Below are 104,117 nucleotides of genomic sequence, written 5' to 3'. Positions count from 1 at the left end.
CGGTAGCAGCAAATCAGTGCTTTAAAAAAAAAAAAAACAAAAGTAGATCATATCCCAGGCGCCCGGGGCCGTGGTCCTTTCTCCCGACGAGGGATTCAGTGAGTCCCGGCGAGCGGCTGGTGGCGAATCTCAGCCCCGGTGCTGCATCACTCTCCTCCTTCCTTGTCTTCCTCACTCTCTCGTTCCCATTAAGTAACAATCAAGACTGGTTTGGGAAAAAAAATCAAAAGAAAAGAAAATCTACGACCAGAATGACTCTCTTCTTCACCGTTTTCTCCATCACCTCCTCCTCTTCTTCTCCTCCTCTTCCTCCTCCGGGATGTGTTGCAAAGAGAGTTACGGGTTTGGATACTGCACTTGGGGAAGGGGAAAGTCATCAGACACCGCAGGACGGCCCGACCTGCAAAACAGCAAAGGGGTCGTTAGCCTGTGGCCTGGGGGATGGAGGGAAGGAAGGATGGAGAGAGGGACAGAGGGAAGGACCCAAATCCCAGTTTGAAACACACACACAGACGGTCCCGGGCGCAGAGACCCCCGCACACACTTGAGGACACTTTTGGAGAAAACATGGCACCTGTGATGATTTAGGTGAGCCGAGCCCCACCGCAAGGTCCCCTGGGGCATTGCAGGGGGGTGCAGCAGGGCCAGGCCCCCCTGTCCCCTCCTTACCTTTCCACAGGGCCAGGGTCAGTAGGGGTCAGTAGGGTCTGTTGGCATCTTTCGGCCGCTTTAGCTGGACTTTTAGCCTCTTCATGCCAATCTGGAAGCCGTTCATGGCCTGAATGGCTGCCTGAGCGCTCGTTGGATTGTCAAAACTGACGAAACCTGGGGGCGAGGGATGAGGTGACAGAGGAGTTTGTCACCGTAAACATCACAGGTTGCTGCTTTACTTCAACCAAAGCGTGGAAATCCTGCAGGATGCTCCTGTGGGCACCCTCAGGTGGAGCCCCAGGTTGGGGGGCTCGGAGAGCAGGATGGTGGGGTGATGGCACAGCCCTGGATTGCAGGGCACTGTGTGATGGGCAGATGGCATCTTTGGGGACACCAAGGTCTGCAGGTCTGTGGGGACACTGGGATAAGAGGGTCCACAGGGACACTAGAATCGTCTCTGGGAACACTAAGGTGATGGGATTTGTGGGGACACCAAGGTCTGCAGGTCTGCGGACATACCAGGATGACAGGGTCTGTGGGGCCACCAAGGTGACAGGGACACTGTGGTGACAGGTCTGCAGGCCAGAGCATGCTGGTGGCAGCGGTAGCACTCAGCTACATGAGCAGAGCAGATGTGACAGTGGCAAGCAGTGACCAGCCCTCCCTGGCAGGCACACAGGCAGGTGCACTGGGCTGAGGACATAGGCAGGCAGCGTAAGAAGGGACAGCAGCAGGGTATGCCCTTCTGTCCTGGCACAGTGCGGGACAAAAAACTGCCCTTTGGTCCTGGGATGGACAGCCACCATGCAGCTTCAGTCACCCATCAGTGCTGCCTGAGCTGGACTCCTGACCTGGGATGTCGGGGAGAGCTGGACCCCTGAGCTGGGGACATCAGGGAAAGCCGGAACCCTGAGCTGGGGACACTGGGGAGAGCCAGACCCCTACCCCTGAGCTGGGGACCAGGGAGAGCCAAACCCCTGAGATGGGACATCAGGGAGAGCTGGACCCCTGAGCTGGGACATCAGGGAGAGCCGCACACCGGGACTTACCAAAGCATTTACTCTGGTTGGTGGCACGGTCGACAAAGACTTTAGCAGAGATGACATTGCCGAAAGGCAAGAACATCTGCGTGAGCTCCGCGTCCCCGAACTCCTGGGGCAGGTGATAAATAAACAGGTTACAGCCTTCGGGACCTGGGTGACACACAAAGGACAGCTGCACGTCAGCCGCGAGGAAGGGGTCACCCCAGGGGGGAGCAAGCAGCCGCCAGCCCCACGGCGGGGTGCCGCCCACAACCCCTCACCTTCTCGCTGCTGCTGCGGGATGATGGGTGCTTGCTGGGGAAAGGCTTGGCTGATGGGTGCGTAGGCGGTAGGATACGCTGCTGGAGGAGAGAAACGTGGAGCTGAGACCCCGGCACCCACCCCACTCCCTCCACAGCCCTGGGAAGGGCTGGGGACAGGGATGTTCCCCACTGCCACCCTCAATGGAGGCGCCTCTCCTGCCCTGGGGCTGCTGGCTCTGCCCTTCCCACCCCTGCCAGCATGGCCCCGGTCTCCTAGCACGCCCGGGATGCAGGAATGGCTCTCCCAGGAGGGATGCTGGTGGCAGCAGTAATAGGCTCAAGGTTGAGGAAAGACAGCGCTTTTGGTTGAAAAAAACCCAACAATTGGGGGTCCAAAACTTGATTTTCTGTTGAAAATCTGAAAATTGCTGTTAGTGCTCCTAATTAAATGACTGCTGGGCTCGATGTACTTCTACAGGATGCTTTGACTCCCTTCTCTCTGCGTCCCATCTCCCTGGCCATTGGATTTGGTCACATGATGAACATCCAAGGATTTCTGGTGTCTTGGTGCCTCCACAGCCGTCTCTACCAGTGGGCTGGCATGTTGGCAGGATGCAGCATGGAGCAGGCTCTCCATCACTGCCCAAACCTCACCCCCTCTCCTGGGTACCGCCGCCAGCTCTCCCCCATGAAGTTCTCTCAGCCCAGTGGGCATTAAAACTCACTTTCCTCCATCCAAAATTTGCACGGGGGGCCGTGCTGGGAGTGCATCCATGTTGCTGGGGACGAGGGGACGGCGCTCTGCATCTGTGTCACCCCCATCGCTGCCCCGGAGCTCCTGCCAGGGTAGGGCACCCCATGCTCACCACATTAATCCATGCCCAAGCACGCTGCCCCAGTCCTGTGGTTCAACCCCAAGGTGACGTTCACCCCCCAAAAATAAGGGTGAGGAGCAAAGAGGGGAGAGAGGGAAGAAGTGTAAAGCAAAGTTTGAGACCTGCATAGTGCTGCATGCCTGCGTAGGCTTGCTGGAGGGGATCTGCCACCGTGGGGCTTTGAGCTGGGAAGAGAAAAGAGGGAGAAAGAAGAGAGAATAAGCAAGAGAAACCTGGGGATGAGCAGCTCCCACAGGAGAGGGCTCTTGCCCGAGCACCGCTGCAGAGGAGCAGAGCTGCTCCCTGCCATTTCGTAGGAGCAGAGAGCATCACCCCGCTCACAAAGGTGGCAATGCCACAGGAGGAGGGATTTCAGTGGGGATCGGTGCACGGCTGGTTTATCCGGCATCTTCCAGGGGTGGGGAGCACCCCGGGAGCCTGCCGCATGAGCTGAGCACGCATACTCAGCCCCGGGAGAACATGGCAGAGCCCCCCTGGCAGGCTGCAAGGACCTACCTGGGTAGGGGTGGATGCCGTTGGTGTAGATGGTCTCTGAGGCAGGCTGCCCGTTGGTCTGCGGCGGCAGTGGGCTGAAGCCGTTCACCCCAATCGGCGCCGCAATGCTGGGCACGGGCGCTGTGCTGATGCCAGGGGGGGTGCTCGTACCTGCGGGAGGGAGGTATCAGCACTGGCAGCCCCCCTGAGAATGTCAAGCTGGATGGAGGGCAAATGGAGGAGGGTCGTACCTGAAGAAGGGGTGAGGGGGGCAGCCACCAGCCCGCTGACATTGAAGGCAGCCATTTGCTGCATCTGGGCAGCGGCAATGGCGGCCATGGGGTTCAGGCAGGTCCCTTGCGCAGCCGCCATCAGGGCTGCTTGCTGCTGCATGATCTTAAGGAAAGAAAGTGGGGGGGGAAAGGGGAAAGCAAGCAAGAGGCAGAGAGAAGGGGGGAACAGGGGACGATAAATTAGCATCCCCCCTTTGCACCCGCGCACAGGGGCTCAGAGGGATAAATGCCACCCGCTGCCAGACCTGGGGACAGGAGGAGGTCTAGGTGATACATATGGGACCACTGTGCCCTACAGCCATGCCACCCTCATCCGTGGAGGTGAAGCCCTCTGTTGTGCCCCTAAATGGGGATACACCCACCCTGGGCATCCACACCCACTGGCACTGGTACAATCCCACAGAGGCTTTCACAGGCAAAACCAGGCCCCGCCCCAACCTCAGGGGTCCCCAAAACCCCCCAGGTCCCAGCTGACAGCAGCTCCTACCGCTTGCGTATAGGCCCCATAGGCACCAAACTGAATGGTCATAGGGTTGAAGATGCCCAGCTGCCCCGCCATCTGATGCATCCGCCGCAGGGTTCTCTCCTTATCCGTGTCTGCAAACTTCACTACCAGGCTGGACGAGGCACCCTGAGACAGGGGAAAGATGGGGCTGATGGCAGGACCCTAGCAATGCCCCTGAAATGTCTCCCTGCTCCAGGGAGGGGCCTGCTAGCTTGCAGCGGCTGCAGCATCCTCAGCCCTGGGGATGCTGCCCAGCTTGGCAGCAGCAAACAACGATCGATGCGAAGTTTAATTATAGCTGGCTTTTCTCCCCGGCGGTGGCTCCCTGACCTCTGCTTCCTTTTTCCCCCTCCTTGTTCACAATTTTGAACTTTGGCGTTAATTAAACAGCCCTTTTCTCCAGAGCAGAGGGAATTAGCCTCATGCACCCACACCCCGGGGCTCAGTGCTCAGGCAGGGATGAACCTCAGGGTGATCCGGCCAACAGACTGCCTGTCCATGGGATTTTGATCCAATTAGATAGAGGATCAAATTAGCCAGTGATTGGATTACGCAGGCAGCATGGGGCTGAACAGGGCAGGGTAAGAGCCTGGCACTTACCGGCATGGTTTGGCTGCCATGCAGGCTGTTGATGGCTGCCTGCGCCTCTGCGTGGCTGCCGTATTTCACAAAGGCACAACCTAAGGGCAGAGAGGGGACAAGGGAGAGGTCAGATTCGGCCACTGCGGGAGCCAGTGCTGCCTAGCCGGTAGCTGCCACCCTCTGTGGGTCCCGGCAGCCTGCAGGGTGCTCACCCGGCTCCCCAAAGCCCACCTTTGCTGGTTCCATCGGGCCCTCGGAGGATGGTGCACTCCTCGATCTGGCCGAAGGGTTCGAAGAGGCGCCGGACATCGTCCTCACTCTGCTGCTTCCCCAGCATGCCCACAAAGAGCTTCCTGTCTTCTAAAAACAAAACCAAGACTATCAGAGAGCAGGATGCCACTCACCATCCCATCCCCTCATCCCTGGTTTGCAAACAGTGTCTGGAGGGGAAAGAGCGGGTGATGTTGGAGCTTGGGGAGGCAGCAATGCTGAACCAGCAGCAGACACAGGGTTTGTCACCTCCACCCTACAAAATGCTTGGGTTGGGAAAACCTCCCCTGCAAGGAAATCACCTAGGGATGAAGCTGGGAAGAGCCAGCTCCCACTTCAGAGACCGGAGGTGGGGCTTTTCCAGGGAGAGCGGAGCTGGCTCCCCCGGCACCAATGCAGGATGCAGCTGGGAAACAAAGAGAGCCCGCAAAGCAGTGGCGATTGCCTTCATACAATTGACTCGCAGAATAACTCGCAGCCTCTGGCCATGCCCATGGGACATAAATAACCCAAACACGACAGAAGGGAGAGTAAATAATGAGAATTTCATGATTATTACCAGCATCTGTCTTGCGCAGTCGCATGCTCCCGCTGCGTGCTAATGGCATTTGACAAAGAAAATAAGGTGCCCTGTCAAGAGTGTTGTCAGGGAAATAAATAAATAATGGCAGGAGACGATTAATGCTCTGTCCATTAAGGTACCAGGAAAAATAGTTAAGGCAATAGGGCTCATGTGTTGTCTAGTTAAACATAAACCATCTCCTGGCCAAGGTGGCCGGGGGAGCGGGCTTGGCGGCTGAGCATCGCATCCTGGGCAAGGGGGCTGGAGCTGGATGCCTAAGCTCGCCCATTGATTTTTAATCCTTCACCTATTACGCTCGGTAAGTGGGTAATTTATTTGCCAGGTCCCTCCGGGACGTGCTGGGACCAGCTTGCAGCATATTTAATAACGTGTTTTGAATAGGGGATATCTACTCTGGCCATCCTGCCAAGGGCAGGCAGCCCCACGCAAGCATCCCGCGTGTCCAAGCATGCCTACACACCCAGAGCTTGCTCGTGGCACTGGGAACAGCAGGGAGTTTTGATCCGATTCCTGCGATTTTGCCCAAATTATTGACTCAGACTGGAAATGCCGTGGTCCCACGAGCCAGAAACCCTCACAGAGAATTTGGAGGGGAGCAGCGATTTCTGTTTGAGAGGGGCTCGGGCCATATGTGGCCGACTCCTGCACCCTGACTCTGCCAGGGTCCCCGCAGGCAGCTCTGGGCAGGTAATTATGTTGTTTGATAGACGAAGGGGCTGCTGGGGAGCAGCTGGCTGATGCTCTGCACAGTATGATGTCAGGATGTTCATGGTATGACATCAGGATGTTCATGGCATGACATCAGGACGTTCCCACAGCCGGCTGGGCAGGGAGAGCTGAGATCACGTTTGCTCTGCGCTTGGGTCTGGATGCCACCAGCAAAGACAGCTCCTTTCGTGGTTTCTCTGCAAACCTCTGCACGGCAGCCCCCGCGATGCCGCTGTGTCCCCCATCACTCCCCCCCAGGTGGCCCTGCGCACCCCTGCCCACGCAGGGCAGCCGGGGAAGGGGGGACCTACCTCCTCGGCCCTCGCTGTCAGCTGGCTTCACCTGGATGGGGCGGTTCATCTGCAACACACAAGCGGGAGCAGGCAGTCAGTGGCCATGCCGTGCCCCCCCCGAACCCTTTCTGTGGGGAATAGCAGGATTGGGCCCCAGCCTGGCGCAGTGGGCTGGGGCGGGACCTACAAGAACAGAGCTGGGGTTTGTGGCCACGCCAAACCGGGGGCGGAGGGCAATGCTATGGCCCCAGTGACGGGTACCCGGTGCCGCAGGCACCCGCCGGGCCGCCGGTGCCAGCCTTGGCCACCTGCCTGCTTTCCTCGACTGCAAAGGACTGCAGAGGCGGCAGCAGTGCCCGGCTGGCCCTGGCCCCTCCGGCAGCACGGCCACCACTCTCCTTTTCCTGATTCTCACCCAAATTTGGCCTCCTCCCATGCGTCGCCACCGTGTGTACCCACAAGCGTGACACACGTGCGGCAGGACACGCTGTGCCAGCACACACGTCCCTGGCCTGCTGCCCCACAGAGCCATTTCTCCTCCTCTCTCCCCCTCCTTTTTCCCCTCTTTTAGCCGAAAAATGCTACAATTACAGCTGTTTCCATGGCAACAAGCATGCTTCCCCCGCGATGCTGCGGAGCCTGAGCCATGTGCTCGATGGGGTCGTCACGGCAACGGCAGGATGTCACGCATGACGGGGCGGATGTGCACGCACACATACACGGCTTGAGCATGCACAGGGACAGCTGCACACATGCATGCTGCTCTCGCACCTACGCGTGTGTGTACCCTCACCCCGGGGTTCCCCTCGTGCACCCCTGGAGCAGGTCCCCAAATTTAGGGGCTTGGTGGGGGCAGCACCAGCCCGCCCCACCACCAGGGTGAGGAAGAGGATGGTTAAGGAAGAAGAGGAGGGAGGTTTCCACAGCAACCGCCTTGTCTCCAGGGAAACGCAGGGAGAAATGTCACTGTAGAGCTGGGAATGCTCCAAGGAGAGGACTGGGTCCCCAGGAGCCATGGGGTGGCACCAAGGGACACAGGGCCACCCAGCTGCCCTCTCATCACCCATCATGTCACCAGTCCCCCAAACATCTACCTGCACGGGGGCAGGATCCAGCTCACCTCAAACCCCAGAGGCTGTGACAGCATGGAGACCTGTGGGACCAACATCCCCCTTGTCCGCCATATCCCTGCCATGTCCAGGAGGAGGGAAACCCATTTTTGGGGGGGCTGTCCCCCCTCCACTGACCCACCAGTCCCATTTACCAGCGTGATGGCCTTTGATGGAATAAATTTCCCATGCCCACTGCTGTATGCTTAATGTAATAAACCCAGTGAGTATGATTTAGAATAACATTTACGGAGCCGCAGAGTGTCATTTTGATGTGTCTCCTGTCTCCGCTCGCCGGTTATTAAACTGTATTGATTCTCCGGGAGCGGCTGATGTTTATAAATGTCAGGCCTCGGGGACCGGCTAACCTACCCCAGGGCTGCCACACCGTGCCAGGGAAAAACTGCCCCAGTCTGTAGACACCCCTGAAAGGGGGTTTTGGCACCCCTGGCATTGCCCCATGCCCAACCCGGGGTGCTCGGTGCCCCTCTGTAGCAGCTCCTGTGGCACAGGTGGATGGCATGGGCACTCAGACCTCCCTCTGTGCCTGGTTGTCCAGTGCCCACCTGTCCGTCTGTCTCCACAGCAGCTCTGCACCGTGGCCCTGTACCCACACAGTCACTCAGCCACCCACTGCTGCCCAACAGCCCTCCATCCATCCCCCGACACCCAAACAACCACCCAGCCATCTCCCGCTCCTCCCGACACCCATCTGTCCATCCCCCAACACCCATCCATCCATTCACCCATCCCTGACACCCACACAATCATCCATCCACCCACCTCCCCACAAGATTCACCCACCAATTCACCCCCAACACCCATCCTCATAACACTGATCTATCCCCATAGCACCCATTGATATCCGCAACACCCATCCATCCCCATAATACCCGTCCACCCCCCCCAACACCCATCCATCCCCACAGCACCCTTACACTGGCCCATCCATCCCCCACCTCCCTACCACCCACCTTTCCACCCCCATAGCACCCACACATCCACCCACTCATCCATCCCCCAGCTCCCACCCATCTCCCACCCATCCTCACACACCCCAAGGACATGCTGATGCACCCAGGGTCACAGGAGATCCTGTCTGGGGTGTCCCAGCACCCACCAGTCCCATCACCCATGGGTGCCCCACAGAGTCCCAGTTACAGCACCCCATGGCCAAACCACTGGGGTGCTACAGCCCAAGGGGGTCATTACCAGTTGCTAAACCACAGCCTGACCCCTTGGGCACTGTCCTCCACCCAAATTCGGAGTCCCCCAACAGCCTGGACACCAGGGAGAGGCAGCCCACAGTGAATCCTTGCAGCAGGACCTGTCCCATGGGACAGGGTCACCTCTGGCCCTCGGTCCTTCCTTGGTGTCACCCTCCTCCTCTTGCCCAACAGCCGGAAGATCTGGCAGGCCACCATGCATCCGAATGAGCCGACACAGAGGCGCGGGGTGATGCTGGAGCAGCGGGCACCCACGGGAACCTGGTGCCCGCATCACCCTGGGGGTCCCCAGGCATCCAACACCCAGTGCAGGGAGACAGGCGCTCGGGTACAGGCAGCCACCCATCATGGGAACACCCTGCCAGAGCCCTGGGGGTGAACTCACAGTGAGGGGATACAGCCGGCCTGGGGACAGTCACACCACCATACAGGCGCAAGACCATCCCAGCACACCCCCACGCACAACCACGCATCCCCTACAGCCGCACTCTCGCTCCCGCACACCCCTGTGCACAACCACAGACCCACACACAGCATCCTCTGTGCACACCCACCCGCAGCTGTATGCTTGCCTTAGCACCCCCCCTGCACAACTGTACACCTACGCAGCCACACACTTGCACCCACACAGCCCCATGCACAACCATACATCTGGCCTAGCATGACTGCACACCCACATGCAACTGCACACCCACCCCAGCCCCAGTCCCGTGTACACCTGCACACAACACCCCTACACCTTGAGCACAGCGTCCTCATGAGCACCCACTCACCCACAGCCGCACACCCACACAATACCCACAACACCTTCACCGCAGCTGTGGGCCCCACACAACCACAGGCACACACCCCAGGGTGCACAGCTGGCATCACCAGCAGGAACACAACACCCCTTGCCTCAGTTTCCCCACTGCGGCAGCGGGACCCACAGCAGGATCCCCAGCAGCCCTCTGTGAATACAAGGGCATCCAGTGCTGGACACCACCCCTGGAGGACCACGGCACCCACCACCATCCATGCACCCCTGAGCCCTGTGCACACCCGGCCAGCTCCCCCACCAGGCACCCACAATGTGGGAGCCCATGCAACACCCGTACGCACACACGCATTCTCTGCTCCCTGCTCACACCCAGTGCGCGCACGCACACACGTGCACACACCCCACCACTGCCACCCCCCAGGCCCACGTACACCCACACCCCACCACCACGCGCACAACCGCTGGGTGCAAAGACACCCCTAGCACCTTACTAGCCGCTTATACACGCGCACACACAGAGCCACTGACACACTTGCACACCCACCATCCCTGGGCGCAACCCACTCCCCACCAACACCCACTTGCACACACCCCAGGGGCAAAACCGTACCGCCGCCAATGCATACACACCCCTGCACCATCTGTGGGTGCAACACGCCCCCAAGCACGTCCCCTTGCACACCTGCAACCACACACACAGAGCACCAACACACACACACAAACCCAGGGTGGAAAAACACACCCTCCAGCCAACACACAAACACACAAACCCATCCCTGGGTGCAGATACACTGCCCTCACCAGCACACCCCATCCCTGCCTGCAAATACACCCTGCTCGCCAACAGCCCCCCGCCCCCAACACACACCATTCCTGGGTGCAGATACACCCTCCTCATCAACACCCCCCTGCCAACACCCTCCCCATCCCTGGATGCAGATATACACTCCTCATCAACACCCACACTCACACATCCCATCCGTGGGTGCAGATGCACCCTCCCCACCGACACAGACATTCACACACGCCATCCCTGGGTGCAGATACACCCGTCTCACCAACCCAGGCACGCACACACCCCATCTCCGCGTGCAAATACACCCTCCTCACCAACATCCCCCTGCCAACACCCCATCCCCATCCCCGGGAGCAGATACACCCCCCTCACCATCACACCCCCCCATCCCTGCGTGCAAATATTCCCCCCGGGTGCAGACAGCCCTCCCCCCGGGTGCAAGCACCCCCCACGCAGAAGCACCCCCGCCGCGTGGGTGCGGATGCCCCAGCGCACGCAGAGGCTCCCGGGCCGGGCCGGGCCGGGCCGGGCCGAGCCGGCGGCAGACAAAGGCGGGGCCCTACCTCGATGCAGAGGATCTTGGACCCGGCGGGCACCCACAGCACGGGCGGCCGCGGCCCGGGCGCCGGCACCTGCGGCAGCTGCATGGCCCGGCCCGGCCCGGCCCGGCTCGGCGCGGCGCGGCTCGGCTCGGGCCGGCCCGACCCGGCTCCACCCGAGGCGGCTCGGCTCGGTCCGGCCCGATTCGATTCGGCTCGGCTCGGCTCGGCTCGCGCAGCGGCGCGCGGGAGGCGGGGCGGGGGGAGGGGCGGCCGCAGCCCCGCCGAGCCGGGCCGGGCCGGGCCGGGCCGAGCCGAGGGGAGGGGAGGGGCCGCGGTGGGGCCGCGCCCCCGCGCCGCGCCGGGGGCGGAGCCTGGCCGGGGTGGAGGGACCCGGGGGCGCGGAGCGCGGGGGTGCGGGCACAGGCGCGGGGGGTGCGCACGGCTACAGGGGCTGTGCACGAGCGCGGAGGGGCGTGCACAGCTACCGGGGTGCCTGCACAAGCACGCACGGGTGTGCACAGGCACACGCGAGCGTGCACAAGCAGAGAGGGGTGTGCGCAGCTGTAGGAGGATGTGCACAAGCGCAGACGGGTGTCCACAGGTACACATGGGTGTGAGTGTGAGCACACAGGGGTGTGCACAGCTACAGGGGGCGTGCACAGGCACACAGGGGTGTAAGCGCAAGCACAGAGGGGTGTGCACAAGGAGGTGCAAGCACAAGCACAGAGGGGTGTGCACAGGGGCAGAGGGGTGAGCACATAGAGGTGTGAGCACAAGCAGGGGGGTGCGCACACACAGACGCCTGCCCAGATGTGGCTGTGCGCCCTGGCAGATGCACACCCACGCACCGCTGCGTGCACACACAAACAGAGGGGTGCGCACAGACATATGCCCGTGCAGGGGCGCGTGCCCGTACGCCCGTGTGTGAGCGTGTGCTCACACGTGCGCACCCATGCTTGCCCCATGCTGGGGCGTGGGGTGAGAGGTGAGCAGCTACAGCAGCCGTACACCTCACACATGCTCGTGTGTGTGATGGGAAGGGGACACAGGCAAGCCCGTGCCTTGCAGGCAGGACCTGACCCCACACCTCCTTGAGGCTGCTGAAGTGGGCTGTTAACTCTTAAACCTACTGATGCACAGCACCACCAGCGAGAGCGCAGTTCAGGAAGTCACGTCCCCGCAAACCTCGTCCCCCTCCATCAGCTCTGTGCACCTGAGGCGGGGATTGATATTCACAGGCCCCAGCGCTTTCCCCAGCCAACCAGCGGCCCTATTGATTTTTATTTAGGCGAATAATTAAATATTTATTTTCACTTTGTTAAGCTCAGGAGGTCGGAGCCCACAGAAAGCACAACAGCACGCAGGCGGCAGGAAAATCAATGCCTTGGTTTGTGGCCGCTGGAGCAGCTCCTGCACCCGCGCCCCAGGTAGGTGTCACTGTTACCCCCCATCAGCTCATCCCGACCCCCTGGTGTCACTTACCCCTGGCAGCGTCTTTTGCTCGTGCAGGGCGCTCTGCGCCTTCAGTGCCGAGTCACGGGCGCAGTAGGTGAGGAAGGCACAGCCTGCAGAGATGGGGAGATGGGGTCAGTGTCTGGCCTGGCACCGCTGCAAAGCCCCAGGCTCGCGGACAGCCAGCAGTGTGGCTAATACGGTTCTGGGGCGTCTCAGCACCCTGGTACCCTGGCACTCAGCACTCTGGCACCCCAGCACCCTGGTATCCTGTAATCCAGCACCACAGCACCCTGGCACCCTGACATCCAGCACCCTGGCACCCAGCACCCTGGCATCCTGGCACCCAGCACCCCAGCACCCTGGCACTCTGATGTATAGCACCCAGCATCCTGGCACCCTGGCACCCAGGTGGGCACTGCCACCAGCAGGGCCAGAGCTCAGCCCCGAAACAGGGTGGGATGCATCTTGATACAAAAGAGATGGAGCAGTGGGATGAAGGAAGGAGCAAGGCAAGAGCAGGCAGCGAGTCTGGCAGCACACGGGCAGCTGTGCTCTGGCCCCAGGCTCTGGGGAAAGCCACAGCCAAAGCCCTGTGGAAAGCAGATCTCCAGGCATCGAGGCCACGCATCCCGGCTTGCCGCCACTGTTCTCCCAGCCCCGAGCATCCTCCTTGGTATGACTCGCATGGCAAAGGCACTCCAGCTCCTCCGACATCTCGGCGCTTCGGGAATCGGGAATATGCCTGGGGTAAGGTTTTCCCACGCTGACTCACGCTGACGAGCTGCTCGCTTGCCTGGAGCTGGGGGCGACAAGCGAGCCCCAGGGAGAAGGTCTGGTCCTCTCCCCTCCATCTCTCCCGTTCCCGCAGGAGCATCCCAGGTCCCCGTGCTGCCGCCACACTGCTCCCTCCCCGAGGGCTCCCCCCCGATTTGCTGAGGTCACATCCAAAAGTGTCTGAAAGTGATATTAAAACAGCAGCAAAACAGTTTCCCTTCAACAAAGTAAATATTTAATGAATAAAATTGACATTGATGCATTTTTAATATTGGCACAATTAAATCCGCCAGCTGATTAAGTATTAATAACTCTTAATAAGTACAATCAGCGTGCCTGGGAGGAGAGGGAGTGAGGGAGTGGGGCAGGGGGACTCCGAGGGATGGGGTCCCTCGCCCGCCTTGTTGGTGACAAGATGTTGGGGACATCTGCCCTTGTGGGGAGCAAGGAGAGATCCCCCCCAGTTAAATACCAGCCCCACTGCAGGTGGAAAGGGGAGGTCAGCGCAGCGGCTTGCACCAGTCCCGGTGCCATTTCCGGTGTTTACCATCGGTAATCAAGTTGTTTCCTCCTCTCTGCTCTTTTTTCCCCCTTTTTGTTTTCCCTGCAGGTGAACATGTGGATGGTGCCTGGGCATTCAGGAGAAGTTCAGAGGGCTGGAGTGGGAGCGATCCCACTCCAGAGACTCGCTAGGAGGAAGGATGCCGTTCAAATTAGAGGAGCATCCACAATTAAATCACGCGTCTGGGCCGCAGAGGTTGAAGCCCGCGCTGGAGGAAGCACCGAGGGGCCTGGCAAGGTGCGAATCCCATTGTTTGGGGCATGCAAGCAGCTTCAGAGGTGCCTTGAGACATTTTGAAGGCTGTGGTGCTGAGAATGAAGGAGTCCAGACGGCTGCCCCACGGCTGAAGGGCACTGATGTGGTGGTATCCGCAAGCGCCAAGTTTCGGCTTCCCAGAAGGTCCCAGTGAAGCGGGCACTGCCTGTGGCACAGGGGCTTAGCTGCAGCGTGTGGAGGAGCACAAGATCCTGTCTGGGTGATACCTGGGGTACCCTGACCTTGTTCCGGCACCACGGACCCCCAGCTCACGGGTGGGGGGTTCTGTAAAGACTTTAGCGATGCACGTGTGAGCCTCTCGGTGCACTGCTGCTCAGGGTGCCGGGTGCTCTGCAGCCCGTGTCGGGATGCCGGCCAGGCTGGCAGCGACCCCAGTCCTGCTGGGTCACAGAGGCCTGGGGCATGGTGCAGGCAGAAGGCTGGGCAGATGGGTGCCCCCCTCTGTGGTGGGTGCCTGTATCCCAGGTGGGTGCCTCCATCCCAGGGGTGCTCCAACTCCAGAGGTGCCCAAACCTCATGTGGGTGCCCCGATGCCAGACAGGTGCCCCCAATCCAGGAGAGTGCCCTATACACCATCGGGGTGCTCCCAGCCCTGGGGTGCTCTGACCCCAGGGGTGCTCCAACTCCAGAGGTGCCCAAACCTCACGTGGGTGCCCTGATGCCAGACAGGTGCCCCCAATCCAGGAGGGTGCCCTAAACACCATTGGGGTGCTCCCAGCCCTGGGGTGCTCTGACCCCAGGGGTGCCCCTGAGCCAGACGGCAGCTACCCTAACCCCAGGTGGGTGCCCCCACCTCAGGCACGTGTCCCCAGCCAAGGGGTGTGCCCACCTTAGGTGCCTCTGCCTCAGGGGTACCCCAAACTTAGTGGAGCCGCATACCAGGATACCCCATACCAGGGTGTCCCCACCTCAGGGGTGCCCCATATTGGAGTGACCAACCATACCAGGGTGACCCATACCAGCATGCCTCCACCTCAGGGGTACCTTCACATCCCTGGGGTGCCCCATACTGGGGGCAGGTGACACATACTGGGTGGGGTACCTCCACCTCATGGGTGCCCCTACCTCAGGGGTGCACCATACTGGGGTATCTCCACCTCAGGGGTACCCCACACCAGGGTGGCCCACCTCAGGTGTACCTCCACCTCAGGGTGCTCCACCTCAAGCGCGTCCCCAACTCACGGGTACTCCACCTCAGGGGTATCTCAACTCAGGGGTGCTCCATACTCGGGTGCCTCACCTCAGAGCTGCCACACCTCAGGGTGTCCCACCACAGGGGCACCTCACCTCAGGGGTGCCCCATACTTGGCTACCTCACCTCAGGGTGTCCCGCCACAGGGGCACCTCACCTCAGGGGTGCCCCATACTTGGCTACCTCACCTCAGGGTGTCCCACCTCAGGGGTACCCCTACCTCAGGGTGTCCCACCTCAGGGGTACCCCCACCTCGGGGCATGCCACCTCAGGATGCCCTGCCTGGTCGCACCCCGCCGGCGGGCGCAGAGCCCCCCCGTACCTTTGTGCATGCCGGTGAAGCGATCCTTGAGGACGGTGAGCTCGTAGATGCGGCCGAACTCCTCGAAGAGCGGCTTGAGGTCGCTCTCCTCCAGGTTACGCGGGATCTGCCCCACGAAGAGCTTGATGGCGTCGTGATCCTTCATGGCGATGGCGCCGGGCGGGCGGCTCAGCCCGTTCACCCGGCCGCTGTTCGCGGTGCTGAACGCCGCCCCCGCCTCCGCCGCCGCCGCCGCCACGCCGCTGCCCGCCGCGGCCATGGCCCGCTCCGCCGCCGCCGCCGCCGCTGCGGGAGGCGCCCGCCGCCCCGCCCCGCCCCGCCCCGCCCCGCTCGGCGCCGCTCGGCACCGCTCGGCTCGGCCCGGGCCTCTCTGCTCACAACACCCCCCCCTCCCCACCCGCGCGCGCGGCCGCCAGCGGGCTGGTGACGTCAGCCTGCTGGCCCCGGCGAGACGCAAGGTATTAGCATAATGAGGGAGCGGCGGCCAATCAGGAGCGGCGGCTGGCAGCGGCGCGGGGTACCCCGGCTCCGCCCACTACTGCCCCCTGCCGGGCTGACCCCGGACCCCTTCATCCCCATCCCCCTCCAGCCTCCACGCCCCCCGTCACTCCTCGTCACCCCCCCGTCATCCCCATCACCCCGAGGCAGGGCTGGCCAAGGGGCTGAGCAGCCGCCTGCCTGCACCCCTGCGGCCCTCAGTAGGTTCCAGAGTTAACAGCCGGCTCTTCCCCACCGGCCACCACCTCAGAACGGGATTTAAGTACACAGGAAAGGCTCAAAAGGGACAATTCTGGCACTTTGTTGCATTTTTCACCTCGACGGACCCCTTGCCGCCCCAGTTGCCCCCTCGGGGCTGTCCCGGATGGGGGGGGGGGGAAGCACCTCCCTCCTGCACCCCCCACCCCCCCAAACCATCTGTAATTAGACCAAATGGCTTTAATACCTGGCACGGTTGTTAGTTAATTACTCCCAGAGCAGTAGCTGGGCTGGGTGTGCCCGGCTTCACTGGTGCACTGCCATGCGTGTGCAGGTGTGTGCAAGCATGTGTGAGATGGGTGTGTGTGTGCAAGAGCGCGTGAGCTTGTGCACATATGTTGCAAGAGTGTGCATTCATGTGCCTGCATGTGTGCAAGCTTGTGCAAGTCTATGCAGGCATGTGCATGTGTTTGGGCAAGTGTGTGCAAGCGTGCACACGTGCATCCATGTTCAACTGCGTGCAAGCATGTATGTGCAAGTGTGTGTGTGTGCATTTGTGTGCAAGCACATGCATGTGCGTGCTGCAAGTGTGTGCGTATAGTTGCAAGTGCGCACACGTGTAGAAGTACATGCAAGCGTGTGTGCAAGCACATGCAGGTGCATGCCTGTGTTGCAAGCCTGCACAATGGCATACAAGCACATGTGTGCATGCATGAATTTGCACATGTGTGCAAGTGTGTGCATGTGCGCAAGCATGTGCGTGGTGCACGTGTTTGCAAGCACCCATATGCATGTGTGTGCAAGCACGTGCATGAGTACATGTGTTTGCAAGCGCCCATGTGCATGCATGTGCATGCATGTGCATGGGTGCCTGTGTTTGCAAGTGCCCATATACATGTGTGTGCAAGCATGTGCACAGGCACATGTGTTTGCAAGCGCCTATATGCATGCAAGCATGTGCACACACCTGCAACTATGTGCATGTGAGCACGTGCAAACATATGCAAGTGTGTTCCAATAAAACCCAATGGATGGGGACAGTGCTCATGGTGGGCACCCCTGGGTGGGTTTCAGAGGCACGGAGCATAATCCTGCTGAAATCCGGGGGCTTGGCGGCTGTTCTTCACCGCCGCCTGTGTTTATTTTTAAACCCGTTGGTCCCGAGTGATTCACACGCTGCCTGTTCTCCTCTGCTCCCCGGCAAGTTTTACGCGACCAAAATAGATGTTCTGGAAGGAACGGGCCGCACGGCAAGGCCGCGGCAGGGGAAAGCGGGGTGCTCCCTCCCTGCCGACAGGGATCTCGGCCTCTGCAGGGGTGAAACACATTGCCAAGCCACCCCAAGATGGCATTTTTGGGGAGATGCTGGTGCAGACTCCCCCGGGAAGCAGGACCATGGGGTGATATTTAACCTGGATCACGAATACCAGGCTTTAGTGGAAGGTGCTGGGCTGGGGGTTCCCCCTGTGCCAGCCCCACTGGCACTGGAGCATCCCAGGCCCTGCAGGCTCACACACCCAGCCATGGGTGAAACGGAGTCCACCAAGTCAGGGGGACAGGCAGGGTAAGGGCAGGGAGCTGGGATGTGATGGTGAAGAGGCCCTCAGCAGGCACAGAGCAGTGCCCAGGGAGCAAAGCAGCCTCTCCAGGGCCCCAGTCCCACCAGCAGTGGGTATCCCTGCAGTTACAAAAGCACCTAGCAAAGGCACCAATTTGCACTGTGTTGGGAGGAAGAAAAAAAAAAAAAGATAAAAACCACCTTTTGAAAATAAGAGGCGATAATAACCCCCTTCCTCTGTGCCTGCCATCCCCTCGGAGCCCAAAGCGCTGCATCCGATTAGCAAGCTATGGTATCTCAGCTGTCCTTCCCCTAGCATGGCTGCAGGAAGAGCCAGGCAGAAATGGCCACGCAGAGATGGAGCAGACATCCAGGTCTAAAGCACTGGAGGCCACCAACCTGGACCAGAAGGTAAAGCTTCTGCTCCACAAATACCTGAGGCATTTGTGCTGTAGAGCGATGCTTCCCAAAGCCAACCCCAAAAGATATCATGGGGACACTGGCTGGCAGCAGCAAGGACTCAGGTCAGAGCACAAGGAGATGTTCTCACAGGGACAAGAAGCTTCTGATCAGCGTTCGCTCATGCCAGGTCTGGTAGTGAGGAAGGAGCACTAATTACACCAGCCTTTCGGAGCTCTTTCGGACTGGACAGCACATCAAATCCCAGCAAAAGGAAGCAGCTATTATTATTTAGGTCTTTTGGGTTACTCAATTTAAGAGAAATAAACATGCTGGGACTGACAGGCGGACACATCAGCAATCCTGGCTCCTTCTGCTCAGCCTTAAACACAAGGCCAGGACAGTATTTACAACCAAAACAACAGAGAAAAGGGGCACAAGTTTCCCATGAAGACGGAGGAAGCAGAGGTGCACCTTCCCCCAGGAAACAGGGCACAGGAAGGCAGCCCTTCCCCTCCCACTCTAAGTAGGGGGGAAAAATACCCCTCTTTACCCAAATCTGGCTAAATTTCCCTGCTCCTGGGTGGTTTCGCTTCACAATCTTACCCCCCCTTAAGTTGTATCAGTTCAGAGGAACAGTGTTTGGGTATCCCTTCGCAGGAAGGTAAAAATGCAAGAGTTAACAATTTCTGAATATTTTTAATTCAAAGTTAATTCAATATTTTTAAATTAAAGTTCAATAGTAAAAGGTTTCCAGCCATAACAGCAGATCTCACTCATTTAAGACTAAGACACATGTACAACAGCCCCATCAGCCAGGATTTCTCCCTGAGAGATTCCCTGCTTCGAGCTGAAGATGGTTTCCAGCATGGCAAACCCAACCATCAACGACCAACACTTCGACTGTCCCACTTCTACAGGACAGCAGCACCATCAGTCTCTTCTCCAAGGAAAATACTATCCAAACCAAACCTCTTGGATGCAGACCTGGAGCTGACCTCCCCACCCCAAAGACAACAGAGCAGGAGGAGGACGGATCAGTTGGCCAAATCCTGAGCAGAGGTGACAGCTGACTGAAGAGCTGAGCAGTGACTCCATAACATCCACACACTGCTCAGCTCAGTGGGTTTGAGGTCTCCTTGGAGAGACTTCAGGGTGTCATCTTCTCAGGAGGAGCCAGAAGAGGTGGCAGCAGACAGGGTTTGGGGCAGCAGACATGATGGCTTGCAGGCAAGCCTCCTGCCACGACATAGGCAGAGAGAGAAGAGACAGAGGCAAGGACAGGAACACCACGTTGACCCCTGGTGCGTGGAAGGCCACAGAAGCAAAACCAAGGTAACATCCTGGCGCAAGTAGTGCCTTGCCCAGGTGTGGCTGGTGGGAAGTCAAGGCAAAAGAACTGGGGGAGCCCACACCTTCTCACCACCCAAGAACCCTGCAGGGATGGAGTCTGATAGCAGCAGAGACTAAACATAGTTTATCCAGCTGAGCAGGCACCCAGCAAGCTCCGGAGCCACTGGGATGAGGCATAGCCAGATGCTCCTCCATTAGCATCTCTGGAGCAAGCCCTACCCATTCAGCTGCTAACAAAAAGCCTTGCACAGTCTCCCAAGCCCCAGCTGAGCACAAAAAGGCACCTTTTTCCTCTTTAGGGTCATTTATTTATAGATTTAAAGAAACAAAAATAGAAAAAGAGGTGAAGAGTGCTCACTAAGGAAAAAAAGTTCATTGCAACAAAGCAAGAGCAGACAGAAGCTGGGGGTGCGAAGGGGTCCCTCTGCCAAGCCAGCAGCTTTTGAGAGAGGGATCATTCCTCCTGTGTGCACAGTGACCAAGGTCACTGGGGCTTCTCCTTTCAAAACCCGCCAAATTCATTTTCACAGTATCCTACGTAGAGAGGCTGCGCCTGGACACCACGCCTGGAAAGAGAGCAGAGAGATGTCATCACGCAGAGCACACAGGCAGAGCGCACGGTCAGGTTTCAGTGGTTAGAGGAGCGCAAGTTGGCCATTGGTGCCCTGTTTCAGGTGTGACAAGGAGGGAGCGTTTTTCATCCCATGCTTACAGACTCAGTTTTTTGCTCACGTGTGGGAGCACGGGGTAAGGGCAGGTTTCCTGGGGAAGATGGTGCTGCAGGAGGGGTGGCAATAGCTGATGGGTCCCCCTTCCTCAGCACGAAGCCCTCTCCTGGACAGAGCCACCAGCCCATGCCAGCAGCAGGGGCTCTCTTCCAGCACTGCACAAAGCAAGCTCTGCCCACGCACAGGCAGGAGAAAGGCTCAGAACGTTCCGTAAGAACAAGGGTCATTTTGCACCAGGGAAAGCCCACTTCACGTTGCTGCCCTTTCCAGGATTGAACCCCAGAGAGGGTGGCATTTGCGCCGTCCCCACAAGCTGGCATCCAGCTGCAAGGAGAAATGGTTACCCAAGAAGCTTGCAGCGGAAGTCGGCCAGCCGCACGTAGGCATCTTGCAGGTCCCTGACGGTTGCGTTACTCCACAGTCTCTCGGCTACGGCCCCAGCTCTTGGCCTTGGAGGAACAAGGGACAGAGGCAGTCAGCTCAGGGGGGAGTCTGAAAGCTTCTTACACAAACACTGAGCTCCCGAACACTTTCCCAACCAAGATCCTTCAGCACACAAAGGCTTCTATATATCAAAAGATCCACTCCTAGACACGTGCAGATCAGGATGTACCAGGGTGACAGGACAGACACCAGCATTAAGTATGTACTGCTTGCAGCACCAGGTTGTACAGGAACACATTATAGTCTTACAAACCCTCATTTATGCCTCAGTGAAGCTGTTACTAGCACAGAGGCACTGTCAGGGAATGGGGACAAGCTCCATGCACAGACCAAACCCGCACAGTTTGGCACACGTTGCTCAGTGGCAAAGGAAATGAGCCTGAGCCCTGCCCCATGCAACTTGAGCTAACCTCCCCATGGCTTCTCTTACCAGAGCCTAGGGGCCAGGTTAGTGACGTCCACATATTCCCCCCACATGCACGCCTCTCCGCCGATCACCCGATCCTTCTGCTCAGGGCTGCCTGCCAGAGGACACAGCATTCAGGTGATGGGGTGTTCCAAGATAACGGGGTGACTTACCGCCCTGCCCACAGAGGCACCTGTAACAGCAGTGAGTGGCTCAGCTACAGAGGCAATAACTTGCCCTTCTGGAAGCCCCCGCTTCAAACCCCAGGCTCAGGGAGAACAGAGTTATTTTCTGTCAGCATCAAGGGAACGGGACATAGCACAGGAAGCAAGGACACAGTCATTCAAGCACCTTCACACCAGCAGCAAGAACAAATTAGCAAGAGACCCAGCCCTGGTGCTACCTCTGAGTGACAAGTCAGCTGTTGTATGGGAAGGGGACACACCTTCAAACTTCAAGGGCTCCACCTGGTAGGCCGCCATCCAGTCCTGCCCATAGGAGATGCGGCTGAGGTACCACGGGGCAGAGAGCAGAGCCCGGTAGCCAGCCCTGGTGACGTTTGCTGTCTCCTCCATGTACGGCATGGGGTTCTCCTTCCACACATGGATGATGGTGTCTGGCTTCAGCTGAAGAACACAGGTGAACCCTACGCATGGGATGACCACAGCAACAAGAGCACCACCTCCCCTTGCAAACAGAGTGCCCTGACCCATCCACAGCTTTGAATACCCCCAAAGGGAAACAGAAGCAGACATTGGCTTGACTTCTGAGCCACTTCCCATCTGGTTTGCAGAAGCAACAGAGGGAGGGATAAGTCTATTTGCAGAGTGTCTTAGGCAGGGTTAAAACCTGCCTCTTGCAGGTCTATATACAAGAACCTGGAGGAAAGAGCCCATTGACAGCAGTGGGAGAAAGCCACCAAGAGGGCAGCTCACTGGCAGCACCATCTCAAGATCAACCCCCATCCTGTAACAGAGTAACCCCCGCCAGTCCCAGCACAGCACCCCCAGAGCACACCAGTGTGTCTGGCTGGGTTGCTGGCACTTCACCCCAGCACAGGCAACTGCATTAGAGAAAGGAGGCAGCTCTCACCTTCACTCCGTTGTCAAACACCTCCTGCCACACAATATAACCTTTGCCAAGGGAAGAGGTGATGTCCAGAAGCCTGGAATGGAAAGAGTACTGAATTTTGGGTCATCCCAACTATGTGCCCCTCTCTTTGCTGGTTGCATACAGCCAAAGCAGCAGCACTGGTATTCCCCAACACCCACAGTGGGACGTAAAGGTACTTCTGAAGGAGAACAGAGAAAACATGGCCCCTGATGGGGCTTCTTTCTCCTTAGCCCAAGGCTTTTTTGTGGTCAATCTCCCAATAAAACACAGCTAGGCTACTCTGTTTGGGGTCAGGAAGACATGCTTGAATGGGCATGTTCCTGAAAAGGAGATCTGGTGTCCCCAAGACAGAAGACGACAGTTGTGCTGGTCACATACAGGCAGCTGCAAGCCCAGGATGCAGCTGTCCTTACCTCTGGATGTAGAATGACTCTAATTTTTTGTAATCTTCACCAAAGCCCATCTCCTTCATGAAGGCACGAATTTTTGGATTGGATTTCCTGTGTACCAAAGAGAATAAAAGCACTGCAACCCAAGCTCTGGAGTAAGGCCAAGACACAGCCAAGTCCTTCCCACATCAGTCCAAGGCTAGCCCAGGCATTCTAAGAGCTGTGGCTGGGCCAGCACCAGTGGCTTCCCACAACCAGCATCACCCTAAGCACAGAAACCCCAGGCACCAGCACACAGAGCCTGGGGTAGCAGGACATCAAAGATCTGCAGATGATCATGTCCCAGCAATGGGCTGGGACTCCAGTCCCAGATTATTTCTCCCCAGTTCCCATCCAGACTGATCTCAGACTCACCAGCATGTGAAGTCCACCTCATCACCACCGAGGTGAAGAAAGAAGTCTGGGAACACAGCGCTGACCTCTTGAAACAAACTGGTCACAAACTGGTACGTGCTGTTAAGGATGGGGTTGATGGGCCCATAGGTCCCAGAAGGATCCTTGCCCAAATAGCAGGGAGTCAGGAGGCCCGGAGCACCTGGGTCGTAACAAACACAGGACAGTGAGGAAGGAGCTAAGTGTGGCTGTATCACCCTGTATAACCCCCCAGACCCTCCTCAGCACAGCCCAGAGCTTGCCAAGGGATAGAAGACCCGAGCATGGCACACAAGGCATAAGCACAGCAGCAGAAAAATTATCTCAGGCTCAGGAAGCCTGACCTGATGGGAAGGGATCTGCATTCTGCACTCATCTTGTTCTCCCCCCACACACATGAACTGCTGCCCCAAGCACACACTCCCAGGTGACAGCAGCAGGGCTCCAGCCTTTTAGGCTGGACACCCCTCCCCCCTGCCCTGCAACAGCTACTCCGAGGACAGCACACAGACACATCAAATCCTTGCAGGATGCTATAGTTTCTACCCTTCCCAGGTTTCCCCTTGGTATCTCTCATTGTAGGCCCCACTGCTTTTTTTCAGGAGATTCCTATGGGAAACTACACACAGAGCTGCTGGGAAAAGATAATGCCAGTGCAGTTCCCAGTGCTCTCTCCCGGCTCTACACACCTGCTGCAGACAGGGAAGCAGCCACAGTTTTGGCTGCGACCACATGCACAGGTTATATTCCAGTGCAGGACATGGCTTTTGGAGGCAGGGGAGGGAGAGAGCAAGACAAGGCAATGTCTTCCTGGAGCTTCTCACACTTCCAGACATGGGAGAGGAGGCACTTCCAGTCCTTGGAGCAGGGAGCAGCGTGTCAGGACAGGGGCACAGCTGAGCAGAGTGAGGAAGCTTGGTCAGCTGCACCCCCAGTTAAACCCAAGATCCTTGCAATTCCCATGATTCTGGTTTTGGCAGAGCAGATGTTCCCAAAAAATCACCCAGCTTGGACCCAAGAAGAGATGGAAATGTATTCCCTTTGGATTTTGTTCTCGAAGTTGGACCATTGGGTCCTACTTCCCCCAGGCAATGGTGTGCTCCTCCTCAAAGCCAGCCAGTGGGACATGGATGCCTGCATCTGGCTTTTGGGATCTAGGTTGCAGATCCCTTTCCTCTTCCTCCCCCCTGGTACAATTACAACTCTCCTTAGAGCAGCAGCAGGCAGGGTCTACTCCTCACCTGGACCCCAGGAAAGGGTGTGCCCAGGAGTGTCAAACTCTGCGATGACTCTGATGCCACGCAGCCGGGCGTACTCGATCACTGTCTGCACATCACTGGCTGTGTACACATGGGTCATGGCATTGAAGGCTCCCTGGGGGAACACAGGAAACCTCAGCCCTTTCTCAGGTGCCAAGGGAGGGATCTGCTCGCCCTGGGCTGGGTGCTACATGGTGATCGGGGTGGGTTACCTGCTTGCTAAGTTCTGGGAAGGTCAAGCTCTCATAGGGGAAAGACGGGTCGTCCACAATGTGCCAGTGAAACACATTGAACTTGTTGTAAGCCATGACGTCCTGGGAAGGAACAGGAACAAAGATGAACACGCCCTGTCCCTTCTGAAAGGTCACCCAGCTTGCCACAGAAAGGGAACAAGGCCCCTGTGCTGCAAAAGGACAAGGCAGAGTCCCTAAATGCTCCCCAGGATCCAAGAGGGATTTGGACACATCTCTTCAAACACATCAGCACCACAAAGAGCTACACAGAGGGCCAGTAGTACTTCTGCTCACAATAAAATCCCTGTTCTCCCTATAACTGAGCCAATGGTGGAGACCTAGAAGTTCAATTCTGCTTGGGATGAACACAGAACCACCACCCACCTTTGTCTAATGTGGCTGGGAAGAAGTCAGCGTTTTCCCTTGCCTCAGAAACAACACAGCCTCGGAAAGTAATCTGGATTGCAGGAATCCAAGATACCTCAAGGTTTTCTTCCTTATCCTATTTACAAAGGGAGCCGAGAAATCACCCAAATGAGGCAGCTGTGAGTTACAGCACAAGCAAACACAGCCATGGGCACTGGGAAAGACCTACAGCACAGAAGCATTTTTCCATGATGCATATCTGTATATTAAGATTGAGGTCGCGCTGCCATCCCACCCCAGCCTGCTCCTTCATCTAGGGACAAGCAAGCTGGTTTTGTTCAAAAAGCCTAGCTTTCCTCGATGAGATCTAGATGCAGTGGCCTACACATTAGACAGCTCCTAAGATCTTTGGAAAGGAGCAACACAAAAAAGCCAAAAAGCCCTCCAGGCCACTCAAGGAGCCCTCAGCTGTCACAGAGGAAGGGACAGACAACTAAACCACCTCATCTCCCAGCAAAGGCACCCCACCAGAGTTTCCAGGATGGCTCTCAGAGGCAGGTAGTGACGAGAGGTGTCCATCAACAGTCCCCGGTGAGGGAAGCGGGGAAAGTCCACAATTTCTGTCTTGTTGATGTAGTACTGCAAGCAGAGAACATGAGAAAGAAGTGAGCAGGACTCTGGGCAACACAGCCATTAGCAGGAGACAATCAGGGTCTCCTTTGTCCCCAGGGCTGGTAGGATGAGGAGGGGTACCCTCACTGCCCACAGTGCAAGCTGCCAGAAAGAGCTGCAGTGCTTTACCCACTCAGAAGGCAGGGATGTGGCTGGATTCATGAATCCCTACTTGGCCCTGGGAGAGGCTGTGCTGCACTGCTGGTACCCCTCTCATCCCGAGCATCCTGGCAATCCTCAGCCTGTCCCCATGGAGGAAGGAGCATTATGGAGAGCTGACTGCCCCCAGAAGATGAGGCCAGGACTCACCGTGCCGTTCTCGTCCCTCCCAACAAGCTGGCTGAACGTTTCCAGGCCTGCAGGAAAACCACACACAGTCACTCTCTCAGCACAGGTTCCCCCAAAGGAACAGAGCTAAATTAGCAAATAAGTCTATGGAAAGAGAGAGGCACAGAGAGACATCCCCATAGGCCTGGGGCAGGGACAGTGGGAATGCCTGACAGAAAGTACACCTCACCTCTGAGAGCTCCCCAGACAGCATCCGCAGACAGCAGCAAGAAGCCTTCTGAGATGGACAGCTTATCTGAAACACAGCATCAGAGGCACCGGTGCTGGCATTAGGTCCCACACTCCATCACATGCTGCTACAGGCCACAACAGCCTCAGCTATGGGGCTGCAGCAGCACCAGGCAGAGGTCCTGATACAGGACTGCACCCTGGAATCCCAGAGAACCAACTTCTGGGTTTGTTTTTTTTGTTTTAAACCTCTCCCATTGCTTTATCAGCATCCTCAGGTAAGTTGCTCCCTCCCTGTCCCTGTTTCTCAATAATACAGTGAGGATGCTGCCTCCCTAAAATTTGGGGTAAGTGCTGCACAGTGCTATTTCCAACTGACAGGCACAGAAACAGCCACACTCCCACTCTGGTCACTCCCAGCCGCTCCCAACCCTGATACGCACAGCTTTCCTTGGAGTCCAGGCTGGGAAACCCATCACAGCCTGGCGTGGCAACAAAGACGAGGAGCTGAGTGCAGGGCGTCCCCCAGGGTTGCTTGCTCTCTGCAAAGGACACAGACCATAGACATCAACCCCATCCTGGCTCTCCTCCCTGCTTCCAGCCCACCACTGCCACCCCCCCATCCCAGCTTGTGATGGAGGCACAGGAGTACGTAGACTTTTAACACATGTGGCAGAAATGGGCACCCCCTCATCACACCAGAGCAGGCACAGAGATGTTCAGCAGGGGCTTCTTTCAACACAGGCAACCAGGAGCACATAAGCCGATCCCAACCTTCAGCTCGGAGAAGGTCTGCTGGTGAGGAAGCCCCCAGGGAAGGCTTCACAGTGGAAGCTTAAAGCTTGGCTTTGAGTAAGACTGGCCATAAGCCGGGCACCAAGCAGACTTCAGAGAGACCATGGTACCGCCAGCATTTGGGTGAAATGCAGACAGCCCGTGCTCTGAAGCTCACAGGAGCTAGAACCCCCAAATGTCTCCATGAAGGAATGGTGAAACCTCCATGGAGAGAACGGAAACAGCTCGAAGATAGTCCTCAGTTTTGAGCTTTCCTCTCAGTTACAGACAAGCCGGTAGCCAAGGCAACCTTGCAGATGCGTGAGCTGGCACGCCAGCACCGCAAGCCCTGCTTGCTCTGCTTGGCAAGACAGCAGGTCTCCAGGGACAGCCACTCTCAAGATGGGGGACACAGGAAATACTCGTTCTGTTGAGAAGCCTCAACAGAATTGGACCCACCACTACGCACCATGTTTAAACCTGCCCAGCGAGACATCGCCAAACCCAAACATGGCCTCCTTGGCCAAGGAACAGGCAGGCACCACCGCTATTACACCTACAAGGCAATGCAGATGGGTGCAGCAGGGATCAGTGACCCATCAACCACAAAGGCTGAAGTTCATGGTTCAGAAGGACACTGTGAAGGCGCAAGTTGAGTTAATTACGGTCACAGACTAGAAGACAAGGACGCTAACACAATGATTGCAGCAGGATGGCAGTAATAAGACATCACGCATGGGAGGTCCTGGTTTGAGCATGGACCATGCAGGGTCCTGGCTCGCTCTCAGACTCATTTTGGAGCTGCCCAGCTTAATGCCAAGAAAGAAGGGAAGAACAGCAAGGGAAATCACAATTAGAGGTAAGGAAAAGAATAAATATTCTTCACCTTGAGGGTGGTCAAACACTGCAGCAAGGGCTCAGTTCTCCATGCAGGAATACCACAATTTTAGCTGGACACAGAAGCTTGACCCAACTCCAAAGCTGTCTCCAACTCCAGGCTTAGCTCTGTTCTGAGCCAGGGCTTGACCAAAGACCCCCATATGTCCCTCCTAACTTAAATTGGTCTCCACTTTCATGCTTGAAGTCCAGCACAAATGCAGAGTTTGGACATAATCTTGCTTGCTTGTTAAATTGACATAGCAGCTTTCTGAAATAGACAGAAAATGGTTTCTGTCTTATTTTCTCTATTAATAGAAACTATTTTCTTCCATACAGGGTTTCCATTTCCTGTTATTACTAACCACCCATGTGGAAAAAAACAAAGGAAGGCAAAAAGTGAAAAAGCCCTAAAATTAAGCATGTAGCTTGAGTGTCATAAAGCAGTGCGTTTGGAAAGCGATGAGCACACCCACAGAGCTCGATCTTGTGAACAAGAAGTTGCTCCAAGTGATTTGACCATCACATTTCCCCTCTGAGAGGAACAGGAAAATGTGAATAATTATATCAGCTGTTTAAGTTTAGTTCCTAGCAGCAAAAAAGAAACAGCATCAGTCTTCTCAGCTCCCAAATCAAAATTTATTTCTATTGCTACTTACAAGAGTTGAAGAAATAAAGCCACACAGTTTTTCTCAGTGTTTCAAAGTCGCCTTTTTCAAAGCTCAATGTGCTCAAGACAAAACAGAGTGGCTTCCAACGCCGCTACCCTTCTCCACTTTGATCAGCAGCAACAGAGTTCATGCTGACATTTAAAACACTCGAAAGCAGAGTTACTAGCTCTTTTTGATGAATGAAGCATTTCACATTTCCCAGATATAGTGCTTCAGGCTGCTGCAGACCCACACAAACACCGAACATCCGTGTGTGCCGGCTGCCCAGCCTGTGTTTGCCTCTGTGAACGCAGCCAGGGAATTTCATGCATTTCACCCCAGATGTACAATGTGTGCTATCATGAAGAAATCCGGGTGCAAGAAACTGGACCTATCCCAAATCAAGCCCAGGCTCTCAAAGCTTTTGCCTTTCCTCATCTTACCCTACAATTTCAGGGTGAATCCAAGAGCTACTACCTCTCTTTGCCAGAAAAGCCACGCTGCCTTGGGATGCTTAGCAGCTCACCTTAAGAAAAAAGGGCAGAAAGAGCCTCATGGCATGAATATGTACTTGCTAGAAACACACAAGTAAGCAGCAACAGTCTCTCCTCAAGGTAAAGCTTCACAATGGACACCAAGAGCTGCTACAAACAGGAAGAGCCAAGACTTGCGAAAAGCACTGAAGCTGGAGCAATTGCAATACCCGCAGCAGCTCTCCCTGCAGTCGCAAGAAAAGGAAGCAAAACAAAGTGCTGAGGAGCCAAAACATGACCTGGAGGAGATAGAAAAATGAGATAGAAAGAGCAAACTCTTGACAGCAAGAGCCTAACTCTTTGAAAGAAATGCAAGACAACTAGTGCTCACTGTGCCAAACAGGATTAGATTTTATTTTAAAATGTACGTGCCGCAGGCATCGCCCTCCACATATGAATGCAACACTGCCCTTTGCTACAAAACTCAAGCCACTGCGCCACCAGACCACAGCCACCATCTCCCCTCACCACCAGTCCCTGCTGAACTGAGGAAATAAGGGGGTTAAAAAGCAGATCGCCGCAAAAAACCCGTGGTTCGACCCCCCAAATAAACAAGGGTTTGGTTCCGTGGGTTTTATAAGAACACAGCCACACGCAGAAGGGGTCAACAGCCCTTCCAGCGGCCCCTAGTCCCCGCGTGTGGAGGCCGCAGAGCCCCCCGCCCCGCCGGCAGCCCCCGCCCCGCCTCACCGGTCGGGCGGGCGGCGGCGAAGAGCAGCGCCCAGTACCGCTGGAAGGCCGCCTCCAGCACGGCGCAGCCCGGCCCCACGGCGGAGCCGGCAGCGTAGGCGAAGCCGAAGCGGCGGGGAGACAGCAGACAACGGCCACCGCCCGGCGGGGAGCGCTCGGCCTGGGGCTGCGGCCATACGGCAGCCACCGGCTCCAGCAGCGGCAGCAGCAGCAGCAGCGCCAACCCCGCCGCCATGTCGCGCCCCGCAGCCTGAGGGAGGGAGAGGGCGGCACCGCCCGCCGCAGGAGGGACGCCCGCGAAATGGCAGCTCGGCCCCGCGGGGCCGGGCCGGACTGGGCCAGCTCAGACCCGGACTACCGGAGCCGCCTCCCCCGGCGCTGCTCGCCGCCGTCAGGCCACAAACGCCGTCTCAGCCCGCTCAGGCGGCAGGGGCGCTTCCCCCCCCCCCCCAAGCAAGCGCCTCTACTTTTAAATAAATCCACAAAACCCTTAAGGAAGGTCATTTCTGCCCCAGCCCTCAAAATTTAGAGCCCCTCTGCCATGCTCCCTGCCCCCAGAGGATGCCCTTGGGGAGTCTCGGTAGCCTGATTTGGGTGTTGAGATGATTAATGATTTAAAACACATTATTTCACCTGCACCACTTCCCAGCTGTGTGAACATGCACATACATTGGATCCACCGTGGGTTTTGGCAGCTTTTGTTGGTACCATGCATTTTTATGAATAATGCTGGATGTAAATCAGCCCCTGCACAGGTTTCCAGGGATATTATATAGGTGGCAGGTGAAATACCAGTTGCATTGTTAAAAAAAAAAAAAAAAAAAAGGCTTTATCCTGTGGTGGAGCCTCAAGCTGAAATGTTGCAGAGATGCTCTCCGCACAGGGTGTGGCTTTTGCAAGGAAAAACTCAACCTCAAATGAACTCTTTATTTTGCCTTCTCCCTCCCAGCTCTGCATTCCTCAGCAATCCCCGAGTCAAATAAGGACCCTTAATCCCAGGTCTTACCCATCTAATTGCCAGCCCAAGTCCATCAGCTCCTACACAGGAACCAACTGCATCAAATTATTAAAAAAATTTTGTCCCAGCCCTCCCAAGCAAGCACTGAAGCCACCAGAAGACTCCAGGCTATCAGGAGGGCTGGGAGACAAGCCACAGGCATGGGGGGCAAGCAGGAAATTAAATGCCATGGGAGAAAGCACAAGAGAGCAAGCTCCATCACACTCGCTCAAGATGAAAAAACACTTTGTGTGAGCAGGACACAACCATGGAAAGGTCTGGTGGGAAATTTAAGGGATTGCCCCTCAGGTAAGCAGAACAGGGAAAGCCAGGGGCAACAGGAAAAAAGCGTTTTGTAGAAAAACCCTCAAGCAACTTGCTGTCAAAGGCTACAAAAGCACCAGCACAAAGCTGGGGACTGGTGGTGAAAGGAGAAGAGTTGGGAGGACATGTGGGAGATTCAATGGAGCTGGGAAGGTTTCAGAGGGATGGAAAAAGGTGCTCACCACAGGTAAGGGTGCCTTTGAGGTACCAGTGAATGTTTTGAGGGTGTCATGGAGGTGGAGAATTCATGGGGATGCTGGGCAGCAGGAGAGATCACAGTTAGGCTTGGGTCTAAATGGGATTGTGGGAATTTCATGAGATTAGTGAAAATGGATAGGGGATCTCAGGTGGGGGAAGGCAGGGAGGGGGCTAAGGATCACAAAGATGGTAGAGCTGAGCTCCATCAGGAATAGGGGCAGAGAGCCAGCTAGCATTGCCATGAGCTTAACACCTACACAGTACTGCATCCTTCTTCCACAACCCTGTAGAGCAGCAAAGGCCACATATCCACCTAAGGGAAGATGTGCCAGGACAGGCACAACACGGGCCAGGCAACAACCTTACCAGCTGGGTGCAGCCCCACAGCCAGAATATGGTGGTGGCAGTAGTGGGTGCCAACAAGATCAACAGTCCAGGTGCCACAAGGCAAAAGCAAGGTACCAAGTTCAGTCCAAGATCAATCTGGGAGAGCCTAGAAGCAGTTACACCTACAGGAAAGTTCAGGAGAACAAACTGGTTCCCCAGACCTCAGCTTAAATGGACCTTCTGGAGCAATGGGTCATGGGTAGAGGTCCCAGGTGAGGCTGATTGGGGCAATTAAAGCCTGCTGGTGTGCTCAAGCTCCTGATAATCCTCACCTGTCTGTTGTTTTACCTATGACAGGTGGCAAGACCCTAGTTCAGCACAATGGTACATGCCAGGCTGCTTCTTAATGATTCTCCCAACTCCAGTGGCATTGCTCCAGGATGTTGGCCCTTCTTGGTCTCCATCTGTATCACATGGCAAGAAGGGACATGGAAGAGAATGCCTATATTCCAAACTGTGTCGGACCTCTGGGAAAATGGCCTTTGTCATTCCTTGTGTTCAAATTTTCCTCTGCTTGTCTCAAGGCTGCTGCTGGTCTACAGGCAGCCTCTGTGGTCTTGAGTGGGGTTTGTTGCCTTTCCCTGTGCAAACCTCCAAAGCGCCAGCTGTTGCCACTGCTTCTCTGACAACATTGATTGAGTCCAGTATCCCTGGACTCTTCCTCAGGTAGATTCACTGTATTAAAATTGCAAGGGAAAGAAAAAGAAAAAAAACCAAGGGTGTTTGTTGCTGTGTTGCATCAGACAATGTCAGCAGCATCAGCAGGGCTGTGCTTCCCAGTGTGTGAGACTGAAATGCAAAAGTGCCCTGGCCTGAAGCGAATCCTTATTTCAGTCCGAGGAGGATGACATGTTCACCACACTTACGTAAAGTGTTGTGATCATAGCTTTCAGTCAAAATATTCAAGACTTTTAATGGATGCTGTTATTGCTGCTATTTTAAGGGACCTGATGTCTCTGGGAGATGACTCAGAGAAGTTAATCTGTAGCTGGCCAGCATTAATCTAGACTAAGTCTGGTTCAGGAATGTATCTTTACATAAGAAAACTGCTTAAGCATGTTCTTTAACTTTGGAGCTTGGCTGAAAGAAACTGGTTTACACGCTGCCCTGCATCAGGCATGGAGCCATAGCCAAAAGTTGCTGATGCTCTTCAGTAGCTCTTCAATAGACCAGCTCAGAGTCTCGGAGCGTATCTCCAGGGTGATATATCCACATGGGAAGGCTGGCCTCTTTGAGGCTAGTTCAGCAAGGAACAAGCAGGGAGTAAATGGGAGAGACGCAAGGTTCAGAGCTTACTTGTCTTCCCCACTGCACCTCTGCTCACCCTAACCCAGATCACCAGCTGCACAGCAGGGTTGTACCAGCTCAGAGACACTTTAATGTCAGTGCACAGGGTTAAGCTGGGCCCTGAAAATATCACACTGGCCCAGCTGGGTGATGCCCATTGCAGAAGTACCTGCAAACCCCTCTTGTCATCTCTTTGACTGCAAGATCTGGAAGCCAAGATGCTGGGGGACTCTGCAGAAAAACTGTGCTGCACCAGGGCTCTTCTGGATTACCTGCTTACTACCAATAATGAATTTGGTAGAAATCCAAATTCATTATTCTGACATAAATTGTTATAAAATCAGGCTGGTGCCACACTTGGGTCTTTCTGGTTTGTTTGCCTTCAGGGCATGAGGATGGCCTTTGGGCTGTCAGTGCAGTTCCTTTTTCCACAGCATTTTTTTAAGGTATAAACTAATTTATTATGCTGCCTAATTCCCTGTAACATTGGCTGTATCGGCATTTAAACAGGAGGGCGTTCTGCATACAGATTCCTCTGCTTGTGAGAAGTATACGAGCGGGTGAAAGGGGAACGGAGGAAGCCATTCATAGAAACCTTCACAGAGCACTCCCATGAGCTTCCTCTTTGTTTTGGTCCTTGAGACAAACTCTGTCTAAGCACACTTGCTCCTGAATGAAGCCAGCTCCCAGGTCAAGGGATCTGCTGGTATTGTGGCTGGAAGAGGGCTTTGGAAAACACAGTTCATCTTCTGGAAATGCCTGCAACTGCCTGTAGACCTCTGACTTGAATTTTGCCATCTCAGGAGCTTTCTGGGCAAACTTACTCTCTTCATGTGCTTGTTTACCTCCCCTTTCATCCTTGGTAAAATAATTATGGTGTTTGGATTGCAACTGCGAGGGTTCAAGCCATGCAGTTGTTGAAGTGACCTTACTTGTGGGTGGTGGTCCGGGGGCAGTAAGGGTTGGCATGTGCTGGGTCTTTGCAGATGTGGACCCTCCTGTTGCATATCTTCATGTTTTGGGGAGGACATTGTTCAGCATGGTGTCACACAGGTGTTGGTAGGGAGCAAGCCATCTGCACATGTTGGTGCTGATATATCTGCTGTTCCAGCTCGTGGCTGCTCTGTGCAGAGCATGTGTTCCACTGGAGGTGGGATGACAAGGACACATTTCCTCCTTCGGGGTGACATCGCTCTTCTCAGAGTAACTCCCCTGAAGTTTGCTGTGGACATGGGGGCACCAAGCAGCAGAGGCAGGCCATCAGCCTCACTGTGCTGTGACCTGAGCTCGGGCTTTGCTTTCTACCAAAACCAAACTGAGTGTCATAGGAGAATGGGTGAGACTCCCAGCCTCTTCCCCCTCTGCCAGAGATACCTGTACCCGAGGGGGTGACAGGGGGGAAGCAGTGTCCCTCTGAGCCCCAACGCTGCAGACTGTGAGCTGGAGAGGCAGAGGTACCAGCACCAACTTCATTGAGCAGAGGAGTGCTTGTATTTAGAGACCCAGCAAAAGCCAGGAGAGACTAGTGGTGGAGCTTTAGCATGTGCACAAAGAAGATCCTAAATAAGAGGTGACCCTAAATCCACATCCAGGGTATTTTCACCAGCCAGATCCTCCACTGACAGCTCAGATCATGGGCAACATCCATGCTTTTGGGGGCTGAAGCGGGCTGGTGTAGAGCATGCTGCTTTCAGAGCCACAAACATATATCCTGGCACTTTTCAAAGCACAGGATGACTCATTCTCATATCTCTACATTTCCACCTTGACCACCACATGTCATGCTAGATGCTGCTGCTGAACAGTTTAGCAGATGCATGCAGTAAATTAATTTCTCAGCACAGGTGGAGTTGAGCAGAAGGGACCTCTTCAGATGGGAGAGCACATCTAAGGGGTGTGAGGCCTGGGAGATTCAGAGCAAGCAGGCAGGAGCAGGTCTCAGTGAGGAGGAACATTTCAACAATTATGAACTTAAAAGCAGAGTTTAAGGCAAAAAGCTTAAGGTGAGATGTGTTAATCAGTCTGAAGGATTTGGATTCCTGACTCAAGCTCAGCCTGGTGGTATTTGCACTATTGGTATTATTTGCAAAGCCTTTTTTCCTCTGGATTATCTCCAACTCACACAGCTTTGGGGTGGCTGAACAAATGGCGGTGATCTGTGGGGTATCTCAGCCTACCGTCATGGTCAAGGTTGTTAATGGGTGTGCAGGCAGCCAAAATCAAACCTGAGGCATCAAGAAATCTCCTGGGTTTCCTTTCTCCCAGTGCAGGAGCTCTATGTGCCTCAGGTGATGGAGGAAAAGGGCTTTTTCCAGAGATCCCGCATGGCTCAAGGAGCAGTGGAGCAGGAGGGAGGCCAGGTGAGATATGAGGCTCACCCTGAATCTGCTGGTGAACCTCCCAGGGCGGCAGCCCAGGGTGGTTGCGTTGTGGGGCACCAGCACTTTTCGCAGCATTTTGGTATAGCAAAGTGGGGCTTGTCACAGGGAGATGCTGCAAGTTATTGTGGAGGCTGAGTATTTGTGGCTGCTGTCCCTGGCTGCTCTCAATCATGGCTGTGGGGCTGAGCTGGAATCAGAGTCCATGGATGCACAGTGACAAACTCCTCCTGCACAGAGGCCCCTCTCCTGTAAATCCCGTAGGCAGGTACTTAACTTCATGGAGCAAGGTGATTGCAATCCAGTATTTTATTCTTGTCAGCTTCAGCGTTAACAGTTACTAGAATCACTTGGGTAATTAAGCTTTTGCAAGAATAAAATGAAAAAGCACCAGGTGCCAATGGAGATCTAAATAATTTTTCAGAGTGGGTAGGAGAGCAGTTCTCAGCTTTCCTTGATAGCTGGAGTCCTAAAATTTCCAGAGGCAGCACAGATCCCCTCAGGATGAGCTGAAGGCAGCAGCCCTGCTTTTCTCAGGTATCTTTTGCCAACCATCTACAAGGAACCGATGCATACCCAGGGCTCCACACATGATGGTTGGGTTGGAAACTTTGTAATAAAAGGAAGACCTTTTGCAAAAAATATGGCTAAAATTTCATACCAAAGGGTATTTTTGAGAAGTATTAGTGTTTGAACTGAGGAGTAACTGGCAGCTAAGTGCTGATCCCTGTCTTGCCGCGGGAAAAGATAAAGCTGAGACCATAGGAGAACAGCATTCCCATGGCTGCAGGATAACACAGGGAAGATCCCATCACTGTTCATATATGTTTATTACTGGGATTATACGAGAAAGGGAAATAGTCGGGTGCCCAAGGAAGTTTAAAGGTGTTTCTAAATGGCTGTGCTCTGTGCTGCTGAGGGATGGCTTTTCCCCTTGGGTTTTGAAGGGCTGTGCGAGGCGATGCCTTTAGCTCGGTGTCTGTTAGCTCATTTCGCAGGGCTTTGCGCCGAGGCTCCAGGCTCGGGAGCTCTGCAGCCTCGGCAGGGGCCAGGAGAGGGCAGCGGGGAGGCGCTGGGATGCCCGCGGCGGGGATGCCGGGGACCACCCGGGGGTGGCTGGTTCCTGCCTGTGCCCCGGCACCGCCACAGCCATCCCGGGGCCGGCGGCGTGCTCCCGGGCAGCCGGAGGGGAAAAACAGGTTACCAAACACACTGGTAGCCCCGTCCCAGAGAGGGAAGTCACCTCCAGCGAAAGGTTGGACCCGGTTTTGCGTCCAAGCGCAGGCTCTGGGAAGCTGCAAAGCTCCGATAAAGCAAAACCCTGCAGCCCGGTCAATGCGTGTCTTGGCTCCTTGGGGTCCGGTGGGCAGATCTGCTGCCCCATGCCTGCTCACATGTTGGCGAGGAGCTGGACATGTCACCAGCTGGGCAGGACAGTGCTAGCACAGAGCCCCAGGGGATGACACACAGTCCCCCTCAGGGACAAAGTGTAGGGTGAGGACCTGGGGTGACTAGCTGAGCCCCCAAGGCTTGACATGGGAGATGGGACCAGCCTGGCAAACAAACATCCAACTGGTAAGTCCGGAGCTGAACAAAGACGGGGCTATTTATATTTATGTAGGGCAAGATGATTAATGCCCAGGTCTTTGCCATTCCAAATAAGTAGGGTAATTAGGGACCTGGCTTTATTTACTAGGTAGCTTGGTGTGAGGCAACATGTGTGCCTGGCCCACATGCCCCTGCGCCACTCCAGACCTGGGCAGAGCAGAGCTCAGGGACTGCGGGCTGTCCCCAAGCTGCATGATGGGGATGGCTTTGCGTGACAACTGTTTGGGGAGGACAGCGGGCAGCTGCAACTGTAGTGAGCTTGCTGGAAGCGGCTGCAATTCTATGAAACATCCAGAGCTGATTTTCAGAGATGCTTGTGTATCTGAAGATGCAGACTGGTATCCAGTGAGGTTTCTAGAGACATCTACCTAGGACATTGGACACTTAATCTGCTTGGATCCCCAAGGGCACCTGCCTGAATCACCCTGAGCTTAAACCCCTGTCACTGCGGCCATCATTACACTTTCTGTGCTCCAGCAGAAAATAAACACCCTTTTGGAGGCAGCTTCTAATTTTCTGCCTGTTTCACAAGGTATTTGTATTGAAACAGGAGCAGGAAGCAGGATGCTGCTGCACCGGGTGCTGCCTGAATACCAAGTGCCGTGGTGACTCCTACCCCAGAGAGCTGATGAAACTCGTCACACCTATGCCACATACCGCCAGGCTGAGTCTTGCCTGCCCTCCGGGCACAGGGGCATCTTCATCTGGGTGGAGCGGGTGAATAATATCACCACATCAGAACTTCACCTGGAGAAGAAACGATTCCCTGGGGGGTGAGGAAGTGGAGGATTAGCGCCGGTGGAGAAGGTGGCCCTGGAGTCCTCCTGTGGCTGTGTCAGCTTCTCGCATCCGCAGCGAATAGCAACAGAGGGTTTGGTATCAGCTGGCTCTCCTCTGGGCAGGCTGCAGCCTTGTTTCCAAGCCAACCAGAGTCCCCTGTGCTCCCCAAATGGCTGCAAACAATAAGCCTGGCTCACCTCCCCTGTACCACACACAGCTGATGCTGGGAAGCAGAGCTGCCCTGCCCATGCCACTGCGATGGCAGGGAAAGCTGAGGTGAAGGGTGCTCAACCCCTGCAGCACCCTGACATCCGCCCTGCTCTTCACAGGTGGCTCAGTGTCCAAGCGAGAGGCCCTGGCAGTGATGAGGCCACCCGGGAATGGCACTGGCCGCGCATCCCTGACTTGTCCAGAGTGCTCACTGATGGCAGGCTCGGCCCCAGCTGTGTGCAGGAAGGAAAAAGGACTGTCCCTGGTCTGGCGATGAAGCCACTCCTGCGATTTCTTCCCCCTGCAAAATGCCAAATTAACAGAGAAGAAAGGGAATCAAGCCCGGCACCACTGTGAAAAACTGGGTATTACTATCTCCACTGACCAGAAGGCAAAGCTGGAGTACGGAGATGGCACCTGGCATAGCCAGAGTCCCCTCCAGGGATGGTGGGCACGTGTTTATCCCATGGTTTTACACGAACTTCTGCCTGGAGAGTCTCAGTGCAATTTTATTCTGATTTTGAGGCAGAATAACCTATTTCCCCTCACATTTCCCTCACAATTCACTCCCCGCAGGCGCTGCACCACTCTTTACATAACGGAGGTGCTGAGGGCCTTCCTGCCCCGGTTGGCTGCGAGGACACCTCAGCAGGGCCCCACGCCCCCACCTCCACCACACGTCCCCGCCACCCCGCGGCGCCCAGACCCGGGTCGGTAGCGGGGGAAGACAGTAAACCTCCCCTGGGTCCACCCGCCGCACTCAGCATGGCGGCGCGCCACACTCAAGATGGCGCCGGCGGCCGGCGGGGAGACGGGGGGGTGTGAGTAGGGGGGTGTGGTGCGCACTCAAGATGGCTCCCGGCGCGGCGAAGGGGAGATGGCGGGCGCCGCGCAGGCGCGGCGTTGCGCGTCACGCGCCGCGGCGTGACGTGCCGTGCGTGCGCGGCGCGCGGTGACGGAGCGGGTCGGCCGCGTCCCTTTGTTGGCGGCGGCGGCGGCGGAGGCTGAGGCGCGGCGGGGCCGGGGCCGGGGCCAGCGCCAGCGGTGGGGGGTGGCGGCGGGCGCCAGCCAGGCCGGCGGGGTGGGGGGGGCCGCGGGAGCCGCCGCCGCCGTTTCTTCACCGCCTCGCCATGGACTCGGACGAGGGTTACAACTACGAGTTCGACGAGGACGAGGAGTGTAGCGAGGACAGTGGCGCGGAGGAGGACGAAGAGGACGAGGAGGAGGACGAGCCCGACGATAACCTGGACCTGGGCGAGGTGGAGCTGGTGGAGCCCGGGCTGCGCGTCGGCGGAGAGCGCGACGGGCTGTTGGGCGGTGAAACGGGAGGGCTGGGCCCTGGCGGTGGTGGTGGTGGAGGCGGCCTGGGCGGCGGGCCGGGCCCCGGCGGCGGCGGCGGCCCCGAGCAGGAGGAGGATTATCGCTACGAGGTGCTGACGGCAGAGCAGATCCTGCAGCACATGGTGGAGTGCATCCGCGAGGTCAACGAGGTCATCCAGGTGCGACCCCCGGGGAGGGGAGCGGGTCCGGGAGCGGGGGGAGGCGGGACGGCCCGTGCCGCCAACGGGCCTCGCCTGAGGGGTGCCGGGCCTGGCCCTCCCGCGGCCCAGATCCCCACACACACACACTCCGAGGGGAGTCCCTCGCCCCTGCCGGGGGGACTCCTCGGTACCCCCTTCCCCTGGGGAGGCCTCTCCGGGCAGGCCAGGAGCTCGCTTCCTGCCGTGGAAGCGTCGGGAACGAGGCCCCTGGCTTTAAAAGGGCTCATCTTTGTATGGTTTCCAGCCGGTGGGCTGTAATCCGTATTTTGCCTTTCTTCCCCTCCGTCTTCACCCTGGCTGGGAGCTTTTAGCCCCTACAGTTCCACAGTTGCTTCGGTAACCTGGTGGGTCGATGGCAAGCTCTGGAATTTGAGGAGAGGCAGCCAGGCACCGCTCTGGTTTTGTTGCCTTCCCCCCCGCCATACAAACGCAGTCTTACTCATGGGGTTGAACCTTGTGTTTATTTCCAGTATAGGCTAGGAGGGATATGAGCAGTCGCTGCAGAACAATAACTTTTTTTATCTCCAGTTTTTAAGCACACTGCTTTAAAATTGAAATTGAGTTCAAAATAACATTTACTGTCTTGAGATGAAAGTATCGAAGTCTTATCTGTTGGCTGTTGAGCTTTTGGAAAAAAAATCGAACCACTGAAGCTATCTGGCATCCCTTTCTAAATGTTTATGGCAAGGTTTTGCTCTAGCTTACAATAAATTTTCTGATGCCGTTCACTTTTTCTGCAGGTGACCAGAGTGCCTGCGTTTTCTTTTGTTTCCGTTTACTCAATATTATTCAGAATTATAGTGAGTAAATAGAAAATGCTTTTCCTTTTCCAGTGTGCAAACAGGAATAGTGTGAGAAGGAGGAATCCGTGGATATTAAACGTTGAAGGACACAGTGCCCAGAAAGCAGTTGTTTTGCTAGTTATATGTACTTCCAGTGTGGGTAAATCCCTTTAAATAAGAGATGCTTCAGTGAATGCTTTTGCCCAACTATTCTGTGTTCTACAGCGGCTGTAATAGCAGTTTTAAAATGTTGCTTTATGTGCTATAATTCCACTGTAGTTTATATGGAACTTGACGCAAACAATTGTTCAAGTATTTGCATACTAAATTAGTAAGTAAATGGCATTTTTTAAGTCAAAGTTTATAACTTAATAGTAATACTGTACATGTAAAGCTGAATAAAGGAGTCTGTCTAGATTACCCTGCAGTTAAAGATCTCATGGTTAAGTATGGATATTTCTTTACTACCAGTTATTGATTATAATATAGGGAGGGAAACAAATGGCAAGTAGACGTGCAAACAATTGGTAACTTAATATTTTTGCTCTCTGAAATAGCTATTAAAATGGTGAGTCTGTATTTAATGACTAAGACTGTGAAAATCATGGCCCATGATTGTATTGAACAGGTTCTACCATTTGTCCTATCTTTGCATAAGCAAAGTGGTGGAAAAGTTCCTGCCAGTGAGGAGTAGTTGAGTATTCCTGCTTGTGCATTTTCCAGACCTGGCCAATATGGTGAATTCACCTATGTTCTTAATGAACTGATTTCTTAGACAAGGTCCTGGTTTCTGGTCTGTGGGTTTTTTTCCCCCTCTTATGTAAGCTGTAGGAGCGTGACCTCAGAGTTGCAGAACTAGTGGAGAGAAGTCAGTATAGGTAAAGAGACCCTTCACCCGCTCATGTACCTGGCGTGGCAGTGGGAGGCCTGACCCTGTGATGGACTTGGCTGCATTGGGCTCTGCAGAAGCCTTGCAAACCACCTACACGGAACCACTGTGGCTGCTGCTTATGCTTTAGTTATTTGTGTTAGGTTGGCAGTAGTTATTCCTGGTTTTAACAGAGCAGAGTGCAGAAAGCCAGTTTGTTTAGAATGTCCTGGGTAAACTTAGGATCTAAAATCAGCTTGAGCCCTGGAATGTATCAGAAGAGGGTAGAAAAACATTCAGTTGCTCTGAATTGCTTTTAAATGCAGGCTTACTGCTATTAGATTTCTAGTCTGTTCAGAGGTAAGTGAACCGAATTCAGTTGATGCTTTAGTATTTGCTCATCCTCATCCCTGTTGCTGGTGGTGAAATCTTCCAGGGCTCTGTTCTGTTTATTTCCTTGCTTTTGGCACTCAACCAGGATTGCTGCTGCTTTTCTGGTTCAGTAAATCTTTTCTGGAGTCACATTGGCTCAGGATCCTGCTGCGGATTCTTGGTTGCAGTGCTGTGATTCACTTGTTTCAATAGAGTACTGGATGGTTTTGGTCTCTGTGTCTACGTTAGGTTCTTGGTATCAAACGATGATGGTTGCGGTTATGTTTTTTAGTGCTTGGGAACTTACTTGTTCAAGCAAGGATGTAATGCAGAGGTACCCCATGCCTGAAAACTTCAGCTGTAGGTCTTGTGCCCTCTAACCAGTGAAGGTACTTATTTCTTCTAATCGGGAGTAAGTTTTAAGTAAGATTTTGTTTTTGAGTTGATCAACTCTGCAGCTGCACTGAAAGGAAGAGGTATCAATGAGCCATGAAGTATCTGCAGGGGGGTATCTGAGCCATGGCAGGTATAACTGTCTGTATGAAATGGCCTTTGTCCATATTAAAACACTGCATTTGAACAGTTTATTAGCTGATAGTACCAATAGTTGAAGGGACTGAATTAAATTCATTCTCCCATCCATTAGTCATTTCCAAATACAAGCTCTATAAGAAAAACATGAACTTCTCAGAACAGGGATTTGATCTGATGGGGACTTTGCAGAACTAGTAGTTAACTTGTGGTAAACTTGCTGGTTACAAAGCCTGTAATTCGCACTATAGCATGTGGGCTCTTGAAGGTAGCTGCTTGACGCTGAGCTATTACCTTTTTTATCACTTGGCCTTCTAAGACCACTGAACTTTCAGTGAACTAGGGAAGTCTCAGAATGACTCAAATATTCAGGATATTTTGCATTTGCTCTTTCTTGTCTGAGCATAAGTGGGATTTCAAGTGTTTAATGATGATTTTTACACAGTGTTTGGCATTTATGCTTATAATCTGATTTGAGTCCATGTGTTGCACAACAAGATTTCCCTTCCCCTCTGAATGCAAAAATAGGGGTATGAATAAGTCCCTTAACCTGGTGCAGTTGATTGGCTGAGACTTCTAAACCCTACCTCAGATCAGAGTATCACTTCCATTATATCGCTATGATTACGCCGAGTAAAGAGTCATTTGATGTGTTATTTTGAATTTTAGTTGTCAAAGCGAACAGGTAGATTTCTGGTGGTTTTCCAACCACTGGTGGAGTAACTTACTGAACAACTGTAAAAACCTAGACCTAAGGGGTGGTGTTGAACAAAAGGCTCTCTCCTCTCAGAGGCATTTTGCCACATTTAAACATCTTCCCCATATTCTTCCTCTGTAAACTTTTGTCCAAATAATTTTCTGCCATCGTTAACATCTTTTTTTATATTGGATTGCTATTTTCATCTTTGCTCTAGATTTTCTGAAAATAAACACGAAAAATGTTTAGAATAGCATGTTTATTTCTACTCTGAATAGAGCACATGATGATCTGTGTCTCTGTCATCTTGGTTGGCCCAGTGTTCCCCTTGCCTTGTTGCAAGCTTGTGTGATTTCAGTATTTGAGTTGGGTTTGTTTCCCCTTTTTGGTCACCAATTCTGGAGCATTCCAATGACATCATTATGATGTCATGGACCATATTAATTCTTTCTGGACTTTGTAATGGCAAGGTGTTGAAAATAATGGGATAAAGCTCTGAGGTGGCTGATGTTTAAAACAGAGCACAGAAAAAGGAGTTGAGCCTCTTTTTTTCCCCCGACCCTGCAGCAGGGAGCAGGATCCTGGATGCAGCCAGGTGTTTTGCTGGACCCGCCATGTGGTTGTGAGCATGTTGAGCTTCAAACCTGGACTTTCTCTGGAAGGAGATGGCATCACTGAATCCAACAAAAGTTAGTCTAGCTCAAAAATACCTTTTTTCTTTACTGTAGCCTTTAAAATAAGGTTCTTCAGAGCAGAACAGGTCATCTGTAACATCAGAGCATTTGTACCGAGTATTGGTTTTTCATTTAGATGACAAAGCTGGATGATTTCTTTGCAAGTAAGGTCAGGTCCTTACTGGGTAAAAGCTTTGCTGTTAAAATAAGCTAAAACCCCAGGCCGCTCCTAAATTACAATGCCGTATTTGTTAAATTTGATGAGGAGTGGCTTTTTTGAGAGGCTGGCAGAGTTGAGGCGGTGCAGATAACCCCCAGAATGCTCCAGCTCTGTGGTTAAATAGAGCTCTGTTACAGCAAGTGGGAACCCATTGTCACTTGGCAAAAGGGGTCTTATTAAACAGCGGCTTTACTTGCTTGGACAAAATGTACTGACTTCCAGTTGTAATTTAGGAAATTTCCCTGATGCTGGTGTAATTCAGTGCTATGGGCAGTACGTTCCAAATATCTTGTCCAAAATAGAAATGACTTGCCAGTGAGCAGCAGGAATTGCTGCTGTTGTACAGGGTTGTGCTTAAAACTGTATTTAATGTTAGAGATGACATCTTGAAAACTTGGAGTACTTCAAGTTGCTTGACAAGCGTTAGGTAGGAGTCTGTGGGCAGAAGCACTTCAGGCTGATGCTTCTTGCATTTGGGTCCTGCATGAGGTGAATTTGCAAGCCTATAACTTCTATTATTGTGTAGTTAGTTATTTGATAATAAAATTCTTGTCGGGGCCCTAAATGTTATGATGCTGGAAGGAAATGCTTTGTTAAATTCTATATTTCTGTCATGTGGTGTTTATAAGGTGTTTCATTATAGTAGGAATGCATTTAATATTTCCAAGGAACAGAGTAAACTTCATTGTGACAAAGCATTCCTGAAGTCTGGTGTAAGTGATCACTGCAAAGCTTTTGGAAATGACATGGTATCTCTTCCCTGGCTGCCCAGACATGTAATTCTGAATATAATGAATTTTTTTTTTTTAGAATTATTTTAAATTTGAGCGTCACCAGGTAGAAAAGTCTTGTTTCATCTGTTAAATCTCCAGAGTAATTTAAACTTTGCACTTAAATGACCCATTTGCTTAGTGCTTTAGATTTCCATTTCTGTTAGGCCAAATGTAAATCTTGTGGCTGGCCACAAGTAAAAAAAATTGCTGGTTTCTTTTGTCTCAATACAATTTTGCGAAAATCACAACAAGGTAGCCTTCTCTCAGGGGCCTTGTGGATGCAGATGGGGACTGACATGTATTTGGGATGTTTTCAAAGTGAAACTGAACATACTCTGTTTTTTTAGCTACTCTTAAACATTTGTTTCTAAAAGCAAGAAATTAATTGTGAATACAGTTATTGCTATTTCCTGTGGGTTTAATTTTGGTGAGCAGGACCATGCTTGCCATGCAAAGTAGAAGTGTTATTTCTGCTATAAATTGGAAACTGGTGTGCCATGGAGAAGTCATAATTGAGACAGCAGTGTTCATGGTCCTTGACGTGAAACAATAGCTATTTCTGGATGTTAGAAGCATAATTAAAAATGAAACTATGGCTTATGCTTTTATACTTATCCCAAGCTCTGACTCCTTAGTTTTAGCCTTGCATGAGTTAAAGTTCGTAATAGGAAATAAAAAACAAATCTCTGATGCTCTTTGTGTTCCTGTGGTATGATATAAAAGTATAGGGCAGTCCTGTCTCTATTCAGAAATACTTCACGCTTCTTGCTTAGTGCTATTTGGCAAACAATGTTAAATTTAGGAGCATGGTACACAGAATTTCAGTTTGACACTGTCTGCTTCTTGCAATTAAAACTGGGACCTTGAAGACTTCAACATTTGTTCAAAGTGATGCCGAGAACTCCTAAATTAAAATTTGCTCCCTGTGCAGCACCTCCCCAAGTGTTGTTGCCACCTGTTGAATTGTTTCAATTTTTTTTATTTTGAAAATAATTTCTCTTCCCCTTTACTCCATGAGTGAGAGAAAGTAAACAAGCATGTGGTTCTAGTGTTTGGTGTCAGATGTAATAGAGCAGTTTAAGGAAGTGATTGTTGATCTCCAAGCTGTGCTCATGTTACAATAGCGAGTCAAGGTTTTCATACAGAAATAATTTCTAGGAGCCTTTTCTTTCTGGAGAATGTAGCTGCTCGTTCCTCCGCTTGGGAAAGACAATTTTGAACGTTTGAGAACAGGGAAAATAATCCAGAATTTGTCATGAGAGCTGTGACTTGCAATGGGAAGTAACTGTGAAGGCTGAAAGTCCTCTCCATGTAGTTCAGTCCATAACTTACCTGTTCAGGCTCATGCTTCCAGTCCTCTGTACTTCTATTACTTTTGGAGTTAGAGCAATCTAAAAATACTGCACATGATGTTTTCTCTTGTTTATGGCTGGCTATGCTGTATTATTGGCAGCCATAAAGAATGTTTGGAGGCTTTTGCGTGTATGTAAGCGTGTAATGCTGCTGAATTTCATAAAGTCATTCAGTAGCTTCTGCATTTGCAAGAAAATTGCAGCCTCGTTCATTGTAAAACACATGCAGAGGGTTTGTAGCTACTCAGCAATGCCAAATGGTGCATTTGAGTGCAGCCCAGAATACAGATGCCTGCCTGTTTGAGAGAGGACTGCTGAGCTTGTGTAGGATATCAGGTGCAGGAGGTTCCAGCGTGATGAGGAAGTGACCAACCCTGCATGAGCTGGAGGAAAAAGTTATCTTCTAATTTGATAATGGAAATTCTGCTAATATTTAAACATCTTCACCATCCCAGGTGTTTGATGTTGGGAATGCTGAAAACCTTGAGTTTGTGTGGCCTGTATTTGCTTCCTTAGCTTGCTTTTAGCTTTTGATCTTGAGCTGTGATGGAAATACTGTTTAAATGAATCACTTTGAAAACTGCTATTTGAGGCTTCCTCAGTAGCTGAGTTTCACATATAACTTAGTTTGGTAGTGTTTGTACTTCACAAGTTGGTGCCTCTTTAGAATTTGAAATGTCTATAACTACAGACACTCTTTCAAAAGAGGTCCCTTGTTTACATGGCATAGTAATGCTGAGTAATTATTTTTGGTATTCAGACTAGTTCGCTGTGGTGAGTGTTTGAACCACTGTATGTACATAACACTCAAGTACAACCATCTGCATCAAGTCTTTTGTCTGTTTTTACAGACTGAGAACTTTTGCCAAAGGAATTTATCAGGAATAATATCAGATTCAAAGTCTTACGTAGATACTTTCAGCGGTATCTAAATCACTTGGAACAAGGAAGAAGCTAATAAGCCATTTAATACTTTTCAAAATACTTTGCTTCCCATTGTAGCTTAGCTGCCTGCTTCTCGACATGTTGGCTTGCCTTGTGCAAGTGTCTTGGCAATCATGGTGCCTTTTGGCAGTACCAATGGTCTTGCCAGCTGTTTTGGGCAGCATTTGGGAGCTGATGGGAGAGCTGGTGGGCGTTAACCACTGTCCAGTAAGGAAAAAAAAAAACACCACCTGAAAGAATTGGCTTAGGAGGGACATGTGTATCCCTTTGGTGTACTCACTGTGGACAAGTGTGGAGCCCAGATGGCTTGTGTCAAGCGCTACTTCTCCATGACTGTGTTATGGCGGATGCCTCTCCGTGTTGTCAGACTCTGGCATGTCTGTGACAGCAAAAGGTTGTAGTCCTCTGGATATATTGGGGAGAGGAACCAAATACTGCTGATGGGGACAGGGTAACAACTGAGAGCCGTGTGAGCAGGTGGTTCTTGGCCATAATTAGGACTAACTGGGTGGTAGCCTATGTATCTACCTTCAACCCTTTTTAAAGCATTCTTGGTTTTGTATCTTCCTCAGTTAAAACTTTTACATCCCAGAGCACCAGTGGCACCTCTCATTTCCAGGGATGAGCAGTACAAGGATCCTGTCTTGGCCATCTCCTTCAAAAATAGGTCTTCTGGGAAAGTACTTGTGGCTGAAATGTAAAGGTGTGAAAGAGAAAAGTCTTACGACTTACTCAATTCTCTGCCTGACTTCCTGGCCTGAGGCACCCTCCATGTTCTGGGACAGCATGAACATGCCTTTTCATGTGTGGAGGGTGCATGTTAGTTCACAAAAGATCAAACTTTGATTGTTTTGTGATTTGAGGAATTTGGGAGCTGGAGGGGGATAATCCTCAATGTTGGAAATTAAAAGCCTGGGTATTTGCTTATTGTCTTTACAACCCTTTAGAAAAATTGTCTGTGCTTGATGGAGTAATGTTTTGTGTGTTATTTCACCAGATGAGGGATGTAGACTCTAAAGTCTTTTCCAGCGGATAAGTGGGATAGAGTAGGAGTTCCTGCTCAGAGGGATTCTGCATGTGCACAGTTAAAGTACTCTTGAAGTGGAGAATGCACACTAAAAACATAGAACCAGAAGAATCTGTATAATCGCACCTGAAAATAGTCAACTGGTAAAATAACTGACTTCTTTAAATATTAGTTCAAAGAATTTTTTTTTTAAAACTTAATGTCTGCCTGTTCCTATTAAGGAGAAAGCATGAGAAGACTTTCTTCCAAGATAAACAAATGAAAATTTTAGGTGGTACTGAAGGCTTTTGCTTCCTACCTGGTATTAGTAAGCTAGGTCAACCTCCGAAGGAGTGTGGCGAGTAAGCCATGTCAGCGTACTACCCTGGCATGGTGCATTTGACCTGTTTGCTCCAGCAAAACTTTTTCAGAGCCACAGAGGAAGTAGCTGGTATTGAACAAGTCCATTATATAAAAATCATGGCAGTACATACTTGATTTTACCATTCCTGTGCTGCTTTGTGTGTGTGGAAACTAGTGAAATAGTTACTGTGTAGTGAAGTACTTCACTCTGGCTAACTTCCTTTTAGGGTTTTTCTTTGGTTTTCTGAGCTAAGGCAGTACGGGCTGTTCTTGGTAGGCCTCCATTGCTGCATTGCAAATAATGAATGGGATCAGTGAACTTTCTGATTAAATGTGCCTCTTCTTCCCTGCTTTTATCAGTCAGTCAACTGTTTGACCCTGCGAGCAGTTGCTTTGCTCCATTTGCCAGAAGCGATGGTAGGTGAATTGCTCAACTCTGCACTGTCAGCAAAAGAAATGCTTATGTATCTATCTACACGTAAGACAGTGTTTTTGTGGCCTGTTTTGGGTGCATGTATAATTATAGGTGTGTATTTAACTTTTGAAAAAGCTTTGGATAGTTTTTCAAAACTTTGATCCCCTCTGCAGCTGATAACTTTGGATTGCATGTGTTCTTGTGTAACAAAATACAAATGCAATCAGCATTCCTTTGTCTGGCAGAAATGCGGAGAGGGATTAGGGGAAAACAGGAGAACTCACGTGAGTAAACAGTCTTCCTTGCAATGCACTTTCCTGTGCGGGGAGAATAACTTAAGAATAAGTTAACTCTTAGTAGAGTCCGGCTCAGGGATCTGAGAATTAGGGAGGTGGAAGGAATGGTCTGGAAAGAAGAGGAGTTGAGGACTCTTCCGGGAAGAAGGGAGTATGTGTGCGAGAGCTATATATCAAGGGTGTAACCGAAGGAGAAACCTCCCGAGGCCTAAGGAGGTTAGTCTCCAGAATGGGTGCTCAGAAGTGACAGAGCTTTGCTGATCAGTGTATTTTAAAACTAGGCCAAAAGACAACTTTTTAGTAAAAAGGTAGGAAAAGGAGAACACTTCAACACTTAGTGGCTTCATTTCTCTTCTGGGAGCTCTGACAAGCTCCAGTAGGCCCTGACCATAAGTCCTTGCATTAAAGTGAGGAGTGATGGTTCTCATTCTGGGATCATTTATTCAGTTGTAGTGGAATGCAACAGATGTTATTAATGTGAAGTTTGGTTTTTGGATGAAGTGGAAGGCCTTTGGGGTAAAATCCCACCTAGTAGGCATACAGGAAAATAAAGTAATGATTTCTAAATACTATGAAGATCTGATGAACAAATGTGTCTGACATCTTTGTTTTGGTATTAGTAATACTTCTGTAATGACTGAAAGGCTATCTGAGCAAATTGAGGTATTCTTTGATTTATACATATTTTATATATGCATTAACATGTTCTATAATAACCCTTCTCTTTATTTTACTTGGTAAAATGATGTGTTTCAAACTTACTTATTTGTATTGCTAAGAGAGCTGAAATTAATACTTGAAAATGTACTCTGCTATATTTTTATGTTGGATGATGACAATTGATAGCAAATGCAAATGTAATTCTGTATGACAGTAAAGAACAAATATAATGTGATACAGTCATGGACTGTTGCAGTTTAGAAATGTAAGATACTTTGTTTTCAGTTGGGAATTTTGTATTGTACTGGAAATGGGTTCAGAGACTGTATAGCAACTGGTACGATGCTTGCTTCTTGGCTTGCTTAATGTCTGAATATCTCATCTCCTTGGTGTCATTTAATCCACTTTGGGGGTTACAGTTTGGGAACTAGCTTTGCATATCTGATGTTTACTTTTTATCAGCTGGGATGATAGCTTCTAGGAGGGGAGCAGAGTGCAAAGACTTGGAGTTGTCTTTAGGGATGCCTGGGATGGCTGATACTGAAACTATCTGGAGGGAGGGTACTTGGAGATGTCTGGGATCTCTGTCATCCTTGTGTACCATGGTGTAATTCACCTGACTGGTGTCCTGCTATCGCTTGCCAGGGTATTTCTGCAGGCTGGCAGCACTGTGATTTGGAAGAGGCTGGGTGCCAACCTTTTCGGTGCACTTTATGCTAATGACTGGCAGATAATTATTCATATTGCTAGCCTTCACATCAGCTGTAAAGCAGGACTGACTGGGTGGGTTTTTTCTCTTGCAGAAGCCCAGTGTCTGATGACAGATAGTAGTATCTCAACAGGAAAGGAACAAACAATATCCTTGTCACTTAGTGCACAGTCCCTCAAATACAAAATTGCACATCCAGGTTTGTTTCCTATTCCCTACCAAAAGGGATATGCTCCAGGTGCTTTGGAGGCTCTGCACATACTTGCTGGTTTAACTCAACTGATTTAGAAATGAGCACAAATTTGTATAGAGGCAAGTCTTCAAAGCCCTTAAATGATAAAATGGTGAAAAAGTTGGAGGTTTCCTATTCTCTCCAACTGCTGTATGACTTGTGTTTTGTTATTTGTGTATTGAATCCCAACAGAGTATTTTGACTTAACTTGAGGGAGCTCAGGTAGTTGGTTAAAAATACCTGCAGCAGTTAGAGACTGCAGTTACAATTTTAGGGATATTGTGTTAAAGGGTGGGAATGAGAATGAACAAGAGAATTGCTAAACTCTTCTTGCATCCAGAATATCCTTTCTTCAAAGGTGGCTTGTGCGGAGCCCTAGAGGAAAAAGTTTTGGGGTGTAAACAGGCAAAATTACTTCTTGTAGTGGAAATCCCGGCTCATAAAATAGGATGTTGCCGGGGCTCTGTTTTCTTGTCTATAAAACTAAGTAAGACTAAATGAGCAGAGTATGGTAAATAAACTGCGAAGTCATCATTAAAAAATGATCTGAGCTAGAAGAGGCTTGTTGGGAAAAGGATGCTGGCAGATTTCCCTAGCTCAGATGCAGCTTCTGCCAGCAGAAAAAAGTGCTTTTGCAGGTATAGCTGCTTTTGTGCAGGGAAGTGATATAAGTTATAACCACATCTCCTCTGGGTCTTTTGCCAATGTAAAGATATTGCCAAAGATAACATCTCCAAGACACTGCTGTATTGGCAATGATTTCCTGGGCCTATCTAGTTTAAAAGTGTTAAGATGGCTACTTTTTTTTTTTTTTTTGGTTTGATTGAGGGTTGTAGACTAAGGCATAGGCATCACTGGGGTAGATTTACTGCCCATTTGTCAAGGTGACATCATGTGTGTACAAAACATATTTTGCCAGTAAATACTTCAAAGGGTTAAGCCCTTCCTGGTTTGTATTGCATTGCAATTTGGCAAGGCATCTGTCTTTCTGCTGAATGATGTGGAGATGATACATGGGCAAGGTCTGCTGTTGGAAAATGAGAAGATGACAGTGACAACTGGGATCCAGTTGTGGAACTGGGTTGCTAAATGGGGGTGCTTGTTAAATCTACGCTGGATGATGACTGACTGCTGTGACATGGTACAGTGTGGTGCACTCAAGTACTCCGTTTAGCCCGGTATGTGCAACAGTAAACAAGCTTAGGACCTCTGTGCAGTGATGGGGAGATGAAGTCAACCCAAGGGAGGTGGTGTTTTTTTTTTCTTTTCTAAAGTACTATGTAGTGTGGTGCTGCTTCAGTGAGTGGGTAAAATTTCTTCTCTGTCCAAGTGAAGCATGCCAGAGGAGGTAAGAATGGTGCTGCTTTGAGGAAGGGACAAAATGAGAAGCAATAAGGGTCAGAGAAGTGAAGAGAAATACCAAGTGCTTGGATGCTCACTAAACTGAGGCCTGGAGGAAAAAGATAAGATGGAAAAATGTTAAGGATTTTTTTCTTCATAAATATTCTCTAATGGTCTTGTAAAGCGCCACTGGCTGAAAATTCTTCAGCTAAGCCTGTGTTTCTCATCAGTCACATTTGACTGTTGCATGCCATGGGTGACCTTGTATCAAAATACATTTGAGCTAACATGGCCATTGCCATGAGAGAAGTTTTTAATTGGGATGTCTTTTGTTTAGTTTTCATGGTAGATCTTTAACTTACTGATTTTTTTGTTTTGTTTGGTTTTTTTGTTGTTGTTGTGGGTGCTACTTCATTGTGCTCATTGAAGAAGGAATTGTGCCTTACCATTTTCTTCTCCCTGTCTGTACATTTGTTGGAAAACGTTAATTATAATGTTCTGAAGTGGAAGTCTGGATTCAGGACACAGACTGCACAGGCATGTTATTTTAAGATTTTTGCATAGTAAGTATTACACACACCCTCACCCCTCTGCAAGTATCTGTGAGCCTGAGAGCTCTGACTTCTGCTGCAGGAGGTAGCCTGTCGTTCTACTCTTACTCTTGTCAGAAGAGGAAAACGCTGTGTAATCAAGCACCACAATAACTGCTGGGTGAAAAGAACCATGTGTTTGTACTGGGAGTGCACTTTGGGGTAAAGCTCTGTTCGCAGTCAGGGGCTATCCTGGAAACAACTGATTTTGAGGAATCAACTCAAGGGCAGTTGTCTTGAGGTGATGTACAATTTGGCTGCATTACATCTTCTGTGATAAACAACTCATGTTTGAGCATACTGCGATAGAGGTTCTCCATTAGTGCCCATAACAAAAGCAGGTGGGAGACCGATCACCCAACAATTTGAGACTTAACCAGCATTTGAGAGAGATTTATGCTGAGCATCTTTGGGGTCTGATCCTCTGTTTGCACACTGTCTAAAGAGAGGACACCCTTTCTTTAGTCATCATCTGGAAGGACCTTTGAGACCAGGAAAAGGACAATTTGAGGGATCTTTCTGGAGAATTTATAAAACTTAATCTGGAAAATCAGTTAGTTGTTTTCTTGGCACATGTTTGAGTCTACAGACGGACCTGCTATAGAAATTGTCTATGGACAAAGAAGACAAGTTGTCAGAATTTACCCTTCCCAGTATTGCTGTGATGTTGGGTGTCAGAAAAATACTCTCATTCTCTCAGTTTGCCTGATTTCTTCTACAAACTTCAACTATGCCTTGGTATCATTATTTCTTCAAGTTATCCTAGGAAAAGTAGTCTTTTGACATCACGAAACACTATAGGATACTCTAACAGGAAGGACTTTGCAGGTGTGGGGTTTTTTTTTTAGGTGGAATAGACATTTTTCAGTCAGATACTGCTCTGTTACAGCAGATCTTTGTGAATGAAGTGTGATAACAGATCTTCAGGAATGAAGCAATGATTTGGCCTTTTTGAAAAGGACACACAGAATACTGTTGATCAACTGGTACTGTAAGATGCTTTTTGTAAAACTGCTATCAAAAAAGCAAATTCTCAGAACCATTCTGTGTGGCTGTAAGATTGGTGCAGCACTGACTCTTGTGCAATACAGATTTACTTCTGAGGTAAAGTACAGCTGCTGATACCTTCACAGATCTGCTAACAGCATCCTTCTAAGGCTTACTGCCCATCCAGTGCTTTTTGAACAGGTGATGCCTTTGAACGTGCTTAAAGCAGCAAAAGTGAGGTTGTGTTATCCTAAGGGCAGGCAGAATCCACAGAGAAGTCCCAGCTACTGCTGACGAGTAAGTAGTTCACCGGCCAGGGTTGAAATGACCTGTTCTTTACATTGTGTGAAGAAATGTAGCGCTCTCTTGTAGGAGAGGGTGTCCTCTCTTTAGACAGTGTGCAGTAAACTGGAGCTAGCAGAGACAGCAGTTTTGCTACCTGATGGGGAGGAACAGTGCCAGCTTCCTACAGATATATCAAGCCCATGAAATGGGTACAGTCCTGTGGGTGAATCTGGCAATGTACAATGCTGACTGTGGTGAAAGACTGAAATTAATGTACTGATACATAGTTGAGTGAAGAAAAAGAAGCAGGGAAAGCTTTTTTCTTTTTGGACACCTCACACTTCTATAAAATGATTTAAAGGAAAAAGCAGTTGTAATGTGCCTCTTCTTTCAGCTTTATTTCTTTACTGTTTCCTCCTGCAAACAGGACAGTTTCTGTAACTCACATTGGCAGACCTGTACTTTCCCAGAAATATACAGTTCATTCAGAAGTTGAGTCACTGAAGACAGCATTCCCCTGAAATCCAAATGCAGTGGTTTGGGTTGTTTTCCTTTATCAATTTGATGGGTAGCTGACCTGACATATGCTACTTCTAGTCTTTCCAACATTGACTAATAAAAAGACTTTTTTTTTTTTTTTTAAAAAAAGTGTATTTCTGTCTTGGTTACATTGAGGACACATCTTTGTAGAGATTGGCAATATTCCCACAGTTTACTGTCAGAATCTTCTGTTTGGTAGCCCAGCTGAATAGAGACTCCAGACACTGTAATGATATAGACAGAGCTAGGTCTTGCTCTGATTAGTAGCTGGACTGCACTCCTGAGTAGCCACCTTCCTCAAGATCTGTCATGTGAATGGAGAAAGGTTTTGGAAGAAAAATGTCAAACCATTGCGTTCGTCATCTTGATGAGAAACAATCTTTTTGGATTGTGTTTTCTGAGATGTAAGCTAAAGTTGCTGCTGGGATAATGGAGGAGAAAAGTGGGACCACTGGCTGTAACTTGCATCAAATTATACCCCGATATGCTATAAAGTCTTCGGGAGAAGAAGATTTGGAGAGTTTGTTGACATGCAGAAGGCCCAACTTTGATGTGCCTGACATGTGGCTCCTCAGCAGACTGATTTCACAAACAAACTTCTTGGAAGCAAGTCCCTGTTGTCAGAGCTGTGCCAACTCAGCTGCCTGGCCCACATGGTGATCCTGATCTGGGTTATAATAAACCAGTGACGCCCTTAACCTGGGTCAGCCCCTCCGTCTGGTTCACTTGTGAAGTCTGGTTCACTGTGCAAGCACTTGGGCTCCCGTTGCTGAGCAGTCAGCAGCAGGCCCAGGAGCCAGCAGTTGCATGAGCCTGTGTTGTTGCTGAAATAAATACTTTCTGAGCTGCTCCTTCTTGGCTTGGTGGTGATGGGATGCAGCTTCTTTGGAGCAGGCTCTGAAGAGCATGTTCTACTGCCCTGCCTAGTTACTGCCCTAATCCAAGTAACATAATAATCCAAGTAGCTGTACTTTATCTCATAGGCAGATATAGAGCTGGTACATAGCTAAGCAGTTTTGGGTTTCTGGAGTCTTCCTCAGTGTCTCAAATCTTGTACAAAGGAAAAGATTTCTTACCAGTTTCTGATCAACCTGTGCTATTGGGCTAAGCCGAGGGTTTTTGGTACATATTGCCCAGTTACTAAACTCCTCTGCCTTTGTTCAGCATTGTTTCCTTCTGTAGCAAAGCACGCTTTTGCATTAATCTTGAACCAACATGATATATTTTCTTCAAGCCCTGCACTGGACATTGACTGAAGGTTTGGCATGAGGGGTAATTGGTGATTACCAGGGACCTGGACTCTATGTGGATGAACCTGCAGGTGCTTTATATTCAGGGTAGCCAAAACTCTTTTGCGTCACAGATGGGGCTTTTAATGTCACCCTATCCACAGCCTAGCTGCTGTGCCGTGTGCTGTTTTCTTTCTCCGTAATGGGAGATATTAAGGAGCTACTGAAATAGTAAACTGGAAGAACTATATGGAAATAATGCCATCACCTTCTCCTGCTCTTTTAAGGCAAGTCTTTGCAAATTCATGAGTGGGAGGCAATGGGCTGAATAAGCCCATTCTGAAACGTACTCTGGTATCCACATGGTCCTGCTCCGGTTCTCTCTCTGTATGTCAGCTATAGTTGCTCAGTGGGAACTCTGGAAACTAGCTGTGGCTCATGTTGCTTACACAGATTTCCTGAGCTTTTGCTCATACATTGGGATTTCTTGTGGTGGGAGACACCAGGCAGAGGGAAATACTTTGGGTGATACTGTCTTTATGGGGGGTAAAACAATAGCACTCCTTACTCTAAAAGAATTAAAAGTGAGAAATGGTTTGTGAAAGCATGTACATTTGGAGACCTCTTGTTCCATAGTCCTCAAGGAGTGTACAGTGGCGTAACTTGGCTGAATTCACAGGGCCTCTGTACCTGTGGGCCTTTGCTTTTTAAAGGGTTGACTTCATACTCCAGAACTGTAACAAAAGGAAGTAAAGCCAAAATGTTCTTCAAATTAAATATATAAAATAAGGGTTAAACATCTCTCTGTATCCTGTCATCAAACCATAGATCTCCTGGTATGGAAACAAGTATAGCTGAAACATTGGAAAATACCTTCCCTGGCTGTAGCCCATATGCAGTTTCTAATCTGTGTTGAGTTGGTGGTGGAGCTTCTGCAGTTGTCTGAGGGCCAGTGCTGCCCAGCACACTTGAGCAGTGTGGCAAATCCATCTGATCTTCTTTTATTTAGAAGTATCACAGTGTGAATTCAGTTTTTGCATTTCTACATTTGCTAATTCATCCCGGAGTTGTTGCTTTAATTTTTTGGGTTTTTTTTTCTCTGATTTTAAAAGCTTTGTTAGACAATGGATCTTTGCTGTGGCTCCTAATCATTAACCTGAAAAGGCTCAGAGAAAATGTAAAGCAGCTGACTGCTTCATTTTTGTCTCTTGAACCAATTAACTGAAGTAATAGAGTTTTCTCCAAAGTTGCTTTTTATTACCTTCCTCTGCTAAAAGAGTGTGTGTTTGTCAGAACTATAAACAATCAGTAAAGTGCAGATAGGTTACTACAAATTGAGATCATAATATCAAGCTGCCTTTTGGTGCCATCATGCAATGGTACTAATTCAGTAATTTGGTAAAGTTTTGTTTTAAAAATTGAGATGATGTGTGAAGGGAAGCTAATGAGATGAAGAAAGATGTAGGAAGCTAAGGAGATGACCAACATTGAAGCTGAAGCCTATGTATGTGTTAAGGGGGAGTTACAGTGAAGTGGTAAATGCCAGCCAGAGGACAGCAGTTGACCGCAGTGACTGGCAGTGCCATGGGGAAGTAGCCTGGCTTCATGTGGAGTTGCTTGGAAATGCCAGCAGCAGGAAACATAAATTTTTGGGTGATTCAGAGGTGGGTAATTGGAAAAAGTCACTTAGTGTGGCTTCAGTGGGGCTGTAGGTTGTTAAGACCATATCCTCAGTGGCTGCAGAGAGATTGAATAGTGCTGATTTTGTTGTTTATTTGTAGCAGGTGTTTGGAAGATGAGAAGCATCTCAGATCTACCTGTGTGTGTTGTACTGGCCCCATAAACCATGAGATGGCTAAAGGCAGAAATGTATCTACCACGATGTGACTCTCTCCCAAGCCTTGGGGGATGGCAGAGGAGGAGAGTATGGATGAGTGGTAGCAGACTAATCCATTTAGCTGCTGTCCTCATCTTCTCACAACAGCCCTCCTATGTTCTGTCTGTAATCAAGCCAGGGAATATTAGGTTACATAAAAGTTTTCCAGCAGCTTCTCAGAGTGCTCAGTCAGTGTTGTTTAAAAACTAGCAAGTTTGAAGATACCCTCTTTAGGAGATCATGTCCTGGAAGTGCTCGACACTTAGATCTCATCTTCTATATTTGGTTCCTGGGAATTCTATTAAGCTGCTAGAAATGAGTTTTTGTGCTTTTAAGATTTCCTGTAATTGTCTCCTGAAAGAATAGATGTGAATGGATCTTCACAAACAAAGGTCGCCCAGTGCACGTGCAAAATGATGCAAACCTTACCATGACAGTCTTACTGTAGAATCATAGAACAGAATCATGGAATGCTTTGGGTTGGAAGGGACCTTTAGAGGTCATCTAGCCCAACCCCCCTGCAGTGAGCAGGGACATCTCTAACTAGAGCAGGTTGCTCAGAGCCCCGTCCAACCTGACCTTGAATGTTGCTAGGGATGGGGCCTCCACTACCTCTCTGGGCAACCTGTTCCAGTGCTTCACCACCCTCGTTGTAAAAAATTTCTTCCTTATGTCTAGTCTAAATCTACCCTCCTTTAGTTTAAAACCATTATTCCTTGTCCTGTCACAACAGGCCTTGCTAAAAAGATTGTCCCCATCCTTCCTATAGACCCCCTTTCAGTACTGAAAGGCTGCAGTAAGGTCTCCTCGCAGCCTCCTCTTCTCCAGGCTGAACAATCCCAGTTCTCTCAGCCTGTCCTCATAGGAGAGGTGCTCCAGCCCTCAGATCATTTTTGTGGCCCTCTTCTGGACCCGCTCCAACAGGTCCATGTCCTTCTTATGCTGAGGGCTCCAGAGCTGGATGCAGTACTCCAGATGAGGTCTCACCAGAGAAGAGCAGAGGGGCAGAATCCCCTCCCTCGACCTGCTGGCCACGCTGCTTTTGATGCAGCCCAGGATATGGTTGGCTTTCTGGGCTGCAAGTGCACATTGCCGGCTCAAGTCCAGCTTTGCATCCACCAGTACCCCCAAGTCCTTCTCCGCAGGGCTGCTCTCAATCCCTCCATCCCCCAGCCTGTATTGATATCGGGGGTTGCCCCGTCCCAGGTGCAGGACCTTGCCCTTGGCCTTGTTGAACCTCATGAAGTTCACACAGGCCCACCTCTCCAGCTTGTCCAGGTCCCTTTGGATGACACCAACGTGATTGAGGCTAAAAGCTTCACTTTCTGCTCTGTGTGTTTAAGGTTACCTGTATGGGGCTGGGAGAGGTGCAAGTGAAGAGCAGTGGTGTTCAAACAGTAGATGACCTAGTTACTGCAGGATTTTGGGCTGGTGTCCACTTTGTTATTACCTGACGAAGGAAGCAGCTGCATGGTGTATGTAATGTCTGTTGTGTTGGTTGCCCTTGTTCTGTGCCGTGGGTGGAGAAGGAGCTGTTGTCCTTCAGAAAGGAGTGTCAGTGTGCAAACCTGTTGGGTTTTGAAGTAATTGAAGACTTATGGGGGATTTTCTGCTCCTGCTTGGTGGTGGCACTTAATGCAATTGAGTATTGCCTGTTTCTATTGGTTTTGAGGCTTAGGGCATGCCTGCTTGCACACCACCTCCATGACCTAGGGTCACCTGGAGAGCAGTGGGGAAAAACATGCAGCGCACCTGATGCTGCTGGTCTCCAGACCAGCAATGAGACCTACAGCTGAGGCAAGCGAAAACTCTCTTAATTTATCAAGAAATCTTTTAAAACTTCTCATGGTGAGGCTGTTCTTACTCTACCCGCTAACATAAAATGCGACGCGGTGGTTATTTTATTAATGCTGCCTTCCATGGCATGGTGGGCATGGTGACAAGCTTTGGAGATGCTGTTCGGTTCTGCATGTTCTTGGAGGGCAGCTAGAATTTCCACTTGGTGCTCTACTGTTGGTGAAGGCTGGGGTTTTGGCTGATTAAATATTTACAGGGGTGGTGTGACATGCTGTCCCTAGATGCTGCTTTGCTGGAGCAAATGTGTTGTGCTGCTTGGTTTCAGACAGGCGTTAGCTTCCGAGCTGTTCTTTTGATGGCCCTTTGCTCCTCCGCCAGCATGTGCGATATGTCGCCACCAGGCAAAACTCTTATTCTTTGCTGTCAACTGATGTGAAACCAGTCGTTTTCCTTCTGCCTGGGGAATTTAAATATGGTCTTGTGTCACTTACACACCTGTGGAATATAGCTGTGGATGTTGCTGAGGCTTGAACCATTTACAGATGTCTGAGGCTTGGGCAAGGCCAGTGTTTCCGGAGTGTCTACTTTGATTCATGAGTACAAAAGCAATTGTGTAGAAAACTGAACTGGAAGCCGTATCGAACTCTTATTGCTGTACCAAGCCTGAAAAAGCCTCTGCAATTGGGATATAGATGCTACACTTGGGATGAAAACTGTTGCAATGCAAAAGTTGCCATGTTTCAAAAACAAAACCAGCCATGAAATGGGAAGAAACAAAATGAAGACTTGATCAATACCATGTCTCAGGGAGGTGGGAAAGGATTGTGCTGGAGAACTGAGCTTAAGTTGTTCTTAAATGGTTTTTATCTGCAGTGAATGTTGAAATTGGTAACAGGAGCTTACTCCCAGCGTGTGATGAGAAGCTGAGCTCTAAAATATGTGCTTTTTCTCAGTAATAACTGCACGAATTAACCACGCAGCTCGTCTTGAGGGCTGAAAACATGAATGGATCAAGTACTGCAAACTGTCATTCAGCAAATTATGCTGCTTGGAAATTCTGATTTAAGCTAATGTCCTAATAATCTTTAATTTATAATTCATTTATGCATTTAAGTGCATCCAGGTTCCTCCTTCCAATTCGTGCTTTCTTATTTTGACAGCAAAAATTATTTAACTTAGATATTAGTGACCAAGCTTCTAGTTCAGTTCAATTCTATTAAATTAAGGGGGTGTATTTCAATTAATAATGCTGCTTTGGAGAAATGCAGACCTTTGCAGGGTTTCCCATCCCTGTATCTCCAGCTTGCTTTGGTGTGCCTGAGCATGTCAACATAGGTAACAATAGTAAGTGTAAATACCTCTATTGAAAAGCAGTGGTGAAGTGGGATCTGTTTGAAGCACATTTGGGACTTGGCTGCTTTGTTAACCTAAAATAAATGACTGCTGAAGGACTGACTGTGTTTCTCTCTGGGCAGAGCTTTATTGTGAATGTTTTGTTAGCAAGGCAGTTGTGACAGGTACTCTTCTAAAGTGCCCCGAAAATTTCAACAAAATGGCTGCTTTCCTCAGGTTTCATTCCTATCAGGCTATCAACAGGCTCGCTGCCCTGAGCTCTAGGCGATCTTCCTCAGCTTCATCATGTAAAATTTAATAGGTGGCTGTTGTGAATTATATCTACTGTTTCAGCTTTCATCAAACCACATTTGGAGGAAAATGGAGTGTTTGAATGTGTGCGCTTTTTCCCTTGCTCACTGTCTGTTTCTGGCTGCTTTACTTACTAAAATTTTTCTTTGTAAACAGAAAATACCCTATGTAAAAGCACGTGTCTCCCCGCTGCAGCTTCAAGCTTAAGTAGTAATCCCATCTGAGCAGCGTAGCAGCCTGTTCATAACTAATCTTTGGGGTGTAAGAATCGTAGACAATAATCCTGTGTGCCAAATGAGAAGCCCATCCAGTTTCAGAACATAAACTATAATATACGAGTGCTCTGTAATGTGGTGGTGTTTAAATATTCTGTTAATTTTCGTAGTGCTGGGCAGAGTGAGTGTCCAGAGTGATTGCTGAGGGCTCATGCAGCAGTGACAGTGCTGTAGCAGAACTAGTGTCAAAACAGGGGTTGAAACATAAAATTATTTTGGTGGTGTTTTAACCCCATCTGACCGAGTTACAGGACATAGCTGCTGTGCAGCAGTTAACATCTCATTGTGATAGATGTTGTGATTTAGTCCTCCAAAGCTGCTCTCAAATAATTTTGAGGTAAGTGTGTGCATGCAAGCAATTAATGTGGAGCAGCTGTTACCTGGTACCTTGGTGGTGTGCCTCACCTTAAATTAGAACAATCCTTAATGCCAGTGGTTTTTGCATTTGTATTTAACCATGGTTTACATTATGCAAACCAAGCATCTTAGTGCTGCCTCCGTCCCAGTCCTCAGTCCTCTGTGTGTAATGCAGGCTCAGGTTGTATTGCTGTCCACACTGCGTACGAGCAGGGGTACAATTGTATTAATCCTTACCTCCTGTATCAGCAAAACAACTAGTTAAGTTTTAAATACTAGATCTTGGATGTGGCAAGTGGAGAAAGCAGGCAGCCCAGATATTTCTGGTAGGAGCTTGTCATGCTGCTGGTGTTTCCTTTTTTAAAATTAATGTGTTGAACAAATGCTGTTGCAGCTAGAGGAAGCTGAAGCCCACAAGCCGGTAAAAGCTACGCCTCACACCATATTTGTGTTATAATACACGGAGCCAACAGTGCTAGTTTCTGGAGTATAATCCTTAATAACATGCTGTTGCATACATTGCCATCACAGTGGGAAAACAGCTTTCTTTTTGTGATGCTGGGATACTTGGTGGGGTCTGATCTAGGGAAACTTGTTTTGGAAAGCTGCAGTGCCACTTCGTTGGGGAAATGGAGAAGCCACAAATGAAATGAGACCCTCTAGTTCTTTGTGACCATGTGTCCTTTGGTGAGTGGTATTTGCTGGATTTGTCTTGTCGCACTTGATAACTGCTGCAGAACACTTTAGTTCCTTATTAACGTAGCACAATTTTATTCTTCGGTGCAGAGGGAACCCGTCTGTGTTCTTCAAAGAAGAAAAGTCAGCCAGAGACCACTACCTCAGTTGCCTCTTAGTCTATTAAGTGATTAATAGGTATTCTCAGAAACCTTAATACAGTGGCCAAGTGGGCTGCTGTAGCAGACAGTAGGACAAGACTTCAGGCTAATTTAAAGCTCTCTTAATGCTGTTGCTTGAGAAAAAAAGAAAATACTGTTTCTTTGTACATCTGACAGATCTCTGGGCTGAATGAAGAATCCTTGTGTTTGAGAAGAGCTGCATGCTTTACTGTCTGAAACTTGTTTGTAACTCTAGAGCATGGCAGGGGTGAGGGGCTCAAATAATGTGCTTTATAGATGTGAGAGTGCTGGAGGGATTACATGGAGAAACCTCTAAGTGCTATCTGCCTGGTGTGTTTAGCAGATTTCCCGGTTTGAGGCAAGACTTGTCCTAGACTATGGAATTTTTTTTTTTAAATGAAAGTTGTACTGACTATAGAAGCTGGTATCATAACCAAGATAATCTAGAGACAAGATCAGTTTGTTTACTAAAGTATAGTTTCATCTGTGATTAATTTGCTTTTGGAAGCATGTGTGTTAAGTGAGCTATTAATAGCTCCTTTAGGTACTGCTACATAATACAGACAGTACTACAGCAAAAGATGTTGTGGAGACCCAAATACAAAGTAACCTAGAAAGATCAAAAACTAAAGCCCTGAAAGAGGCTGTAGTCCTCCTCGCTGAAGCTGGAGTAGCCTTTTTGGTGAAGGAGACCCTTAAATTCCCATACAGCTTCTTGGTGGCAGGACTGACTTGAAACAGTTCAACTGCTTGCTTCCCTCTGTGTGCAGTGCTGGTACAAGCTCTGTGCGCTGGGCTGGTCAGGGATTGATGCTATCAGAAAGTTTTTTCTTGATCCCCCCTCTTCTTTAAATGGGGTTCCATGCTGGTTTAGCATGATTGCTACATGGATGCAGCAGCTTGAGCCGTGTTGGCTGGGCAGAGCAATTCTTGGCCCCACTGCCAGGGCAAAAGGTGAGGATGCAGCTCTCCAGGACATACAAACCATGCAAAGACTGTCCTGTTTCCCGAAGAGCCTCTCACACTTGCCTCAGGGTATATACTCGGTGTATCCGCTTTGCGTTTGCACAGCGAGGTGTATCAGCTTGCTACTTTGGGTGAGAGCTACAGAGAGGGGAAAATAACTCCATCAGAGCAGTGAGCTAGTCCAGCTTGTCCTGGAACTGTACCATCACCACTTTCGACGCAAGGAAATGGGTAGATCTGCCCAAGAGCGGGATTGCTTCCTTAGCAGGTGGCTGCAGCGCTTTTATCCCAACTCCTGCTAGCATGCTGAAGGTTGGGGTGCTGCCTTGCTGTTTCATAGTGGCCAGTTGCATGTGGTTGTCAGCCAAGCACCTCGTGTTATTACAGTTAGGAGCTTGGATCTGTATCACCTGGGAGATTTGTTCAAAGATGGACTGGGGCCACGTTTTCATAATACAGAGTGTTTGGTAATACTGTTTTTTAGTTTTTCTGCCCCACACTGTGTAGCAGTTTATGGGGCTGCTAGCTGTTTATGGGGCTCCACATGGACTGGATCAGGGATCTGGTCTAACCTTTCCAAAGCTGCTTTTGTTCACATGGGTGTTTTAAGCTGGAAAAATTTCTTAATTTGGCCTTGAACAAGCTGTGCTGGCATTAATAAGAAGAGTAAGAACACACTGCAGAGAGAGAGGAGTGTCACTTTTTATAGTATAAACTACAAGACTAGTTCTTTGTGCTTACATTTTGACCCTAGGGCTTTATTTCAGTGAAGGTTTTGTTGGTGTCCCTGCTGAAAGATGCTGTCCTGCTTGTCCCCTCCTGCCTTCTCCCTTGTGCTAATGCAGCTGTTCGTGTGGTCAGGCAATCAAACAGATTGGGGAACTGATTCAGTGAAAAAACAACTTAGAGGAAAAAAGATCCATTTCTGAGTCAGTAATTTGCAGTGTTGAAGCATATACTAGTATGGATTGGTGAGTGCAGGCCATGCAAGCGTGTGGCTGAGGATAAGGATGGGGGTGGGTCACTGCTTTGGGTGGCAGCATTGGCTTTTGGCAGCTTCAAGTTGTAGCTATAGCTCCTGGGCCCAGAAAAGCACATTGCTAGTTTATGTCCTACTTTTCAACAGCTTCAGCGTGTCCATTGAAAATCTGCCCTAAGGCAAACTTCCATTTTGGTGTCAAATGGCAAAGTACACGTAGCCACTCTCAGGGTGCTCGCTGTTGCCTCTGCTGCATGTAAATGGTCCTGAAACTGAGCCCAGAGAGTTTGGATTTAGGGAGCTAAAACATGGTTCTGGGGTGTAACAGAAGCCATGTGGTTTGTTGTGTTTCTCAGCTCATATAACCAAACCCTTGGCTGATGATACAGGTTTAGTTGGAAGAAAAACTTGTACACAAGTGAAAACCAGCTTTTCTTTCCAGTCCTATTTCTGACCTTCTGACCACAGCACCTGGCTGTGCTTCTTAGTTGTATAATTGCATAGTATTTTCTGAATCTTGGGGTGCTTTGGGAACACCTGGAGATTTCAAAGGACACTGTCATCGTACGCTGGCAGCTGGTTACTTTCTGGGAGAGTTTTCAGCCCAAGTGTTTTGGTGGTCGGGGCTGGGACAAACAAAGAATACTCTTGTTTACAAATAGTGTGGAGCTTGTGGCAAAAGGGATAGGATGGATGGCTGTTAGCCCTTCCTGCATTTCATGAACATCTTGTGTTTACATTGTGTAAGCATGCTGGATGTAGAGATGGTGGTACTTGGGCATCCGTTGTGGTAGCAGTAACTAACCTGTTCCTTAAGTCTTCGGCTGTATTCTCATTTTATATAGATGCTTTGCTTTATAGAGTGTTTTTTGGTTTTTTTTTAAATTTTTCTATCTGTCAAGTCAAACTATTTCCAGTATATGTTAATTCATAATCTGTGCAGACAATACATGTTATCAGACACACTGATTTCCCCATTTGCTTATTGAAATCCTGCTTGGTGTTCTCATAACAGTATACCAACCTGGTCAAGCAGTTACTCATTTATTATTTTTCTTTCTCTAGAATCCAGCGACTATTACTCGAATACTGCTTAGCCATTTCAACTGGGATAAAGAGAAGCTGATGGAGAGGTAAGCAGCCATCTTAGCATGCAGCCACATTTCGCTTCAGACATGCAAGAGAAGTTTATTACTGGATTAATGTGAGAATGGATGAATGCACAGTGTGTGGCAGGAGGATCTCTTGTGTAAGCTCAAAATGTTCCCCCCTTTAGCAGCCTTTACCAGCTAAGAGTGACTCCTTGTTTTAATATTATTAATACCTATTAGACTTCAGAGAAGTTTTGGAAGTTAGTTGCCCCTTGGAGGAAGGGGGTGCCTTCCAGTTTGAACATATAGGCACAGGATTTTCACACGCACTGGAAAAAAGCAAGCAAGAACAGGTTCCTGTTACCTTGCAACTGTTTCAGATTTGGATTTAGTTGCTCTTGCATGTCATTCTAGTGTGCATATTCCTGACGTGTTTATTTGTTAGTCTTGCCAAGACTAAGTTGTTCTTGACTGATAAAGAGTACTGGTAAAGTGCATCTGCCTTGTCTTCATCTTTGCAGCTCTGGGTTTTCTTTAGTGTGTATGTAAATAATGGCTTGATTTTTGCCTCTTCCTTCCCCTCAGAGCAGAGCATTTTATGGTTACTTTTCATCTTTGATTCCCAGCTCTTGGGGAATGTTGCTGGTAAAGGTACTTTTTATAGTTTGTTATTATACAGTGGAGGTCAAATCCAGCTATAGTGGTAATGCACCCCTCCCACCCCCCAATGCCAGTGTTGCTGTTGAAGAGAACGTGAGGGAGCTGGAGAATTCAGTTTACTTCTAGAAGCTGGGGGGAGAATCAGTCTGGACCAGGTGAAGCATAAAGGCAGTATAGGGACTTAACTAGTTGTTACAGTCTTTGCTAATCTTAACTATTAAGAGGCACAAGTGGGTGGGTTGGGGGTGAGGGCAGAAGGATTCTCTGCCTGGTAGGAGTGTTTGGCCTTCTCTTGATTACCATTTCCTTTGCCTGATGATCAGGGTATGAGGAGATAGGATGCTCTGTAGTCTGTAAAACCATGTGCAGAAATAATTGTTGGTAGTACTGTTTACTGTTGAATTGATAAATACTAGCTAACAGCCTGTAGGTACTCTGTGCTGTAGGCTGAGCCTGTGTCGCTTGGTGCTCTTTCACACAGGGTACCAGTGTGGAAGAGCAACAGGTTTTTCAGTGTGCCAGTAAATAGTTTTGGAGTTCAAGTAGTTCCACTCTCCTGGGATAATGGATTTAGGACACCTTTAGCCCCCTTTGTGTAACATTTTCAGTTAGTGCTGGTGCTCAGGTATCTCTTATGTTTTATTTGGCCTACATTTTTTTCTGAAGTGATGATATTTTTTTAAGCTTTCTAGTCTTTGCTTTCTTTCCTGAGACTGACCTCTTTTAGTTAATGTTGGAAGTACAAAAGCTTTGTGTTACAAATATAGTCACATTGAGGCTGTTTAACTCTGACTACAACTGTTAAGCATTGTGATTTAGTTCCTTCTCTATAATATGAGTCTGTTCACTCCTTTTGTATTTGATTTTTCTTGTGCTGGTTCTTTTAGTCAGGCTAAAGTTCACTCTCCTTGGCTATCCATCTTACTTTGAGATACCTCTATATAAATGTACTGAAATGTCATCTGTTATTCAATAGGTGGTTTTTTTTCTCCTTCTCACTGAAAGCCTGTTTGTTAAGGCTGCCATAAATTTAAAAAAAAAAAAAAAAAATTTGGCTGTGGGTTTTTTCAAATGGGGGTGTCAGCCACTTCTGTGTGAGGTATTATTGTTAAGGCTTTTACAGTTTCCAACCAAAATGCTTTAAGTACACAAATACTTACAAAGTCAACAGGTAAACATTTACTCTTGGTACTTATTCATTAAAATACTTATCTTAATTCTATAGGATTACCCCTGTGAGTAATGTAATATGTGACCCTTGCTTATGCAGACCTACTGCATGCTTGTCACAGTTCCGGTGCTGATATCCTGTTGTATTAGAAAAACATTAAAACATTTTTCTCTCAAGTAGCTAGTGTTGCTTTCTGTCACTTTACCAAATAGCTTCCATGAAGCTGTTTGTGGCGCTCCGCTGACACTCAGCTGTGTTAAAACAGGAGTGGGAGTCTGGGGAAGAGGCTGAGAGCTGGCTCTTAGCGTTCAAGAAGAGTTTGTGATTGCTGCGGTAATAGGTGAAGGCAAGGGTGAGAGGCAGGTGGTCACTTCAGTAGCCAGGATGCAAAACTATCAGTTTGAAATAGTGATGGCGCTGGAAATGATGCCATGAGATAGCTACAGATCACATCTTTTTTGCTAAAATAGAGGTGGTTCTTTTTCAGATGAACATGACAAACTGATTAAGCCCAAATTTGGACTTGGTTAGTCTTCCAAAACAGAGATCACTTTTGAGACTTGTTTGGCTTTGTGTGTGTCCAGCAAATCTTATTGCAGCATTGTGCTAGCGTAAATGAGCTGAAAACCCCTGGGAAGCATTCATGGTGAGGTGGAGAGGCATGCTTTAAGGGGGGAGGGGGGGAGAATATAAACACTACTTTTTTTACGGGGAAAAAACCCAAAACTTACTTTTTACTTGAAAGTAACACTATCCATTCACTGTGTCTTCAGCATCTGACCCCAAAAAAGTCTTGCGTCTGAAATCTCCAGTTTGCGCTAATAGCTGAACTTGTGTGCTGGGTTGCCCATCAGCCTGCAGCCAGCACCTTGCAGGCTAAACCCAGGCAGAGCCTGACCCCAGGGCTGGAGCATCTGCTCATGCTGGGGAGCCAGCAGGTAACTGCTGCTATGGTACTTCTCATGGGTGCCAAGTAAAAAGCGGTCACACAGTGTTCTTTCACACCAAGTGAATCCATGTTCTGCAACAGTGTTGGAGACTTTTTTTTCTTCCTGGGGGACTGTTATTTTAAACACTTGAACTGGTATAAATTTGGCCTCTTTTACTCCTAATAACCATTAGAAAGATTTCCCAGGAAATTCCTGTTGTTGCCTGCAGTCTGGGTGGGTTTAATGCTTGCTAAGATGTAATGTTTGGGTGCAATTTTTTTGTGCTTGATTTCACAGCAAGTCAGAGCTTGAACTCAGTTGCTTAATGGTGTACATTTACAGTACCTAGCCAGTGTCTGTTTTACCTTAGTTCACTGTGAGTCAGCATGACTTAACATGCAGCCTTATCAAACTTTTCCTGTAGTAAAGCAGATAAAACCAAGTAGCTTTTTTTGGATAAATGTTGAGGTTGATGAGGTCTGAGCTCGTGAGATGAAAATTTCCATGTTTTAGAACATGACCTCTTCATTGCTTTTTTTGTATTGTTTAGGCATATTTTTAATAAGTATTAATAATAATTTTAATAATATTATTGTCTGTGTCGGCTTTGTCATGGAATAATTGCATGGTGTTATTAAGGGGGCAGATATGTTACAGGTATTTATTCCACTTATCATGAAGTAATAGTCACCATTGAAAAAGTGCTGTATCCACTGGTGAAGCACAAATTATTTTACTGTGTCCAAAAGCAGAATTCATGTTTTGATGATGAGGAGACTAAAACGCAGCTCTCCTGCTTTATGTGCCTTCCCCTGGTAATTTTGCAGTCCCTCATAGGTGCTTATCTTGGTGGCTGCATGTCCGCCTTCCCTCTGAGCAGAGGACAGATGCCAGGTCAATCCAGTGGCTTGACTGCTAGCCCAGATAGCCTCTTCACTTTGCATTCAAGGTCTGACTCATCTCTGTAGGTGCCTGGCTGTCTGCTTTCTTTTGAGCAAATAAGTACTTAACGTTATTCAGCAGAGGCTGAACAGGTGAAAAATTGTGTATGGAAGGCATTTTGGTATGAAGATGTCTTTTACTGCGAGTATACTGATTCTCTTACATTCACAAATGCTCTTTCACTAAAGTAAATATCCCAAAGTGTGTACTAGAAGCCTTTTTTTTTTTTTCTTCAGTGAAAAGGCTTTTTATCTTTGATACTCCCTTGGATAGGATTTGATTATGTCTAGAAAATTCTGATTAGGCAGTTAACCAATAGCAGGAGGAAATTTTGAAGAAATAAAGAAGCTGTCGCCTTGATCCCTCTTCCAAAAAGACTTGATACTGTTATGGACTTGGTGTTGGTAAGCAGTAAGAAATTCTAGAAGAACTTGAAAATAATTCACTGGTGTGTCTGTTCATTTTACAGTAGCAGAGAAAACAACTTGGTCTGTGATGAAGAGAATGAATTTTGAAAAACTAATAGAACCAGTTGTTGAAGTCAGCTATATTGAGCAAAGAGTCTAATGTTGAATAGACAATAACATTTCTTTAGTATCAGAAGTGCTAGAATTACTGAATCTCTGCATTGCAAAGGGATAAGAGGATAAAGGATTTCCAAGTCTGTTAAAGCTGCTGTGCTTCTCCCTAAGATGAAAATAAGGATTGAGCAACCAAGCAGCAACCCTTTAATAGTGAGAACTTGCAGGGTGGCTTGAGGAAAAATGAAAAACCTTGGAGTTACGAAGGAAGTGAGGAGGGAATTAGAGGATTTTTCTCCCACATTTCAGAGCAGAGATGATGGCATACGACTATATGATTTAAAATGTGGGGCAATCACTAGGTTCAGCTGTTAGTATGGTGTGTCTGGAGTTACTTTGTTCGAAAGGGAAGTAGCAGACTAGATGGAACCTATTAGTAAGTCCCTTATTGGTTAATTTTGGGGTGAATATTTGTTAGTGTTAATGAATGACTTGGCATGAATGTGTTTGGAGGCATTTGGTTTAGAGGAGGATCCAGACATCATACAGGAAAAAAAACAGCTGGGAGAATCTTAGCAATGAAAATGGTACAAAGTGTCATAATAGGTCTTGTCAACAGAGAGATGGAAAAGAATGTGGGGTTTCTAGTAGAGGTTAAAATGGAGCTGCTAATATGAAGGAGCTCTGGGGAAAGGTAGACATCGCTTAGGATGCATTAGGTGAGGTATCTGCAGGAGAAATGTAGGTGAAATTGTATGAGGTCATGGTGAAATCTTAACTGGGATTGCATTTGTTTTGGCCTTCTTGGATTCAAGGAGGATGAATGGAAATGAAAACTGGTGGTTGATGTTTGCCGAGATGGAAGAGTGGAGAAGTCTTAGGCGAGAAGCTTATCTGCTCTGTTGGGAAACAGGGAAAAAGGGTGCTAGAGCTGCTGCCTGTGAATCCTTCAATGGAAGAACACAGGAAGGGCAAAGGGAGATCTGCTTAAAAGGATGGTCTGTGTTGATGCTTGAACAAGTGGGGGAAAAGGCATGATCATAGGAATTAAGAGTCGTTCCTAACCATTGAAGGAACTGTAACAGTCTTTTGACTGGGCCCTTGTTGTGTTTGCATGAGTGGTGGAGCAGTTAGAGAGGTGCTGGACTTTACTCTGGAGTACCCACTGCACCTGTGTATTTTCAGGGAGATCCAGGTTTTCTTCTGCATTTTCTGGAGTTCCTATTGCCTTACTGCCCAGTGACAGCATGATTTTAAGTCCAAGACACATACATGCAAATAGTGGTGGAAATTACTTGCTCAGCACGTCCTGGCACAGCAAAGAAAGCAAATGCATGAAAAGAAAATAACTTGTGGGCCCAGCATGGAGAAGGAGGAATACCTGATACCCTGTTTCTCTTCACCACTGGTGAGGTTTACAAGAGGCAATCCCAAAGAGCAGAGTGGCTACTCTAAGAAGAGTGCAGCAGAGTTAAAAAGGCAAAACTTAGCCTTTTTTCTTAGATTTATATTTTCTCCCTGTTCTGCATGGCCCTGGATGAGTCTCTCAGCTGCCTTGTTTGCTTCTCCTGTGTAAGCGTAGGAGAGACCAGGCACTTCTGAGATGGAAACCATTTAATATGAGCTGTGGCTCTTGTACCAAAATGCAAGCACCTGAATGCTTTGCAGTATATCGGTGCTTTGGAAATGTTTAAGTTGGTTAAGGACTCCAGTCAATGCATCTCATTTGAATTACCTTTATCACTAGCTGTTAGCCCCAAGAAACAGACAATGTCAAATCGCTTATTTTCTATTTGTTATTGGGAAACTACTGAAAGCCTGGGAAGGAAATGGTTGTTCCAAGTTAGTTACCTGTTGGTATTTAGAGGGGATAGGTAATTCCAGGTGAAGAGCAGTTGCTGGTGACTTTCTGTCCATATTCCTTGGTGTAGGGCAGTAGGTATCATGGCTCAGAGCAGCTTGTGCAGAGATTTTGTAAAAATAGGACTGCCTGGTGCAAGTGGTAAAGTCAAGTTCCTGATGTGGATATGCACCCTTAAAACCAGCCCACCATTACAAATATCTCTGGTATTTCCATAAGCATTTAGCTGACCACGAATGCCAGTATTAAAGTTGCATCATAGTATTTGTCTTCAAAACTATTTTCTTTGCAAACATCACACTCAACTGTTTGTCTGCTCTTTTCAAACGGAGGATGTCCTACACCAATTGTGCTGCATGTTAAGAACAATTTGAACACCTTTTGTGGAGTTAATATTTATCCATGACACCTCAGTAAACAAATACTGCCTATAATGGGACTGCACTGAATTCACTTGCTAAAATTTTCTAGATAAAAGTAATCCTGAAGGCAAACAAAATAACTTAGTTGAGTTAAATCCCTGAGCTAACATTGAAGAACAGTGGCAAAGCCTTGTGTGTGCTGCAATGCCAGGATTCACCACTACCTTCAGAATCCTCTGTCTTGAAAATTAAGATCTAAAGCATGTGAACTGCATCAAGAAACATGTGAACCAGGAGTGAAATTAACCCTTTTTAACTGTAAGTCAAGTCTTGTTGGTAGGTAGTGCTGTAGGAGACGTGCTATGGATTTGGGACTTTTGGGGAATACTACAGGATAAGACCATCTAGCCAGAGGCATTTTGGTTACATGTTGTATAACAGGCCTAGTCCCACATTTTTGAGACACACCTAGTAAATTCTTTCCCATCAGAAAATCTTGGTTCTCTTCTGTCTGTTGGTGGACAGCAGATTTTTTTTGTTTGTTTTTTGATGACCTTAAATATATGCCTGGTAAAGACTCTAACTTCAGCCTTGCCTGTGTACTTAGCTACAGGGGCAGTTGTCTGCTGGGAGTAAATTTGCTGGTCTTGAGTGTAAATGACTGCACTATGGTCAAATGTGGGTTTTTTTTCCTAGGTAGGTGCCACCTTACTTGGATTTAACTTGCTGAAGATGATGGGGTGGGGGGGAAATACTGGTTTACTGGCATTGAATGGGATGTACATGCAGGCAAGGTCAGCTTGGTTAATTGGCAGATTTGATTAGTTCTTTGAAGCTGCTGCAGGCTGGAGAAAGATATGTGGTGTCTTGATACTGGGAAGAGGCTGACTTGCCTACTCATGGTTCTTTCAAAACTGGTCCTCTTCACCAAGTTGAAGAGCTTTTTGTAAGACTGCAAAACAAAGCAGTACTTTTTTCCTTAAGGGAACAGGAAATAGAAAGTGGTCTTTCATCTCCCCCCAACCAATTTTGCATCCTCCTTTCCATGAGATATGTAATCTTTAGAAGCATTGTAAACCTGGAATTGTATTTTCTTAGGAGGTTGTTAAAATATTTCAGGTTGACTGGAGACAAAAGATACTCAGATGGCTAGGATTTTGGCCCAAGAGATGGATTGTGCAGGGTTTGGACATGGGCAAGAAGTTTAGTGTGAAATTGAAGACTGGCCTAACTGGAGATCAGAGTCCTGATCCAGCAGCAGTTGTTCCCAAACTGTGGAGATGCCTGAAGTGTGTGAAACAGTCCTGCAGTTGCCTTAATGGGAGATCAGCGACCATGTGTAAGTGCTCCATCAGTTGAACCAGGTGTCTGACCCTGCTGATGCATTTCTCCTTAGATCAGAGAAGGAAGTGCCGAAATTGAAGTCAGGACCTCTTTGGGGCACACTTAATGTAGACTGAGTACACGGAGGAAAACATGAAGTACAGGAACTAGGGACCTGCTGAATCACGAGCCATGACTGATTGCTGCTTCCTGCCTCCTCGTTAATGTTTTGGTGATTAGAATATTAGGGAAAAATGGAAGGCTTAAGCTGAAAAGAGAATTGAACCTGGGGGCATCAAACCCATGCTGTAGGAAAGTGTCCTGACTGAAGAAAGACATTCTTGCTTTAGTTTCCTGTCCTGGAGCTTTAATGCAAAGAAATCGCTGCAGGGAATCATGAATTACTTAAAATGCAGCTGAAGAATTGAAGGTACTTGAATTTTCAATTCAAGCCCAAACCTCTGAAATGATGTAGTTGTCTAATATCCATCTCTGTGGTCAGGGCTGTGTTGTGTTGTATTAGTGAAGAGTTTGTTAAAAGTAACGGGGTAATGGGTGTGTAGGGTTTTTCTAAGTATTAAATCCAACTTTGTACATTTAACTCCTAAAAAGAATTTGAAAAATGACTTACAGGGAGGGCAGTTAAACTTTCATTTTCTTGTGTGTGTTATGCAGGTACTTTGATGGCAACTTGGAGAAGCTCTTTGCAGAGTGTCATGTAATTAATCCAAGTAAAAAGTCTCGAACGCGCCAGATGAACACAAGATCATCAGCCCAGGATATGCCTTGTCAGATCTGCTATCTGAACTACCCAAACTCGGTGAGTACCCAGCAGCCAAGGTGGTATCTGACCAGTAACTCCCCCAACTTTGCTATTTGAAACATAACATTTTGAGCAGAAGTCCATAAGGACTTTTCCAACAGTATTTTAAAAAAGCCTTTGAATGAAACTGAGATTTCACTTCTTTCATTGAGTTGTCTAATCTGTAGTATGTACATTAAAAAACAGCGTTCAATATTGTTTTTTAATGCAATAAACCTTGTCTTGTGTGCTGCAGCTGATCCAAGTAATGTGGTGGGGGACCACAGAATTACATAGTGCTTTATGTGTTCTGTTTAATTCTTACTGTGTGGTTTGACAAACTCTTTTTTTTTTTTTTTTTTTAAATAAAAAAACCTCAAACAGTATTAGCTTACCCGAAATGGAATTGTATTTCAAATGAAATGAGTATGCCTTCTGCAAAAACGTTTGAGGGTGCTGGGGTCTGGGCAGCAACGTAACAAAGTTCTTCAGGAAAAAAGCAAGCAGTAGATCAAGTGATTTTTAGAAAGGTCAGATACCAATTGAGACATGCAAATAAATGATACATGAAAGAAAAAAAATATATGGAAAGCATGACGGGCGAAGGAGTTTACTTAACTAGAATGACAAGACAGGAAACAGCTTATAGAAGTAGTAAATAATGATGCAAAATAGTCAAGCTAGAAAGCCTAGAATAAAACTGAGTAGGAGAAGTAGTAAAATAAAGTTGTGCTGTTCAGTAGAACACAACCCATGTGGATATCTTTGGTTCTTTTATCATGTTTGTGCAATACCTTCTTAATCGGAGAAGATTAGGGTAGAAGTGCTTGCTGGGGCTCTAAATTAGTCTTCTGGTTTGTGGCAAGATTAGTGATGGTGCCTCTTTTGTGGCTATTCACAAATACTAAACTTTCTGATACACTCATCAGAGGTCCAGGCTTCAGCTGTGCTTTGTACAGGCGAGCAACTTGCTGTGACTTTCCAGGGGCAGGACATAATGATGGGAGATCCTGGAAGAAAACAAGATTAGTGGAAAAGCTCAAATATGAGAGTCCATCTGTGGCTTTGCCAAAAGGCAGGGTGCTGACATATGTGAGGAATTCTTCCTTTATTGGAACTTACCATTCCTGGTGGAGCTGTCCTGACCCTCTGAAACACCGTAACGTCTGCCTGACCTTTAAAGAGCAGAGCAGCCCTTCCATAAGGCTTCCACTCTTGCTCTGGGTGTGTTTTATGAGCTTGCTTTTCAGCAAGAATGGAAACAATTATGAGCTTTGGGGTTTACAAGTAGCTTTGAATAAAGTACCCTTGCTGCTTTCAAGACTTGCAAGCCTTTTCCTTGCTCTGGAGCAGGCAGAGCAGAGCAAAGCCCAGTTTCAGGCAGCTGAGATTCTCAGTGTTAATCACTATTGCCCTTGAGCCAGCAACCACAAGACTTCATGCATCTCCTTTTAAGCCTTGTGCACTGATTTCCTTCTTAGCTGCTAAGGAGAATTGTTGCTTGCTTTGTATAAAGAGGTGCTTTGAAAAAGAAAGGCAAGCTTGAGAAATTTGTCTAGCCCTCTACCTTATGCTAAACTCTTACTGTTTAATCACTGCAGAATTTCCCATTGGGTACTAAGGAAATAATTTTGATTTTTATCTCCAGAAAAGGTCCTTTTGGAAACTTCAAATTTTGGTTTCATCTTCTTAATATATTGTTCTCCTCCTTTTTAATGTAGTTGCTGTGCTGGGTGTGAACAATATGCCCAGTGCCCACAACTGACAGGACTTTCCTCTGGCTGGTGATACATGTGCTGCCTGCGAAGCAGCTTTCTGGCTACTGGAAAGAACTGCACAAAGCATACTAATACGTCTTATTTCTTCAGTTCAAATAGCACATTAAAAATAGCAGTGGCTCAGTTATTAGAAGAACAGTTTCTTAGGTGGAACAGTGAGATGTTGCAAGTGAGCAGAGGTGTCTCTAAATTGTTAGTGTTGGTTAAGTCAAGAGACAGCAAAGGGGAACTTCTCTGTTTCTTTGCCATACCCCAAAGCTGGAGCATAGAGGAAAACTAATATTTATTATTTGTTCTTTAAAAGGCTGTACTGTTTCTGTGTCTAAGGTGACCATAAGCTATCTGGTTTGAAATCTGTTTTGAAGCTGTTTTGGTGAATGTGAATTGTAAATTCTAGGACAAGTTATGTTCGATACCTAACCTAAAATCTCAGCTTTTAAACTGTTTTGCAATGATCAGCTTTCCCTGCCACCACCCCATCCCCACCCCTCCCCCCACCCCCCCCCAGCTGTGTTGTTTGTTTTTGTTTTTTTTTTTTTTCCCCTGAGAGTCCCTTTCAGCCTATAGAAAGGTGGGAGTTTGGAGTAGCATCTGTTAAGAAATTTCACAATGTACAGCTGTTACAGGAAGGTAGGTCTTGAATACTCACCCTCTCATGGGGTCATTGCAGGTGGTATTTGTCTGCCTTTTAAAGCACATATAAGGGAAATATCAAGTCTCTATAGGTCTTTAGTCATCTCCAAAGAACGGTGATTTGAGGTTTTGTGAAGCACCTGCAAAACAAGGCATTTGATGCTCTCATGGCAGCCTCCACCCTGATGGTTTGAAAACTTAAGGGAGATATTTTAGTCCCTCTGGGTCCCCATGAACCAGTGTCAAGTCCCAGTACTTATTTCATGTGAAACCCTTATTGGTGAAGACAAGATTTGAGAGGGTTTTGGCTTTGCCCACCACCTCTCTTGTGTCTTCCCCTTCAGGTCCCATTTGAGAGGAAGGAGGCCAGGGTGGAGGTGTTTGGGGAACATCATGCTGTTGAACAAACACACAGTTTGGACTAGAGACACATAGATGATTTAGTCTTCGGTGCTATAATCATTACTGAAGTAAAGGAAGCCTGAGTGAGGTTGTCATGTTAAACACATCTTGGGGCAGCTGATCCTTTCTTTGGTCAGTTTGATGCTACCAGAAGAGCAGGGACAGGTATTGAATGACAGTACGCTGCTGCTAGCACTTGGCGTTGCGAGAAAAGTAGGTGATGAGTATAGATAGGGTGAAAGTAGAGCTGTCCCCTGTGTTAACATGCTGTTTCAGAAGTCAGTTACCCTTTACACTTGGTGGTTTTATGTTGGCCTTTTTGCTTGCTCCCTTGACATCTGCTGTCAGCTTAGCCAAAAATAATTGGGAACTCCCTCAAAGTAAAGGAATTAGTTGAAAGATATCCTGAATTCTTTGCAGCCTGGGAGGAAGCATTGTGGCTGCCTTTTATGTGGGCATTTAGCAGATCTTTTCACTGCCTGAAGTAATTGAAGCAAGTCTTAAATTGAAGATGTGTGCTTACCTATGTTCTGTAGTGCCTTTCTGTGTGCTTGCTGCAGGAGTATTTAGGTTCATTAAGGGATGATCCCCTTGTCCATGGTTATTTCCAATCATGTGGAGAAGCCATAATTCTGGAAAAAGTCAGTGACTTCTTCAGGCTGTGTGCTGTTGGCATCCTGAAAGTTACAGATGTTGGGGCTTTTCTGTTGTAACCCTGCATCACCAGGGGATGTCACTTGGCCACAGCAGCATCTGTGGAGCATCAGATACCTTGTTAGCTGGCTCAGTAATGGTTCAAAAATTGGAAGGTTTTTTTTTCCAGTCTTAGAGTTGGCGTACTTGGGCACCCTGTAGCTGTCAGCCATGGTGCTGGCAGGACATGCCACTGATGGTGATTTTTTTTTTTTTTTTTTAAACCAAACAAGCACCCCCCCCCCCCCCCCCCCCCCAAAAAAAAAACCCAACCCAAACAACAAAACCAAACCCAAAACACAAAGGTTTGGGTGGGTTTCTCTTGTTACCTGGAATGAAGTCAGATGCTCGGCTCATTTCTTGCTGACTGGTCAGGTGAGACTTAACTGCCTTGCTGCTCCTGGTAAGTGCTCTTTGGCAGGGCTGTGGGAACGGCAGACAGTCGAGCCCACTGGCTGTGGCATCACAGCATGTTTCCAAAGCATCAGGTTCAAACATGTGCCTCCATTGATGGCGGGAGTGCCAGATGGGTGTGAATCACAAAATGGCAAGGCCATGGGAAGAATGTGCTAACAAGCACCTTCCCTGCGCAATCTGAGTGCTGTAGCATCAAAAGACAAGCTAATATGCTAGTGTCAGATCAACAAAATGGGCGATGTGGTGGCAATAATTTTAAGTCTGTAATGGTCAAGGAGAGAGTTTGGGAAGAACTTTTTTTTTTTTTTAAATGGACTCTCTGCTTTTTGTAATTACCAGCATCCTGCTGCTGTTTTGGGCTGTTCTGCAGGTTTCTTTCATTTGTGGAGTTTGATACAAGTTGACGGTATCTCAGGGTGGAGCTCTTGTTTTATCTTACTGGCTGAGAATAAGATGGTTTGAAAAGCTAAGCCATCAAATAGTAACCTGCATAGTGGTATGAGTGAAATACAGTTTGTCCTTGCCCCAGCTCTGAGTATAAAATAACTTTAAGATGACCGGAGAAAAGTAACTTAACTTCAGTCTTTCCTCAGCAGTGTTTGCTTCTCCACCCCTTGTGTAACCATTCAATCCCAGATGGTATCTTGATGGACTCTGTGTAGATGATGCATACACAGATTAAGTTGTCCTTGTTGCTGTCTGCAACAGCTAATCATTATTGAATTGTGCTTAGTAATTTACACCTGCCAGTTAGGATCTTTAGTGTCCTCATCTGATGAGCATCTGGGCTTCAGAGGGAAGTTTGCCAAGTAAGTTGGCAAACTTTATGTATATGCATTAAAAGTGCAAATGTACACAATTCTTTCTGTTTCTGTTGTTGAGTGCCCACCCAGTAATGCAGACTGATCGCTCATCACTTACTGTTTCCTATACAAGAGGGAGCTAATTTAGTGCCTGTGCATAGCTTGTGTGTATATTCTCGGACTTTGGGGCAGTGCCCACATGCGATAGCAAACCAAGTGGAAGAAACAGGAGGACGGAAGACTCTATCATCTTAAAACTGTGACCTGTTTGTTGGTGGTGTATTTATTTTACTCATTTGCAAGAGTAAAACAATGGAGAGACATGCTATGCTCTGTTTACACTCCTAAAACAAGGGTCAATTTAAATGGGCAGGCAGGATGGAAACATCAGCCACACCTTCCTTGCTGCTAGGGTTGGGGATTAAAGTCTGGCTTTCAAAGCATGACTAAAGCTGCATTGGCAACGTTCTGTAGTAGTGATGATGCAAAATAAATAGTAGCGTCTCAAGGTTGGTGTGGGGGATGAGAGATGTGATAAACTGCACAGCACAAAGAAGGGTGAAATGATCGAGTGAATCCATGTGATAAAAAGATCCAATGTCTTGTGTTCTTTGTCATTGCAGTACTTTACTGGCTTAGAGTGTGGACACAAGTTCTGTATGCAGTGCTGGAGTGAATATTTAACTACCAAAATAATGGAGGAAGGCATGGGACAGGTAAAATGCCAACTCACCTACCTCATAACTTATCTTTGGAAATTCTGTGTATTAAAGAGGAGGGGGAAAGAAAGGGGAGAATTCTTCTCCACTAAAGTTAAAAAAAAAAAAAACAAACCCAAAAGAACAACAAAGAAAACCCAAGCCCCAAAGCTTTTGGGGGCTGCAGTCTTTGCCATGGGTGAAGCTGAAGCAAACTATGTGGCGTTAGTGCATGTGTCTTTGCTCTGGGTGGGAGGAATCATGCTGTGCATAGTGGCACATCTGGGACATGATGATAGAGCCAATGTACTATTTTTGCTATGGATTGTAGTGAAGTCTGCCTTGTAATTCTTTGCAATGCAAAAATAGGATAAACACTGTTCCTTTTACAACCTTTTTGGTTTTTTTTCAGACCATTTCATGTCCTGCTCATGGCTGTGATATCTTAGTTGATGACAATACAGTTATGTAAGTATGATGAGTTGCTACCTCTTGGCTTTCCTCTCTTTTTCCATTTTGTTACTCATGTGTTATTCAAATGTACTGGCTTATAAAAAACTGCATAGAGGCTTTAAGGCAGTGGAGAGGTCAGTCCTGAACTGTCTGTTTTGACACCGGTATGTCTCTTAACTTCCTGTTTAGGTCTGAAAAATCCATGCCACAGTACTTGGAGGAAAGATTCCTTGACCAATTTGGTCAGCATGACAGCAGAGTAAACACCAGGCAGTCTTTCCAAACCCTGTTTAACTGCTTTATGCATTGTTTCCTTTGATTTACATAAGAATTTAGGACTTCCTACCTAGGTCAACCCACTGGTTCACCAAGTCCTATAGCTACAGTTAATATGTGAGTCAGAGGAAGTCTGCTGTGTATGGTCTGATGTAGGGCATGTTTTATGCCCTCTGATAGAAAGCAGTTGACCCTCAAACATAAGATTTGATTATGCTGGTATGTCAGCCTGTGTCACTTTGCTTATTAAGTTGTCCAGCTGTAGGATGACTGCTCGTACATGGTGGAGCAGTGAATTCCATGAGCTTCCTTCTCTTTTATATTGGGTGATGTTATTGCATGAGTAACATCCTTCATAGTTCTGAACCTCGATTAAGTTCATTTTAATTCTTCATGCTAAAAAGCATCTAAATAGAAGCTTATTCTGTTACCTTATTCCTTCCTTCCTGAAGTCTGACTCACTCATTGATATTAATTTGCTGGTTTTTATATTGGTTGCTTTCAGACCAGTGACTTCCCATATCCCTCTGCATTAGTGGCTCTATGTTAAGTCATGAAGTGTAGGCTGGATAGAAGTGGAAGTAGCTAAAATGTTTTCGTGCCCTGTTGAGGGGTGGCTTGTAGAGTTCAGTGGATGGAAACTGAAGTTGGCATAATATCTTGAGTGACTTGATTGAGATTTTTGTTTACTGGAGTCTGAACTCAACTTGTGGTGTTGTACGCTCTCAGCAGGAAATTTCTCAAGTGTTTTCTTGATTGCAACAGTTCGAATGTTGAAATAGTGCATGTAAGGTAGACTAGCTGAAATCGGTGGAGGCTGTGATGGTAGCAGGAGCGAGGAAAGGATGGAAGAAGAGAGCAGCGCTGGCTTTTGTTGCTATGGCTTGTGTTGCTATGGCTTGATATTAGTAGTAGGTCTGACTATTCTTACGTTTCACTTCATGGCTTTCATAGCACAGAAAACCATGATGCTGGGGTGAATCTGTGCGGTCTTCAACTCACACCATGTACTGTGGGATTCCACCCCACCTAGAAATGGCAGAGATATCTGGGGTCTGCGATAGTAAAATGGCGTCTAGGTGGTAAAGCAAACAAGTTCTCTTTGTCTAAGTAAAACTATACGTGTTTTGTGGAGATAAAATTCCACCTTTCCCTGATCTTATGGGGGACACCTGGAATGTCTGGGGAAGGGAGGTGCATTTTTTTGCAAAAGCCTAAAGCTTTCCTTTAAAAGCAAAGATGGACGGCTGCAGCAGTCTTATGACATGGCATGAATAAAAATGTGTGTAATTCCAACTGGAATCTGCACCCTCTCCCATGTCCTTAATTATTATCTTTTTAAGTATTTTCCTTTTTACAAAGGCTCCAGCTCTAGGTTTCTAAGCTATAGGAACCTAAGATTAATGTGCAATTTATAGAGAAATCAGTTTCTTTATCCATCAGAAAATCAAAGTAGATAGGCCAAGTTATTTATTTGCTCTCTTCTCAGTACTTGCCCTCAGCAAGGCGGTATATCTCCAAGTTGAATTATCTCCATACAAGTCCAAACTTAGCAATTCAGATGGCTTTCCTGGATTTGTGAGTATTTAGCTAGCTTCTTGTCTGTTTTCCTTGTTACTATTGAGCTTAAGTAGGAAGGTTGAAGAGAGGGTCCCTTTCAGCTCTTTCAAGACCTTCAAACTGGCTGAAGGTAATCTGTTTCTATCCCTTGTTCACCCTTGCTAATGCTGCTGGTAATTGCTTTAACCTACATGCAAAGATGTTGATTTCATTAATAAGCAAGGCAGGCTGCCTTTATTACTGGTGTGTCTAACGGCCTCTGCTCGTGGGTGGCAGCAGTCTGGTAGTAACGTCTGAGAATCAACCCACTTGGTGGGAATGGATGGATTTTGGGTTCCTGTATGGCAGTCGTATGGAGCACTGTCTTGTTTTTAATCTTCCTTTGCATAATTACAAATACCAATGTTTCTGTGTCAGATTAGAATGTAGTAAGGTCTTGAAGTAATTCCTTTGGGAGGGTGTTTGACATCTTTCATGATGTGCATTTTGCTAATTCCACTGATTGGTGTCTTTGAGGAGTTTGCACTATCAAAATGGAACAACAGTGTAAAACTTATGGTTTGATGCAGGATTGCTGCCATCTTTGGGTCGATTTTTGAGATTGTGTAGTTCTGAACTGAGCTCCCAGAAGAGATCAAGAGTTAAGCTGTTTTTGCAAGCAGTTTGCTTTTCCAACCTGGCTTCTTCGGTGCAGTTGCTTCTTGTATAGCTTGGCTCACAGAGGAATGTACCCCAAGGATGGTTTGTGGGCACTGGGAATGGTTTTCATCTCTTAATTTGTCTAGTTTCACTTACTGTTTGTCAAAAGACAATAATATTCAGAGCAAAGTTCTTGAAGGTCTTGACCTGTGTAGTGTTGTGGAAGTGCTGTTGAACCTAGAGCAGGTGGGGTTGCTAACATGGAGTGATCATAGGCAGTTCGGTTAGCAAAAAACAGGAGATTGCATACTCCATGTGCTCTGGTTAGCTATGGCATTACTCTTCATTTAAATTCCAGTTCCTGATATATACATATAATATGATAAATTTTTAAAGTTATTATGCCTAGAAGCTTGAATATGGAGTAAGAAAGTGAGATTTATAATTCATATTTTAAGTTCAAACTGTTTTTTCATTCTTCAGTAAGTTTCACTCCAAAACTGCAGGGTTGCCATGGACATGAGCCTGATGAGATGCTTTGTCAGCTGATTTGTTTTATTTTAGCACTGAGAATTTGGCTGCCATGTGCTATGTTTATGTAACAACCAGCATGTCATTTGGTGAGGAGCTCCCCAGACTGCTGAGGGCTAGGATTTATGCAGCATTGCATCGTCTTATGCACTGTTCTTTAATGAATGTTGGCATGATAACGTGCAGGAGTATGCTTGATTTTTGGCTGCACCCTGAAATGGATAATCTATTAATTTCAGTATTTATGTGTGGTATGGCCTGTAAAAGCTGTATTCCACAGTTTGATTTAAAATAGAAATACCACAAAGTGTGTATTAGTCCAACTTTATATTGTGAGTTTTTATATATGCAGAAGACACTTCAGTCATAAGACACACACACATTATATATATATATATATAAAAAAGTGTTCAGCAATACATAATTAAATTATTTTGAATGCATCTGGGCTGGACAGTCTGCCAATGCCAGCTGGGTTGGTGTGTGCAGGAGAAAAGTGGTCACCATGCTTTTAAAGGATTACTATCTGTCTGGCTTTCTTCTGCTCTTCCACTTCTGAGCTGACTAATTTAGTCAATGTTGTGTACACCCTCTACAATGTTGAATTTAAATAAAACTTTGTTTTTATAGTAAATAGATTAAAACCACATTAACTTTTAAGCTGAAGCTGTAGCATTCCAGAGAAACCCAGGTAACACTAAATCTCCTAAAGTTAGTAACCACACAACAGTTGTGGAGCATTTTAAAGCAATTTGCCATAAAATGTGCGTGTTTAATGTAAATGAACTGATGTTGTTTGCTCTGTTTCTTGGACTGTTCAGGAAAGTGTTTTTAAAAAAACAACAAAAAAACAAAACCCAAACAAAAAACCCACACCAAGACATTCAGTTCTCAAATTGCATGAGCTTTCTGTATGATTCTGAAGCTAACATTAGAAACTAAGTACAATAGTTGTAGATTTCATAGTAATGTAATATAGTAAATAAAGAACAGGTAAGTACAAGCATAGAAGGAAGAATCAAAATAATTTGTCTGTCTGAACTTACTGGCTATGTACGGAAAAAATGAGTTTACAACAATAATTTTTCTGTGTTTCTTCCCTTTCCACAGGCGTCTGATCACAGATTCTAAGGTTAAATTAAAGTACCAGCATTTAATAACCAATAGTTTTGTAGAGGTGAGTGTTTTATTTGAAATTTTTAATGGCTTCTAGGTTGTTTTTGCATGTGTACCAAACCAGAGAAGTGAGGCTTGTTTATAACTGTAGAGCAGTTTTTTTTTTTCATAGTCTCTACTCAAGTGTAATTACAAGTTACAGGCTTTGCAGGGACTTTTTTATAGCCTGTTTAATTACAGGTATAGTTGTAGGAAAACATAAAAAAAATCTGCAAGACAAAAGACCTAGAGATGTAGCAAACAGATGCCATTGGAAGTATAGCTGCAATACTGCTTTTAGCAAAATGCTAATAGCTTCACAACTTCAAACCCAAAACAAACCTAGAGAATGGTGCTTTGGAAGATTTTCCACTGTCCCAATTTCCCAGTGGTATGCATTCAGATTCACTGTAGAGCCCAGTATGTAAGTTGTTACTGGGATCAAACTTTGATTCCTTGTTTAAAGTGATGTATGCAGTGGTGTTTTTTAATGCAACACTGGAGATAAACACATGTTGCAGGCTGAAAGACTTACAAAAGTGCAGACCCATATCTGGCTGCAGTACAGCGGGAACAGGTGACGAGATGGTGTTCAAGGGGTGCTAGAAAGTGGTGCTTGCAAAAAGCTAGTGTGTGTGGTGTTGAGCAACGTTTCAGAAAGGCTGTCGCAGCGGTGGAACAGAGATGGGTAGTTGCAAACAACTTGACAGTTGCTTTTTTCAGTGGAAAGCTTCATAGCTTCATATTCTTCAAATATTTTCTCTGGATGAGCTGAGAGGTCAGCAGAAGTATTTACGCTCCTCATCTTTCATAAGAGGTCATTTGACAGTGAGGAGTTGACTACCATATTCCTGCTTGCTTTCAGTAGAAAGTAAATGCTTAGATTGAGGAGACAGCATTCTTACTGCAGAAGACTGGTAGGACAGGAAGGACTGTGACTGAAGGTCATGGTTGAAAGGATGAAAAAGGGATGAAGGGCAGGTGGGGTCCTTGTGCAGCATCCTTTTTCTATTATGTTTTTTTTCTTTATTTCGTAGTGTAATCGACTGTTAAAATGGTGTCCTGCCCCAGATTGCCACCATGTTGTTAAAGTCCAATATCCTGATGCTAAACCTGTTCGTTGCAAATGTGGACGTCAGTTTTGGTAAGAACAATCAAGTAAAAGACATTGGTATTGCTCTTTACTTACTACCTTGAAAGTGTACTAGTATGTATTCTGTAAGTCTGTATATTTGGATGCAGTTTAGATGCTGGGAGAAGTATGGGGTAGGCTTCAAATGGTGAGCCAGGATTGGATACAGCTGGTTGCAAAGCACATCACTATGTAGTTGCTCTCTGTCTCTCGGGTCTCCTTTGACATGGAGACAGATCTAGCTTTCACTGAGATGAAATGCTTTCAGATTAGGTGAGGTTCTTGACTGCAGGCAGGGTAGAGAATCAAAGTGTATTGAGAGATACACTGCTCTGAAATAGCCGTTGAGGGATTTGAGGGTTGGGGGGGGGGGTTTGACTTGTATAATGTTTCCTTAGAACTGGCTTTGGTCTTTCAGCAGAAAAACCCAGAAGAAAACTTCCAGGGTGTTAACCTAGTTAAACAGAAATATAATCATCTGGCCTATTTGCTTATTTTCCCTTTCTTGTACTTACAGCTTCAACTGCGGTGAAAACTGGCATGATCCTGTTAAATGCAAGGTGAGCATATCAAAGTTCTTTTCTAAATGCATGACTTGAAAAATTTAAAGTCAATTTATGTGCGAGATGTAGAAATGAAGCACAAGCTTTGTGGCTGTTCACATCAAGAAGCTAGTAGTTCACCTGTTTAGATCATAGCATGAGAAGAATCAGTGAAATCATACTTGATCCCTTTAGGATGCCTCAGAGTTGGACCTTGTGAAGGAACAGTGCCTCAGCCAGATGGGGAAATGTCTGGAGGAGGCGGTTGTTACAGCTGTGACCCTCTGAAGAGGAATGAAAGTGCTTCAGGAGTGAATGCTTCACTTGACAACAAGCATTCCTGTACTAGGCTTTCTGTAGGTGTTCCATGCTTTGGCAGGCTTGCGATTTGTTGTACTGAAGGAATTAATTTGGTCCTGGGACCTGCTGCCATGGAGTGAACTCTAGAACTGTTTGTGGAGCTGTCAAAAGCTGTAATCAAGCCTGGGATCCTGTGGCCCATGCAGAGCTCACGGACAGCCATGTTTCATGCCTTGGGGACAGAACAGTCCGCATTCCCAGTGACAAATGCAAAAAAAAACTGTCTTGGGGAGAGGAGAGGGAAACCTCACCAAAGGCTTTAGCACGGTTTAGCTGGTCTTTCCAGGCTAGATGTGGTCAGTTTATCGAACAGGTGTAACAATCTTTTGCTTCTGTTACTTGCATTCATTTGATAAAGTCATGTTCTCAGTAGGTTGTGTGGTTTTTGTTGGTTTTTTTATTAAAAAAAAAAAAAGGCCTAAATAAAGGCCTAAGGTGAGCATTGTGAGCCTAAGGAAAAACTTGGGTTGGTGTAAAGCTAGGCATCACAGTCTAGTCTGCAGTTTTGGCTGATCATTGTTACAATGTCCTTATTTGAGAGTCCCATGTGAAGTCTGTGTTGATTGAACTTAAGAACTGCAAACTCATTGCTGAAATGTTTGTGCTGAGTGATCATGCTTGCTGGAATCAGGATGGTGCTGCAGGAAATGTCTGCAACTAAATTAGTTGCTGTTTGCACTGCTTTGCAGCACCACCACCCTCCCATATTCCCATGTGATTACGCATTCCTTCCTATTACCTTAATGCAAACAGATGTCTTGGGAACGTTTACAGTTCCTCTATTTAAATGTAACTCTCTTCTTTCTTCAATTTTCTAACAGTGGTTAAAGAAATGGATTAAGAAGTGTGATGATGACAGTGAAACTTCAAATTGGATTGCAGCGAACACAAAGGTGGGGCTTTTTCTCATATTATATATAGACTTATTAGATGAAAAGAAGAATGACAATAATTCCTCTGTGCTAGGATTATTCTTTCTGTTGCATGTCATTAGTTAAGAGCAAGCCTTGAAATCCGCAGTACACTGAAGTAATCTTGTTTGAAGAGCAAATAGTTGTTACTGCCTTGAATCAGGTGAGGTTCTTCAGGTTAAGTGGAGTTAGCTCTTGTAAGAAAGAGTTAATTAGAGACCCAAAGGAAGCTCAAGTTTTTAAGTCTTTGGGCTCCTGTCTGGCACGGATGGCCTCCCTAAGCAAATCTGTGCCTCACTCCAAGTGTGTGAAACATGTTAACACCACCTGTGGCTTGATTTGACTGTGATAATTTAAATCTGCCTTTAAATCCACTGGGTTGGCCTCTTGAGGAGTTGTTCATTTCCGCTGGGCAGGATTCCAGATAGAGACTGGCAGAACAGCTGTTAAGATTTTATTATGTAAATGTCTTTGTTCCAGCTAGCCCAGCTTTGCCTGAAACTTCACCATTTGTTCAGTTTGGGATGAATTAAAACAAAGGTTGGCATGGTGGCAAGAAACCAAAAGCAGCAGATGCCATTGGGGTGGTAGGAGCAGACCTGGGTCTCAAGACTGCTGAGCCAGGAGGGTGGAGGAAGGTGGGGAGGGTGTGAGGAAATGGCTGCTTTTTTTCCTTAGCTCTGTTGTGTAACTGGTTAATGGTATTGTTTGCAGCAGTGGCTGCTTCTTTCTGGGGCTGGCTGTGTGTTTTTCATTGAGCTGGAATGTTGCATTATGGTGAAAGCAGAAACACACATCACACTGAAATGCACAGTTAAAGTCAGGCTGAAATTGTGCAGTCTCGGCTGCTGCTTTCTGTTTTGTGGGCTGACACTTGTGTGGTCCCTGCCTGGAGGCTGAACATTGCTCAATAAAATGAACTTGGCTTTTTCTGAGGTGGGTGTGTTCAAAGATGTATTGTGGCTCAAGAACTGAACCAAATTTGCTCAAAGTTTGCTTGGTCTTCAGGTGTTGCCTGTATTAAGCTTGAAGAAGGGTAGCCAAATAGCTGGAAAGGGCTGAGTGTGAAGCACATGTAAAGCAGCTTTTAGCCTTGGGTATCAAATATTTGGGACATCAGAATGGCCACAGCCCTACTTTGCCTGTGTTGCAGTCCTGTTTTGCCAGTGACAAAGCCCTTAGGAGCCAGATCAGGTGCTGCTGCTGCCCCTCAGGGGTGTGATACTGGTCACAGCCATAGGTCTGTTGGGTCATCTACCTGCCCCAACCTTGGCACGTGCTGCTAAAGACCAGGATCTGAGTTCTCCTTGCTGGGTTGTGTTATGATCAAATGTTAAGCTTTCCGTTACTGGATTCTGTGCTCATTAAAAAGGCTGAAATGATTTGCACATACGTATTAATGTAGCCCAAACATGAATAATGTGCCACTAATGCTGGCTACTGGAGACAGGAAGCTACTTGTCTCTTTTTCAGACAAGATGATGAGGGTTTCTGCAGCTTGCTTGCCCACAGACTTAAGCATAGACAGAAATATTATTGTAAAGATGGTAATTTATTCCCCCGCCCCAAATCTAGACTTTGTCAGGTAGGAGCCATGCTAGTGGTTGGGCTGGTATTTAAAGCATAGCTCAGACTGTCAGAAATAGTATTGAATGGCTGGAGTAAGAAGGTTTGGTTTTTTTGTGGCAAACACCCATCCAGAGGATGGTGAGGAGGGGAAATGAGTATGGCCAAGCCATGCTGGCATCAGCCCAGCTTATCTGTTAGTTCCTGTAGTCTGGTGTCAGCAGCAGAAGAGCTGTTGTCCTTAACACCCCTGTCTAAGCTACTTCCTCTAATACCATACAAGATGCTCCTACAGCAAGAAAATACTTTGGAGCCCAGGCTGTGCAGCAGCAACAGGAAGAAAAATAAACAGCAGGGTAATTACACCAGATACTTGAGCAAGCTAACTGTCCCGGAGTCTTATGGTATCTATATCAATTGAATTAACTGAAGGACAGTATCACAATTCTTCTGTCTCTGAACTGACGCTAATTCAATTGAGGGGAAAGTTGGCAAGAAACATAACCCACCCCTCATAATGATCTCTGGCTTCTTGTGGGCAGCGGAGATGTGGAAGGTGGTAATTTCACACTGCTATAATGATGAAGCATAAGCAGCCCTGGCTGCTGGAATGTGTGCAACTGGAGCCTCGCAGCCTCCAGAGAACCAGATCGGCCCAGAGCCATGGGGCTGCCAACCACTACCTCCTCTTACCTGAATTGCCTGCTGGCCCTTGACCAGAAGCCCGGAGAGACCCAGGTGCCTATCTGACAGTGACACACTCCTGCTGCTGTTCAGAGAGGAACCAGGTAAAATCCTTTCCTGCTATAGCTTGAGGTTGTAGTGGTACATTGGGATAGGAATTGCACAGTTGGAACACACGTACATCTGTTCTTAGTCTCTCTCTACTATTTCTAGCAGGAAAACAAGGTGGTTGTGTTTGGGGAGGGATGTCTTGTGCCTTCACAGCTATTTGCTTCAGTGAGTGCAAGTCAGAGCCCAAATTCTGTGCTGAATTTCTTCATTTTGAAGAACCTAGAAGGAAATCAGATCAGGTACCATCTGATGCAAAAATCCCCATTTTCAGTGGGAAAATCTCTCCAAGTAATTAAATTGCTACTATGGTCTCCACTGCTGTTTCTAGCTTTTGAAAAGTGCTTTCTCAAGTCCTCCAAGTGTGATGTTGAGCTGCAGTCCTGTCCAATGTGGGCTTCATTCAGGGAGGAAAACTTCCTGTCTTACCAAGATGAAGGTGTAAGAGAAAAATACCAGTCCTCCTGGAACGTGGGCTTGAAATCTGGGTAATCCTTTGCAACAGGAAAATGTGAGAGACATTTGTTCCATCTTGCCCTGGGAGGCAGAATAGGAAAGGAAAATTAGGCAATTGTTCTATGATGGAATAGAAAAGTGAAACACAGGTGAATTGGTTTCTGTTCACAAAGTGGAGTGACATGATGCATTTTTTTATGCATTATGTAGAATGGTCTGAATAAAAACTGAGATTTGAGTAGCGAGTTCTGTGGTTTCCTATACAATTTTTTTTTTTTTTTGGCATTCATTTATTTGCACTTAGGAGGCCTGCACTAAATTCTTTTTACTTACACAAAAGATACAACCCTTGCAGTGGAGAGTGTGCTGGAGTTGATGGCCTTTTACTTAAGACCTTATCGCTCTCTACAACTACCTGAAAGAAGGTTGTAGTGAGATGGGTGTTGGTCTCTTCTCCCAAGTAACAAGTGATAGGACAAGAGGAAATGGCCTCAGGCTGCGTCAGGGGAGGTTTAGATTGGATATTAGGAAAAATTTCTTCACGGAAAGAGTGGTCAAGCATTGGACCAGGCTACCCAGAGAGGTGGTGGAGTCACCATCCCTGGGGGTGTTCAAAAAACAGGTAGATGTGGCACTTTGGGACATGGTTTAGTAGGCATGGTGGTGTTGGGTTGATGGTTGGAGTGATGATCTTAGAGGTCCTTTCCAACCTTAATGATTCCTAGTTTGTACTTTCATTAAAAAATAATCCAGCCACCAAGCCAGGAAACATGAAATTGCTACTCTACCCTTAATTGGTTTAGTGGTGGACTTGGTAGTGTTAGGTTAATGGTTGGCCTGGATGATCTTAAAGGTCTTTTCCAACCTAAACAATTCTATGATTCTATAAGATACTTTCACATATGAGTTCAGCTTAACTAAATTAATTTAAATGAGATAAACCAATACAAGTTCTTTAACAAGTCTTTAATTCTCAGTCGTCTTGCAAAGAAGGGTTGAATAGTTCAAGGTTTTGCACATTTCTTTCTTTTTCAGTTAATTGTACAAACTTTAGTTCTTAAACAGTTCCTTGAATTAAACTAGGAAGGTATTGTTTGGTTTGTGTGGCTTTGGGAATAAAGAAACCACATAGATCAGGTATTTCTGTTAAGTGGACCTTCAAAGGTGTAAGAAGCTTAGAAAACTTGGATTTGTGCATTTCTTTGGGGCTCTTAAGGTATATCAAGACTGCCTAAAAGGAGTGGGGGGGAAACCTGTTTCAAACCTTGGTTTCAGTGATGTTAATCTTTCTCCATCTTAGAATACTAAAGGAAGAACAAGAAAGATGGCAACAGTGCTGGTCTTTGCCCAAGGCACTGTGGTGGTTTGTTTTTTTTTTTTTTTTTTTTTGAAGTTAAATTGGTGTTAATGAAAGTTGTTCATCTGATTCTAAAAATTGCCCCTGCCTTACTGCTTTTGGCTTCTGGCACATCCCCATCTCATTATCTTCCGGGCTAGACAGGGCTTGAATGCCTGACGTATGAAACAGGCAGATTTTCTTCCTCCAAAAAAGCCATTGGCCACTTTTCTCCTCTAAGTGAGATAAAATGGCATGAACCCAGTTCTCTTCCTTTTCAGGTCACTTTTTAATGTCTGAACACGTGCTCCCTCTGTGCTTTCTGGAAGTCCTACATTTGTTCTAATGTGTGGAAATTCTGGCAGCCTGCTAGATCCTCCCCGGGCACCACCATCGAACTTTGCTCTTTCATTTCTCACCAGCGCAGTTTTGTGCCAAACTGTGAACAGCATCTTTCCTAAGATGTCAGTGCCATCTTTTTCTCTCAGATGAGGAAGTGTTTAAAATACCCTGCTTTGCTCATTGACTCTAGGTGTTGTCACGGTGTTGTGCTAAGCATAATGAAGTTCAGTGGTTTCGGATTTTTTTGAAATGCATTAAGAAATCCCTGTGGCATTTCAGGATTTTTTTTTCCCCCTTCCTTTTTAGGACTGGTTATAGGTGAAGGTGTTGCTATGAACATGGCTGGGAGGCTGATGTATACCAGTTGCCTCTGGGAGTACTGGAGAGGACTAATCTGTTTCACCTGCCCTGAAATATGAAATATGTTTCTAATTAGCCTCCTGTTCGTAGAGCAGCAGCTGAGGTTTATGGTGTTTTATGTACATGCAGCCTTTTATGACAAAATAGGGATTGTTCTCCTTTGCCAGGTTTGCCCGGGCTTTTGTTTTGAAGTGCAGTGTGTAAGCACAACACCGAATTGTTTAGAGTGGAACAATGTTAATGAGGTCACTTCTGCATTGTGGCATGACAGATAACATGCAGAATAATCTGGTTTAGTAATTTGATTGGCTGGCTATTATGTTGTTGCGTAGCTGTAATTCTCAATAAGGTCTTCCTTCCCTATCCTCCTTAATCTATAAATCTCTCCCACTCCTTGCGTTGGTGGCTTGAATAGTTGCTGTTTTTTTCTTTCCACTGGTGTTCAGCATTTCTTTAGCATGTTCTTCTCATGCCTTTTCCTTAATTTTTAATAATATTCAACTTTTACAGAGTTTCCTGCATCTGTATAGCTTACTGTGTAATCTGTCTGTCTTGTGCTTTGCTTGATATGTGTATAAAAGCTTGAAAAGGATGGCATTCCCTGTAATAAAAGGGCTGTAATTAGGGTCTCTTTGTTCTAGTTTGCATCACAGGGCTAGAAGCCCTAAGCACTGTGCAGTATTGAGACACTGAAGAGCTTGGTCTCATCTTCAGAGACAGGAGAGCAGAGTGCTCCTAATAGAGCCTAGCTGCGTGTGAGGATGGTGTGGACATGCCCCGCTGTGGCTCTGCAGCTTGGCAGGTCATCTGGGAACTGTTTCTCTCTTCTTCCAGTTGCAGGATTTTCCTAAGCAGGAGTAATCGCTGCAGCTGTTTGCTTGGACTAGCTGCATCTTCCACCGAGGCATGTGAATGTCAGTATCTCATCAGATGAGATGTCTTTGGAAGAAACTTCACAGCTCTGCAACCACCACCTTCTCTTGTAGAACCATCTATCACTGTGTGCCCCAGGGTTTGTGTTTGAGTGACAGGGGAGCTGTGTCATGATGTGATGGGGTGCACTGCCACTGTTCATACATGTTATCAAAGTGCACCCTGGCTGAGCTAATCAAGCAAGGATCTTCACAGTTGTGAAGGGTATTGATGGGATAAACCTAAATTTGGGTCCTGAGGTGTTGGTGCGGGATTGGAAGAGGGAGGAGTGCTGCCTGGAAAAGGGAAAGTAGATACTGCAATGGGTAGTGTGCTCAAAGGAAGGACCATTTTTGACTCTGAAATTCACAGAATTGCATTGACTGACTAATTGGGAACAAGCTTACCTGGCTGAGTATCCATCCTTGGACAGCACAAGAGTTCATCTTGATGTTGTGCCCCCTGACAGGGCCTGCAAGGGAGCTACTCTGCTTTGTTTACTCTGTAGTACAGCTTCTCTGTTTGTAGGACAAGCACAGGTGATGGGCAGGTAAGCAGGGCTGGAAAAATCCCCTTATGTGCGTGCTTGTTTGCTGCTTGAACCTATTGGAGAAATAACCAGACAAAAAAACAACCCTGAACCGTACCCCAGGGTTGTGACCTGTTGATGGGATGGGAGCGCTGCCCTTCTTGGCTGAACAGGAGAGCAGTGCTCTCCAAACAACTCCTGTGAGTCCTGTAATAGTGTACCAGCTCCTTTCAAAGGAATGGCTACACCCTTGCTCAGGAAAACCTTGCTGTTTGTGTGGGATGTCACCTGCTTCTGCCCAGTCCTTAACCCTTCCCCTTCAGGATCAGGCAGTAGGACCAAAGCGGGACTTTGAAGAGGAAGAAATGATGGTAGTACTTGAGTGCTCTGCCATTGCTGTGGAGACCAGAATCATGAAATTATTTAGGTTGAAGGGACTTCTGGATATCATAGAATCATAGAATGCTTTGGGTTGGAAGGGACCTTTAGAGGTCATCTAGCCCAACCCCCCTGCAGTGAGCAGGGACATCTCTAACTAGAGCAGGTTGCTCAGAGCCCCGTCCAACCTGACCTTGAATGTTGCCAGGGTTGGAGCCTCCACTGCCTCTCTGGGCAACCTGTTCAGTGCTTCACCACCCTCATTGTAAAAAAATTTCTTTCTAATGTCTAGTCTAAATCTACCCTCCTTTAGTTTAAAACCATTATTCCTTGTCCTGTCACAACAGGCCTTGCTAAAAAGATTCTCCTCATCCTTCCTGTCGGCCCCCTTTAAGTACTGGAAGGTTGCAATAAGGTCTCCTCACAGCTTTCTCTTCTCCAGGCTGAACAACCCCAACTCTCTCAGCCTGTCCTCATAGGAGAGGTGCTCCAGCCCTTGGATCATTTTTGTGGCCCTCTTCTGGACCCGCTCCAACAGGTCCATGTCCTTCTTGTGCTGAGGGCTCCAGAGCTGGACGCAGTACTCCAGATGAGGTCTCACCAGAGCAGAGCAGAGGGGCAGAATCACATCCCTCGACCTGTTGGCCACGCTGCTTTTGATGCAGCCCAGGATTCGGTTGGCTTTCTGGGCTGCAAGCGCACATTGCCGGCTCAAGTCCAGCTTTGCATCCACCAGTACCCCCAAGTCCTTCTCCGCAGGGCTGCTCTCAATCCCCTGATCCCCCAGCCTGTATTGATATCGGGGGTTGCCCTGACCCAGGTGCAGGACCTTGCCCTTGGCCTTGTTGAACCTCATGAAGTTCACACAGGCCCACCTCTCCAGCTTGTCCAGGTCCCTCTGGATGACATCTTGTGCCATGTCAGCTGCACCACTCAGCTTGGTGTCGTCTGCAAACTTGCTGAGGGTGCACTCGATCCCACTGTCTATGTCATTGATGAAGATGTTAAACAGCACTGGTCCCAGTACGGACCCCCTGAGGGACTCCACTTGTCACCAGTCTCCATGTGGACATCGAGCCATTGACCGCGACCCTCTGGATGCAACCATCCAGCCAATTCCTTATCCACTGAACAGTCCACCCATCAAACCCATATCTCTCCAATTTAGAGAGAAGGATGTTGTGGGGGACTGTGTTGAAGGCTTTACAGAAATCCAAGTAGATGACATCCATTGCTTTTCCCTTGTCCACTGATGCAGTTACTCCTTCATAGAAAGCCACTAGGTTGGTCAGGCAGGACTTGTCCTTGGTGGACATCATCATGTTCAGCCCCTCAGCTCGAAGCAAGGATAACCTCAAAGTTAGGTCAGGCTGCTGTGATGAGCCTTACTTTTCATTAGTGCTCAGGTCTGCAAATTTGCAGTCATCAGGGAGCAAAACTAGCGGAAAGCACTTCAATTATGTTGGCCAAAAAGAAGTTGCAGTCTCTCATGTCTTCCCTCTTGTCTCTTTTCCCTTGTAACCTGCTTTGCCTTACTGTAAACCTCCCTCCCTGCAGCGGGAAGGGCCATGTCTGACATCTGGAGACCAGATCTGGTCTTTTGCATCTCCTGAGCTATCTTCTGAGTACTTATTGGCATGCAAATTCTCCTGTCTCTTGCAGTACAAATAGGCAAACTTGTATGAAAATGTAACAGTAGTTGGGATACTTGGAGTGGATGTGCAAGAATGTGTTGGATTGTGTCCTATAAAAAAGTAGCAGTTATAGAGTGATTGAACATGTTGGTTTCTTCCTTTGTTGAGAGTTTATCTGAATGCCACAATAGGAAATGGTTGCTCTGGTTAGCAAACAGTAAAGACATGCTCCTAACTGGGGAGGGGATTTTATATACTTCTGACCCAAAAGTTGCACCTGGTTTTAACATGAGTGTGGATTTCGTGTTTGGATATATTTGTTATTGCCTTGTAGATAAAACTGGCTTTTGCAAAAACTTGATAAATGCTAGGGTGGCTGTGAGCTGGACCGTTAAACTCAACCAGGCTAAAATACTTTTGGGTTTTTTTTCTCTGTATTTGCTGCTTGATTTTAACCTGATGAGTTCCTTGGCCCAGCTCTTGTGCAGCTGCTTTGTGTCCTGGCATAAGAGAAGTGCCATGGGGACAGGAACAAGCGGCAGAAGAGAGTCGGACTGGCTTCCTTGGCTTGTAGGAGCAGCTTGGTTTATTCTTGCAATCTTGGCTTTGTGTACTGATTGGGATACTACAGAAATAATCTTTCACGCTCTACATGAGTTGAATAGCATTTTAGGAAGTGGCCATATGCTGCTGATATGAGAATGATATTGGTGTTAAAAAACCAAACCTGTTCCCCAGAGATTTCCCTGTGCAGTGCTGCTCTTTGATATCCTCATATTTGTCAAAGGCCTCACACCTGAAAGAGAAGCCCTATGTGGGTTTTTGTAGAAAAGTCTTCTGTGAGGTGTCACATGAAGGGGAAAAATGGGACCTGATGGGAAATGTGGAAATGCCCCAGGAGGAGAAGTGTCTTTTTATCTGATGGGAGCTTTTTTGAAGCATGCTAGATTCTTGCTGCATGTTTTCAGATACTTTTTGGATGGCATTTTACAACTGCAGGTGTCTTGGATTGATAACAGCATGGTATCAGCCCACTGTTAGGTTCTTTCCAGTTTGATTGCTGAAGTGGACCAAATACTTGATGGTGAGGAAAGCCAGATGCTTTCCCCTGGGCTGTTACAGACCATCACTGCTGCTGTGATTTTGGAGAAGGTCATGAAATTACCTATCCACTGTACCACTATGATAGCAGCATAGATAAAATGCGTTATTCCTTAGGGTTTTTTGCTATCCAGCTGCTCTGATCTTGGAAGTATTTTAAAGCCAAACTTGGAAGAGGATCTTGATGATTGAAAGGAAGAAGTTAATCATGCATTCCACTTGGATGTGCTTTCTCTTACTGCCATGGGAACCCTTCTAACTTCCCAAGCCTGTTGTAGGTTCTGTGCTTTCCCTGCTAATGGTACTCTCTGTGCTGTGAACAGGAATGCCCCAAATGCCATGTCACCATTGAGAAGGACGGGGGCTGCAATCACATGGTCTGTCGGAACCAGAACTGCAAAGCGGAGTTCTGCTGGGTGTGTCTGGGCCCCTGGGAGCCCCATGGATCTGCCTGGTGAGTTCAGGACCGTGCCTTGCTGGAAGGTGAGGAAGCTGTGATGCAAATGGCATCAATTTGGACTGAAATCTGTGGAATCGGTGTCCCTGTTACAGGTACAACTGTAATCGCTACAATGAGGATGATGCAAAGGCAGCAAGGGATGCACAGGAGGTGAGTCCATAACCTTTGGTGATAAGGGAGATCACTAACCCTGTGGCGTGCTTTCTGTAAACCTATAAATTGGCTCTGAAGAATTTCCTGGATTTGGGCACAGATCCAAAAGACAGCTAAGTTCCTCTGCAGCTTTGGACTCTTGCTTTGTGCCAGGAAAAAAAAAAAAAGTTTAAAAAAAAAAAAGTTCAAAGCCACTGTAACCCAGTTTAAAGAACATGTTAACTCAGTTGTTATCTGTCATGCTGCCTTGCCTGTTTTATAGCAGCTCTTCACATGAAGTCATCATAATGCTATGGGTCTGAGACAACAATCCTCATATCCTTTGTAAAATGCTCTTTACTGCAGAGTTCTTAATGTGAATCCTGAGGTGTTTAAACACAGCAGACCTTTTGAATGTAAATAAAATAGACTGCTGTTGTTTCAATAACTATGCTTGGAGGCTTGACATAGAAGAAATTGCGGGTGAAGTTGAAGCTATGTTAAACTGTTGTGAATATGGATAGGGCCAACCCCCTTTTTAATTGGGAGGAATTGCATGCGATGTGCTGCAGCTTGCAGAAATCAATTTCCTGCATCTCTGTCAAAGTACCGTTATAGCTAAGAACCAAAGTATTTCCCGGAGCCCCTCCTTCTGCAGATAAGGATGACTTTGGCTGATATGTGCTACCTTTGTACAGCCACAGTGTACAAGTTTAACCATGCCTGTGTTGTCAGTTTTTTTCCAGCTGATCTGTCAGTGAGATGAAAATAAGATTAATGGCTGTGTATTGAGTCATCTTGGGTCTCTTGTACTATGTAGCACATGGTGTCTTTGCCCTGCTCTACAATCAGTGTGGCCTGGGCAACCTAAGGTTGCCCTCTTAACACAAGCACAGTAATTGTTTAATTAGAATTCCTTACTAGCCAGGAAAAAAAAAAAAATCTGCTTCTCACTGTTTTTTCATGACACTGGAAGCATTTAAGTCCTGTAACTTCAATTGAGAAGCTGAAATTCAAAACCGACCAGGCTTTAGCAATGTGATTCTAATTACTTTCAGAGTTAGGAGTGAGGATGCCATAGCTGTGCTAGGAAGTCCCCTGCAGGACAGCGAGCTGCTGTGGGTCTGGCCTCTCATCTCCACACAATGTCAGGGTCAACAGTGCCGCACAAAGTGGCGCCATCTAAGTCTGGCCAGTGTGAGAGGAGAGGAAACACCTTCGGAAAGGAAGCTTGTTCTCGGGGTCAGGAAGAGCCCTGTGAAGGATTTACTTCTCTTACAGCCATTACTTTGTTTTAACTATTTGTTTTCTTTTTCCCTAATGGGAATTAACACAGAGATCCAGAGCAGCCCTGCAGAGGTACCTGTTCTACTGCAACCGCTATATGAACCACATGCAGAGCCTGCGCTTTGAGCACAAGCTCTATGCTCAGGTGAAGCAGAAAATGGAGGAGATGCAGCAGCACAACATGTCGTGGATTGAGGTGCAGTTCCTGAAGAAAGCAGTTGACGTCCTCTGCCAGTGTCGTGCCACACTCATGTACACTTACGTCTTTGCCTTCTACCTCAAAAAGAATAATCAGTCCATTATCTTTGAGGTAGGAGAAAACATGATTGTCAGGAGTTCAGATTACAAGCTAAGTGAAATAGAGATTTAATGCTTGGAGAAGCTCTTGTCCCCAGTTTTACCAAAGTGAGTCTGTCTTAATATTCTGTTGTGCAAAAGTTAGAGGCCCTGCTGGGCATCATGTAGCATTGTCTGCTGGAGGAGGAAGTAGAGTTACAAGAAGCTGCCCTCTGAAACAAGAAAGGGAGCGAGGTTCTGTCTTGAGCTGGCAAAGAAGGCATTAAAGCTTAAATCTGGCATTTTGACTTTCCATGGTGTTGGCTTTTTTCCAAGGGCACTACCATTAAAATTGCACTTGAAGGTCTAAACATGGAGGTCCAGTCTGCTTCACAAGTGAAACTGTATCGACTATTTATGATTTAGACAGTCCTTTGCTAGTCTTTGTGCAGAACCTAAGCAGGATGCTCCTGTACTGCATGCTCAGCAAAGAGCACACAGAACTACTGAGCAGTAGTGAAAGCTGTGCTCTGATGCCGCTGTGCACGTACCAGGAGTCAGTAGAGGCTTTGCCAGGGCTGGTTAAAAAACCAACCAACCAAACAAAAAAACCCAAAACCCACAAACAAGGGACAGAATGGGAGATGAATTGTATTGTACCGCACTATACCACTAGTAAGAAAAGGAATTTTTTTTTTAGGCTTGCCAGCATATTGCAGATCAAGGAAGATGCAAGACTTGCTGGTAGATAGGGAGATTCTGTTCTGGTCAAATGAAGAAATTTCAGCTTTTTCAATCTTGATGCTCAAAGCAGGTTACTACTGTTACACAGTGCATATTTAATCCTGCTTTTTATTTCAGTACTGATTTCAGTTGGACTGAAGAAACAAAATCTCTTTGTTCCCCCCTTGCCCCCCCAATACTCCTTTCTTTTTTCTTTTTTTTTCTTTTTTTTTTTTTTTTTAATTTTTGTCTTTGCAGAATAACCAAGCAGACTTAGAGAATGCTACAGAGGTGCTTTCTGGGTACCTTGAGCGAGATATATCCCAAGATTCGCTGCAAGACATAAAGCAGAAAGTACAGGATAAGTACAGGTTTGTTTTTGAATAATCCTCTATCTCAAAGCTGCCCAAGTACTTGTATTGCCATCCCGTGTGACAGGTAGTGGCATGTGTACTTGCCAAGCTACGGTATTCTCCAGAGTCATGTCCCTGGGAAGCTGTTTGCTGTTGGCCTTCTGCCATACAGTGTGATCATCAGCCAGTCCCTGGGCATCTGAGAACAGCAGCAGTGGTGTCCTGTGCCAGCCCCTGAAGCCCTCACACAGATGCTGGCAGCATGTTTTTGTGCCCCTGCTGGGATCAGTCCTTGGGGGAGGTGACAGCCTGCAGGGAGAGGCCCCCAACTCTGCCTTGCATCTGCTCTGCTGAGCAAGTAGCTAGAAGATTCAATCCCATAATCTTGTGACCAAAAACATTGGCTCTTCATACACTGCTGTTCCCGCACAGAAGGAGCATGTGGGAATGGCCAAGACCAAGATGGGACCTGCATAGTGAGGGCCAAAGAACAAGGAGTAACTTTGTTGTTCCAAGCTGACAGCTTTGGCCTACGATTAGTTGCCATAAAAGAGCAATCAGCTCTTATATTTATCTGTTGTGTCCATTTGTGCAAAAAGTGGGTGTAGAAAAGCTGTCCTTAACGAGGAGGGAGACAGCAACCTGCCCAACTGGGGAAGAGAGCAGAAGAACTGGGGTCCAGGTGACACAAATTCCAATGCTTTTTACAGTCCCAGGGGAATTGCTTCTGCACAGTGGAAAAATACAAAGCTGTAAATGCAGATGAGTCACAGGATTATGGCTTGCATTTTTGAGGCATTTTGCCAAAGTCACTGAATTTGTTATGCCTAGCTTAAGGGTGGGGGGGAAGCCAAAGTAGGGTGAGCCGTAATGACTAAGGGACCCTGGGGAGTGGAAGTAACTGTTAAGCTGTTGCGGGCCTGTGGCCCATTCTGCCATAGTCTAGCAGCACACTGGGGCTGGACAAGACTTACCAGACCTTACCTTTTGAGACATTTTGTAACTTACCCTTTAAGACCACCATTAAGTTAGTATCTCAGATCAACCTGCTTGTTCATTTAAGCCCTCTGAAAATGGGATGCTCTTCTAGGGATGGTAACAGCTATCCAGAAGAAATTAAAACCTAATATAGCCTGAATTGTCTGAAAACACAGCATCCCAAACCTGCCTTCATGTTTCTGGGAAGAGAGTATGCATCTGTCAAGCCTGCGCAGGTCCCTATTAACTAGTTCAGTCATGTCTTAATCATGTCCTGCACGGTGCTCTTTGTGTACTGGTTACGGTGTACTGATGCAAGACTGGGACTGAGGAACTTGTTGAGGTGGGTTTAAAGAGCTCTGGGAAACTGCAGGAACTGACCTACTAGCTAATTTGGTTTCAGCTGTTTTGATGTCTTAGCTTGCAAAGACATTTCTAGAAAACAGGATTAAACCCCCACCACCAGCAGCCAAATAACTGAAGCTGGGAAAGCAGAAACTGTGTATGTTTGCTATCACATGCTTCAGAAAATCAGTGGGACTTCATGTACGATGATTTCTGTTGCAACAGCTGATACCAATGAGAAGAGCCAGAACAATTTTATTCAGATAAATCTGTTGGTCTGATCAGATACTGAATGGTAGCAGCATAAGGCCTGTGGGTTAAGGTGAGGTGTTTCTGAGTTCAGGCTGCTGTGATGTACTCATTGTGCCTATGTGTTAGCAAGTGTTGTGATCAAGGGTAGCTTTCTGCTGGGAGATACCTCCTGTGCACCTCACTTGAGTGAGCAGGGGGATGTTTGGCCATTGCTGAGAAAACCGGGTTCCCAGCTGTGAGAGCCCATTGGATGCTGTCCTGGCTGATGTGCATGCCTGGAAACTGCACCGCACAATTCCCAGCAGGAACTGGCAACTCGGCAGTCAGCTTCTGGGTTCTAGTTTCTCACGTTGCAGCACACCGCTCTGGACTGGGCGCTGCTGAACCATCAACCGGCTACACAGCTGCGCTTGGGACCTGTCTTGTCTAAGACTTGTCTTGCCCCCCACACACCTAAAGATGATGTAGACTTTGGCATCGCCACTGGAAGGGGTTTAATCCAGAAACACCTGCTGCTTGTTCATAATTTGCTCTTGGAACCTGAAATACTTTAAATGTTTCTCTGCTTTTATCTTTTTAGTTGGCTAATGCACCCAAAATGAACATGGCATCTTTTGATATGTTCCTATGATATCACTTTTCCTCATATCATTGATCCTGGTAGGACTGTACCTAACTCTGGGATCAGTTTTATTTGCAGCTTTATCTGTTTAAGTGAGTGTAGGTGGGAAGACTCTGAAGGGTGTAGTGCCCCTCTGAGACCCAGGAGCTGCAATGTGAGGTAAAACTTGCACTCCAACCAGAGCAGTAACCCTTTTTGTAGCCAGCTTGACCACCTCCATTTCCACTGGGATTTTGGAGGGGAATAAAACTGCGTCAGTGCTCCTGAGGTTTTGCCCAGCTAGGTCCTGGATTTTTGTTGTCCTGATAGCGCTCAGAGTAGGCACCAGCCCATGTTTGAGGAGAGCTTCGTCCATTTTGGGTGTCACTGCTAACCCATGCTCTGGCTTTTGCAAATTGCAGCTGCTGCTTCTTCCTTTTTCAGTTATTAATGGAGGTTTCTCAGCTGTAGGGTTTTGGGGATACTTTTGCATGGGAAACTGAATTTGCATGCTGTTTTTTCAGCCAGGGACCTGGAGTTGAGTGACTGGAGTAAATGAAGTCTTAATTCACACTGTTAATGGGCTACAAATACAAAGTCCCTTCTCAGGGGATCTCCTCTTTTGGAAGTGGGGCTTAATGCAGGTTTGCATCACTTGATGCTGGGGATGAGCCATGGTTCCTAACCTGCCTTTTCTGTGCTTGTCCCCCTTTGCTGTAGATACTGCGAGAGTCGACGAAGGGTTTTGTTGCAGCACGTGCATGAAGGCTATGAGAAGGACCTGTGGGAGTACATTGAGGACTGAGACTGGCCCCACATAAAATGAACTCTGAAACCTTTACCATCTAGAGTGCTCATGTGATTCAAATAAAACACACACAAGGCGCTATGCCTGTTACACCGCTGGTCTGTAGTACCCGGATTCTGTTTTGTTAACAGAAAATTTAAGTAAATTATATTGTAATAAAGAAAAAGGTAGATAAACCATTGTACAACAGTATTCTAGGTGGCCAATAAGAGTGTGACAGACGCACTAAAAAAAAAAACCCTCCAACTTTAACTTGTAACGTAGCTTTGTTCTCCAAGCCGACTCCTTTTTCTTTTATATCTTTCTTTTCCTGTGTGTAGTACAGATGAAATTTAAACCAGTTTCTTGACACTGCTTTTCATGTCCAAACCAGTCATTTTGATGTACTTTGGTAAGGGGGGAATGGCTCTCCTGCCCCCCTCCTCCTCTCTGTCACCCAAGTACACAGATGAATGTCCATTGGCTCATTGTAAAGATGATTCTTGGAGGGGAGGATGGGGGGGTACACAGCAAGGGAGGGAAAAAAAAAAAAAACAAACCTTTGTATATGACTTTTAAAACAAAAAGAGGACAACACAGTATTTTTCAAAGTTGTATATAGCGCATATGCATGGACAAAGAGCAAGCGTGGCACGTGTTTGCATAATGTTTAATTACAAAAAAAATATTTATTCTTTAAAAATCTTCAAGATTATGTCTATTTGCTGTGCATTTTCTTTCAGTTTGATTTTTTTTTGTTTGTTTGTTTCATTTTGTTTTCCCTGGGATGGGGTGGGGGAAGCGTGTGCTGGTGTAGTGAATATTTTTTTTTTTTTTTTTTTGGAAGGCTTTTACGAGAGAAGTTGGGTTTCTCCTCTTTCTGCAGTTCCTTTACATCCACGGCCTCCATGGTTTTGTGTGTGTATCCATTGCTGGCGACAGACCCGTCCCCTTGCGCACAGCTCCTGATGCTCGGTAACCCGGTGTGCATTGTGTTAGTGGCCAATGTACACTGTGATTCAGGATGCCTTGTCTTTTTTTTGGCCCTGGATTGCTACCTGCCCAAATCCAACTCTACTGTTCCCGTCCATGCACGCAGGACACACAGTCTGAACCCAGAGGCTCTGCGTGTGTGTGTGTGTGTGTGTGTTTAGAGGGTGGGTTTTTTTTTTTTCTGAGGCAGGAAAAGGAGGGGTATTTTGCACCACTTCTCAAAAGACTCATGGAAAGATTTCAGCTGTGGATCTCTTCTCCCTCCCCCTTTCATCTGTCAAATGGATGGTTCATTGCTGTTTAAGTTTCACTTACATTATAATGAGTCGTAACATTGAAAAGGAAAGATGATGGAATTGTCTTTGTGTTTGTTTTGGGCTCAGTTACTGGGCATACTGTCCTGGCAAATATTTAACACTCCATCTAGTGCAGTAGAAGTTGAAATCAATGGGCTATTTTTCAATTAAAAGGAGAAAGAACTAATGAGTTAGCTACTGAGTCCATTTTTATGATTTCTGTAACAAGAGCTATGTTAAAGTAAACAATTGGTGGTGGTTTTATTAAATTTACTCCTGTATAGGAATTCCTTCTGTGGTATTTTTCACCAGGCTAGTGTCCTCAAAGCTTTCTGCCAGTCTGCCAGCTTCAAGAGGGAATAAATTTGCAAAGGGGTGAATTAAAAAAGGCAGATGGCAGGCATGTCTGTAATGCAAGATGCTGTTTCCAGCTGGCACCTGAGCCACTTCAGTTTCCTCCCTGATGGATACCAACGCTTCCAGCAATGCAGTTTTGTCCCTCTGTACCTCCTTTCCACTTCAGCCCCCTTCACAATGGTTTATTTGCCCCTAGGAATCACATGTGAGAGAATCTGCACTGCAGCCGCTTTTCCTGTGCTTTTCCTGCCACGAGT

The 104,117-nt window shown here is 47.7% G+C and overlaps 3 protein-coding genes across 24 annotated transcripts; 1 reads left to right on the top strand and 2 right to left on the bottom strand.

The window, feature by feature from the left end:
- Positions 1-697: 697 nt before the first annotated feature.
- CELF6 (CUGBP Elav-like family member 6) lies at positions 698-15,813 on the bottom strand. 21 transcript variants are annotated; one of them, XM_075713825.1, is made up of 13 exons: positions 15,555-15,741; positions 12,456-12,538; positions 6,532-6,607; positions 5,875-5,877; positions 4,918-5,043; positions 4,705-4,784; positions 4,087-4,230; positions 3,558-3,702; positions 3,328-3,477; positions 2,933-2,996; positions 1,955-2,040; positions 1,761-1,844; positions 698-825 (listed from the first exon to the last, which is right to left on the bottom strand). In XM_075713825.1, exons 1-13 carry the CDS (start codon positions 15,697-15,699, stop codon positions 698-700), a joined length of 1,314 nt encoding a protein of 437 aa, XP_075569940.1. In that variant the 5' UTR covers positions 15,700-15,741. The 21 variants fall into 21 exon arrangements, with proteins under 21 accessions (XP_075569940.1, XP_075569933.1, XP_075569932.1 ...); XM_075713818.1 differs by lacking the exon at positions 5,875-5,877 and adding an exon at positions 6,520-6,521 and having other exon boundaries at positions 1,701-1,844; positions 1,955-2,035; positions 2,934-2,996; positions 6,555-6,607; positions 15,555-15,699; XM_075713817.1 differs by lacking the exon at positions 5,875-5,877 and having other exon boundaries at positions 1,701-1,844; positions 1,955-2,035; positions 2,934-2,996; ... (1 more) ...; positions 6,559-6,607; positions 15,555-15,813.
- Positions 15,814-19,405: 3,592 nt separating this feature from the next.
- Positions 19,406-29,876, bottom strand: HEXA (hexosaminidase subunit alpha). 2 transcript variants are annotated; one of them, XM_075714471.1, is made up of 14 exons: positions 29,642-29,876; positions 26,562-26,660; positions 26,120-26,185; positions 25,912-25,958; positions 25,459-25,569; positions 24,544-24,645; positions 24,314-24,446; positions 23,055-23,235; positions 22,665-22,751; positions 22,225-22,303; positions 21,584-21,758; positions 21,163-21,253; positions 20,633-20,737; positions 19,406-20,126 (listed from the first exon to the last, which is right to left on the bottom strand). In XM_075714471.1, exons 1-14 carry the CDS (start codon positions 29,874-29,876, stop codon positions 20,063-20,065), a joined length of 1,575 nt encoding a protein of 524 aa, XP_075570586.1. In that variant the 3' UTR covers positions 19,406-20,062. The 2 variants fall into 2 exon arrangements, with proteins under 2 accessions (XP_075570586.1, XP_009488711.2); XM_009490436.2 differs by lacking the exons at positions 26,562-26,660; positions 29,642-29,876 and having other exon boundaries at positions 21,584-21,764; positions 22,231-22,303; positions 26,120-26,190.
- Positions 29,877-38,918: 9,042 nt separating this feature from the next.
- Positions 38,919-102,929, top strand: ARIH1 (ariadne RBR E3 ubiquitin protein ligase 1). Its single transcript, XM_075714470.1, has 14 exons — positions 38,919-39,309; positions 65,035-65,102; positions 73,505-73,649; positions 78,981-79,073; positions 79,468-79,523; positions 83,625-83,691; positions 84,707-84,813; positions 85,319-85,361; positions 86,525-86,596; positions 96,344-96,474; positions 96,573-96,630; positions 97,949-98,209; positions 99,157-99,269; positions 102,148-102,929. The coding sequence occupies exons 1-14, from the start codon at positions 38,941-38,943 to the stop codon at positions 102,230-102,232; spliced, it is 1,668 nt and encodes a 555-aa protein (XP_075570585.1). The 5' UTR covers positions 38,919-38,940; the 3' UTR covers positions 102,233-102,929.
- The last annotated feature ends 1,188 nt before the right edge of the window (positions 102,930-104,117 follow it).

Source organism: Pelecanus crispus, chromosome 7 (assembly GCF_030463565.1).
Source record: "Pelecanus crispus isolate bPelCri1 chromosome 7, bPelCri1.pri, whole genome shotgun sequence".
In the NCBI taxonomy this organism is placed as follows: domain Eukaryota; kingdom Metazoa; phylum Chordata; class Aves; order Pelecaniformes; family Pelecanidae; genus Pelecanus; species Pelecanus crispus.
Note: the sequence above shows the minus strand (reverse complement) of the source record. Positions and strands in the feature narration are given on the sequence as shown.

What these genes read in the sequence shown, in the direction of transcription:
- CELF6 (XM_075713817.1), bottom strand. Translation starts at nt 15,813, where the DNA reads ATGGCCGCGGCGGGCAGCGGCGTGGCGGCGGCGGCGGCGGAGGCGGGG. An exon ending in CTTCACCGGCATGCACAAAG is followed by an intron (nt 12,539 to 15,554) that starts GTACGGGGGGGC and finishes CCATCTCTGCAG; the next exon opens with GCTGTGCCTTCCTCACCTAC. An exon ending in CCCCCTCACCCCTTCTTCAG is followed by an intron (nt 3,478 to 3,557) that starts GTACGACCCTCC and finishes TCCCTCCCGCAG; the next exon opens with GTACGAGCACCCCCCCTGGC.
- HEXA (XM_075714471.1), bottom strand. Translation starts at nt 29,876, where the DNA reads ATGGCGGCGGGGTTGGCGCTGCTGCTGCTGCTGCCGCTGCTGGAGCCG. An exon ending in TGTCTGGGGAGCTCTCAGAG is followed by an intron (nt 25,959 to 26,119) that starts GTGAGGTGTACT and finishes GTTTTCCTGCAG; the next exon opens with GCCTGGAAACGTTCAGCCAG. An exon ending in CACCCTTTCCTGGGGTCCAG is followed by an intron (nt 23,236 to 24,313) that starts GTGAGGAGTAGA and finishes GTTACGACCCAG; the next exon opens with GTGCTCCGGGCCTCCTGACT.
- ARIH1 (XM_075714470.1), top strand. Translation starts at nt 38,941, where the DNA reads ATGGACTCGGACGAGGGTTACAACTACGAGTTCGACGAGGACGAGGAG. An exon ending in TAACCAATAGTTTTGTAGAG is followed by an intron (nt 83,692 to 84,706) that starts GTGAGTGTTTTA and finishes TTTATTTCGTAG; the next exon opens with TGTAATCGACTGTTAAAATG. An exon ending in GGATTGCAGCGAACACAAAG is followed by an intron (nt 86,597 to 96,343) that starts GTGGGGCTTTTT and finishes TGCTGTGAACAG; the next exon opens with GAATGCCCCAAATGCCATGT.